The 144,179-nt window shown below is 41.3% G+C and overlaps 1 protein-coding gene, 1 long non-coding RNA gene and 2 pseudogenes across 39 annotated transcripts; 1 reads left to right on the top strand and 3 right to left on the bottom strand.

The window, feature by feature from the left end:
- Positions 1-9,582: 9,582 nt before the first annotated feature.
- On the bottom strand, positions 9,583-11,090 carry LOC107000259 (putative protein FAM10A4; annotated as a pseudogene).
- A 25,649-nt stretch (positions 11,091-36,739) lies between these two features.
- Positions 36,740-143,231, top strand: NT5C2 (5'-nucleotidase, cytosolic II). Of its 38 annotated transcripts, XM_077945399.1 has the most exons (21): positions 56,651-56,775; positions 93,284-93,357; positions 109,633-109,812; positions 115,178-115,230; positions 119,029-119,089; positions 124,118-124,235; positions 125,027-125,122; positions 125,447-125,470; positions 129,812-129,903; positions 130,036-130,093; positions 131,103-131,196; positions 132,450-132,503; positions 134,017-134,100; positions 135,421-135,462; positions 136,937-137,044; positions 137,350-137,416; positions 138,073-138,243; positions 139,776-139,827; positions 140,387-140,447; positions 140,595-140,771; positions 141,478-143,231. In XM_077945399.1, exons 4-21 carry the CDS (start codon positions 115,228-115,230, stop codon positions 141,712-141,714), a joined length of 1,599 nt encoding a protein of 532 aa, XP_077801525.1. In that variant the 5' UTR covers positions 56,651-56,775; positions 93,284-93,357; positions 109,633-109,812; positions 115,178-115,227; the 3' UTR covers positions 141,715-143,231.
- Positions 55,537-56,404, bottom strand: LOC144331450 (MARCKS-related protein pseudogene; annotated as a pseudogene).
- Positions 110,187-113,062, bottom strand: LOC144331310 (uncharacterized). The gene is made up of 2 exons (XR_013398360.1): positions 112,051-113,062; positions 110,187-111,239 (listed from the first exon to the last, which is right to left on the bottom strand). It is a non-coding gene; the product is annotated as an uncharacterized LOC144331310 (long non-coding RNA).
- Positions 143,232-144,179: the final 948 nt, after the last annotated feature.

The raw sequence follows: 144,179 nt of genomic DNA, 5'->3' as shown, positions 1-144,179 counted from the left end.
AGCCAAGATGGCTCCATTGCACTCCAACCTGGGTGACAGAGCGGGACTCCGTCTGGAAAAAAAAAAAAAAAAAGTGTATCACTTCCAGATGGGTACAGTGGCTCATGCCTGTAATCCCAGCACTTTGGGAGGCTGAAGCAGGTGGATCACAAGGTCAGCAGTTCAAGACCAGCCTGGCCAAGATGGTGAAACCCCATCTTACTAAAAATACAAAAATTAGCCAGGCGTGGTGACAGGCACTTGTAATCGCAGCTACTCGGGAGGGTGAGGCAGGAGAATCGCTTGAACCCAGGCAGCAGAGGTTGCGGTGAGCCAAGATTGTGCCATTGCACTCCAGCCCAGGTGACAGGGTGAGACTCCATCTCAAAAAAGAAAAAAAAAAAAACTGTGTACCACTTCCCCCGATCTCTTCCTCTTGCTCCAGCCACATAAGACATGCCTGCTTCCCCTTTGCCTTCCACCATGATTTGAAGTTTCCTGAGACCTCCCAGAAGGCTTCATGCTTCCAGTACAACCTGCAGAACTGTGAGCCAATTAAACTTCTTTTCTTTACAAATTACCCAATCTCATGTATTTCTTTATAGCAGGGTAAGAACAGACTAATACAGAAAATTGGTACTGGGAGTGTGGCATTGCTATAAAGATACCTGAAAATGTGGGAGCGGCTTGAGAACTGGATAAGGGGCAGAAGTTGGAACAGCTTGGAGGGCTCAGATGAAGACAGGAAGATGAGAAAAAAGTTGGAACTTCCTAGAAACTGGTTAAATGGTTGTGACCAAAATGCTGATAGTGACCTGGACAATGAAGTCCAGGCTGAGGAGGTCTCAGATGGAAATGAGGAACTTATTGGAAACTGGAGCAAAGGTCACTTTAGTTGTGTGTTGGCAAAGAAGTTGCAGGCATTGTGCCCCTGTGCTAGGAGTCTGTGGCACTTTTTTTTTTTTTTTTTTTTTGAGACGGAGTCTCGCTCTGTCGCCCAGGCTGGAGTGCAGTGGCCGGATCTCAGCTCACTGCAAGCTCCGCCTCCTGGGTTTACGCCATTCTCCTGCCTCAGCCTCCCGAGTAGCTGGGACTACAGGCACCCGCCACCTCGCCCGGCTAGTTTTTTGTATTTTTTTAGTAGAGACGGGGTTTCACCGGGTTAGCCAGGATGGTCTCGATCTGCTGACCTCGTGATCCGCCCGTCTCGGCCTCCCAAAGTGCTGGGATTACAGGCTTGAGACACCGCGCCCGGCCAGTCTGTGGCACTTTAAACTTGAGAGTGATGATTTAGGGTATCTGGTGGGGAAACTTCTTAGCAGCGAAGCAATCAAGATGTGGCCTGGCTGCTTCTGACCACTATGTTCATATGCATGAGCAAAGAAATGACATAAAACTGGAACTTGTATTTAAAAGGGAAGCAGGTTGTAAAAGTTTGGAAAATTTGCAGCCAGGCCCATGTAGAAAAGAAAAACCCATTTTCAGGGGGAGGAATTCAAGCTCGCTACACAAATTAGCTTAAGTAAAGAGGAGCCAAATGCTGATAGCCAAGACAATGGGAAAAAGGCCTCAAAGGCATTTCAGAAACCTTTGTGGCAGCCTCTCTCACCACAGGCCCTGAGGCCTAGGAGGGAAGAAAGGCTTTGTGGGCCAGGCCCAGGGCCCTGTGACCCTGTACAGCCTCAGGACACTGCTCCCTGTATCCCAGCCACTCCAGCTCCAGCTGCAGCTGCAGCTAAAAGGGCATCAGATATAGCTCCAGCCACTGCTCCAGAAGGTGCAAGCCATAAGCCTTGGCAGCTTCCATGTGATGCTAAGCCTGCTGGTGCACAGAGTACAAGAGTTGAGGTTTGGGAGCCTCTGCCTAGTTTCAGAGGATTCATGGAAAAGCCTTGATGTCCAGGCAGAAGCCTGCTGTAGAGGTGGAGCCTTATAGAAAACCTCTACTAGGGCAGTGGAGCCCCTACACAGAATCCCCACTGGGGTACTGCTTAATGGAACTGTGAGAAGAGGACCACCATCCTTCAGACCCCAGAATGGTAGATCCACTGGCAGTTTGCACCTTTTACCTGGAAGAGCTGTAGGCACTCAATTCCAGCCTGTGAAAGCCACCATGGGGGCTGTACCCTGGAAAGCCTCAGGGGTGGAGTTGCCCAAGGCCTTGGGAGCCCACCCATTGCACCAAAGTGCACTGGATGTGAGACATGGAGTCAAAGGAAATTATTTTGGAGCTTTAAGATTCAGCCGGGCACGGTAGTTCATTCCTGTAATCTCAGCACTTTGGGAGACCAAGGTGGGTGGATCATGAGGTCAGGAGTTTGAGACCAGCCTGGCCAATATGGTGAAACCCCATCTCTACTAAAAATACAAAAATTAGCCAGGCGTGGTGGCACTTGACTGTAGTCCCAGCTACTTGGGAGGCTGAGACAGAAGAATCACTTGAATCCAGGAGGCAGAGGCTGCAGTGAGCTGAGATCGTGCCACTGCACTCCAGCCTGGGTGACAGAGTGAGACTCTGTCTTAAAAACAACAACAACAATGACAAAAAACATTTAATGACTACCTTGCTGGGTTTCAAACGTGCATGGAGCCTGTAGCCTCTTTCTTTTGGCCAATTTCTCCCGTTTGAAATGGGAATATTTACCCAATGCCTGTACCCTCATTGTATCTTGGGAGTAACTAACCTGTTTTTTATTTTACAGGCTCAGAGGGAGAAGGGACTTGCCTTATCTCAGATGAGATTTGGGACTGTGGACTTTTGAGTTAATGCTGGAATGACTTAAGACTTTGGGGGCCTATTGAGAATGCATGATTGTATTTTGAAATGTAAGGATATGAGATTTGGGTGGGGCCGGGGACAGAATGATATGGTTTGGATCTGTGTCCCTACCCAAATCTCATGTCAAATTATAATCCGCAGTGCTGGAGGTAGGGCTTGGTGGGAGGTGATTGGATTAGGGGAATGGATTTTCCCCTTTGGTGCTATTCTCATGAGATCTGGTTGTTTAAAAGTGTGTAGCATGGCTGGGCACAGTGGCTCATGCCTGTAATCCCAGCACTTTGGGAGGCCAAGGCGGGTGGATCACAAGGTCAGGAGATCGAGACCATCCTGGCTAACACAGTGAAACCCTGTCTCTACTAAAAATACAAAAAAGTTAGCCAGGCGTGGTGGCCTGCACCTGTATTCCCAGCTACTCAGGAGGCTAAGTCAGGAGAATGGCATGAACCTGGGAGGCAGAGCTTGCAGTGAGCCAAGATCGTGCCACTGCACTCCAGCCTGGGTGACAGAGCGAGACTCCATCTCAAAAAACAAAACAAAACAAAACAAAAAACAAACAAAAAAGTGTGTAGTTGTATTAGACCTCTCTCACATTGCTATAAAGAACTATCTGAGACTGGGTAACTTCTGAAGAAAAGAGTTTTAATTGACTCACAGTTCTGCAGGCTGTACAGGAAGCATGGCTGAGGAGGCCTTAGGAAACTTACAATCATGGCAGAAGGGGAAGGGGAAGCAGGCACATCTTCACGTGGTAGAGTAGGAGAGAGAAAGTGAAGGGGAAAGTGCTACACACTTTTAAACAACCAGATCTCATGAGAGCTATCATGAGAATAGCAAGGGGGATGTCTTCTTCCATGATCCAAGTAGCTGGGATTACAGGCGTGCGCCACCATGCCCAGCTAATTATTACTATTATTTTTTGAGATGGAATTTTGCTCTTGTTGCCCAGCCTGGAGTGCAGTGGTGCAGTCTCAGCTCACTGCAACCTCTGCCTCCTGGGTTCAAATGATTCTCCTGCCTCAGCCTCCCGAATAGCTGGGATTACAGGCACCCACCACCACATCCGGCTAATTTTTTTTTTTTTTTTTTTTTTGATATTGAGTCTTGCTCTGTCGCCAGGGTGGAGTGCAGTGGCATGATCTCAGCTCACTGTAATCTCCGCCTCCTGGGTTCAAGTGATTCTCCTGCTTCAGCCTCCCAAGTGGCTGGGATTACAAGTGCGCACCACCATGCCCAGCTAATTTTTGTATTTTTAGTACAGACCAAGTTTCACCATGTTGGCCAGGATGATCTCAATCTCCTGACATCGGGATCCACCCATCTTGGCCTCCCAAAGTGCTGGGATTACAGGCATGATCCACTATGCCTAGCCCGTCTGGCTAATTGTTTGTATTTTTAGTAGAGATGGGGTTTCACCATGATGGCCAGGCTGGTCTTAAACTCCTGGCCTCAGGTGATCCACCCACCTCAGCTTCCCAAAGTGCTGGAATTACAGGCATGAGCCACCATGCCCAGCCATAGTTTTTAAAAAAATGAATGAATTATATTATATTCATACAATGGAATGTTACAGAGCAATGAAAATATACAATTGCTATGTATCTTACAAATATAATGTTAAGTGAAAGAAGTCACACAAACCCTGGGAGGCAGAGGTTACAGTGAGCTGAGATTGTGCCATTGCACTCCAGCCTGCGCAACAAGAGTGAAACTCCTTAAAAAAAAAGAAAGAAAGAAAGAAAGAAAGAAAGAAGCCAGACAAAGACAAGCATACTCTATGAGTCTATTGATACATATTTCAAAAACAGGCAAAAACCCCACATCTTTGGAACTGGAAATCAAACTGGAGATTATTCATTACTAGTCTGAATGATTAATAGTAGGAGGTGAAACATTGTCTGGGAAGGGTCATGTGGTGAGTTCTGAAGCTTCTGATTATATTTTATTTTGTTTGTTTATTTATTTTTTGAGACAGGGTCTTACTTTGTAGTCCAGGCTGGAGAACAGTGGCCAAATATTGGCTCACTGCAGCCTTGACCTCCCAGTCACAAGCCATCCTCCCACCTTAGCCTCTGGAGCAGCTGCGACTATAGGCATGAGGCACTGTAACTGGCTAATTTTTAAAAATTTTATTTTTTGTAGAGACAAGGTCTCACTATGTGGCCCAGGCTGGTCTAGAACTCCTGAGCTCAAATAACCCTGCCCACTTAGCCTCCCAAAGTACTGATATTATGGGAATAAGCCATGGCATCCAGCCAGGTTTTATTTTATATCTTGATTTGGGTGGTGGTTACATAGATGTGTTTATTTTGTGAAAATAATGTATACATTTTGCTTCTTTCTTTCTTTCTTTTTTTTTTTTTTTTTTGAGATGGAGTCTCGCTCTGTTGCCCAGGCTGGGGTGCAGTGGCTGGATCTCAGCTCACTGCAAGCTCCGCCTCCCGGGTTTACGCCATTCTCCTGCCTCAGCCTCCCGAGTAGCTGGGACTACAGGCGCCCGCCACCTCGCCCGGCTAGTTTTTTGTATTTTTTAGTAGAGACGGGGTTTCACCATGTTAGCCAGGATGGTCTTGATCTCCTGACCTCGTGATCCGCCCGTCTCGGCCTCCCAAAGTGCTGGGATTACAGGCTTGAGCCACCGCGCCCGGCCGCTTCTTTCTTTCTTTCCTCTGTTTTTCTTCTTTTTTTTTTTTCCTTCAGAGTCTTGCTCTGTTGCCCAGGTTAGAAATACAGTGGTGTGATGATGGCTCATTGCAGTCTTGACCTCCCAGGCCTCAAGGGATCCTCCCATCTCAGTTTCCCAAGTAGTTGAGACTACAGGCCTGTGCCACCAAACCAGTATAATTTTTTGTAACATTATATATATATACACACACACACACAAACACACACACATATATATACTATATATATATAGAATATATATATAATATATATATTCTAAACCAAAAATAAAATGCTAAGCCTCTCATCTGACTGAGTGGGCCCCTCCTCTTGGCCATGGTGATTCCAAAGTAAACCTGAAAAACTAGTTCAGGCCTTGATGGGAAGGGGAGGATCCAACATGCCTCATTATACTCTCCTTTCTCTGGAATTCAGGCACAACTAACCAACATTAACATTAAAATAGAGATCTTAAGAGTGACAAAACACTCTTTGTAGCAATAAGATACCATATTCTAACCAGATTCTAGTATAGCATCACATGACAGATAGCAGGCCCTGAAATAAATTAAAGTATTTTACCCCAAAATATATTTATTTGACATATTTTGAAATGGCCCTGCAGCATTTGTCTCCAGTAGAGAAAATCTACATTCTAGATCTCCTACAATCTAGAATCTCCTTTCCTTTCCAGTTTTTTTGCCTCTAAGGGCAGCCACCTATGAGACTTCATCTACATAATAAGAACCTTGGTCTGCACAACCCCAATTTTTTTTTTTTTTTTTTTTTTGAGATGGAGTCTTGCTCTGTCACCCAGTCTGGAGGGCAGTGGCACTATCTTGGCTCACTGCAAGCTCTGCCTCCTGGGTTCACACCATTCTCCTGCCTCAGCCTCCCGAGTAGCTGGGATTACAGGCACCCACCACCATGCCCAGCTAATTTTTTGTATTTTTAGTAGAGATGGGGTTTCACAGTGTTAGCCAGGATGGTCTCGATCTCCTGACCTCGTGATCCACCTGCCTTGGCCTCCCAAAGTGCTGGGATTACAGGCGTGAGCCACTGCGCCTGGCCACAACCTCGTATTTTAACTCAGATACTCCTTTCTATTGATTCCAGGTCTTTAGATAATAACTTTTTTTTTTTCTGAGACGGAGTCTTTCTCTGTTGCCCAGGCTGGAGCGCAATGGCATGATCTTGGCTCACTGCAACCTCTGCCTCCTGGGTTCAAGCAATTATCTTGCCTCAGCCTCCCAAGTAGCTGGGATTACAGGCCTGTGCCACCATACCCAGCTATTTTTTTTTTTTTTAATTTGAGATGGAGTCTCACTCTGTAGCCCAGGCTGGAGTGCAGTGGCGCAATCTTGGCTCACTGCAAGCTCCGCCTCCTGGGTTCATGCTATTCTCCCACCTCAGCCTCCCGAGTAGCTGGGACTACAGGTGCCTGCCACCACGCCTGGCTAATTTCTTGTATTTTTAGTAGAGATGGAGTTTCACCATTCACAGGATGGTCTCGATCTCCTGACCTTGTGATCCGCCCTCCTCGGCCTCCCAAAGTGCTGGGATTACAGGCATGAGCCACAGTGCCCGGCCATGCCCGGCTAATTTTTGTATTTTTAGTAGAGACGGGATTTCATCATGTTGGCCAGGCTGGTCTTGAACTCCTGACCTCAAGTGATCTGCCTGCCCAGCCAAGGTGCTGGGATTACAGGTGTGAGCCACCATGCCTGGCCATTAACTTTTAATTCTTTCAACCAGTTGCCAATTAGGAAATCTTTGGATCTGCCTATGACCTGGAAGCCCTTGATTCAAGTTGTCCTGCCTTTCCAGACCAAGCCATTGTACACCATACATACATTAATTGATGTCTGGCTGTTACTTCTGTCCCCCTAAAACGTGGAAACCAAAAATAACATTTTAAGCCCCCCAGCCAACTGAATGGATCCTTCCTCCTGGCCAAGGGGGTTCTAAAGTAGACCTAAAAAACTAGTTCAGGCCATGATGTGAGGTGGTGGTTTGGACATGCCTCATTATACTCCTTCCCTTTGGAATTCAGGCACAACTGACTAGCATTAACATTAAAACAGAGATCTTGAGTGACAAAAGACTCTATAGCACTAAGATACCAAATTCCAACCTGACTCTAGTATAGCACCACATGATAGATAGCAGGCCCTGAAAGAAATTATTTTACCCCAAAACATATTTCTTTGACATATTTTGAAATGGCCCTGCAAAGTAGTCTCTTTTGGGGGAAAATATATACATTCTATAGAGAATCCCTTTCCCTTTCCAGGTCTTTTCCTGATCTAGGAGGGATTAAGAGTCTGGTACCTTTTTGGGTCAGATAAGAGACATTTACCTTCTAGTTTCTCTGACGCCTGCTACCTGGAGGCTTCATCTACATAATAAGGACCTTGGTTTCCACAACCCCTTATTTTAACCCAGACACTCCTTTCTATTGATTCTGGACTTTTAAATAATAACAACTTAATTCTTTCAACCAATTACCAGTCAGAAAATCTTTTGAATCCACCTATGACCTGGAACCCCCCCCACCCCCGCCTCACTTTGAATTGTCCTGCCTTATCAGACCAAATCAATGTATATCTTTTTTTTCCCCATGTGGAAATAATATGAAACATTTATTAGATATGCTGGACAAGAACAGAGCTAAGTACTCCAACTCTACTGCAGCATTACCAAAAAAATCATCCCTTCACCACAGTGTAAGATTTAAGGGCAGCCTGCCCAAGGATACATGTTATATAAAACACAGCAAGATTGCTGCTGCCCTGCCAAGTACTTCAGTCCCTACCCAGGTCCTACTGAAATACTGGTGGTCCCAATTAGGTTTTTTTTTTTTTTTTGAGATGGAGTCTTGCTCTGTTGCCTAGGCTGGAGTATGGTAGTGCGACCTCAGCTCACTGCAAGCTCCACCTCCTGGGTTCACGTCATTCTCCTGCCTTAGCCTCTTGAGTAGCTGGGACTACAGGCACCCACCACTACGCCAGGCTAATTTTTTTGTAGTTTTAGTAGAGACAGGGTTTCACCATGTTAGCCAGGATGGTCTCGATCTCCTGACCTCATGATCTGCCCGCCTTGGCCTGCCAAAGTGCTGGGATTACAGGTGTGAGCCACTGCGCCCAGCCCCAGTTAGTTTTTTTTTTTTTTTTTTTTTTTTGAGACGGAGTCTCGCTCTGTCGCCCAGGCTGGAGTGCAGTGGCGCGATCTCGGCTCACTGCAAGCTCCGCCTGCCGGGTTCACGCCATTCTCCTGCCTCAGCCTCCCGAGTAGCTGGGACTACAGGCGCCCACAACTGCGCCCGGCTAATTTTTTGTATTTTTAGTAGAGACGGGGTTTCACCGTGGTCTCGATCTCCTGACCTTGTGATCCGCCCGCCTTGGCCTCCCAAAGTGCTGGGATTACAGGCGTGAGCCACTGTGCCCGGCCTAGCCCCAGTTAGTTTTATTGACATAAAAAAAATTTTTTTTTGAGATGGAGTCTCACTCTGTTGCCCAGGCTGGAGTGCAGTGGCATTATCTTGGCTCACTGCAAGCTCCGCCTCCCAGGTTCACACCATTCTCCTGCCTCAGCCTCCCGAGTAGCTGGGACCACAGGCACCCGTCACCATTCCTGGCTAATTTTTTGTATTTTTAATAGAGATGGGGTTTCACAGTGTTAGCCAGGATAGTCTCTATCTCCTGACCTCGTGATCTGCCCACCTCGGCGTCCCAAAGTGCTGGGATTTCAGGCGTAAGCCACCACGCCCAGCCTGAAATAAATTTTTAAAGTAAAAGGTGTAAAGCATTTAAAAAGACAAGTCAGAATACTTCAGGAACCACATATCCAACACAAACTTTATCCTCAAATGAGTTATGTTTGCCTCGCACTAATAAACTTTGATTCCACTCAAATTAGAGCAAGAATCTTCCATACATAAGTATCTTCCCTGCCCAATAATTCAAAGAAAAAACATCCAAAATGATTAGTAAAGAAAATTGTAAGAATTAACAGTCTCTTTAAATTTGTTTTAAATATTTTTGAGGTTTAAAAAGTACTTAAAGTTTGCCCTAGTAGGAAAACATTATCTGAATGAATACCCTAATGGCAAACCACTGTAAAATGCTTTAGCTACATTTGGGGGAGAGGCGTAGGGATTATCTTCAAAGCACCCCAGCTCTCTTGATGAGAAGGTCAGGTACACTGGTTTGTATCACTGCAACATCCATAAGGTGATGTAGATTGCATTTCCTTCAGAAAGGGCTTTATCAGAAGGGCATTACCCTTGATCTGCAAATTTGGCTGACAATTTACTGATAAGATTCATAACCTTTGGGTTGCTCTGGTATTTTGACATATTTGCTGGGTTCTGAGCCACATCCTGGAAGGCCACCATAACTTCTGGATCCTGCATGGCTGCAAGAACCTCTGGATCACTAAGCATTTCATTGAGTCCAGGCATTCCGGCCATTCCAGGCATTCCCTCTCCCATTCCAGGCATTCCTCGGGGAAAATTACCAGGCATTCCCCCAGGAAGGCCACCTGGAAAAGAGCCATACTGAGCTCCTGACTGGCTGCTTCTTCCCTCTGGGCTCTCTTGTGCTCTTCTCGAGCCTTCTTTTTTTTTTTTTTTTGAGACGGAGTCTTGCTCTGTCACCCAGTCTGGAGTGCAGTGGCCAGATCTCAGCTCACTGCAAGCTCCGCCTCCCGGGTTTATGCCATTCTCCTGTCTCAGCCTCCCAAGTAGCTGGGACTACAGGTGCCCGCCACCACGCCCGGCTAGTTTTTTTTGTATTTTTTAGTAGAGACGGGGTTTCACCGTGTTAGCCAGGATGGTCTCGATCTCCTGACCTCGTGATCCGCCCATCTCGGCCTCCCAAAGTGCTGGGATTACAGGCTTGAGCCACCGCGCCCAGCCAAGCCTTCTTAACTCTTTTTGTTCTTTCTTTGATCTCTTGCTCTTCAAGTTTTCGCTCATACTTTCTCCAATGTTCTGCAATTTTCTGTACCCTAGGTTGAACTTCTTTCAGCATTGCACTAGCATCTTCATCATAATCCAATTTACAGGCAAGGGCAAGATCATGGGCTGCTTCTTCCCAGTGGCCTAGAAGTCTATGTGCTTTCCCTCATCACTTGTAAGGCTGAGCTGAATCAGGATTTATTTCAATGGCTCTGTCACAGTCCCAGATGGCGGAATTTGGCTTCTGTAATTTGACGAAGACGCTGGCTTTCTTGGCATACAAAACGGCCAAGTGAGGATTCAGCTTGATGGCATCTGTGAATAAGTCAATGGCTTTCTGCAGTTCATCGTTATTTAGGGCTTCAATAGCAGCCACTTTCTTATCATTTGCCTGATCCATCATCACCTCTGTTATCCCATTTCTTGAGGGCCATCAGTGTCTGGTTCAATCACACCTTAATTATCAATTTCTAGCTCACTTTCCCTACTTGATGTTTCGTCTGCCTTTAAGTCTTCCTCTACCTTCTTACTATCAAGTTTTTCTTTGGTATTTTCTTCTGATTTACCTTTCTGAGTAGTAGGTGGTACTTTATCTCCGTGCTCTCCACCCACTCCCTCAGGAAGCTCATTTCCTCGGTGTGCAGAACGCTTGGATCCTGAAAATGTTTTTACAAAGGCCCGAAACTCATTCACTTTGCAGGGGTCCATGGTTGGGAGGCGGTGGGTGAAGCTGAGGGGCTGCAGCCCAGTTCCAGGCCCAGATGCTGGCTTGGCATGACGGTGCAGAAGGGCCGTATATCTAAATGTAGTGACTAATGTTTACCTGTAACTTCTGATCCCCTAACATAAATAAAATCAAGCTGTAACCCAACCACCTGGGGCACACGTTCTCAGGACCTCCTGAGGCTATGTCATGGGTCATGGTTCTCACATTTGGCTCAGAATAAATCACTTCAAATATCTTACAGAGTTTAGTTTTTTTGTTTTGTTTTGTTTTTCTTGAGACAGAGTCTTGCTCTGTCACCCAGGCTGAAGTACGATGGCACTCTCGAATAGCTGGGATTACGGGTGCGTACCACCATGCCTGACTAATTTTTGTATTTTTAGTAGAGACAGGGTTTCACCATATTGTCCAGGATGGTCTTGAACTCCTCACTTCATGTGATCCACCCACCTCAGCTTCCCAAAGTGCTGGGATTATAGGCATGAGGCACCATACCCGTCCTGAATTTGGCTTTTTTCATCAACAATATTATTCTTCATTTTAAGAGAAAGAGAAAATAGCAACATTGAAGAACCCAAAAATAGTAAGTGAATTTGGCTTATCAAGATATAATTTTTTTTTTTTTAATGCTGCAGATTTCCTCAACCGGGTTATATTATATGGTTCAAGGAAAACTAATAGAATGAAACAGAGGGCTTTTTCTGGCCCACCACTAAAGAAAGGGTAGTATGGCACTGAACAGGAAGGCCTACTTTTGTTTGACTCTCTAGTCTGTATCTCTTTCTAGCCTTTTGTCCTAATCCCCTGTGTATTAGTTTCCTACTGCTGCTGTAACAAATTATCATAGATTTAGGGGCTTAAAACAACACAAATTTATTATCTTACAGTTCTGGAAGTCAGAAGTCTGAAGTGGGCTACAATGAGCTGAAATCAGGGTGTCAGCAGGGCTGCATTCCTTCTGGAGACTCTGGGGAGCAATCAGTTTTCTTGTGTCTTCCAGCCTCTAGAGGCCTCCTGCATTCCTTGGCTTGCGGTCTTCTCTCATCTTCCTAGCTTGCAATGGCAGGTCAGATCTTTCTCACATGCATCACTTGGACCCTGACTCTCCCCTTCCCACTTTCCCATTTTAGGATCCTTGGATCCTCCTGGAAAATTCAGGCTCCTCTTCCTATTTAATACCATATAGTTAGCATAGTTAATTTCACCTGCAAACTTAATGCTCTTTTGCCACGTAATTGTAACATAATCACAGGTTCTGGGGATTAGGCCATTATTCTGCTTACCATGCTGCTAAGGTTAGATGCAGATCCTAGTACTTTACCCATCCTTTTTCTTATAAGCATGAATGGCTAGCATCTGACCAAAGAATTAGTTGAAATGAACTCTTTTGGGTTTGGTGAAAGTAAAAGTTATAAACTCAACTACTTGCCACTCAAATGAGAGATTTATTTACGCTGAACCCAAGATGATGCTTGTTACAACAGGAGTGCTGTAGGTGTCAGGTAAGGGAGGACCTTAGTATCATGCACTTCCGTGTGAAGGGACCACCAAACAGGCTTTGTGTGAGCAATAAAGCTGTTTATTTTTACTTGGGTGTAGGCAGGCTGAGTCCGAAAAAGGAATCAACAAGGAAGATAGGGGTGGGCAGTTTTATAGGATTTGGGTGGGTAGAGGAAAATTATAGTCAAAGGGGGTTTTTCTCTTGTGGGCAGGGGTGGTGGTCACAAGGTGCTCAATGGGGGAGCTTCTGAGCCAAGAGAAGGAATTTCACAAGGTTTTTTTTGTTTTGTTTTGTTTTTGAGACAGAGTCTCGCTCTGTTGCCCAGGCTGGAGTGCAGTGGCACGATCTCAGCTCACTGCCAGCTCTGCCTCCTGTATTCATATCATCCTCCTGCCTCGGCCTCCTGAGTAGCTGGGACTACAGGCACATGCCGCCATGCCCAGCTAATTTTTTTGTATTTTTAGTAGAGATGGGGTTTCACCATGTTAGCCAGGATGGTCTCCATCTCCTGACCTTGTGATCTGCCCGCCTCGGCCTCCCAAAGTGCTGGGATTACAGGCGTGAGCCACTGTGCCTGGCCAGGATTTCACAAGGTTAATCGCTCAGTTAAGGTGAGGCAGGAACAAATCACAATGGTGGAATGTCATCAGGTAAGGCAGGAACCAGCCATTTTCACTTGTTTTGTGATTCTTCACTTGCTTCAGGCCATCTGGATGTATACATGCAGGTCAGAGGGGATATGATGGCTTCGCTTGAGCTCAGAGGCCTGATATTCCTGTCTTCTTATATTAATAAGAAAAATGCCATAAAATAGTGTTGAAGTTTTGGGGCAGAGAAAATTTTGGAGAGGTGGTATGGAGAGATAATTGGCGATGTTTCTCAGGACTGCTTTGAGTGGGGTTAGGGGTGGCGTGGGAACCTAGAGTGGGAGAGATTAAGCTAGAGGAAGATTTTGTGGTAAGAGGTGATATTGTGGGGTTGTTTGAAGGAGCATTTGTCATATAGAATGATTGATGATGGCCTGGATGAGGTTTTGGATGAATTCGGAAACTAAACAGAAGGCACAAGGTCTGAATAAGAGAAGGAGAAAAATAGGTATTAAAGGACTAAGAATTGGGAGGACCCAAGACATCCACTTAGAGAGTGCCCAAGGGGGTTCAGCATAATTACTTGCTTGGTTGGCGAGTTTTTGGGCTCTATCCTTGAGGTTTTTTATGTTGTCATACACCAGGACAGATTGATTTAGGTAAAAACAACACTCATCATTTAAAAATATACAGTCCCCTTTTTTTAGCAGTAAGTTGAGGTCTCAGTGATTTCGGAGGAAAGAGAAATACAAAGCCAGCAATTGTTTGTTAAAGAAGGATTAGAAATGGCTAGCAGAGAGTGAGTGAGATTAATAGTGTGGTGGAGATAGCTGGGGAGAGGTAGAGGGTGGCGTAAGAACAAGAATGAGAAAAAGAGTGAGTATAAAAGCAAAGAACAGGACTTCATCAGGGTGAAAGTATTGGAGGGTGCCCTGTCAGCAAAGATCATCCATCCACTCCAAGAGGGAGTCAAGAGTGGTGGACTGGGGATAGTACCAGGAGATATCCAGTACGATGGTTTGGAGGAAAAGTGTAAACTGGCAGTGTAAACAAGGGCAGGGCATTTATGAGTAGCTGAGAATGGTGAATAGGAGTATGACTAGACAGAAGATAGTAGGGATGACACGTTTTTGGGTTGCAGTCCAAGTAGTGGGGGTAACTGCATAAAGCCCTGTTGTAAAGAGTAGGGTAAGGAAGACGAGACCTAATAAAAAGGAAAGGATGTATCAGACTTATAAGGGTTACTATTATCCTTTAGGAATGCAGGTGAGTTTAAGGGAAGTAGGAGAGAGTACATGCGACTCCCAGGAGGAAGAGGAGAAATCAGACTGGCTATCCAACAGACACAGCTTTATTCTGGAACAGTGAACCCAATGGAGAGGGTCCTGTAGGCAGATGGCAGTTAGGGTACTATAGATGACTAAGTAGGGTCTGGTCCATTGAGATTGTAGTTTGAGGGGTCAGATTCTTAGCAAGAACTGATCATCCAGCTAGGGTGTCTTCATATGGCTGGGAATCTGGAGTAGGCAAGAGAAGATTAGCAGCCTGGTGAATTTCCTGTCTAGCCTGCTGGAGGACTGGAAGATAATCACCTAGAGGGCTGGTATCTGAAATGAGACTGGGGCCTAATAAAAAGGAGCGTCCATACAGGAGCTCAAATGGGCTGTACCCTGTAGAATCCTGAGGACAGGCCCAAATTCTGAGAAGGGCAAGTGGTAAAAGTACTGTTCAGTCCTTTTTAAGTTGGAGGCTGAGCTTGGTGAGGTGTGTCTTTAAAAGACCATTAGTTCTTTCTGCCTTTCCTGAGGATTGAGGGCAATAAAGAGCATGAAGATTCCACTGAATGCCCAAGGCCTGGGAGACTGCCTGAGTGACTTGACTAATAAAGGCTGGTCCATTATAGAACTGTACAGAGGTGGGAAGGCCAACTCGAGGAATTACGTCTGACAGAAGGGAAGAAATGACCGCGGTGGCCTTCTTGGACCCTGTGGGAAAGGCCTCTACCCATCCAGTACAAATGTCTACCCAGACCAAGAGATATTTTAGTTTCCTGACTCAGGGCATGTGAATAAAGTCAATTTGCCAGTCCTGGGCAGGGGCAAATCCCCGAGTTTGATGTGTAGGGAAGGGAGGGGGCCTGAACAATCCCTGAGGAGTAGCAGAATAGCAGGTGGAACACTGAGAAGTGATTTCCTTGAGGATAGATTTCCATGATGGAAAGGAAATGAGAGGTTCTAAGGTACAGGCTAGCGGTTTGTAACCTACATGGAAGTTATGAAATGACAACAGATTAGAATGGGCCAGCCGGGCGCGGTGGCTCACGCCTGTAATCCCAGCACTTAGGGAGGCCGAGACAGGCAGATCACGAGGTCAGGAGATCGAGACCAGCCTGACTAACACGGTGAAACCCCGTCTCTACCAAAAAAAATACAAAAAACTAGCCGGGCGAGGTGGCGGGCGCCTGTAGTCCCAGTTACTCGGGAGGCTGAGGCAGGAGAATGGCGTGAACCCGGGAGGCGGAGCTTGCAGTGAGCTGAGATCCGGCCACTGCACTCCAGCCTGGGTGACAGAGCGAGACTCTGTCTCAAAAAAAAAAAAAAAAAAATAGAATGGGCCTGTGAGGCTGGAAGGAGATATTTTCCTTGGTCCAAGAACCATTTGCCTTGTGTGGGAAGAGACTGACGGGTGGAAGTTTCACTGGGAGAGTATGTGGGAGTGATCGATGAGAAGGAGAAAAACTGGCCGTGAGGGACAGAAGTTAGAATGCTAGCTACTTTTTTTTTTTTTTTTGAGACTGAGTCTTGCTCTGTCGCCCAGGCTGGAGTGCAGTGGCTGGATCTCAGCTCACTGCAAGCTCCGCCTCCTGGGTTCACACCATTCTCCTCCCTCAGCCTCCCGAGTAGCTGGGACTACAGGCGCCCGCCACCTTGCCCGGCTAGTTTTTTGTATTATTTAGTAGAGATGGGGTTTCACCGTGTTAGCCAGGATGGTCTTGATCTCCTGACCTCGTGATCCGCCCGTCTCGGCCTCCCAAAGTGCTGGGATTACAGGCTTGAGCCACCGCGCCTGGCTTACTACTTCTTTAGCTACCTTATCAGCATAAGTGTTGCCCGGAGCCATAGGATCTGATGCCTTTTGATGGCCCTTGCAGTGAATGACTCCAGCTTCCTTTGGAAGTAAAGCGGCCTTGAGAATAGTTTTTATTAAAGAGGCATTAATGATGGAGGACCCTTACATAGTGAGGAAACTTCTTTCAGCCCATATAACAGCATGGTGGTGCAGGATATGGAAGGCATATTTAGAGTCAGTATAAATATTGACGTGTAGTCCCTTTGCAAGAGTGAGGGCTCAAGTTAAGGCAATGAGTTTGGCTTCCTGAGAGGTAGTGGAGGGCGGCAGAGCAGTAGCCACAAGGATAGATGTGGAAGATACTACTATAGCATAGCCTGCCTTTGCTGGTGAGTGGAGATTAGGCCTGGTGGAACTGCCATCAATAAACCAAGTGTGATCAGGGTGAGGAACAGGAAAGAAGGAAATATGGGGAAATAGAGTGAATGTCAGGTGGATCAGAGAGATACAGTCATGGGGGTCAGGTGTGGTATCCAGAATAATGTGGAAGGCCAGTTTGAAGTCCAGGCCAGGAACAACGGTAATTGTGGGAGACTCAACAAAGAGTGAATATAGCTGAAGGAGCTGGGGGGCAGAAAGTATGTACATCAGATGTGAGCAAGAAAATCGATTTTGGAAGTTATGAAAACTGTAGAGTGTGAGTTGAGCATAGTCTGAGATTTTGAGGGCCTCTAAAAGTATTAATGCAGCAGCAGCTGCCTCACTCAGATATGAGTGTTAGGCTAAAACAAAACAGTAAGGTTAAGTTGTTTGGACAGAAAGGCTACAGGGTGTGGTCCCAGATCTTGTGTAAGAATCCTGACCACACAACGCTGTACTTCGGCTATGTGTAATGAAAAGGGTTGGGATGAATTAGGGAGAGCTAGTGTGGGAGCAGCTTTTAGGGCTGTTTTTTAAGGAATGGAAAGGGGAGTGGGGAAATGATTTAGGATTTATGGGGTCAGCTAGGTTTCCTTTTGTCAGTTTATATAAAGGTTTAGTTAGGATGGTAAAACTAGGTATCCAAAGGCAGAAGTACCTAACCATGCCTAGGAAGGGAAGGTGTTATTGTTTGGTAGAAGGGATTGGGGTTTTGAAGATTAGCCGGACATGATCAGCAGGGAGAGCATGTGTGTTTTTATGAAGAATTATGCTGCGTGGCCGGGCGCGGTGGCTCAAGCCTGTAATCCCAGCACTTTGGGAGGCCGAGACGGGCGGATCACGAGGTCAGGAGATCGAGACCATCCTGGCTAACACAATGAAACCCCATCTCCACTAAAAATACAAAAAAATTAGCCAGGCGTGGTGGCGGCACCTGTAGTCCCAGCTACTCGGGAGGCTGAGGCAGGAGAATGGCGGGAACCCGGGAGGCGGAGCTTGCAGTGAGCCGAGATCGCGCCACTGCACTCCAGCCTGGGCGACAGAGCGAGACTCCGCCTCAACAACAACAAAAAAAAGAATTATGCTGCGATATGTAATGGATGAGGAAGAAATTTGGGCTTTAGAGGGTGATACGTGATATCCTTTTGAGAATAGATGTTGGAGGAGCAGGAGGGTGTCCTGTTGGGAAGATTTGTAGGAGGGGCTATAAAGTAGAAGCTTGTCAAAATATTTAATAAGGTGAGAAGCAGATGGATGGAAAGAAAGTAAATCATGAGAAAGTGCTTTACTGAAGTAATGGGGGTTGTCAAAGAAGTCTTGTAGCAGTACAGCCCAGGTAAGTTGCTGAGACTGATGGGTGTCAGGGTCAGTCTAAGTGAAAGCGAAGAGAGGCTGAGATGAAGGGTGCAAAGAAACAGTAAAGAAAGCATGTTTGAGATCCAGAACCGAATAATGGGTTGTGGAGGGGTTGTGGAGGGAGGTATTGAGGATAGGAGAGTATATGGATTTGGCACCACAGGTGGATAGGCAAGACAATTTGGTTGATAAGGTGCAGATCCTGAATTAACTTGCAAGACTTGTCTGCTTTTTGGACAGGTAAAATGCAGGAATTGTAAGGAGAGTTTATAGGTTTTAGAAACCCATGCTGTAGCAGGCGAGTGATAACAGGCTTCAATCCGCTTAAAGTCTGTTGTGGGATGGGATACTGGCGTTGAGCAGGGTAAGGGTGATTAGATTTTAGTGGGATAGTAATGGCCATGTGATTGGTTGCCAGGGAGTGGGTAGAAGTATCCCATACTTGTGGGTTAAGGTGTGGGGATATGAGAGGAAGACATGAAAGAGGCTTTGGGTTGGGAAGACGGGCAGCAATGAGATTTGGCTGTAGTCCAAGAATAGTCAGGGAAGCATATAATTTGGTTAAAATGTCTTGGCCTAATAAGGGAACTGGGGCTGGGCGCATTGGCTCATGCCTGTAATCCCAGCACTTTGGGAGGCTGAGGCGGGTGGATCACGAGGTCAGGAGATACAGACCATCCTTGCTAACATGGTGAAACCCCGTCTCTACTAAAAATACAAAAAAAAAAAAAAAAAAAAAAAAATTAGCCGGGCATGGTGGCAGGTGCCTGTATTCCCAGCTACTTGGGAGGCTGAGGCAGGAGAATGGCATGAACCCAGGAGGTGGAGCTTGCAGTGAGTGGAGATCACGCCACTGCACTCCAGCCTGGGCAACAGAATGAGACTCTGTCTCTAAATAAATAAATAAATAAATAAATAAATAAGGGAACTGGGCAGGTGGGGATAACTAAAAAAGAGTGCATAAAATAATGTTGTCCATGTTGGCACCAGAGTGGGGGAGTTTTAAGGGGTTTTGAAGCTTGGTCGTCAATACCCACAACAGTTATGGGCGCAAGGGAAACAGGTCCTTGAAAAGAAGGTAATGTTGAGTGGGTAGCCCCTGTATCAATTAAACAGGAGATGAACTTACCCTCCACTGTGAGAGTTACCCGAAGGTTGGCATCCGTGATGGTCCAGGGGGCTTCCAAGGCAATCGGGCAGTGTCAGTCTTCAGCCACCAAGCTGAGGAGATCTGGGAAGCAGTCAGTCAGAGAGCCTTGGGCCAGAGCTTTAGGGGCTCTAACAGTGGCTGCCGGGCGAGCTGGGCAGTCTGATTTCCCATGGGTCCCTGCAAAGATAGGACACGGCTTGGGAGGAATCCCGGGCTGCAGGCATTCCTTGGCCCAGTGGCCAGATTTCTGGCATTTGAAGCAAGATCCTGATGGAGGAGGTCCTGTAGGACTGCTTGACCACTGCGGCTTAGGCATTTTGAAGTTCTTGTGTGCTGGAGGTGTGGCTGGGTTTTGTCTCACAGCAGAGGCAAATAATTGTAACTTAGAAATGTGTTGCTGTCTGGCTGCCACCTCTCTATTATTGTACACCTTGAAGGTGAGGTTGATTAATTCCTGTTGTGGGATTTGAGGGCCGGATTCTAATTTTTGAAGCTTTTTTCTAATGTCAGGAACTAAATGGGTGATAAAATGCCTATTTAGGCCAGATGCGGTGGCTCAAGCCTGTAATCCCAGCACTTTGGGAGGCCGAGACAGGCGGATCACGAGGTCAGGAGATCAAGACCATCCTAGCTAACCCCGTGAAACCCCGTCTCTACGAAAAAATACAAAAAAACTAGCCGGGCGAGGTGGCGGGCGCCTGTAGTCCCAGCTACTCAGGAGGCTGAGGCAGGAGAATGGCGTGAAGCCGGGAGTCGGAGCTTGCAGTGAGCTGAGATCTGGCTACTGCACTCCAGCCTGGGTGCCAGAGCGAGACTCCGTCTCAAAAAAAAAAAAAAAAAAAAGCCTATTTAGAATGAGACAGCCTTCTGACCCTTCAGGGTCTAGGGCTGTAAAGCGTCTCAGGGTTGCTGCCAAACGAGCCATGAACTGGGCTGGGTTTTCATCTTTATCTTGGGTAGTTTATTTAAGCTTGTCATAATTAACAGCTTTGTAAGCTGCCTTTTTAAGTCCTTCAACTAGGCAGGAAATCGTGTAATCTTGACTAACTATACATGGAGAATCTGCCTGGTAGTTCCGTTGGGGATCCTCTCGGGGAACTGCTCTAATGCCTTCTTGGAGGTCTGGCTCGTGAAGCCAGCGGTTGTCAGTGTGAGATTGGGCTAGAGAAAAAACTCTTTCCCGTTCATCTAGGGAGAGGGTGGAAGTTAGGATGACATTTAAGTCACTCCAAGTTAAATTGTAGGACAGAGTTAGATATTGGAACTGCTGTATATATTTAGTGGGGTCTGATGAGAAAGAGCCTAAATGCTGACTGTTCTGAAAGAGGTCTGATAGAGAAAAAGGCACATGTACCCTGACTATGCCTTCAGTTTCAGCCACCTCTCTAAGAGGAAATTGTTGGGCAGGTGGGTGAGACCTAGTCATAGAACGAAACTGTAAGCTGGACTGGGTGTGAGGAGGGGAGGTGATAGAAGGATTATAGGGTGGAGGAGTGGAGGCTGAGGAAGAATTGGAGCCTGACTCAGCCTGGCAGGAAGCCACCTAAGGAGCAGTCTGGGGAGGAGGGGAGAAGTCAGATGGCTCGGTAGAAAAGGAAGATTGGAAAGACTCAGTGACGCTTGGGGTTGGGACTGAGGGGACAGACGGGAGGGAAAGAAGGAGGATTTGGGACGAATCGCATTGGGAACAGACTAGGGAGGGAAAAGTGTGAAAAATGCCTGGATGTAAGGTACCTCAGACCATTTGCCCATTTTTTGACAAAAATTATCTAGGTCTTGTAGGATGGAGAAATCGAAAGTGCCATTTTCTGGCCATTTAGAGCCATTATCAAGTTTGTATTGGGGCCAAGCGGTGTTGCAGAAGAAAATAAGGTGTTTAGGTTTTAGGTCAGGTGTGAGTTGAAGAGGTTTTAAGTTCTTGAGAACACAGGCTAAGGGAGAAGAGGGAGGAATGGAGGGTGGAAGGTTGTCCATAGTGAAGGAGGCAAGCCCAGAGAAAAGAGAGGGTAGACACACAGAGAGAAGGGGTGTGGGGGTATGTGCCCCCCAGGGAGGTGGTGCTTGCCACCCAGGGAAAGTGGTACTTGCCACCAAGGTGAAGGATCAAGGCCAGGCATCCCCGCGGTAATCAGACACCTCTGAAACATGGGTAATTGTCCCCACAGTGATTAAACACTGAAGGAAGACTGTCTTCCCAAGTCCATGACCAGCACCAGAGTTTTGGGTTCATGGATAAAACACATCTCCTCTGTCTCTACTGGAAAAGGAAAGGAACTGAAATTAAGAGAAGGGAGAGATTGAAGGGTGGCACCAAAATTGAAAGGAGAAAGAGGCTGAGGGATAGTGAGAGAGGTTGGAGAAGAGAGTAAAAAGAGGCAGCTTACCTGATTTAAAATTGGTGAGATGTTCCTTGGGCTGGTTGGTCTGAGGATCCGAGGTCATAGATGGATCTTTCTCACAGAGCAAAGAGCAGGACAGGGGATTTATCTCCCAACAGAGGTCCCCTGATCCGAGTCACAGCACCAAATGTCACGCACATGCATTTGAAGAGACCACTAAACAGGCTTTGTATGAGCAATAAAGCTGTTTATTTCACCTAGGTACAGGCGGGCTGAGTCCGAAAAAGGAGTCAGCAAGGAAGATGGGGTGGGGCAATTTTATAAGATTTAGGTGGGTAGTGGAAAATTACAGTCAAAGGGGGTTTTTCTCTTGCAGTCAGGGACAGGGGTCACAAAGTACTCAGTGGCGGAGCTTCTGAGCCAGGAGAAGGAAATTCACAAGGTTAATCACTCAGTTAAGGTGGGGCAGGAACAAATCACAATGGTAGAATGTCATCAGTTAAGGCAGGAATTGTCCATTTTCACTTGTTTTGTGATTCTTCACTTGCTTCAGGCCATCTGGATGTATGCGTGCAGGTCACAGGGGATATGATGGCTTAGCTTGGGCTCAGAGGCCTGACACCTAGATCATGGTAGGCTTGGAAAACTGTCCGAGTTTCAGGGACTGCACCCTATTCATGCCAATGAAATACAGACATTGACGCCTAGCATCAGACATCTGAATTGGAGCCACAAAAGGTGCTGAAGAGACTAATACTCTGAAAATGAGGTGACATAGGGATTTATAATCCCTGATCCTGCAACAGTGAGTCAGTTTCTTTGGGTCAATTGTATAGTTTTTATAGTACTCAGAAGATTATTTTTCAAGGTGGCCCTTTGGGCTAGCAAACAAGAAAGAGACCCATGAACTCAATGTTGCCTGGGCAGCAGGCAGCAGGGGGTGTCTCAGATTGGCTGCTACCATGGCAACATTGATTGCTGTCACAAGCAGGGGTGAGGCAGATAGTTAACATTTTCAGAGAACAGAGGGACTACTTGCATCAGAATTACTTAGGAATTTGTTTAAATTTTGAATTCCTAGGACCCCAGGTCAGAGATTCATGATTGCTAAGATTGAGATAGGGTATGGAAAAAAAAAAAAAAAAAAAAAAAAAAAAAAAAAAAAAAAAAAAAAAGAGATAGGGTATGGAATCTGCCTTTTAGAAAATTCCCCAGGCAGCTATGCCTGATGAAATTTGAGAACCACTGATTAAAAAAATACAGTGCGTCCTGTTACAAATCCCTATATAAACCCATCTCACCAGAGCCATTTTCTTGTTTACAAAGGCCTTACAATCTTTAAAAGACACAGTGAATGTGCTGAACTAGGAATTTATACTGATAAATGCCCAAGTTTTTTCAGAGCTAAGTGTTTAAATAGGTCTTTCAAGATTTCAACAAGCATGGAACTTTTTTCTTTCTTTTTTTCTTTTCTTTTTTCAATTGAGACAGGTCTCACTCTGTCACCCAGGCTGGAGTGCAGTGGCTTAATCATGGCTCACTGCAGCCTTGACCTCCTGGACTCAAGCGAGCCTCCCACTTCAGCCTCCTGAGTAGCTGGGACTACAGCTACAAGCCATCACAGCTGGCTAACTTTTTTTTTTTTTTTGAGATGGAGTCTTGCTCTGTCACCAGGCTGGAGTGCAGTGGTGTGATTTTGGCTCGCTGCCACCTCTGCCTCCCAGGTTCAAGCAATTCTCCTGCCTTAGCCTCCTGAGTAGCTGGGACTACAGGTGTGCACCACCACACTCAGCTAGTTTTTGTGTTTTTAGTAGAGACAGGGTTTCACAGTGTTGGCCAGGATGGTCTCGATCTATTGACCTCCTGATCAGCCCTCCTCAGCCTCCCAAAGTGCTGGCATTAAAGGCATGAGCCACCATGCCCAGCTGTCAGCTAACTTAAAAAAATTTTTTTTGTGGATATGTGATCTACCTATGTTGCCCAGGCTGGTCTTCAACTTCTGGGCTCAAGCAATACTCCTGCCTCAGCCTTCCAAATGGCTGGGTTTACAGGTGAGAGCCACAGTGCCTGGCCTGGAACTTTTTTTCTAAGTAACATCTATTAATATCTCATAGAGATGTCATACCAAAATGTACTCTGAGACTCCCAAGGTAAATTTCCCAAATTGGGAAATTCAGCTCAAGATCACTGTGAAGGACCAGGGTGGGATCCAAGAAGGGGACAGCATGAACCAGGACTAGAGAGGATGGCTAAGGTGCAGGACTAGGTTCTTTACATCACTGAGACATACCATTCTCTCTCTTGCAAGGAGACACTCAGGACATAAAGAACACCACCAAGAATATAGGCTTCCTGATGTTTCTGAGAATCACTGCTGTCATGAGCCAGTCGCTAATGGTGAGTTAACCCTCGTGGGGTTAAGAACCAGTAGAGCGGCCGGGCACGGTGGCTCAAGCCTGTAATCCCAGCACTTTGGGAGGCCGAGACGGGCGGATCACGAGGTCAGGAGATCGAGACCATCCTGGCTAACAGAGTGAAACCCCGTCTACTAAAAAGAATACAAAAAACTAGCCGGGCGAGGTGGTGGGCGCCTGTAGTCCCCAGCTACTTGGGAGGCTGAGGCAGGAGAATGGCGTGAACTCGGGAGGCGGAGCTTGCAGTGAGCCCAGATCGCGCCACTGCTCTCCAGCCTGGGGGACAGAGCAAGACTCTGTCTCAAAAAAAAAAAAAAAAAACCAGTAGAGCAGGCCTAGTGCGGTGGCTGATGCCTGTAATCCCAGCACTTTGGGAGGCCAAGGCGGGGAGATCACTTGGCTCAGGAGTTAGAGACCATGCTGGCCAACATAGCAAAACCCTCTCTCTACAAAAAATACCAAAATTAGCTGGGTGTGGTGGCATGCACCTGTAGTCCCAGTTACTTGGGAGGCTGAGGTGGGAGGATGGCTTGAATCCAGGAGGCGGAAGTTGCAATGAGCTGAGATTGTGCCACTGCACTCCAGTCTGGGCAACAGAGCCAGACCCTGTCTCAAAAAAAAAAAAAAAAGTTTAAGAACCAGTAGATCAGTGGATGTGTGACATCCAATGTGTGGTTTTTCTATTTCTCTAGTACTACTCTTAACCCAAGGCTTGGGCATATTCAGTTTTGCTAGTTGTAGTGGATACTCTTGGCTGCCTACTTACATCTACTCTCCACCCCTTCTCCCTATGAAAAATTGCAGTCGGCCGGGCGCGGTGGCTCAAGCCTGTAATCCCAGCACTTTGGGAGGCCGAGACGGGCGGATCACGAGGTCAGGAGATCGAGACCATCCTGGCTAACACGGTGAAACCCCGTCTCTATTAAGAAATACAAAAAACTAGCCGGGCGAGGTGGCGGGCGCCTGTAGTCCCAGCTACTCGGGAGGCTGAGGCCGCAGAATGGCGTAAACCCGGGAGGCAGAGCTTGCAGTGAGCTGAGATCCGGCCACTGCACTCCAGCCTGGGTGACGGAGCGAGACTCCGTCTCAAAAAAAAAAAAAAAAAAAAGAAAAATTGCAGTTTTGCTTAAGTATCCTTTCCATCTCCAGCCCCAGGGACAATATCTAATTTGTCGGTGTATGATCCTTCCTTGGCAATGACTTTTAGTCTGAGAGGTCTGCATGTTTCTTAATTAATTCCAATTAGGTTGAAAGGAAGGACTGTTGTGGAGGAGAGGTGTCTGTGCTTTGTTGACATGAGGGAGGAAACTTGAAGCCATCCTACACATTGTAAGATGAAGCAAACTTTCAGGGCTACAGGGCACAGAGACAAAACTTGGTCCTTTTTTTTTTTTTTTTTTTGAGATAAGGGTGTCATTCTGCCACCCAGGCTGGAGTGTGGTGGGCATATTCTCCTCTCACTGCAGCCTCTACCTCCCAGGCTCAAGTGATCCTTCCATTTTAGCCTCCTGAGTAGCTGGGACTACAGGCACACATGACTATGTCCACTTAATTTTAAACATTTTTTGTAGAGACAGAGTTTTGCCATGTTGCCCAGGCTGGTCTCGAACTCCTGAGCTCAAGCCATCTGTCCACCTCGGCCTCTCAAAGTGTTCAGATTACAGGCATGAGCCACTGCTCCTGGCTGAAACTTGGTTCTTAACGGCAATATTGACTACTGAATATTTACCCCAGAGCGTACCATACCTCTGAACTTCCTTATTATTTAAGCCATTTTGACTGGGTTTCCTGTTACTTGTGATCAAAAGTTTCCCAATGTCTGTGGTCGCTGGTTTGCCTTGCACTCTCTGGTTCATGCAATTTTTTTTTTTTTTTTTAGACAGGGTTTTGTTTTGCTCTTGTTGCCCAGGCTGGAGTGCAATGGCACAATCTTGGCTCACTGCAACCTCCGCCTCCCAGGTTCAAGTGATTCTCCTGCCTCAGCCTCCTGAGTAGCTGAAATTACAGGCATCTGCCACCAAGCCCAGCTAATTCTTGTATTTTTAGTAGAGACGGGGTTTCACCATGTTGGCCAGGCTAGTCTTGAACTCCTGACCTCAGGTGATCCACCCGCCTTGGCCTCCCTAAGTGCTGGGATTACAGGCTTGAGCCACCGTGCCCAGCAGTTCATGAAACATATGTAAAATGTAAAAAAGTAAAAGCAGAGAGAAGACAATGGCTTGTGGGCTGAGAGAATCAGTGGTATGTGGGCTAAAATGTGTTTATGTAAAAGCTGTTGTGGGCAAACTGTCTTCTTTCTGAGTTGTCACGTTTTTCAGTTTCCACAAGTGTCCACATCCAGAAAACAAATTCATTAGATCAGCTTTTATTTGCATTTCTTATCTCAAAAATAATTATATGTTTGTTTAGCTTCTTGTTAGCATAGAAAATTGTTTACTGAGGTAGATGTGGAATGCCAAGATGAGAAAATTAAATCAATTAGGAAATGCTCTCACTGACAAATAGTAGAAACTTACCTGTACATACCAGAAGAATTGGCTTTTCGAATAGACAAGTAAATGTACTTTTTCACTCTTTTTTTTTTTTGAGACGGAGTCTCACTCTGTCGCCCAGGCTGGAGTGCAGTGGCTGGATCTCAGCTCACTGCAAGCTCCGCCTCCCTGGTTTACGCCATTCTCCTGCCTCAGCCTCCCGGGTAGCTGGGACTACAGGCGCCCGCCACCTCGCCCGGCTAATTTTTTGTATTTTTAGTAGAGACGGGGTTTCACCGTATTAGCCAGGATGGTCTCGATCTCCTGACCTCGTGATCCGCCCGTCTCGGCCTCCCAAAGTGCTGGGATTACAGGCTTGAGCCACCGCGCCCGGCCACTTTTTCACTCTTGACATGAGTTTACCTGAGGCTTTGGTGTTTTTTTGGTTTTGTTTTATTTTGTTTTGCTTGTTTGTTTTGAGACAGAGTCTCATTTGCTCTATTGCCCAGGCGAGAGTACAGTGGCACAATCTCATGATCTCAGTTTACTGCAGTGCCCGTCTCCTGGGTTCAAGCGATTCTCCTGCCTCAGCCTCCTGAGTAGCTGGGACTACAGGAGCATTCTACCATGCCCACTTAATTTTTGTGTTTTTAGTAGAGATGGGGTTTCACCATGTTAGCCAGGCTGATCTTGAACTCCTGACCTTAAGTGATCCACCCACCTTGGCCTCCCAAAGTGCTGGGATTACAGGTGTGAGCTACCGCACCCAGCCTGAGGCTTTAGTTCTAATATAAGCGCTGCTAACCCCAAATATGTGAAATGCTCAGGTGGGCTGAACTGCTCTGGAGGAGGAATATGGGTTCTGGTTGCACAGGGAAGAGGTGTTTCATTTTAAGTGCGGCAACTTATCACTTATTTAGATGGATATTTAGAGACTAAGGTTGGAATGGTTGTTGATATTTTAGATCTACCTGGAAACAAACTGTACTAGTGATTCGCTCAGGTTCCTGCTATAAGAGAGGGCTGCAGCTTTACAGGGTAGAGGCAGGAATGTAAGAATGAGAGCTGGCCGGGCTTGGTGGCTCACACCTGTAATCCCAGTACTTTGGGAGGCTGAGGTGGGTGAATCACTTGATGTCAGGAGTTCGAGACCAGCCTGGCCAACATAGTGAAACCCTGTCTCTTCTAAAAATACAAAAATTAGCCACACGTGGTAGTGTGTGCCTGTAGTCTCAGCTACTTGGGAGGCTGAGGTGGGAGAACTGCTCGAACCCAGGAGGTGGAGGTTGCAGTGAGCCAAGATTGTGCCACTGCACTCCAGCCTGGGCGACAGAGCGAGACTCCATCTCAATAACGACAAAAAAAAAATGAGTGAAGGGGTGGCCTGCCTCTCCACACCTGTGGGTGTTTCTCGTTAGGTGGAACGAGAGACTTGAGAAAAGAAATGAGACACAGAGACAAAGTATAGAGAAGGAAAAAGTGGGCCCAGCGGACCAGCGCTCAGCATACAGAGGACCCACGCCGGCACCGGTCTCTAAGTTCCCTCAGTATTTATTGACCATTATCTTTACCATCTTAGAAAAAGGGAAGTGGCAGGATAATAGGATCCTCGTAGGGAGAAGGTCAGCAGTAAGACATATGAATAAAGATCTCTGTGACATAAGTTTAAGGGAAAGTGCTGTGCCTTGATATGCATATGCAAACATCTCCATAAATCTTTTTTGTGCATCTAGAGCAGCATTGCGCTAGCAAGTCCCACCTTTCGCCCTAAGGCGGTTTTCTCCTTTCTCAGTAAACAGAACAGACAATCGAGTTTTACACCGAAATCTTCCATTGCCCAGGGATGGGCAGGAAACAGATGCTTTTCTCTATCTCAACTGCCAAGAGGCCTTCTTTCCTCTTATACTAGTCCTCCTCAGCACAGACCCTTCACAGGTGTCAGGCTAGGGGACGATCAGGTCTTTCCCTTCCCACGAGGCCATATTTCAGACTATCACATGGGGAGAAACCTTGGACAATATCTAGCTTTCCTAGGCAGAGGTTCCTGTGACCTTTGGCAGTGTACGTGTCCCTGGGTACTTGAGATTAAGAGAATGGTGATGGCTGGGCGCGGTGGCTCAAGCCTGTAATCCCAGCACTTTGGGAGGCCGAGATGGGCGGATCATGAGGTCAGGAGAACGAGACCATCCTGGCGAACACAATGAAACCCCATCTCTACTAAAAAAATACAAAAAACTAGCCGGGCGAGGTGGCGGGCGCCTGTAGTCCCAGCTACTCAGGAGGCTGAGGCAGGAGAATGGCATAAACCCGGGAGGCGGTGCTTGCAGTGAGCCGAGATCGCGCCACTGCACTCCAGCCTGGGCGACAGAGCGAGACTCCGTCTCAAAATTAACAAAGCACACCCTGCACAGCCCAAAATCCTTTAAACTTTGAGTCACCACAGCACAGGTCTCTTTCAAGGACAAGGTTGGGGGTAGGGTCACAGATTAACAGCATCTCAAATACAGAACAAAATGGAGTCTCTTATGTCTACTTCTTTCTGTATAGACACAGTAGCAGTCTGATCACTCTTTTCTCCACGAATGAGAGCCCTGGTTTGCTTCCTCTTTTTTTTTTTTGAGATGGGGTCTCTCACTGTCGCTCGGGCTGGAGTGCAATGTGGCCATCTCCGCTCACTGCAACCTCCGCCTCCTGGGTTCAAGCAATTCTCCTGCTTCAGGCTCCTTAGTATCTGGGATTACAGCATCTGCCACCACACTGGCTAATTTTTTGTATTTTTAGTAGAGATGGGGTTTCACTATGTTGGCCAGGCTGGTCTTGAACTCCTAACCTTGTGATCTGCCCACCTTGGCCTCCCAAAGTGCTGGGATTACAGGTGTAAGCCACTGTGCCCGGCCCCTTCTTTTGTTTAAATAATTTAATCCAATTTACAGCACCGTAAAAGGCATTAAAGTAAATTCTACTCACAATCCCATCACGCAGTCATTTAGTTACTAATTAATTTATTAAAAAATATATAGGGAATCCCCAGTGTGTCAGACCCTGGGCTAAGTTCTGTCTCCCTCTCAGTGAACAAGACAGACTGTCCCTGCCCTCTTGGAGCTTACAGGCAATATTGCGCAGGCAGATAACATATCACACAAATATTTCTTTCATTGCAACTGTGGTAAGTTAGAGAAGGGAACGGAAGGTACAGGGCAGCACGAAAGAAAATAACTGGAGGGGATTTCAGGTAGATTGGGTTGGGGATTAGGGAATGCCTCTGAGAAACATTCGAGTTAAGGCCTTCAGGATGAATACAAGTTAGAAAGGTGAAAAGAGGCTTTCAGGTAGAGAAACAGTTTAATGTAGGGACAAGGAGACCTGGGGTGTTCTATGAACTGGAAAATGGAAATTTGGAAGAAGTCAGGTGAACATGGAGTAAACAGTGCTATTTATATATTTGATTCCTTTTTGGAAAGTTATAATTTATTTATTTATTTATTTTTTACTGTGGTAAAATATATATAACATAAACTAGGCCGTTTTAACCATTTTTAAGAGTACTATTCAGTGGCGTTACATTCACAATGTGGTGCAACCCTCACCACTGTCTGTGTCCAAAATGTTTTCATCACCCCAAACAGAAACACTGTCACCATTAAGCAATAATTCTCCACTCCTTTCTTCCCCCAATCCCTGGTGACTGCTGATCTGCTTTCTGTCTCTGTGAATTTGAGGGATTCTAGCTGTTTCATATAAGTGGAATCATATAATATTTGTCCCATTGTATCTGGCTTATTTCTCTTAGCATTTTTTTTTCTTTTTCTTTTTTGAGACAGAGTTTCTCTCTGTCCTCCAGGCTGGAGTGCAGTGGCACAATCTCAGCTCACTGCAACCTCTGTCTCCTGGATTCAAGTGGTCACCCCGCCTCAGCCTTCCAAGTAGCTGGGATTACAAGCATGTCCCTCCAGGTCCAGCTAATTTTTGTATTTTTAGCAGAGATGAGGTTTCGCCATGTTGGTCAGGCTGGTCTCGAACTCCTGACCTCAAGTGATCCACCTGCCTCAGCCTCCCAAAGTGCTGGGATTACAGGTGTGAGCCATCACACCTGGCTGCATAATGTTTTCAAGGTTCATCCAAGTTGTAGCACGTATCAAAACTTCATTCATTCATTCATTTATTTCTGAGACAGAATCTTGCTCTGTCACCCAGGCAGGAGTGCAGTGGCATGATCTCAGCTCACTGCCACCTCCACCTCCCGAATTTAAGCCATTCTTGTGCCTCAGCCTCCCTAGTAGCTGGGATTACTGTATGAACCCAGCTAATTTTTGTATTTTTAGTAGAGATGGGGTTTTGCCATATTGGCCAGGCTTGTCTCAAACTCCTGGCCGCAAGTAATCCACCTGCCTCCACCTCCCAAAGTGCTGTGATTATAGGCATGAGCCACAGTGCCAAAGCCCAAAACTTCATTCCTCTTTATGGTCAAATAATATTCCATTGTATGTATATACAATGTCTTGTTTATCCATTCATGTGTTGATGGACACTTGGGTTATTTCTATCTTTTGGGTATTGTGAAAATGGTGATACGAATATTTGTGTACAAGTATCTGTTTGAGTCCCTATTTTTAATTATTTTGGGTATCTACTTAGTAGCAGAATTGCTGAGTCATTAGTTTAATTTTTTCGAGGAATGACCAACAATGCACGAGCGTTCAAATTTCTCCATATCCTTGCCAATGCGTGTTATTTTCCATTAAAATATTATATCTGTGGGTATGAAGTGTATGTATTTGATTCTGACTCTCCTATATCCTTGAGAATCCATCTCTCCTGAAACTCTGAAGATCTTTGTGGTCACTAATCTGGCATGAGGCTTACAATGACCTGCCTTCATTTTTTGCCCAAGTGTCCGATTTCCTTAAGAAATGTTCAGCAACTCTGGAACAAGGTGTGGGTGGGGGATCAATTTGAATCTCCAGTGTCTACCATCTGGTAGATATTCAACAAATAAAATAATTGTGATAAAGGTTGCAGATCTTGTCTCTCTCACTTTGTAAACACCCAGTGGAAGTTTCCAACAGGCACCTGAGAGATTTTTGCTAGATTCAAACGAATTAATTTTCACAACTATGTGAGGCAGTTAGTTGTTGATTACATTTAAACTGCGAATCTGATCCCTGCCACTCTGCTTGATGCCCTTCAGTTACTCTCCATTACACTTAAGGTTGGGGCTCCTGTTCATTAACATGGTCTGCAGTGCCCTGCCAGGTTTGACCTTGCCTCCCTCCAGGGCTATTTTTTGCCACTTTCTCCCTTTCTCTTTAGGCTTGGGTTGTTCCTCAGATGCACAAGACTCATCTCTGGCACCGGCTGTTTTCTCTTTCACTCTTGCAAACAAATTCGCCCTCATTTTTGCCTGGCTGCCTGCCTTTCTTCCTTCCTTCCTTCCTTCCTTCCTTTCCTCCCTCCCTCCCTCCTTCCTTACTTCCTTCCTTTTTCTTTCTCTCTCTCTCCCTCCCTCCCTCCCTGCCTTCCTTCCTTCCCTCCCTTCTCTCCTTCTCTTTATCCCTCTCTCTCTCTCTCTCTTTCTTTCTTTCTTTTTTTGAAAAAGGGTGTTATTCTGTCACTCAGGCAGGAGGGCAGTGGTCCAATCACAGCTCACTGAAACCTCAAACTCAAGTGATCCTCCTGCCTCAGCCTCCCAAGTAGCTAGGATTATAGGTGTGTGCCACCATGCCGGGTTAATTTAAAAAAAAATTTTTTTTAAGATGGGGTCTTGCTATGTTGTCCAGGCTGGTCTTAAACTCCTGAGCTCAAGTGATCCTCCTGTCTCAGCCTCCCAAAGTGCTGGGATTACAGATATGAGCCACTGCACCCGGCCCTCCTCTCACTTTTTCACCTGAATCCTACTCATCCTTCAGATCTCAGCTGAGATGTCATTTCCTCAGGGAACTATTTCCCAACCCTCACCCGATCCTAACTCTAGACTCTATTTTGTTTTCCCTCATAGCATCTTTTACTTTTCCTGCATAGCACTTATCAAAATTGTAGTAAAGCAACTTTTTGTTTATTTAGAGTTCATCTTCCAAGTAGTCAGCAGTCTCCATGAGGGCAGAAACTCATGTCTGTATCCATCAGTGTTAGGCACATAGTAGGCACTCAATGCATAGTTTTGAGGAGAGCTTCTACCAAGAAGCAGAAAAACTGTTGAGTGGCTTGTGAATGCTGCTCCTATTCTGGGTGACTCAGAGTTTCTGGTATTCTGGGGAAAACAGTGTCGATCAGAGTGGATAGGAGAGTCACATGAGTGCCTGGGCAGGAAGTTGATGAGAGACCATCCAAGGCCACAGTGGGGTGGCCTCTTTTGCCAAGCAGTGCCCAGGTTCTTCAGCTCATGTCAACTTAGAGACCTCAAGCAAGCTCTTTATGGTTCCTCAGCCTCCCAGCCCTCTGTTAGAAGGTTGTTTCATGAGTTGGCATGGCTTGTCTTACCCTTGAAAGTCATGAGGCCAAATTGTTCTATTCTTTTGCATTTAAAAGAATTAATTTTTTGTTACAAAAGCAATGCATAATTACATTTATCTTCCAAAACATTAAAACGAAAGCTAATACTCCCTTTGAACATTCTCTCAATAAAATAATGGTCCTTTATCCCTAGCTTAGAGATAACTTCTGATATATTTTGGGAATGTAGCTTTACAGACCTGTTTTAAAAATCTTTCATAAACCTAATGTATGCTAATAGGGAATAATGGTATTATTTATGTGTGTTCTGTTCTAGCTTTTTATTTTGAAATAATTTTAGATTTACAGAGGAGTTTCAGAGCTAGTATAGAAAGTTTCAACATACCCTTCACCCAGCTTCTCTTAATGTTAACAATTTGTGTAATCCTGGTTCAAAACTAAGAAATTAACACTGGCACAATACTAATAACAAAACTACAGACCTTATTCCAGTTTCACCAGTTTTTTCACTAATGTCCTTTTTGTGTTCCAGGATACCACATTGCGTTTAGTTATCAGATCTCTTTAGTCTCCTATCTGTGAATAGGATAATCTTTGACAGTTTCTCAGTCTTTCCTTGGCTTTCATGACCTTGACACTTTTGAAGATTACACGTCAGGTGTTTTGTAGAATATTCCCTCAATTTGGGTTTATTTGATGTTTTTTCATGATTAACTGAAGTTTTGCATTGGGGGAATAATTTTTTAAATATTGATACTATCCATCTATCTATATATAATGGATAGATATAGATATATAATTTTGCAACTTGCTATTTTTATTCCAAAATATGACTCTGAGATATATCCATGTTGATAAATGCAGATCAAAGTCAATTCTTTTATTTATTTATTATTATTATTTTTTGAGACAGGGTCTTTCTCTGTCACCCAGGCTTGAGTGCAGTGGCACAATCACAGCTTACTGCAGCCTTGACCTCCCAGGCTCAAGTGATCCTCCCACCTCAGCCTCCTGAGTAGCAGTTGCAACTACACGCTGGAGCCACCAGGCCCAGCTGATTTTTTTTTTTTTTTTTTTTTTTTTGAGACGGAGTCTCGCTCTGTCGCCCAGGCTGGAGTGCTGTGGCCGGATCTCAGCTCACTGCAAGCTCCGCCTCCCGGGTTCCCGCCATTCTCCTGCCTCAGCCTCCCGAGTAGCTGGGACTACAGGCGCCCGCCACCTCGCCCGGCTAGTTTTTTGTATTTTTTAGTAGAGACGGGGTTTCACCGTGTTATCCAGGATGGTCTCGATCTCCTGACCTCGTGATCCACCCGTCTCGGCCTCCCAAAGTGCTGGGATTACAGGCTTGAGCCACCGCGCCCGGCCTCCAGCTGATTTTTAAAAACTTTTTGTAGAGTTGAGGTCTCACTGTGTTGCCCATGCTTCATTTAAATTCTCTATAGAATTTTATTATATAAATATTCTACATTTTAGTTAGCCATTCCTCTGTTGGTAGGCAATTTAGCTGATTCTAAATTTTCTCTCTTTTTTTTTTTTGAGGCAGAGTTTCACTCCGTCACCCAGGCTGGAGTGCAGTGGTGCAATCTCGGCTCACTGCAACCTCTGCCTCCTAGGTTCAAGTGATTCTCCTGCCTCAGCCTCCTGAGTAGCTGAGATTACAGGCGTACGCCACCACACCTGGCTAATTTTTGTATTTTTAGTAGAGACGGGGTTTCGCCATGTTGGTCAGACTAGTCTCGAACTCCTGACCTCATGATATGCCAGCCTTGGCCTCCCAAAGTGCTGAGATTACATATTCATTCTTTTTCTTATTGATCTGTTAAGAATCCTTTAGAGACAAATCCTTTGTCTTTTGCATATTGCAAATAATTTCCCCCTTATTCTGTTATCTTTTAACTTTGTTTTCAGTTTTTTTTCAAGTTATTCCATGTCTCTGATTTTTAAATTCTTTTTTTCTGATTTATTTTTTAAAACAAAGTTCTTGATTATAAAAGTAATACAAACACCCTAAGAAATTAATACAAAAGTACAAAGAAGAAATCACTCCATCTTATCACTGAGAGAAAACAACATAATCAATTACATATTTCCCTGTAGTCTTTTGTGTGCGCAGTTTTTTTTTTCCCAGTTGTGATCACATTCATTTGTATGTGTCTATATATTTGTTTTTCTCTCAGTACCATGGTCTTTAGACACAAACCCTGGCCTTTTTTCTTTTCTTTTCTTCTTTTATTTTTGAGATGGAGTCTCCCTCTGTCGCCCAGGCTGGAGTTCAGTGGTGTGATCTTGGCTCACTGCAACCTCTGCCTCCCGGGTTCAAGCGATTCTCCTACCTCAGCCTCCCGAGTAGCTGGGACTACAGGTGCACGCCACCATGCCCAGCTAATTTTTGTTTTAGTAGAGATGGGGTTTTGCCATGTTGTTCAGGCTGGTCTTGAACTGCTGACCTCAAATGATCCACCTACCTCGACTTCCCAAAGTGATGGGATTACAGGCATGAGCCATCATGCCCCACTTCCCTGGACTTTTTTCAAATGCACTTGGTTTACAGATTGTGTTACACCAGCTTCCAACCCCTATTCCTCTTTTCCACACATCCTGAGAAATTTAGAAGGTGAGGGGCCTGAGGTCTATCCTCAGCTGACCCGAAGCGAAGTTGGCTAAGAAGCACAAGAAGGGGTAGCAATGCTCCAGTGGAGCATTTACTAAAAAGACGCGGAGGTTTTGGTTGACTGCAAGCCCAATATGAGTCAACAGTATGGGTGCCAAGAACTTTATCACAGGAGTGCAAAGCGATAGGTCCCAAAAGGAGGAAGCTATAGTCCTGCTTTGCTCTGATGATACCACAAACATTTGGTTCAGTCTTGGGTGACATATTCTCAAGAAATCACAGTCAAATCTACCATTTGCATGAGAGGGATAAAGACCCTCAAAACCAGGGCAGAGGAGGAACAATGGAAGGAACTGGAGACACTGATGTGGAGTGAGAAGACCTTGGGCAGAGGTGATAGAAGTAAAGTATCTGAAAAGTCAAAGGACCAAGAGAGATTAGATGTTTGTTCTCTGTGGCTTCAAGGCATCGAATTTGGACCCTGAGAGTGGAAGTTTAGACACATTTTCTCACTGGTGATAGCTGCCCGGACCAAGGAATTCAGTCCTCTGGAAACAGCGGGCTGCTTTTGAGGAGTCTTCCTGCTGAGTTGCTGGTGGTGGGGTGAACACTTATTGAGTGCTTACTGTGTGCCAGGACCCTGCTGAAGGCCTCACCTGTATTGTATGATTTCATCCCGTCAACACCCTTTGATGTGGAGACTGTTGTTTCCTATCCCGGTGTTACAAATGTGGGCACCGGGTAGAGGAGGTCAGGTACCTCGCCCGAGGTTACAGTTTGTTAAGTGGTGGTACTGGGACTCTAACTCGTACTGACAAACTTCAAAGCTGGTGTTTTTAGCCATCAGGGGGACTCGAGGGTGCCATGGGGTTGTGGACGCATGAAGGTCCTTGAGGTCCATTAGACCAAAACATTCAGTGACTGGGAAAAAGGATGCCCTCTTCTCCCAAAGAAAAGCTTCAGATGAATGAGACGCAGTGGAGAGGGTAGCCCAGGGCCCGGCTGAGGGGCGCAGGCAGAATGCCAAGGGATGGAGACCTAAAGGAGATGGAAAGGTTGTCAACGTGCGTCACCCTCAGAAGCGCAAAGCCGGTGTTCCGTCGTTTGAAGATCTCCAGACCCGCGGGAGAGACCGACGCAGCGCGGTCAGGGAGCGTCGACTTCGCCGAGTTCTGCGGCGGAGCTGGGGGACGGAACAACGCGCCGGTCCCTGGCCGGGCGTGAGCGGCGGGGCGGCGCGGGGCGGTGCCGGGCGGCGAAGGTGGGGAGGGCGCGCGCCGAGGCTGCTGCGGCAGTTGCGCGCTGGGATTGTTGCCGTGCGCTGGAGCCGGTGAGTGCGGCGGGACCCATGGGCGGGCGGGGAAGGAGCGGGCGAGCGGGGAGCTAGGTGGGGAGGTGCGCCGCCGAGCACGCGACCCCAGGGTTGCGGCCGCCGCCTGCCCCCGCCTCCGGCCCCCAGGGACCATGGACCCCAGGCCCCTCTCCTTAGGCCGAGCCCCCGCCCGCGCGTTCGCGGACGCCGCACGCCTGCCAACTCCCTCGGTGCGGCCCCCGCCCCACGGCAGCCCCTTCCTCCGCGCCGCCGCGATGCCTCCGGCCCACGTCACGCTCGCGCCATTGTTTCCCAGCCGCCGGCTTGCTGGGACCCCGCCTCAGCCTCCGAGTGCGGCCGTTCGCCGCGTTCCGCCCGTTCCCCCTTCCCTCACGCGGGTAGTAGCCCTTTCCTCAGTCCTGCTGACTTCCTCCAGCTGATTCCGGGCTGTCCCCGGCCACCCCTGAGGCCGTCCTTTCGCTCCTCGTAACAGCCTCCCCGCCCCTTGAGCTCCCTCGGTCGCCTCCCGAGAAGCCAGCGGGCCTCTGTGGTGGAGCGCCAGGTTGACAGCATTTTAGCAGGACCGCGAGAAACGGCCAGCTCGCTTGCCACACGCCCGTGTGCAGCACTTCCTGGAAAGGTCGCAGCGAATTGCAAGGCGCCACAAAAAACATCCGGACAGCTCCTGGTCAGGGGGCTGAGCCGTTCAGTGGCGGCCTATTCCTCTCCTTTTTTCGGGGTCCCTGAAACCGGAGAGGGCGAGATGCCGATTTGAGGCCTGAACCCTTAGTTGTAAGAAGAACGTTTTGGGGGTTTGACTTCGGCAGGCCACAGCTTCTAAAAGCAGCAGGTAGAGGCTGCTGTCCCAATCGACATTTTCCTGGGCCTTCACCTTTAGGGCCTTGATGTTTGAGGGGCGTCATGCTCTGAAGTACAGCGCCCCGAAATGACTCGTCACCATTACAGGGGGGCGTGTGCGCGCCGATCCAGGGGCCGATGAGTTCTTCAGGATTGAACTGTACTTAGTTCCCAGTGTCTGTGGACTGTTCATTTCGCCTCTTAGAGCAACGGATGCAAACTGCTGCCTAATGTGAAAGGGAGAATATTGAAACTGTGTCATTTACCATGAAAACTTAGTGTTATTGTGTAGAGAAGGCTTTAGGTTTCAAAAATATTTACCACGTGGCTTTTCAACAACGGTTAGAATTTATCCAAATGAAGACATCCAGGCCTGAAAGGGTTAAGTTCGAAAAGAGAAAAAAATAGATGTGAGCTGAGAGTGAAAAAAAAAGAGGATTAAGTTCAAGAAAACATAGCTGGTTAGTAATTAAAATAAAAACTCCACATGCAGGGTTGGTACTAGCATACACAGACTTTATTTCTGAAGTGCATTTCCATTGCAGTATAAACCACTACATTTCAGCAGTATAGGTAGCTGCATTACTCTCATTGACCCAGAATTAAGGTTTTAGGGTTTAGTAACCAACAAATCTGTGAAATAAGGTGGTGGAGGGGGCGGGGGTGGGGTGGGGCGCTGAAGGAGATGTTCTGCAGGATTCCTTTCAGTTCAAAGGTTTTATGCCATTGTATGAAAATTTACAATCAGCTACAAGTTTCCAGAAGTTTGTAAGAAGATTTATATAGATAGTATTCTCTTATAGTACCTGCCACCCTTAACCAGAAGACATCATGTCTTCCTAAAGAAAGCCAGATTACAATAGAATGTTATGCAGAGAGGTGCTCATTAATCTTTCTCTAGGCTATTTCTGCTGTTTTATGGGGAAAGAGGAATACATAAAACACAGGTTTTAAGTATTTTTATTGCTTAATTTTCTCTCTCTCTCTTTTTTTTTCCCCCCCGAGACGGGGTTTTGCTCTTGTTGGCCAGGCTGGAGTGCAATGGCGCAATCTTGGCTCATCGCAACCTCCGCCTCCCGGGTTCAAGCAATTCTCCTGCCTCAACCTCCCAAGTAGCTGGGATTACAGGCATGCGTCCCCACACTTGGCTAATTTTGAATTTTTAGTAGAGATGGGGTTTCTCCAAGTTGGTCAAGCTGGTCTCGAACTCCTGGCCTCCGGGGATCCCACCTGCCTTGGCCTCCCAAGCGCTGGGATTACAGGCGTGAGCCACTGTGTCCGGCCCTGTTGCTTAATTCTCTTACCAAAAGCTTTAATTCAATGAAATAGTAAACAACAACAAAACCCCCAAAACAAAAACCCACAACTTTATCATGTCACGACTATGCTCTTTTAAAGTACTTACATAGATAAGGGTTTTTATCTAGTTACAGTTGCTGCGTATGTAGTATTTGGGATTTTGCACTTACCAATATTTCTGGGATGTCCATGTATCTAGAGAATTCATCTACTCTTCATTTGTAGGTGCTCTCTAATGTGCCTCAGTAGTCAACAATGCCTGGCACAAAGGCTCTTAGTAAATTTTTGTTGAATAAATGTAATATTTTGAGGTTTTTAGACATCTAACACAAAATGCTAACTATCACAAGGCGTATGTTGAGTGACATGTGAGCAGTAAAGACAGTCATACTTTCAGCCAGGAGACATTGCATTTATTTAAGGGCCTGGATTTTGTAGTCTGGCTTGCTACTTAACATCATGCAACCTCGGGGAACTCAGTTAACCTTAGACAAGCTCACTCAGTTTCTCTCACCTTGAGAAGGGAAAAGTAGAACAAATTTTACAGGGTTATGTGGATTAAATAGAATAATTCAATTGAAGTGATACTGGCACACATTAAGTTCTTTATAAATGTTAGATTTTTTTTGCTCAGAGTGAAGGAATATTAATGTAGCTTGATGGGATCAGGAAAAACAGAAAGTAACACTTCAGAGTAGGGAGAAGATGCTGAAGTGGATGTATTGAGGGTATGATTAATAGATTGTTCTCACTAAAAGGGTTTGGTAGAGCAGTAGTCTGAGATAAAGCTGGAAAGAGAAATTCCGGGAAGCAGTTTACAAGTATGCTACATGGATTCTTTGCAATTAGAACAGAGTGAATGACCACTTGAGGTCAGGAGTTCGAGACCAGCCTGGCCAACATGGTGAAACCCTGTCTCTACTAAAAATACGAAAATTAATCAGGCATGGCAGCGCATGCCTGTACTCCCAGCTACTCGGGAGGCTGAGGCAGAAGAATTGCTTGAACCCAGGAGGTGGGGGTTGCAGTGAGCCGAGATTATGCCACTACACTCCAACCTGGGCGACAAGAGTGAAACTCCGTCTCAAAAAAAAAAAAAGGAAAGCCACAAAATTAATGCAGTAAACTGACCTGGTGTGATGGCTCACGCCTGTCAGCACTTTGGGAGGTCGAGGCAGGTGGATCACCTGAGGTCAGGAGTTTGAGACCAGCCTAGCCAACATGGTGAAACCCTGTCTCTACTAAAAATATAAAAAATTAGCTGGGCGTGGTGGCGCGTGCCTGTAGTCTCAGCTATTCGGGAGGCTGAGACATGAGAACCGCTTGAACCTGGGAGTTAGAGGTTGCAGTGAGCCTAGATCTGCCACTGCTCTTCAGCCTGGGCAAGCCTCCGAGTGTCTTTAAAAAAAAAAAAAAAAAAAAAAAAAAAAGCGGTAAACAGTAAAAGAAAAAAAGAAAAAAGTTAAAAAAATTATGGCAGTCTTAACCTTTGTTTTGTTTTGTTTTGTTTTGTTTTGTTTGAGATGGAGTCTTGCTCTGTTGCCAGGCTGGAGTGCAGTGGCACGATTTTGGCTCACTGCAACCTCCGCCTTCCAGGTTCAAGCGATTCTGCTGCCTCAACCTCCCGAGTAGCTGGGACTACAGGCGTATGCCACCACGCCCAGCTAACTTGTTTTTTAAGTAGAAATGGGGTTTCACCATGTTAGCCAGGATGGTCTCAATCTCTTGACCTCATGATCCGCCCGCCTTGGCCTCCCAAAGTGTTGGGATTATAGGCGTGAGCCACCGTGCCCGGCCCTTAATTTTAAATGTTAAAATTTGATAAAGAAGGTGCGTAGTAGACATATCAAATGATCATTATATTATTCTCTGTATGTTTGAAATATTTCACAGTATTTTAAGACGAACCTAAAATAAAGCATTAAAGAAACCCCATTAAACCAAGGAGCCTATAAAATACATATCCCACTGGGCATCTGTAACGAAAACGTGCTAATACTCAACAAGCTTGCTGATTTTTTTTTTAAGCCGTTAAATTTCAGGCATCAGATTTCAGTCTTTTCTTTCCAAGCAGATACTACAAGCAGGCTCTTTCATCTCACACTCTTTTTTTTTTCCTGAGACGGAGTCTCACTTTGTCGCCCAGGCTGGCTTGATCTCAGCTTACTGCAACCTCTACCTCCCAGGTTCAAGCAATTCTCCTGCCTCTGCTTCCTGAGTACTACAGGCATGCTGGGAATACAGGCATGCACCTCTACGGCTGGCTAAGTTCTGTATTTTCAGTAGAGATGGGGTTTTACCATGTTGGCCAGGCTGGTTTCGAACTCCTGACCTCAGGTGATCTGCCCAGCTTGGCCTCCCAAAGTGCTGGGATTATAGGCATAAGCCACTGCGCCCAGCCCAAATATGTTATACAGAATTTTCTGATTTATAAATGTGGGCAACTGATTGTAAAAAATTGTAAAAAACACTGTGACCTCTACAGAATCTGGACCCATAAATCTATTTCTACATCTGGAAGGAAACTTGAGAGTCTTCCAAGTTCAGTGCCTTCATTTGACAGATGGGGAAAGTGAATCCCAAAATGGTTTGCCTTTTTTGTCTTTTATGCAAGAAAGCCTTCCCTACCTTTGATCCATAAGGCTGTTCATCTCTGTATTATTCTATAAATTGTATGGTTTTGCTTTTTCACATTTAGGTTTATTGACAGTGTTTATTTTTCTGCTCAGTTTATCTTCATTTTTATTTATTTTGATTTGGAATCTCGCACTGTCGCCCGGGCTGGAGTGCAATGGCACGATCTCCGCTCACTCTGCCTCTTGGGTTCAAGCGATTCTCCTGCTTCAGCTCCTAAGTAGCTGGGATTACAGGCGCCCGCCACCACGCCTGGCTAATTTTTTTGTATTTTTAGTGGAGATGGGGTTTCGGTACGTTGGCCAGGCTGATCTTGAACTCCTGACCTCATGATCCACCTGCCTTGGCCTCCCAAAGTGTTGGGATTACAGGCGTGAGCCACTGCACCCGCCCTAGTTTATCTTTAATATGATCATTTAGTGTTCCATGTTCTTTTTCTACCATTGTGTCTGTCATAAAATTATCCTCTATAAATTCATAAGGACAGGACATGCTTTTGTTACGCTATGATTTTGGGTCAGAATATTGTAGAAAATGAAATTTTTGAATTCATTTTAGTGTAAATATTTTACAGATTTCTGTTTTTCTACACTATTTTGTCTCATTTGCCTTTAAAGATGAGTAGTACATGTATTTGACTATCCTTGAAAAATATTTTGTACACTTTTTAAAGCAGTCATGTTAGAATCTAGTTAGGCATTTGCGTATCTCTATCTAGTTTGTTTCAGAGCTGCTAAGTAAACCAGCTAGAATAATAGTGTGCAGATTGAAATAGCTCAAACATTCTGCATCAAAATTGTCAGAATTTTAAGTTATTTTAATAAGCATTTAACCAGTATCATGCTGTGTAAATAAGACCAAGCTGTGGCTTGGAGAGTAAACATTAGAACTTCTTTTTTTTTTTTAGATGGGTTCTCACTTTGTTACCCAGGCTGAAGTGCAGTAGCGCAGTCTCAGCTCACTGCAACCTCTGCCTCCCGGGTTCAAGCAATTCTCTGCCTCAGCCTCCTGAGTAGCTGGCGTTACAGGTGCCCACCACCACACCCGGCTAATTTTTTTTTTTTTGTATTTTTAGTAGAGATGGGGTTTCACCATCTTGGCCAGGCTGCTCTTGAACTCCTGACCTTGTGATCCACCTGCCTCGGCCTCCCAAAGTGCTGAGATTACAGATGTAAGCCACCACACCTGGCCTTTTTAATTTTTTTAAGATGGAGTCTCTGTGTTGCCCAAGCTGGAGTGCAGATTTGCAATCTCAGCGCACTGCAACTTCCGCCTGCTGGGTTCAAGCGATTCTCCTGCCTCAGCCTCCCTAGTAGCTGGGATTACAGGTATGCACCACCATGCCTAGCTAATTTTTGTATTTTTAGTAGAGATGGGTTTTGCCATGTTGGCCAGGCTGGTCTTGAACTCGTTACCTCAGGTGATCCGCCCACCTCAGCCTCCCAAAGTGTTGGGATTACAGGCATGAACCATCGCGCCTGGCCTAACATTAGAGTCTTTCACAAATCTGAAGTCAGTAAATGCCTTTTTTTTTTTTTTTTTTTTTTGAGATGGAGTCTTGCTCTGTCACCCAGGCTGGAGTGCAGTGGTGCCATCTCAGCTCACTGCAACCTCCATCTCCTGGGTTCAAGCTATTCCCCTGCCTCAGCCTCCCTAGTAGCTGGGATTACAGGTGTGTGCCACCACACCTGGCTATTTTTTTGTATTTTTAGTAGAGACGGGGTTTCACAGTGTTAGCCAGGATGGTCTTGATCTCCTGACCTCGTTGTCCGCCCGCCTCGGCCTCCCAGAGTGCTGGGATTACAGGTATGAGCCACTGCACCCGGCCAGTAAATGCCTTTTTTTTTTTTTTTTTGAGATGGAGTCTTGCTGTGTCACCCAGGTTGGAGTGCAGTGGCATGATCTCGGCTTGCTGCAAACACCGCTTCACGGGTTCACGCCATGCTTCTGCCTCAGCCTCCCAAGTAGCTGGTACTGCAGGCGCCTGCCACCACGCCCGGCTAATTTTTTGTATTTTTAGTGGAGATGGGGTTTCACTGTGTTAACCAGGGTGGTCTCGATCTCCTGACCTCATGATCCGCCCACCTCAGCCTCCCAAAGTGCTGGGATTACAGACGTGAGCTGCCACGCCTGGCCAATGCCATTTTTTTAAGCCTTGAATTACTCGTTTACTTTTGAAGTAGGTTTGGTGAAATAAATCTTGAAATAATACTCTGTAGGTCTGAAAGCTTCCAGGAAGAAAGGAAACAAACCTGTAGCTATAGCTGTCCTTAGATTTAGGATACTTTAATTGACGTGATAAATGTGTGAAATTGCTACAGCCTCTGATACGTAGTGGACACTCTGAGATTTTGACTCCAAAAGTAGAGGCCTATTACTCATTCCTCCAAACATAAAGTACTGTATTGTGCTGAGGCCTCCAGTATTCAAACATCTTGCACTCAAGCATTGTAAACAGTTTATTGACCAATTTCCATGTCTCAGCCTCTGTTCTTAGCATCTTGCATTCTTGTTCCAACTATTGTTTTGCAACGGAAGAACTGTAGTGCTTATAATTTGCTTAGTCATAGAACTAGTTGGTGTTAGAGCCAGGTTTTGAACCCAGGCAGTGTGGCTCCAGAATCTGTACTCTTTTTTTTTTTTGAGACGGAGTCTTTCTCTGTCTCCCGGGCTGGAGTGCAGTGGCCGGATCTCAGCTCACTGCAAGCTCCGCCTTCCGGGTTTACGCCATTCTCCTGCCTCAGCCTCCCGAGTAGCTGGGACTACAGGTGCCCGCCACCTCGCCTGGCTAGTTTTTGTTTTTGTATTTTTTAGTAGGGACGGGGTTTCACCGCGTTAGCCAGGATGGTCTCGATCTCCTGACCTCGTGATCCGCCTGTCTCGGCCTCCCAAAGTGCTGGGATTACAGGCTTGAGCCACCGTGCCCGGCCGAGAATCTGTACTCTTAACCACAGTATAATTCTGTGACTTCAAATTTTCTAACTTCTCTTTCCTGTTTACTTCTTCGTAAAATGAGAATAATAGTACCTAACATATAGGGTTGTTTTGAAAAGTCAATGAGTTAAAATATGTACTGTACTGCTTAGAATCATACATGAAAAATAGTAAGTACTCAATAAATGTTGGCTGTTATCATGTTAGCGTTATTAAGGCATTGAACTCATGCATATCTCTGAATTTTAACCAAATAGGTGGACTAAACCTTGAGTGCGAATTTATTTATTAAAAGGTAGAAATACTGTGGTCTGGTTATTTATGCCTTTCCGATTTTATCTTTTTAAATTATTTTGTAAGAGGAAAAAAAAAAAAGCTGAACCAAAGTTGAATGGTGAGCAGGAGTTCATTGGTAAGAGAATGAGTTTTTTGAAATAAAGCAGTTTTTTGCCTGCCCTTTTTTTTTTTTTTTGAGACAGAGTCTTTGTCTGTTGTCCAGGCTGGAGTGTGCAGTGATGCGATCTTGGCTCACACAACCTCTGCCTTCCCGGCTCAAGCAATCTTCCTACCTCAGCCTCCCGAGTAGCTGGGTCTACAGGCACCCATCACTATGCCTGTCTAATTTTTGCATGTTTTTATAGAGATGGGGGTTTTGCCATGTTGCCTAGGCTGGTCTCGAACTCATAAGCTCAAGAGATCCGCCTGGCTTGGCCTCCCAGAGTGGTGGGATGATAGGTGTGAACCACTGTACCTTGCCCTATTTTTTTTTTTTTTAAGGAGTATTCAGGAATCATTACTAAAGGTGCAAAATTATATATGGTCTGAATGTAAAAATTGTGCAACTTGTTTATACCTGTATGCTTTTGAAGACCTCAGTTAATTATGGCAATGTTTTGAAGAAATAGCTCAATATTTTAAAATGTTTTCCTTACATGCTCTCTTGTTCCTTTGTGTCAATAACCATGTTATTGTTGAAGGTCTGGTATTCAAAACATTCGGTTAGAAGCAACCTTAATGTGTTGATGTAGAACAAATATATAGCAGTCTATGTGATATGGCAGGATAGTAGCAATAGAATGTTGATGAGAACATAGCAAAATTCCAGTCTTTTTTGTATGTTTTTTAAAACTTTAGGAACAGATGAAATAAATTTGTAGTTTCTAGTTACAATTTCAGACTACAGATAGGAGCATGTAGCTGCTTGAAGAAGAAAAACAAATTGTCAAGGCAACAGGTACTGCATTTCTCACTGGACAAGATCTCTTCTCAACTTTGTTATTTTTTCCTTCAGAGAACAAGGAAGCTTTTGTTCCAAGGCCTGATGTTGAAATGTTAGCAAAATATTATGTTAATCAAGCCAAGAATCTTATGTATTTGTGAATCAAGAGTAAGATTTCATGAATATTCATTTAGAGCAAGGACTTGTGCAGTTATTCTTGCATTTTCAGGCTTACACAAAAATAGGCTTCTGAAAACCAAAGGACTCCATGTATAGGGGTTTAGTGGTTCATTTATTTGTCTGTTAAGTCTACCCTGCGAGATGCTGGGGATAGAGCAGCAAATAAAACATTCCTCTGCCTTATGGAGCTTATATTTTGGAGAGATTGACAGAATGCAAACTGTCAAATGTAAGTATTACGTGCAAAAAACAAGTAAAGTAGGGTAAGAGGAGAGTGAGTGATGTGTGTGGGTAAGTGCGATATTATTAGTTGGAGTTTGTTATCCGTCGGCATCACTTTGGTGTGTGAACTATGAGTGTTGGCCTTTGACAGGAATGTGTAGTGCAATTTGGGACAAATGACATAAAGAACTCTGAATGAAAATAATGAAATGAAAAGCAAACAAAAAAACTTGTTTATAGGCTAGGCTCAGTGACTCATGCCTGTAATTTCAGCACTTTGGGAGGCAGGTGGATCATTTGAGGTCAGGAGTTTGAGACCAGCCTGACCAACACGGTGAAATCCCATCTGTCCTAAAAATACAAAATTAGCTGGGCGTGGTGGTGCATGCCTGTAATCCCAGCGACTTGGGAGGCTGAGGCAGGAGAATCGCTTGAATCCGGGAGGCGGAGGTTGCAGTGAGCCAAGATTGCGTCATTGCACTCCACCTGGGCAACAAGAGTGAAACTCCTGTCTCAAAGAAACTTAAAAAAAAAAAAAAACAAAAAAAACTTATCATGAACTGTTTAAAAGATGATGAGAGGTAGTGAAACATTTAACATAATTTAAATGCAACAGTTTTAAGGAGTCTTCTGGAAAAATAGGCATTTTTTCATCTTAAACTATTTTATTTTGTAATTTTTATAGATTTAGGGGATACAGTTTTGGATATATAGCTTAGCGGTGGTATGGCTTTTTAGTGTAACCATCACCTGAGTAGTGTACATTGTACTCATTAGGTAATTTCTCATCCCTCACCCACCTCCCACCCCCACTTAAAGTATTTTATATACGTGTGTGTATATATACATATATGTATCTCCTTTCATGTGTTTTGTGATGATAAGGATTAAAGTTTACAAAATACTTTAAAAAGCTATAGCTTATTTCACAGTGCTGTTCTTTGAGTTATAGGTGACACTGTTAACTACAAATATGAGGATTTAGTTTTTCAGCAGTACTGGTAGATAAAGTAAACTTGCATCTGACTTTCTGTGTTTTTAAGGGGATGTATTTGTCAGTAAGTTGGTTTGTGGCTGTGTTACAGAGAGGACCCTTAATCACAATATAACAATAAAACCAAGTGGCTAACTACTATAATTTATTGATTTTACTCGCTCATCTGCCAAGGATTGGGGTTATCAAAGACTGAATAAAATGTGGCTGTTTAGTACAATATGAGGCATACAAGTGGAGGATATAGCTTTAACTTTTCTTTTTCCAGAAACTGCTTTAATGTAAGTAATATGCAATGAAAGTTTTTGTATTTAGAGACCAAAATAAGTTTCAGGCTGGTGAGAAAATTTGAAGAAATTATTTAAAATTATCCTTTCCATTTAAGTTTTAGGGCAGTGTTCTTAGAATGAGAGTGAATGGGTTGATTATAAAACTTACAAATGCCAAGTTTTGTATTTTTTTTTTTTTGAGATGGAGTTTTGCTCTGTCATCCAGGCTAGAGTACAGTGGCGTGATCTTGGCTCACTGCAAGCTCTGCCTCCCAGGTTCAAGTGATTCTCCTGCCTCAACCTCCCAAGTTGCTGGGATTAAGAGTGCCTGCCAGCATGTTTGGCTAATTTTTGTATTTTTAGTAGAGATAGGGTTTCATCTTGTTGGCCAGCTGGTCTCGAACTCCTGACCTCAGGTGATCCACCTGCCTCGGCCTCCCAAAGTGCTGGGATTACAGGTGTGAACCACCCAAGTTTTGTATTTTAAATACAAAATTAAAATTTCAGTGAAGTAGAAACTAGTGATTATTCATACTGCTGTTATTACCCTATTATCTACGTTGACATACTTTTTCCATTGAAAAATGAGTATTTGATTCAAACTGCCATGTGTTAAACACTTCGCCTGATAGACCTGCTCTACATATTGTTAAAGTGCTTCTTACTTTATTCCAAATGAATTACTCACCTAACTTGAAATAGACGTGTAAAATGACTTTTTTTTTTTTTTTTTTTTTTTTGAGACGGAGTCTCACTCTGTCAGCCCAGGCTCAATGCAGTGGCTGGATCTCAGCTCACTGCAAGCTCCGCCTCCCGGGTTTACGCCATTCTCCTGCCTTAGCCTCCCGGGTAGCTGGGACTACAGGCGCCGGCCACCTCGCCCAGCTAGTTTTTTGTATTTTTTAGTAGAGACGGGGTTTCACCATGTTAGCCAGGATGGTCTCGATCTCCTGACCTTGTGATCCGCCCGTCTCGGCCTCCCAAAGTGCTGGGATTACAGGCTTGAGCCACTGTGCCCGGCCATGTAAAATGACTTTTTAAAGAATGTTTGCCAATGTATAACTCTAGCAGTATGGCATTTTGTCTTAATGCAGAATTGTCATGAAAAGAAGTGCTGATTGCTTTTTTTTTTTTTTTTTTTTTTTTGAGATGGAGTGTTGCTCTGTTGCCCAGGCTGGAGTGCAGTGGCACAATCTCAGCTCACTGCAACCTCCGCCTCCCAGGTTCAAGCAATTCTCCTGCCTCAGCCTCCCGAGTAGCTGGGACTACAGAGATATGCCAGCATGCCTGGCTAATTTTTTTCCATTTTTACTAGAGTCAGAGTTTCATCATGTTGGCCAGGCTTGTCTCGAACTCCTGACCTCAAATGATCCACCCACCTTGGCCTCCCAAAGTGCTAGGATTTCCGGCTTGAGCCACCACGCCCGGCCTTGACTGCTATTTATATACTTTTATCAATTTGGGCATGGCATGAAGAATGTTACTGTACTACATCATAATTCTTGAACTTTTCTTAACATTATGTTAAGTAATGAGAAGGTAATTATGGGAGGGACAAAATTTCCTTTCATTGTAGTTTAAAGATAGTGGTCTTACTACATGCGGCTGTCAGCATTTTATTGGCATACCATTTTGAGGGAAAGAATATTCAGTGCACATTGCTAACCAGGCTTACCCTACAGTTTCAGTTGCTCTTTGCTTCCTGTTTTCAGCAGTTGCCTAAAGCTGTTGGAGCAGCTGTTTTCCTTTCTTTGGGGGAGGGTGATGGTAGTGGTGAAGGGGACTGTGCATGTTTTGCCTGTGAAAAAAATTTTTTTCTTTTTGAGACAGAGTCTTGCTCTGCTGTCCAGGCTGGAGTACAGTGATGTGATCTCCTGACATCAGGTGATCCACTCGCCTCGGTCTCCCAGAGTTCTGGGATTACAAGTGTGAGCCACTGCCACTGGCTGAAAAACAGTCTTATTGTGGCATAATTGGTATACAATAAGTTGCACATAGAGTATATAATAAGTTTTGACATATATATATGTACCCATGAAACCATCACCATAATGAAGATATTGAACGTATCACCGCTTCTCCCCAAAAGTTTTCCTGGGCTCCTTTGTAATACCTCCTCCTCTCCCTACTTGACCTCCCTACCCCAGGGAGCCACTGATCTGCGTTCTGTCAGATTAGTGTGCATTTTCTAGGATTTTATATATATGGAATCATACACTATGTACTCTTTGTCTTTCACTCAGTGTAATTATTATGAATTTTTTTAATGTTTTGCATGTAAATACTTTATTCCTTTGTACTGCGTAGTAGTATTACATTGTACAGATGTACCATAAGTATTTTTATCCATTCACTTGTTGATAATGTTTGGGTTGTTTGTAGTTTCTGGACATCACAAAGCTGTTGTGAACATTTGTGTATAAGTTTAAAAAAAAATTTTTTTTTTTAAAGATAGGATCTCTGTCGCCCAGGCTGGAGTGCAATGGCACGAGACGATCTTGGCTCACTGTAGCCTCAACCTCTTGGGCTCATGTGATCCTCCCAAGTAGCTGGGACCATAAGCATGTGCCACCATGCCCAGCTAATTTTTCAATTTTTGTGAAGACTGCATTTTGCCATGTTGCCCAGGCTGCTCTTGAACTCCTGGGTTCAAGCAATCCGCCCATCTTGGCCTTTCAAAGTATTGGGATTACAGGCATGAGCCACTGTGCCCAAGCCTGTGTTCAAGTCTTTATATGGATATATGCTTTAATTTCTCTTGGACAGTTACTTACAATTAAAAAGCCTGGGACATATGATAGGTATATGTGTAAGTTTTAAATAAATGGCAGACTTTTCCAGAGTGCTTGTGCCATTTTTATTTTCTTTCCAGCAGTGTAGTAGAATTCAAGTTGCTCTACATTCTCAACATTTGATGTTGTCTGTCTCTTTAATTTTAAATATTCAAATAGGCATATTTTGGTATCTTACTGTGTTTTTAATTTGTATCTCCCTAGTGACAAATGATGTTAAACATCACTTCATGTGCCTATTTGCCATTTATATATATTCTTTGATGAAATGTCTATGCATAATTTTTGCCTGTATTTTAATTGGATTATTTATCTTATTATTGCATTTTGAGAGCCCTTCATATATTCTGGATACAAGTTCTTTTGTCAGATGTGTGTTTGCAAATATTTTGTCCCAAACCATAGCTTGTCTTTTTCCTCCTAATACAAGAGAGAGAGAAAACATCTAATGGAAAGATAATATATAAATGCAATTTTGTTTTAGTTTTTTAAGTTCTCAGCCATGCAGAGGGACTTAGAACAAATTAAGTATACAAACAAGGTTGCAGAGACAATATTTTAACCTCCTAAGAGAATAAAATATTCTGAATCTCTTGCATATGCACATAAACCATAATATGCAGAACAGATTAATATGATGTATATATGCCAACCCTGTGGTAGGTTGGTGTATTGTTTGTTTTATTTTTTTGTTTAGAAATTGGGTCTCACTGTCACCCAGGCTGAAGTGCAGTGGTATGATTGTAGCTCGCTGCAACGTCGAACTCCTGGGCTCAAGCAATCCTCCTGCCTCAGCTTCCTAAGTAGCTGAGAGTATAGGTGCAAACCACTGTGTTACTAAATACAAAAAATTAGCCGGGCGTGGTGGCATGCACCTGTAATCCCAGCTATTTGGGTGCAGTTGTTGTTTGTGTATGTGCAGTTGTTGTACATACAACTTGCTTTATTTTGTATATCACTCCCTTACTTTACGCAGGTCTCTGAACAAATATTATCTCCTCAAAGAGGCCTTCCATGGTTTTCCTACGTACAGTATTGTTACAGGAAAGGGGTCCTGATCCAGACCCCAAGAGAGGGTTCTTGGATCTGATGTAATGAAGAATTTAGGGCGAGTCCGTAAAGTGAAAGCAAGTTTATTAAGGAAGTAGAGAAGGCTGAGCACAGTCGCTCACACCTGTAATCCCAGCACTTTGGGAGGCTAAGGGCAGATCATTAGGTCAGGAGTTCGACACCAGCCTGACCAACATGGTGAAACCCCGTCTCTACTAAAAATACAAAAATTAGCTGGGCAAGGTGGCGCGTGCCTGTAATCCCAGCTACTCAGAAGGCTGAGGCAGGAGAATCACTTGAAACTGGGAGGTGGAGGTTGCACTGAGCCAAGATTGCGTGACTGCACTCCAGCCTGGCCTACAGAGCGAGACTCCATCTCGAAAAAGAAAAAAGATAATGTAGAGGAATAAAAGAATGACCACTCTGTAGGCAGAGCAACCCCAAGGGCTGCTGCTTGTCCTTTTTTTTTTTTTTTTTTGAGACAGTCTTGCTCTCGTTGCCCAGGCTGCAGCGTAGTGGCGTGATCTCGGCTCATTGCAACCTCCACCTCCCGGTTTAAAGCGATTCTCCTGCCTTAGCCACCCAAGTAGCTGGGATTACAGGTGTGGGCCGCCGTGTCCAGCTAATTTTTTGTATTTAGTAGAGACGGGATTTCACCATGTTGGTCAGACTGGTCTCGAACTCCTGACCTCAGGTGATCACCCGCTTTGGCCTCCCAAAGTGCTGGGATTACAGGCGTGAGCCACTGCGCCAGTCGCTGCTTGTCCATTTTTATGCTTATTTCTTGATTATATACTAAACCAGGGTGGATTATTCATGCCTCCCCTTTTTAGAACATGTAGGGTAACTTCCTGACGTAACCATGGCCTTTGTAAACTGTCGTGGTGCTGGTGGGAGTATAGTAGTGAGGACAGCAGAGGTCACTCTCATTGCCATCTTGCTTTTGGTTGGTTTTGGCTGGCTTGTTTATTGTAAGATATTTTATCGACAAGGTCTTTATGATCTGTATCTTGTGCTGATCTCCTGTCTCATCTTGTGACTTAGAATGCTTAATCATCTGGGAATGTAGCCCATTAGGTCTCAGCTTCATTTTACCCAGCCCCTACTCAAGATAGTTGCCCTGGTTCAGATGCCCCTGAGAGTATGACCATTGTCATTCTTTATTTTCTTGCCTTATTTATCTTTTTTTTTTTTTTTGAGACAGAGTCTTGCTCTGTCCCCTAGGCTGAAGTGCAGTGGCACGATCTCAACTCACTGCAACCTCTATCTCCTGGGTTCAAGTGATTCTCTTGCCTCAGCCTTCTGAGTAGCTGGGGATTATGGGTGCGTGCCACCACACCCAGCTAATTTTTGTGTTTTTAGTGGAGACGGGGTTTCACCATGATGGCCAAGATGGTCTTGATCTCTTGACCTCGTGATCTGCCCGCCTCGGCCTCCCAAAGTGCTGGGATTATAGGCATGAGCCACTGTGCCTGGCTTTTTTTTTTTTTTTGAGACAGGTCTTCCTCTGTCACTGAGGCTGGAGTGCAGTGGCATAATCGGCTCACTGCAAGCTCTGCCTCAACCTCCGCCTCACTGCAACCTCTGCTGGGCTCAAGCGATACTCCTGCCTCAGCCTCCCAAGTAGCTGGGACTACAGGTACGGACCACCATGCCCAACTAATTTTTCGCCATGTTGCCCAGACTTCAAATTCTTGAGCTCAAGTGATCCGCCCACTTTGGCCTCCCAAAGTGATGGGATTATAGGCATGAACCACTGTGCCTGGTCTGTGTACAAGTTTTATAGTTTTAGATTTTACATTTAGGTCTATGATCCGTCTTAAATTTTGTGTGTGTTGAGAGGTGTGGATTAAGTTCATTTTTCCACAAAAGGAGAGCCAGTTGTTCCTGCACAATGGATTATTCAGTCATTAGAAGGAATGAAATGTGATATGTGATACTACATGGATGAGCTTTGAAAATATTATGCTAACTGAAAGAAGGCAGACACAAAAGGTCACATGTTGTATGATTCCATTTATATGAAATATCCAGAATAGTTAAATCCAGAGACAGAGTCTAGATTGGTTGTTGCCAGGGGCTAGGTGGAGGGCATAGTGGGGAGAAAGTGCGTAATGGATAAGGGGTTTTACTTTAGAGTCATGGAAGTATTTTGACACTAAAAGGAGTTGGTGGTTGCACTAAATGCCACCAACTTGTTCACTTTAAAGTGGTCAGTTTTTGGCCGGGCGCGGTGGCTCAAGCCTGTAATCCCAGCACTTTGGGAGGCCGAGACGGGCGGATCACGAGGTCAGGAGATCGAGACCATCCTGGCTAACACGGTGAAACCCCGTCTCTACTAAAAAATACAAAAAACTAGCCGGGCGAGGTGGCAGGCGCCTGTAGTCCCAACTACTCGGGAGGCTGAGGCAGGAGAATGGCGTGAACCCGGGAGGCGGAGCTTGCAGTGAGCTGAGATCCGGCCACTGCACTCCAGCCTGGGTGACAGAGCGAGACTCCGTCTCAAAAAAAAAAAATAAAATAAAGTGGTCAATTTTATGTGAATTTCCCCTGAATAAATTATTTTTTTTTAAAGCCACAGGGGTGATTTATATTAAAAAGACTTACCCTGGACAACATAATGAGACCCTGTCTGTACACAAATTTAAAAAAAACATTAGCTGGGTGTTGTGGTAAGTACCTGTAGTTCTAGCTGTTCTGGAGTCTGAGGTGGAAGGATCACTTGAGCCCAGGAGTTCAGGGTTACAGTGAGCTATGATCATGTCACTGCACTCCAGCCTGGGCAACAGTGAGACCCTGTCTCAGAAGAAGGGAGAGAGGAAGGGAGGTATATATTGACTTCATGTCATAAATGATGTTAGCATTTTCAAGATGGGAACTATCTTAGGCTCCAGATGTTTTCACAAATAATGCTATTTTTATAAAATGTTAATAGACTTCTTTAAGAGGATATTTTTCATCCTTATTTGAAACTACTTAACTGATGAAAACTTCAAAAACAGAAGTGAAACCTAAGAATAGCCTGGTGTTAAAGTAGTTAAAGACACTTAAGCTGCACACCTCATTTTAGATGTTTATCCTAGTTAGATGAAATGTTTTAGTTTATTCCTTCTTTTTGCTCATAGTCTTTATTGCCAGCTGAAAATAATTTATTACAGAAAAATGTAAAAGCATGCAATAAATAGAAATCAAATATTTATTGCTTGTATTTGTGCCACCATTGACTGAACTTAGTATGTTATCGAAATATCTTTTAAAGGGGTGACATTTTTTCCTTTTCCAAATGTTACAGTAAAACCAGGTGGAAGAGAATGGTTTTAGCAGCTTAGAAAAAAAAAAGTAAAAATCTGAGGTTTGGCATTATAAGTTATTTATAACAATGGGAGAAGAAAAGACAAATTGTTTCACATTACAGACCTACCCCCAACTCCAAAGCCTAATACTTTCTTACCAAGTCAAAAAAAGAGACACATTTGATATACAAGCTGGAGATTTCCACATGATTAAGACATTTATGAAAACCTAGATGGAGGCTGGGGAGTGTCTCTCACGCCTGTAATCACAGCACTTTGGGAGGTTGAGGTGAGTAGATTGCTTGAGCCCAGGAGTTCGAGACCGGCCTGGCAACATCTTTTGTAGAGACCCCCCCTCCTTTTCCCCATCTCTGCCTGTGGTCCCAGCTACTAGGGAAGCTGAGGTGGGAAGATGGCTTGAGCCTGGGATGCAGTGAGCAGAGATCACGCCACTGCGACCCTGTTTCAAAAACAAACCAAAAACCTAGATGGGGCAGTGTCCTTTTCAGCCCAAGTGCCACCAGACACAGCACAAGAGACTACTAAAACGCAATGGCAGGAGGCTGGGCATGCAATGTTTGGGAGTATAAGCACCACACTTCTGGCTCAGGATTTGGGAAGTAGGGTAAACAAAACCTACTTGGAAAATAATCAAGGAAGAAAACCAACAATTGTCTTCTGCAGAGGTGGGGACAGGGGAGGAGGTAGGGCCAGGGCCAGGGCATTTTACATCACTGACCTAACTCCATTTTACATCACTGACCTAACTCAGGAAGCTATCAGGGCCCGTCTTCAACTGACCTTAGGAGGAAAACCAGATGGCTGATGGGAGAATCCATGGGAGTGAGAGGGGGAAAGGGAATGTGGCTGGCAGGAGGCAAATAACCCCTTCCTTCCTGGGCACAGGAAGGCAGTCAGGGCACCAGGTCCAGGCAATGACCTCACAAGGACAGCACAGTTTTTGCAGCTTAGAGATCACCCACCTGCCCCTACCTAGCTACTCATTCTACTCAGCACTACCTGGTATAGGGCCACTCTCTGCCCCAAGGGAGTGGATGTCTCTGTAGCCTGGGGCTTCTTCTGAGGCAGCATTACCCTCTGCCCCCTTGGCTTGGGGCTCCTGGCTCTCAGGGGTAGCAACAGCCTTCCGTTGCTGGGCATTGCTCTTGTTGCTGCAGGCACCTTGCTCCTGCATTTCCTCTGGCTGAGAGGCAGAAGAACCGCCCCCATCTTCCTTCCAATTTTTGTGGAAGAGCAGGCTGCTGAATTTGAAAGATTTCTTAAGAGAGAACTTACTAGGGGAAACTTCCCCCTTGGCCTCAGCACCCTGGATAGGGGATGCTGGCTCAATGGCCTCGCCAATGGCCCCAGCTGTCTCATGTGTTCTGTTCACAGAGGGCAACACTCCTTCACCCTTGGGAGATAAGTCTTCATTGCTTTTCACGTGGCCATTGTCTTGTCTGTTGGTCTTTGCGGGGGAAGTGCCTGCTGCAACCCTGGTGGTCACATCTTCCGAGGAGCCTTGGAGCTCTGGCTGCCCGTGATGGTGGGGGTCTGCTGGGGGGTAGCCAGTATCCAACCCAGGCTCACACCTTGGGGTAGTACAGTGGGATTGGCTGGGCAGGCAGAGGGATGGGGCTGGCGTCTCACAGGGATGGGGAAACAAGCTGTACCCTCACTCCAACCCGCTTGCTGTGCCTGCTACTGTTCTACTCCACATCAGAATCTTGATCAGAATTTAAAATTTGCCTACTACACATATTTTAAAAACATACATCAACTTAAAATTATGTATCTTCACAAACTGTGCTGTGCTGTGGTTTTAGTGCCTTTTCTAGATTCTAGGATTAGAGTTAGTAATTACTGGCAGCCATGCTTAATTATTTGGAAGTATAAATTATCTTTCTGGATTGAAATTACCATATGAAATTATTTTTCCAACTTTAGATTGTTGAGAAGTGTCAGTATAATTTTCAGCATATTTACTGTATTCAGTGTGTTTTAATAGGTAATTATATTAGGCAGTTTGCAAGCTGGAGTTTTTCTGATTTTTAGAAAAATCAGATGTCAGTATACAAATGCCAATATTGAGTTACTAAATTAATGATTTTCTTTTCTAGAATACAAAATACAGTTAAAATAAAATGTCAACCTCTTGGAGTGATCGATTGCAGAATGCAGCAGATATGCCTGCTAACATGGATAAGCATGCCCTGAAAAAGTATCGTCGAGAAGCCTATCATCGGTAAGTATTTTGTCTATTTAATCCTCAAAACAGCTCTGTGAAGCGGGCACTTCATTTTACAGATGATGAAATTAATGTACAGAGAGGTTAAGTAACTCAGATCGTATGTTTAGTTCATGGTATACATCTAGTTCTAAGTCGAGACTTCTAACTACTAGTACACCATACTGCTTTGTTGTATATCTACTAATAAAAGTCTTTAAGAGAAAAATGTCTTTGGTTGCTAGAAAATCGCACCTAAGTTAATAAGAATTTTTTTTTCTTTCTTTGAGGGGGTGCTGGGTGGACAGAATCTTGCTCTGTTGCCCAGGCTGGAGTACAATGGCGCAGTCTTGGCTAACTGTAACCTTTGCCTCCCAGGCTCAAGCAATTCTCTTTCCTCAGCCTTCTGAGTAGCTGAGACTACAGGTGTGCACCCAGCTAATTTTTGTATTTTTTTGTTTTCTTTTTTGGCCAGAGTCTCACTGTTGCCTAGGCTGAAGTGCAGTGGTGCAGTCTCAGCTCACTGCATCCTCTGCCTCCTGGCTTCAAGTAATTCTCATGCCTCAACTTCCCCAATAGGTGGGATTACAGGCATGGCCACCATGCCAGACTAATTTTTGTAGTTTTGGTAGAGACAGGGTTTTGCCATGTTGGCCAGGGTGATCTTGAACTCCTGGCCTCAAGTGATCTCCCCACCTCGGCCTCCCAAAGTGCTGGGATTATAGGCTTGAGCCACCACACCCTGCCAAGAATGAATTTTTTTTTTTCTTTTTTGAGACAGTCTGGCTCTGTTGCCTAGGCTGGAATGCAGTGGCACGATCTCAGCTCACTGCATCCTCCACCTCCTGGGTTCAAGCGATTCTCCTGCCTCAGCCTCCCAAGTAGCTGGGATTACAGGCGTCCATCACCACGTCTGGCTAATTTTTGTATTTTTAGTAGAGACAGGGTTTTACCATGTTAACCAGGCTGGTCTTGAACTCCTGACCTCAGGTGATCCACCTGCCTCGGCCTCCTGGAGTGTTAGGATTATAGGTGTGAGCCACCACACCCAGCCCAGGAATGAAATTCTTGTATTTTTTAGTTATTTATTTTTTCAGTAGAGACAGAGTTTCAGCATCTTGGCCAGGCTGGTTTTGAACTCTGGACCTCATGATCCACCTGCCTCGGCCTCCCAAAGTGCTGGGATTACAGACGTGAGCCACTGCACCCGGCCTTAAACTGTATTGTTTTAAAAAATTTTATTTTATTAGAGACGGGGTCTCGCTATGTTGCTCAGGTTGGTCTCAAACGCCTGGGCTCAAGCATTCCTCCGGCCTTGGTCTCCCAAAGTGCTGGGATTACAGGCATGAGCCACTCAGCCCAGCCTAAATTGTATTTTCTTTTTACTTACCTCTTTTTATAAATTCAATTAAATGTTTGCTTCTACCTAAATTTTAAGTAGCTAGGGTACTTGGGAGTAGATAAGGTATTTAGTAATTATTTATTTTTAAGAAGAAATTAGAAATTTACACCTAAAGTGAATTTCTGGGGTAGAAAGATCTGGGCCCTACTAGACCCATCTTCGCCTCCCATACCAGGAAAGCCAGGAGTAAGTACAGGTACTAGTATATTGGCGGTGCTAAAAAGTTACATGGAAGCTACAGGAAGTCTAAAATGACTCTTAATCACTTAGCTGTTTCTGGGCTACAGGAAAAAGGAAATGAATATTACTTTGAAATCTTACTGGAAAAATGGCTAAACTGGTTTATACAGGTAAGTTTTTGTAAGCAGACAAAAAAATTTCTAAGTGCAGTCTTCTCTCTATAGGAAAGCTAAGTCAGAATTAGGTAACATTTTGTTGTTTCAATAAATACTAATATATTTTGTAAAACATTGCTACTTGTTATTGAGTATATCAGAAGTTAATTATTATATCAATAGTTGGTTTTTTAAGTAGGCTGGTGATATTTGCCTCATGGTAGGTCACTTTGTGGCATTTCTAGGTGTTAAGATGCTGTTGTTCCTTAAACCCTGAAAAAGTGAAAACTAAAGATTCCTGTCAAATGGGTACTAATGATTCTTTTCTGTATGTGAGATACGTTGCTAGATATGGCATGTTAAAGTGTAAAACAGAACGTTTATGTGTGTCTGTGTAATAAAGCATAAGATACATTTGGAAAGTATTATGTTATATGTAGTTGTATACTTTTTCTTCAGTTATTTGCTTGGTCTTTATGCTATAAGTATTTATTAACATTAGGTTAGGATGTAACATTTTTAGCAGTGGAAATAAGGACTAGTAAACATCATTTAATAAACATCCTAGTTGTATTTTATGTATATCATAGGCTGGGCATGGTGGCTCACACCTGTAATCCATGCACCTTGGGAGGCTGAGCCAGGCAGATTGCTTGAGCTCAGGAGTTCCAGACCAGCCTGGGCAAAATGGCGAAACCCTGTCTCTACAAAAAAACACAAAAATTAGCTGGGTGTGGTGGCTTACACCTGTGGACCCAGCTACCTGGGAGGCTGAGGTGGGAGGATCACCTGAGCTTGAGAGGTGGATGCTGTAGTGAGCTGAGATCATGCCATCAGCCTGGGTGACAGAACGAGACCATGTCTCAAAAAAAAAAAGAAAAGGGGTGTGTGTGTGTGTGTGCGCGCGTGCGTGCGCGTGCATGTGTGTGTATCGTAGCCTGAATGAATGTACTCCTGACTCATTTGGAATGGTATTTCCTGGAAGATTTTAGATGGATTCTGCACCCTACATTCTTTCATATAGTAAGGTGTATGTACTGGAAACAATAGAAAAAACATTTTCAAGGGCTTGATATTTTAGATCATTGAAAAAAACTTTATCTATGTTTATTTATTTAAAGAGGCAGGGTCTCATTCTGTTGCCTAAGCTGCAGTGCAGTAGTGTGATCATAGCTCATGGTAACCTCAAACTCCTGGGCTTAAGCAATCCACCTGCCACAGCCACCCCAGTAGCTAGGACTACAGGTGTGTACCACAGTGCTTAGTAATTTTTATTATTTTTTAATTAATTAATTAATTTTTTTGCGACAGAGTCTCGCACTGTAGCCCAGGCTGGAGTGCAGTGGTGCAATTTTGGCTCACTGCAACCTCTGCCTCCTGGGTCTGGTTCAAGCAACTCTCCTACTTCAGCCTCCGGAGTAGCTGTGATTACAGGCATGAGCCACCATGCCCAAGTAATTTTTGTATTTTTAGTAGAGACTGGGTTTCACCATGTTGGCCAGGCTGGTCTTGAACTCCTGACCTCGTGATCCGCCTGCCTTGGCTTCCCAAAGTGCTGGGATTACAGGAGTAAGCCACCGTGCCTGGCTGTGCTTGGTAATTTAAAAATTTTTTTCTAGAGATGTGGTCTCACTCTGTTTGTTGCCCAAGCTGGTTTTGAACTGCTGGCTGCAAGCAGTCCTCCTACCTCGGCCTCCAAAAGTGCTGGAATTACAGATGTGAGCCATCACTCCCAGCCTGAAAAAAATTTTTAATGTAGAAAATTTGGGTTCTTGGTCTCTTGCAAGAATTTACTTTAAAATTATTATTATTATTATTATTATTTTTTTTTTTTTTTGAGACAGGGTCTTGCTCTGTCACCCAGGCTGGAGAGCAGTGGCTTGATCATGGCTCACTATAGCCTTAACCTCCTGGGGTCAAGTGGTTCTCCTACCTCAGCCTCCTGAATAGCTAGGACTACAGGCACGTACCACCACACCTGGCTAATTTTTGTATATTTTTTGTAGAGACAAAGTCTTGCTTTGTTGCCCAGGTTGATCTCGAACTCTTGTTTTCAAGTGATCCTCCTGCCTTGTCCTTCCAAGGTGCTGGGATTACAAGTGTGAGCCACCATGCCCAGTGTTTAAAATAAAGTATATAAGTGTGTGCTTTTAGAACAATAAAAACATTATATATATGTATGTGTGTATAAATATATATATATATATAATGTGCGTGTTTTTAAACATTGACAAAAATTGTATGTATTTATGGTGTACAATTTGATGTGGAATGGCTAAATCAAGCCAATTAACATGCATTACCTCTTACATTTATCTTTTTTTTGTGATGAGAACATTTAAAATCTAATCCCTTTGCAATTTTGAGGTAGATTATTATCTGTACTTATGATGTAGTCAGGAAACTTGTATCTCCTAACAGTATTTGTTTTTGTTAATTAAAAATTTTAAATAGAAACCATTTAAAATAAATTTATTTTAGTTTTCTCGTTAAGTCAATTTGTAGAATATTCTGTTTCCAGGCCTTTTCATTAAAGACATTTATTTGATTTGGTAATTTATCATTGGTTAAGTTAGGCTATGCTCATCATTATCACAAAGTATACGTTGTATGTGATGCTTTACAATTTCCCTTTAGAAGAAGCTAAATATTCTTAGTAAATAAATATGTAACTTCCAGCTTTTTTCTTGCTTAATATCAGTTTTCTGAATTTCAATATAGAGATGTGGGTCATATGTCATTATTAAGATACTGGCCTTCAAAATGTATGACTGTTGCTCCTCCTTCATTTCCTTAAGGTTGTTTAGTTTTCTGGGCTGAGGATAGTCATCAGGCCAAACCTTTCAGTGGAATGTGTTTTGCTATATGGTTAGAAGACAAGCTGAGCTGCTCAGATGTCATAGTGACCTGAAAGAGGCAGCTTCGAAAATTACCTCTTAGTTTTTGTTTAATACTAAAATCTTTTAGTGATCACTATAGATCAGAATTTGTATTTACCAATCCAAGAATGGAACAATTAGGTTTTTCATCTGCTCTCTACATTGACTGTGCCCAGGATACCGAAGTCAGGCATTTAGTTTTACACTGGTAAAGTTCTGATGATTCCAATACAATAGAATTTCTGTAGGACAATGAATTGGCTTTTTTCTTTATGAACACAGCTTATTAATTTAGCAGTGGTTTTATCGTATTGAACTGAAATTTGGTAAGTTATTAGGCTTGTGAATTTTTTGTTAAGCAGTCTTTTGTCTTATTTTAGAAGATAATTGCAATGATTTTCTCTTTAAAATTCTTTGAAGACTTTTGTATATTTATCTTAAATTATATATCTGAATTTTTTTTTTTTTTTTTTTTTTTTAGTTGCAGTTTAGGCTTCCAGAGCCATATCAGTCTTTATATAAATCTGTTGAATAATAGTTTCTTCTAAAATCAAAGTAAATTTCCTGTACATGTTTAAGGAGTGAAAAGGAATTTTTATATATATATATATATATATATATATAATTTTGTAGTACTTATAGCTTGGATCTAGAAATGTTTATGATGGCCCAGGCACAGTGGCTTATGCCTGGGATCCTAGCACTTTGGGAGACCCAGGCGGGCAGATTGCTCATTGAGCACAGGAGTTCGACCAGTCTGGGCAACATGGCAAACCCTGTCTCTACCAAAAATACAAAAATTAGCTGGGCATGGTAGTGAGCACCTGTAGTCCTGGTTACTTTGGAGTCTAAGGTGGGAGGATTGCTTGCGCCTGGGAGGTCGAGGCTGCAGTGAGCCATGATTGCAACACTGCACTCCAGCCTGGGTGACAGAGTGAGACTCTGTCTCAAAAACAAAAACAATAAAAAGGGAAATCTTTATGATTTTCTTTTTTAAACTTCATACTAAAAGCAGGTGTCAGGTTATATGCAGATAGAGACTGCCAGGTTGATCACTTTCAATTTCTTTCTCTTTTAATCACTTATGGATATCATATGAATGTCATTCAGCTTTTTAATTTTGTCATTAATCAAGCTGAGTAGTAAACTGTCATTTTAGTATTGGTTCAAATATTCAGTGGATAATTGCTAAAATTTCAGTAGCCCCTTTGTAAATTGAAAATCATGTGGAAAATATAGGTCTTCTGGAAGGCTGAAGAGCCATGTTCCTTAAATAATATACATATGGGGCCAGGCATGGTGGCTCACGTCTGTAATCCCAGCATTTTGGGAGGCCGAGGTGGGCGGATCGCCTGAGGTCAGGAGTTTGAGACCAGCCTGGCCAACATGGTGAAACCGCATCTCTACTAAGAATACAAAAATTAGCCGGGCTTGGTGGCGGGTGCCTGTAATCCCAGCTACTCGGGAGGCTGAGACAGGAGAATCGCTTGAACCCAGGAGGCGGAGGATGCAGATGCAGTGAGCTGAGGTTGTGTCACTGCACTCCAGCCTGAGTGACAGAGCAAGACTCAGTCTCAAAAAAAAAAAAAAAAGGAAAAAAAGAAAAATAATATGTATATGGGATATATCTTGTCCGAATAAGAAGAGTGAGGTAGAACATCAAAATTGTGACTGCGTGTGGTGGCTTATACCTGTAATACTAGCACTTTGAGAGAACGAGATGGGAAAATGGCCAGGAATTTGAGACCAGCCTGGGGAACATAATGAGACCCTGTATCTACAAAAAGTAAAAAGATTATCTGAGTATGGTGCTGTGCACCTGTCGTCCTAGCTACTCGGGAGGCTAGGGCAGGAAGATCACTTGAGCTCAGAAGTTTGGGGTTGCAATGAGTTTTAATTGTGCCACTGCACTCCAGCCTGGTGACACAGGAAAACCCTGTCTTTAGAAAAAGAAAAGGGGGGGAAAAGAAAAAGAAAAAAATACAAAACTCTGGGTTTTTTCTGTTGTTGTTATTTTATCATTCTAATGCTTTTATTCATGTTTCACGTTCCTAAGGAATGACAGGTAAGAATTTAGGGACTGGTAAGAATTTTTTCAGCTTGGTATTTTCCTCCCAAAATTCTATGTATGAAATTCTATTCAGCAGTAAAAAGTGAACTGTTGATACATGCAACAGCGTTGATAAATCTCAAGATAATTATGCTGAGTTAGTAAAGCCAATCTGGGTTACACTCTGTATGGTTCCATTTCTGTAACATTCTTGAAATGACAAAATTATTGAGACTGATAAATTAATGGTTGCTAGGGATAGAGATTGGGGTGGGTGGAGGGAGAAGGTGGGTGTACCTATAAAAGGGTAGCACAAGGAATACCTTGTGAAAGAACTCTTGTATCTCAACTCTAGTGGTAAATGTATTAATCTACACATACACAGAATGCATGTAAAACTGATGAAGTCTGAATAAAGTTGTGAACTGTGTCAATGTCAATTTCTTTTTTTTTTTTTTTGGAGACGGAGTCTCGCTTTGTCGCCCAGGCTGGAGTGCAGTGGCGCGATCTTGGCTCACTGCAAGCTCCGCCTCCCGGGTTCACGCCATTCTCCTGCCTCAGCCTCCGAGTAGCTGGGACTACAGGCGCGCACCACCACGCCCGGCTAATTTTTTGTATTTTTAGTAGAGACGGGGTTTCATCTTGTTAGCCAGGATGGTCTCGATCTCCTGACCTCGTGATCTGCCCGCCCCGGCCTCCTAAAGTGCTGGGATTACAGGCGTGAGCCATCACGCCCGGCAATGTCAATTTCTTTGTTGTGATATTTTTCTATATGGCACAAGATTTCCCCATTGGGGGTCACTGGGTGAAGGGTTCATGAAATCTCTGTATCATTTCTTACTCAGCTGCATGTGAATCTACAATTACTCCAAATTAAAAAGTTTAACTTAAAAAATTCTCTTGGGTAGGCTGGGCATGGTGGCTCATGCCTGTAATCCCAGCACTTTGGGAGGCTGAGCCAGGCGAATCACCTGAGGTCGAGAGTTCAAGACCAGCCTGACCAACATGGAGAAACCCTGTTTCTGATAAAAATACAAATTAGCTGGGCATGGTGGCGCATGCCTGTAATCTCAGCTACTCGGGAGGCTGAGGTAGGAGAATCACTTGAACCCAGGAGGCGGAGGTTGTGGTGAGCCAAGATTGTGCCATTGCACTCCAGCCTGGGCAATAAGAGTGAAACTCCATCTCAAAAAAAAAATAATAATAATAATAAAAAAAAATTCTCTTGGGAGGCTGAGGTGGGAAGATCACTTGAAGCCAAGAGTTTGAGATTGACCTGACCAGCCTGGCAACATAGTAAGACCCTGTTTCTAGGGGGAAAAAAAAAAAAGCCACAGGTGATAGTGCATGCCTGTAATCCTAGACACTGAGGAGGCTGAAGCAGGAGGATTTCTGTTTTTCTTTTTTTTTTTGAGATGGAGTTTTGCTCTCGTTGCCCCAGCTGGAGTGCAATGGCACGATGTTGGCTCACAGCAACCTCTGCCTCCTGGGTTCAAGCAATTCTCCTGCCTCAGCCTCCTGAGTAGCTGGGATTACAGGGATGCGCCACCATGGCAGGCTAATTTTGTAATTTTTGGTAGAAATGGAGTTTCACCGTGTTGGTCGGGCTGGCTTTAAACTCCTGACCTTAGGTGATCCACCCGCCTTGGCCTCCCAAAATGCTGGGATTACAGGCGTGAGCTATGGCACCTGGTTGAGGCAGGTGGATTTCTTGAGCCCAGGAGTTTGAGGTTACAGTGAGCTATGATCATGCTGTCACACTCTAGCTTGGGAAACAGAGTGAGACTCTGTCTCTTAAGAAATAAAAACAAAATAAAAATTCTCACAGTGACACCTTTTCTTATGTCACATGAATTTCTTATCTGTTCTGGATACAAGATGCTCTTTAAAATGTGCAGTGATATCACTTTATGGAGTACAGATTCTCTAAATGTTACTGTTCAAAAGAATGTATTGAATCCTAAAACACTTTCCCTTTACTACCGTTCCCTGTATACTTCTTCCAAAAACAACATATCTAACAGTAAAATTAAGAAGAAAAGTGGTGGTATTGGTGGCATGGAAGAGAAAGAATAAAAACATCTGAGATTTATTGAAATAGTACAAGAAGAAACTTATGTTGAGGAAGTATTATTTATATTTACATTTAGATGGTGTATTTCACCTTAAAGGGTATGGCTTCTGTATTAATTGTAATGTCACACAGAGAGATTCATTCATGTTTTTGTATCAGTAATTTGTTCTTTTTAATTACTATGTGTCCTTCTATTGTATCAGTATACCACAATTTATTTCATCATTTATTTTCTGTTGGTGGACATTTAGGTTTTTTTAATACTAAAAACATTGTTTTTGGCCGGGTGCGGTGGCGCACGCCTGTAATCCCAGCACTTTGGGAGACCGAGGCAGGTGGATCACAAGATCAAGAGATCGAGACCATCCTGGCCAACATGGTGAAACCCTGTCTCTACTAAATATACAAAAATTAGCTGGGCGTGGTGGCACGCGCCTGTAATCCCAGCTACTTGGGAGGCTGAGGCAGGAGAATCGCTTGAACCTGGGAGGCAGAGGTTGTAGTGAGCCAAGATTGGGCCACTGCACTCCAGCCTGGCAACAGAGCGAGACTCCATCTCAAAAACAAAAAACAAAACAAAAAAACATTGTTTTTTAGAGACATAATCTCACTCTATTCTCCAGCCTGGCGAAAGAGCGAGACTCCATCTCAAAAACAAAAAACAAAAAAAATCCCTTTTTTTTTTGGAGACATGATTTCACTCTGTTGCCCAGGATGGAGTGCAGTGGTGCAATCATAGCTCACTGCAGCCTTGACCTCCTCCTGGGCTCTAGTGATCCTCCCAACTCAGCCTTCCAAGTAGCTACAACTACAGGAGCACACCACCACACCTAGCTATTTTTTTATTTTTTATTTTTCGTAGAGATGGGGTCTCACTTTGATGCCCAGGCTGGTCTCAAACCCCAGGCTTCAAACAATTCTGCCTTGGACTTCCAGAATGCTGGGATTTTAGGCGTGAGTCACCATGCCTGGCTGACATGTGGGTTTTACTTTTTCTTTTATTTAAAAAATTTTTGTAAGACAGAGTCTCACTCTGTCTCCCAGGCTGGAGTGCAGTGGTGCAATCTTGACTCAGTGCAGCCTCTGCCTCCCAGGTTCAAGCGATTTTTGTGCCTCAGGCTCCTGAGTAGTTGGGATTACAGGTGTGTGCCACCAGTTTTTTTTTTTTTTTTGTATTTTTAGTAGAGACAGGGTTTCACTATGTTGCTCTTGAACTCCTGACCTCAAGTGATCCACTCGCCTCGTCCTCCCAAAGTGCTGGGATTATAGGCATGAGCCACGGCGCCTGGCCCACATTTGAGTTTTTTTTTTTTTTTTTTTTTAAAGTTTTTAGTTATTGCGTATAAAGCTGCTATAGACTGAAAAAAAATTTGATAAAGGACTTATATCTGGAGTATATAAAGAACTTTTAAAATGTAACAATATGAAAATAACCAAATTATGAAATGGTTAAAAGACTGAACATCACTACAGAAGATATATACAGGTGACATAAAAACACATATTTAACTTATTTAGCCATTAGGAAGATAAAAATTAAAGTGACTGTATATATGCCTGTTACAATAACTAAAATAAAAATTACTGACAATATCAAACCTTGCCAAGGATGTGGAGCAACTGGAACTTCTCATACATTGTTGGTGAATGAGGAGAGTGCAGCTCCTCCAGAAAAACAGTTTGTGGCAGTTTCTTATCAAGTTAGAGGCCTCATCATTAATTACCCAGAAATCCCACTCCTAGATACTTACCCTAGAAAAATGAAAACTCAGGTTCACACAATGGATAATGTTTATAGTATCTCTGTTTATCATTGCTCAAAACTGAAGGCAGCCGAAATGTTCTTCAGCAGGTACATGCATAAACAATATGTGGTATATTTATAGAATGTGTTATAACTCAGGTAAAATAATGAACTAGCGATACATACAGCAACTTGGATCACTCTCAGAGTCATAATGCTGAGTCAAATAAGCCAGTCTTAAGTGACATCTGGCATGATTTTATTTATATGATAGTCTCAAAAAGACAAAACTGTAGTGATGGGGAACACATTAGTGGGTTCTAAGAGTTAGTAGAGAAGGAAAGGGTGACTACAGAAGGATAGTAAAGGAGAGTTTTTTGGGGTGATGGAACTTTTAAATTCCAGATTGTGGTAAGTGTTATGTGAGTTAGGATTCATAGAAATGTATACATAAACAGTGTATTTTAAATAAAAAAACTATTATTGTATTTTAGTAATAATAAAAAATTGTAATTTTTAGTTGAAAAAATAAGAATAATTCTGTTATAAACGTTCTTGAACAAATCTTTTTGTTGATATATACATTCAGTTCTCTTGGTTTCTTCCCAGGAATGCAATTGCTGGGCCATAGCTTAAGCATACGTTTAGTTTTCGTAGATACCGCAAAATAGTTTTCCCTAGCAGTTTATAGTTCCACTTACAATGTATGAGAGCAGTATCACCAACACTTTAATATTAATCTTTTGAATTGTACATTTAATTTAAAAGTTATCCTAGTGTATACATAGTGGCATCTCCCTTTGGTTTTAAGTTGTGTTTTTCTGATGAATAAATAGGTTGAACACCTTCATATTGTAAGTAGCCATTTGCAGAAGATCCTCTTCTGTGACTTGCCTTTTCAAGTTGTTTGCCAATTGTGTTGTCTTTTTTTCCATATTATTTTGTGGAAGGTGTGTGTGTGCATTCTCTTAAAAAATAACAGCTTCAGTGGGGTGCGGTGGCTCATGCCTATAATCCCAGGACTTTGGGAGGCCGAGGCAGGTGGATCATGAGGTCAAGAGATCAAGATCATCCTAGCCAACGTGGTGAAATCCCATCTCTACTAAAAATACAAAAATTAGCTGGGCGTGGTGGCATGCGCCTGTAATCCCAGCTACTTGGGAGGCTGAGGCAGGAGAATCACTTGAACCCGGGAGGCAGAGGTTGCAGTGAGCCAAGATCGTGCCACTGCACTCCAGCCTGGCGACAGAGTGAGACTCTGTCTCAAAAAAAAAAAAACCCCAAAAACCTTAATTGAAGTATAATTTACATAATCTAAAATAGAAGTATGTTATTCAGTGGCTTTTAGTATATTGACGAAGTGATACAGCCATTTTTCATTATCCCCAAAAAAACCTCATACTCATTAGTAGTCCACTCCACATTTCCCTCTCTCTCCAGCCCATGTCAACTGCTGATTTACTTTCTCTATGGAATTGCCTGTTTTGGATATTTCGTATAAATGAAATCATACAGTTTGTGGCCTTCCATGTATGACTTCTTTCACTTAGCATAGTATTTTCTATTTTTCTTTTTATTTTTTTAAGAGTTGGAGTCTTACTCTGTCATCCAGGCTGGAGTACAGTGGCGCAGTCATTGCTCACAGAAGCCTCACACTTCTGGGCTCAAATGATACTCCTGCCTCTGTTTCCTGAGTAGTTGGGACTATATATAGCACTACAGGCACAAGCCACTGTGCCCTGCATCACTTAGCACAGTGTTCTCAAGGTTCATCTGTATTGTAGCCTATCTCAGTACTTCATTATTTTTTATTGCTAAATAATAATTCTGTTGGTCAGGCACAGTGGCTGATGCCTGTAATCCCAGAACTTCCTAGTAGGCGAGGCGGGCAGACTTCATCATAATACCAGGAGTTTGAGACTAGCCTGGGCAACATAGCAAAACCCCATCTCTACAAAAAATACATAAATTAGCCAGGCATGGTGGTGCATGCCTGTAGTCCCAGCTATTCAAGAGGCTGAGGTGGGAGGATCACTTGAGCCTGGATAGTCAAAGTGGCGGTGAGCTATCATTGTGCCAGTACACTCCAGCCTGGATGACAGAGTAAGACCTTGTCTAAAGAAAAAAAAAATATTGTATGGATATACCATATTTTGTTTTTCCATTCATCTGTTGCTTAACATTTGGGTTGTTTCCACTTTGTCAAACCATTTTCCAAATGCAGATGCATCATTTTACATTCCCTCTAGCAGTGTATGAATGTTCCAATTTCTCCAAGTCCTCATTACACTTACTGCCTTTTTTTTTTTTTTGAGACAGAGTCTCGCTCTGTTGCCAGGCTGGAGTGCGGTGGCGCGTTCTCAGGTCACTGCAACCTCTGCCTCCCGGGTTCAAGTGATTCTCCTGCCTCAACCTTCTGAGTAGCTGGGACTACAGGCATGCACCACGCACAGCTAATTTTTGTATTTTTAGTAGAGATGGGGTTTCACCATGTTGGTCAGGATGGTCTCGATCTCTTGACTTGGTGATCTGCCCGCCTCGGCCTCCCAAAATGCTGGGATTACAGGCGTCAGCCACCGTGCCCAGCCTTGCCTTTTTAATTATAGCCATGTGAGTGTGTGTGAAATAGTATCTCATGGTGTTCTTTATTTGCCCTTATGACCAATGATGGTAAGCATGTTTTCATGTTCTTACTGGCCATTTGTGTATCTTTTGTGAAGTGTCTGTTTAGGTGTTTTGCCTATTATTATTATATGAGTTGTTTATATTGTGGAGTTGTAAAAGTTCTTTATATATTCTGAATTCTAGACCTTTATCAGACACATGATTTTCCAATATTGTCTCCCGTTCTGTGGGCTGACTTTCATTAATAACTTTTTTGGTAGTGTCCTTTGAAACACATGTAATTCCAGTTTTCTTTTTTTGAGTGTGCTTTTCATGACATGTTTAAGAAACCACTACTTATTCCAAAGTCACAGTGATTTACTCCTGTGTTCTCTTCTGATAGTTTTATAGCTTTAGGTCTTACATTTAGGTTTGTGATCCATTTTAATTTACTTTTTCTGTTATTATACAAGATAGGGGTCCAGATTCATTTTTTTGCGTGTAACTATCCAGTTGTCCTAGCACCATTGTTTTGAAAAGACTATACTTTTCACATTGAATGGTCTTGGCACCCATGTCAAGTATCATTTGAACATAGATATATTAATTTATTTCTGGACTCTGAGTTATATTTGTTTGATCTATTTATCCTTATGCCACTAGCACACAGTCGTGATTACTGCAGTTTTGTAGTAAGTTTTGAAAAAGAGCAACCTACTCTTCTTTTTCAAGATTGTTTTGGCTATTCTGGTGCCCTTCTATATCTATATGAATCTTAGGATCAGCTTGTCAATTTGTATAAAAAAGCCAGCTGGGATTTTGTTAGGGATTACATTGACTCTCTCTATATATAAATTTGAGAAGTATTGCTGTCCTAATAGTATTAAGTCTTTTGATCCATGAGTATGGGATGTCTTTCCATTTATTTAGATCTTCTTTAATTCTTTTTTTTTTTTTTTTTTTTTTTGAGACGGAGTCTGGCTCTGTTGTCCAGGCTGGAGTGCAGTGGCCAGATCTCAGCTCACTGCAAGCTCCGCCTCCTGGGTTTACGCCATTCTCCTGCCTCAGCCTCCCGAGTAGCTGGGACTACAGGCACCCGCCACCTCGCCTGGCTAGTTTTTTGTATTTTTTAGCAGAAACGGGGTTTCACCATGTTAGCCAGGATGGTCTCGATCTCCTGACCTCGTGATTCGCCCGTCTCGGCCTCCCAAAGTGCTGGGATTACAGGCTTGAGCCACCGCGCCCGGCCGTCTTTAATTCTTTCAACAGTATTTTGTAGTCTTCATTGTGCAGGTCTTGCACTTCTGTTGTTAAATTTATTCCTAAGTATTTTCTTTTCTTTCTTTCTTTCCTTCCTTTCTTCCTTTCTTTTCTCTTCTCTTCTCTTTTCTTTTCTTTCTCTTGCTCTGTCACCCAAGCTGGAGTACAGTGCCATGATCATAGCTCACTGTAACCCTGAACTCCTGGCTTCGTGTGATTCTCCCACCTCAGCTTTTCAAGTAGCTAGGACTATAGATGTACCACCATGCTTAGCTAATTAAAAAAAAAATTTTTTTTTTTTGGTGGAGAAGGGGGTCTTGCTATGTTGTCCATTCTGATGTCTTTCATTATTTCTGATGCTATAGTAAATGGAATTGTTTTCTTAATTTTGTTTCTGGATTGTTCATTGCTAGTTTATGGAAACACAGCTGGTTTTTTGTATATTAATCTTGTATCCTGCCACTTTGCTGAACTTGTTTATTAGCTCTAATAGTGTGTGTGTGTATGTGTGTGTGTGTGTTTTGGAGATGAGGTCTCACTCCGTTACCTAGGCTGAATGCAGTGGCTATTCACAGGCCTGATCACAGTGCACTATAGCCTCCTCAAGTTATCCCCCTGCCTCAGCCTCCTGAATAGCTAGAACTACAAGGGCCTGCTACTGCACCTGGCAGTGTTGGAAGTTTTTTGATTACTGACTTAATCTCCTTACTACTTATAGATCTCTTTAGATTTTCTATTTCTTTTTGAGTCAGTGTTGGTAATTTGTGTGTTTCCAGGTATTGTAGTCTTTAGTGTACAAGTCTTTTACTACTTTTGTCTGTTTTATGTTGGTTACCTAATATGTTGGCATACAGTTATTTACAGTATTATATCTGTTTTTATTTCTGTGAGGTCAGTAGTAATGTCTCTGCTTTTATTCTTTTTTTTTTTTTTTTTTTTTGAGACGAGAGTCTCGCTCTGTCACCCAGGCTGGAGTGCAGTGGCGCAATCTCGGCTCACTGCAACCTCCGCCTCCTGGGTTAAAGCGATTCTCCTGCGTCTGCTTCTCAAAGTAGCTGGGATGACAAGTGCCCGCCACCATGCTTGGCTAATTTTTGTATTTTTAGTAGAGACAGGGTTTCACCATGTTGGCCAGGCTGGTCTCGAACTCCTGACCTCAAGTGATTGCCTGCCTTGGCCTCCCAAAGTGCTGGGATTATAAGCGTGAGCCACCATGCCTGGCCTCTGCTTTTATTCTTGATTTTAGTAATTTGAGTCTTCTTTTTTTGGGTCAGTCTAGCTAAATGTCAATTTTGTTGATGTTTTTAAAGAACCAGCTTTTGGTTTCATTGATTTTTCTCCAGTGCTTTGGATTTTGCATATATATATTTAAGTCTCTGCTCTCGTCTGTAATATATTATTTCCAACCTTCTGTTTGATTTGGGTTGAATTTATTCTTCTTTTTCTATAATTTCTTAAGGTGGAAGGCTAGGCTATTAATTGAAATGTTTCTTCTTTTTAAATATATGCCTTTACAGCTATACATTTTCTTCTGAGCACTGCTTTTGCTCTATCCCAATGGTTTTGTTACGTCCTTTTGTTTTCATTAAATTGTGTTTTCTAGCTTTCTTTGTGATTTCTATTTAGGAGTATATTGTTTAATTTCTACATATTTGTGAATGTCCCAAATTTTCTTTTTTTCTTTTCTTTTTTTTTTTCTTTTTGAGATGGAGTCTCACTCTGTTGTCATGCTGGAGTGCAGTAGTGTGATCTCGGCTCACTGCATCCTCCACCTCCCAGGTTTGAGCGGTTCTCCTGCGTCAGCCTCCTAAGTAACTGGGACTACAGGTGCACGCCACCATGCCCAGCTGATTATTGTATTTTTAGTAGAGACAGGGTTTCCCAATGTTGGCCAGGATGGTCTCAATTTCTTGACCTCGTGGTCTGCCTGCCTCGGCCTCCCAGGGTGCTGGGATTACAGGCATGAGCCACCGCACCTGGCTCCAAATTTTCTTTTGTCGTTGACTTATACTTTCATTCCATTGTGGTTGTTGAACATATTTTGCATGATTTTAGTCCTTTTAAATTTACCGTGTCTTGGTTTATGGGCTACTCTGTGGTCTATCTTGAATAATCTATATGCTTTTGATAAGAATGTGTATTCTGCTGATGTTGAGTGGCATGTTCTAAAGATGTCTTTACCTTAATTTGTGCAGAATTTTTCACTGGGTATACATTTTTATATGTATTGTAGAAATCATGAGTTCACACCATTACATCTAATTCTAGTCAATCCTAGGAAAGTTCCTTCTAGTTCACTCCCATTCCCTGTTTGTATATCCCTTGTTCCACAGGTGAAAGCCCTGGCTTCTGACATGATCAACATATTTAGTTTGATTAATCTAAAATTGCTTCAGTTGATTAACTCCTACCATAACAAACAAACCTAAAAAGAGTTCAGGATTTGTTTGCCGTTCTTCCACTTTCTTACCTTACCCTGCCAAAGTCTAAAGGCTTATAGTCAAATACTGTGTTTTTTAGTTACTTGGGTTAGTTCTTCCTTGCTTTTTTTCTCTATGGTGTGGTTAGGGTATTTGTATACAGTATAATTAGGTCCATTTGTTTGCTTTCAGTTAAGTGTTTTCTTTTTCATTCTATTGATTTAATTTTTAAAATAATTTAACATAATCATATAACATTTCATAATACATCCTATGTTATAGCATTATTGTATACAATATATATGAGTAATATACATTTAAAAGTCAAAATTATGCAAAAGGCACATCAGAAGTGTCACTCCCACCCATATGTCTCCCGCAGTTGGTAGGTAATAAACTTTGGTTTTCTTTATTTTTCCTGCTTGGGATTCATTGGATCTCTTGATTTTGTGCTTGTATTTAATCAGTTTTGTAAAATTTTCAGTGGTTGTATTTTCATATATTGTTCCTGCCCTGTTTCTCCTTTCCTTCTGAACCCTAATAAGCATATGGTAGATTGGGACGGTGTCTTTTCTTCTCTTATCCTTTTGTATTTTCCATCCTTTTTTTTCCTCTGTGTCGCATTCTGCAAAGTTTTTCCTGACCTATCTTCCAGTTCACTAATTCTCTTTTCAGTTGGGTCTGATCTGTTGTGAAATCTATTAATCACATTTAAAAATTTTGATTTACATATTTTTTTTTTGTTTCAGCATTTCATTTTGGAATATTTTTTCCAATCTGCTGTGTCACTTTTTGTAGTTTCTAGTTATATATTAAACATTTAAATCTTAGTGAACTTTGTTCTAAGAGTTGTAAGACCTGACTTATATTCCTATTTCCAACCACCTCCCTTTGAAAGCTTTTTTTTTTCTTTCTGAGATGCAGTCTCGCCCTGTCACCCAGGCTGGAGTGCAGTGGCGTGATCTCAGCTCACTGCAACCTCTGCCTCCTAGGTTCAAGTGATTCTCCTGCCTCAGCCTCCCGAGTAGCTGGGATTACAGGTGCGTGCCATCACACCTGGTTAAGTTTTTCTATTTTTAGTAGAGATAGGGTTTCACTGTGCTAGCCAGGATGGTCTTGATCTACTGACCTCATGATTTTCCTGCCTCAGCCTCCCAAAGTGCTGGGATTACAGGCATGAGCCACCATGCCTGGCCCTTGAAAGCTTTTTTTTTTTTTTTTTTTGGAGACGGAGTTTTGCTCTTGTTGCCCAGGCTGGAGTGCAATGGCACAATTTCAGCTCACCGCAACCTCCGCCTGAGTTCAAGCGATTCTCCTGCCTCAGCCTCCTGAGTAGCTGGGATTATAGGCATGCGCCACCACGCCCGGCTAATTTTGTCTTTTTAGTAGAGATGGGGTTTCGCCACGTTGGCTGGGCTGGTCTTCGAACTCCTGACCTCAGGTGATCCACCTGCCTCAGCTTCCCAAAGTGCTGGGATTACAGGTATGAGCCACCTCGCGTGGCCCCTTGAAAGCTTTTTAAAAGAGAACTTTAATTGTTACTACATCCATTAGGAAGCATTTCTAAATATTACAACTATAGATCCAAGAAGTGAGGAATAATACAGTCATCATGCTCAAATTTTAATGTCTTATTTAAGCACACATGCATACTTTAAAATGAATCTAATTATTTCTAGACTCTGGCCTTTTCATTCCTGATAGTATTGCTGTAGTCCAGGCCCTTGTTATCACTGTCCTAGATTATGGCAGTATCCCCTGTAGGTCTCCACACCTTCAGCCTTGTCCTCCTCAAAAAAATTTTTTTTTCAAGAGATGGAGTGTCACTCTGTTGCTCAGGCTGGAGTGTAATGGCATGGTCATAAGTCACTGCGGTCACCTTGAGCGCAAGTAATCCTCACACCTCAGCCTCCCGAGTACCTGGGACTACAGGTGCATGCCACCATACCTGGCTAATTTGTAAAATTTTTTTGTAGAGACAGGATCTTGTATGTTGCCCATGCTGGTCTAAAACTCTTGGCCTCAAGCAGTCCTCCCAGTTCTGCCTCCTGAGTCGCTGGGGTTACAGGTGTGAGCCATGGCACTTGGCCAAATTCATTTTTTAAATTATGTTAGAATCCTGCTTAGAACCTTTAGTGATATCACATCGAGCATGCAACAGGATAAATTTTAACCCCACTAAGACTCTCTAAGACTGATCTTTTTCTGTCCACTTGTGTGTTGAGCAGTTCTCTTCCTCAGATTCTGTGTTCTGTCAACTCAACTGTATCTAGCTTTATTTTTTCCTCTGAGACTGGGTCTCACTCTGTCACCCAGGCTGGAGTGCAGTGGCGTGATCATGGCTCACTGCAGCCTTGACTTCCCAGGCTCATAGCTTTGTTTTTATTCACACATCATGATATTTATGTCATTTTGCTTTTTGTTCATGGTTCCTCTTCTGTTGGAGACCTCTTTTCCTCTTAGCTTGCTGCTAATACTTTTAGCATGGTGATTAAGATCATGGGCCTACGGTTGGCATTTTGGATTGTTCCATTTCTTTAGAATCACAGCATTTAACTTTTGTAAATTTTAATTTTGTCGTCTTTGAAACTGGAATAACTTCTACCTCATAGAGTTACTGTAAAGATTAGATGAGGTAATAAAGAGCTTAGCACAGTGTTAGTTTTAAAAAACAGTATCTCATCCTAACTTTCAAAAAGACTCAGCCAAGCGGATCTATATGTCCCTCTCTGTTGTACGTATCTCCAATACTAGTATTATACACTACTTCATAACTGCTTTTGAATGGACCTTCTCACTAGCTTCTTAAAATCAAGGACTGCCAAGTGTATCTTTGTATTACTGGTAACTGGCACACAGACATTCAGTAAGTATTTGTTTAATATATGCATGGAGTTTGAAAGAGCTAGTCATCTTTAGACAATGCCTTACCTTTTGCACAGGAAGCTCCTATAAGTGTGTACCCTCAGTTCAAGTGAGAATTTTTGTTTTCCTTTGTCTTTGCCAGTAGTAAAGTCTTAAAATAGTAATTACATTTATTTCCACTGCACTGAGCTGTGATACCACAAGCTGAAAATCTAGGGAATCCATGGGAAGTTGGCACCCTTAAGGATTAGATCATTTTTCCATATTCAATTTGTATTCTTGTAGTTATGGAATTTGCTTTGAGGATAGTCAATGGAAATCCTTCATATTTGTGTAAAACTTGAGATTTAAATTTTTTTAAAAAGTATTTCCCAAGAGATATATTAATGAGGCAATGCCTGATAATCCAGTTGCTTTTCCTGTTCCCCTACCCTCAATAGTAGTTCTTGGAATGCTTACATATGACGGACAACATCCCTACCAGATGTTATCTTCCCTTTTATAGATTAAAACGCTCAGGCTTAGGTTAAGTAACTTATTCAAAGTTCCAAAGCCAGAAAGTGGAGGAGCTGGAATTTAAGCCTTAGTTCTTCTAGTGCCCATGATCTTTCCGTTACACCATACTGCTTTTCTAAATAAACTGAAAATAATTTTCTTCTGTTTTTTTCTTTTTTATGTTTTCTACCTTAAAGTCTTTTATCCTTACATTTAAGTTTATAGTATTTAGTAGTGCTTTTAATTACTTAGTAACTATTTAAACATTTTAATAACAAATAGAAGCTTTATGGTAAGATAGTTAGGTAATATTTAAAGGGATAAAGCTTTTTAAAATTTTAAGCCTTAATTCAAGTAGTAGTTCTTTAAGATACATGTATTTTATTTTTAATTTGAACCACCACTAGGAGGATTTATTTGCCATCTCAACGTTCTTAGACTTTAGCAGACTTATTTATTTCTTCCCTATGCATTATATTGGTCAGGAGGCAGGAATGTTACAGATTTTTTTTCAAAGCTCAATTTGCTCTGAGATTTGGCATTAACCTTTAGAATGTTCTGGATTTATCCCCCATATGCCAAGGATCTGTAAATATCTTTTCACATGAGCTGAAATTTTCAGGCGATTAAGTGAAATATTTGTGAACACAGATGTTTTGTTTAAAAGCAGTTAATGAAATCAGAAAAAAAATAACCTCACTGTGGAAATACTTTAGGTTCCTCCTGTAATATGATCGGCACATACTTCCTTCTCTTGTAATTCACATTGTTCATTTTCTGAGGGAGGAAATAACTAAACTAATAATTAAAACATAAAATTATTTATCCTGTGTTTTTTGCTCCCAGAGTAAACTAAAAATGATTTTGACCGACCAGGGCTGCTTGATTCTGTGAAACTCACATTGTTTGCGTACTGTTGGAGGGCCTCATTAGGGGGTAAATTTGCTTTTTCTGTGTTTGCCAGTAACGATTCGTGTCTCTTACGGGAACTTGCCATTTGGATTGTCTCCTTCCTTAACTGGCCAGCCTTAAACAGTTCAGGCCATTAGTTATTTTTCCTAGTCTCGAAATTTTTAAAAAATTATTCTTAAGTTTTCAAGTATTTAAAGCTGAGGATATTGGTCACTGAGATATTGCCTAGTTAGGGTTCGGCATTGTGCCCAAATGTGTTGGGCCTCTCAGGGCCTGAGTTCTCTGTGCTTTAACAAATGAGCTACAGTTCTCAAGAGATCAGTGAAGCTTGTTTGTTGATCCTGTATTCTCATCCAGAGGAAGTAGATCTTTGAGAATGTCTAAGGAAGGGTAAGTGATTTTATTATTCTTTCTCTTTCATTTTTCTCAGTGAAGAGGTGTCATCTGAGTGAATTAAAAGATTAATAAGCAGCGCTACCAGTCCGAGGGTGGAGGTAGAGGCAGAGATTAAAAGAAATTCATCCCAAATCTTACAGGGTTTCATGTGTAATCTACTGTAAAGTTGCTGTTGTTGTTTTGAAAGACAGCATTGAGTAAGGGTAATCTTAATAGGAATTTTGTAAGATATAAGTACTTTGTTTACTCTGTGGTAAATTCATTTTGTTTTCCTGCAGAATGTATTTATCAAGATTGGAAGCGAATGGTGGTTTACTGAAGAATTGAGGGAAGCTTACAAATTCAAAGGCGTTTTAAATAAGTTGTACCTTTAGAAAATGGTGTGAAATATTTAGTGAAAAACAGCCTATGATTTTGTTTGTTTCTAGGAAGTGAGGCAAAAAATAATTTAGAGTAGAATTCCCTATTCTAATTTGCTTTGCAATATAAGATAGTTCTCTGTTGTTTTTATATTATTTTCTCTTATGCTTCAGAGTCTGAATTATTACTGATTCTCTATTTGTGACCACTATAATAAGTGATGTTAATAACTACATACTGTTAGTTATTTCATTTCTAGCCTTCAGGCATAACTAGATCTGGTTAATTTTAGAGAGATGTTTCTTTTGATAAAATAGGACATAAATCTTTCCAAAAATTCTTTAAAAATACAGTAAAAGTTTAGTTTTTATTTTTCTGGAATCTATTATTTTCTAGTTCTTTTGTTCTGTAAGAAAATTTGAAGTGGTTCCAGAGCCTCACATTTACAACTTATTTTAATCTAATCATGTATTGATTATGAACAAAATAAAGTTGGCCCACTTTACTACTATTTTTAAACTTCATTATTGAATAACGAGAACAACCAGGGGTATAAGTAAATCTGTATTATTTTTAGACCTTTTATGACATCACTAGAAATTTGAGGTTTCTTTTAAATGTGAAAGTTATGAAAGGGCTGCCGTTTTAGATTGGTATATTTTCTTAAAGGACTGCCTTTTTAGGTTGGTATATTTCCTTCTATCACTGGCTATAGATAGGTAGTTGTTAAACCATTTTTATGATAAGGACTATCACAGGTGCTAGTATATTTGTCAATCTTGTACACAGGGTTGTTTATAAAGCTATTATAGTTTGTAGATTTAAGATGAATTGTATTTCTAGATGCGGTTAAAGTTCTTGGAAGTAGTTAGTACTAGTTTTTACCCATGGTAAAGTGTATGATAGATTTGGTTAGTTAGAGAAAGTTGAAGGGACCTATATTACCCCACTAGTACACTATAAGGGCAGAGACTTTTTTTTAGGTTTATTTACAGGAACCTCTGGGGCAATGCCTGTTCTGTCTGAATGGATAATAAGTGCATTTGAAGTATGTGGAGTATATAAATGAAATCAATTAAGTTTTATTCTCTATGCTATCTTTAGAAATAAATGGATACATTTTGTGCTTTGGGATGAAAAAAATTCTTACATTTACCATTTTCATAAGTGCGATATTGACATTTGGTACCGTGTTATCATTTAATAGCTATGAAATATTTCCCTAATAGTAATAGGAAAAGACTGTTAATAGAGTTAAATCACCAAAAATTATACTTGAGCTTTATGTAGACCTATGGTAATTAAGACAGTGTGATATTAGTGTTAAGATAGGCATATAGATTATGGAACCAAATGGGGAGTTCATAGACCCACACATATATAATCAATTGATTTTCAGCAATGAAGTTAAGCTAATTCAATGGCGGGAGCCTAGTGTGTGTTTGTTTGTTTGTTTGTTTTGTTTTGTTGAGACGGAGTCTCGCTCTGTCGCCCAGGCTGGAGTACAGTGGCCGGATCTCAGCTCACTGCAAGCTCCGCCTCCCAGGTTCACGCCATTCTCCTGCCTCAGCCTCCCGAGTAGCTGGGACTACAGGCGCCCGCCACCTCGCCCGGCTAATTTTTTTGTATTTTTTAGTAGAGACGTGGTTTCACTGTGCTAGCCAGGATGGTCTCGATCTCCTGACCTCGTGATCCGCCCGTCTCGGCCTCCCAAAGTGTTGGGATTACAGGCGTGAGCCACCGTGCCCAGCCAAGTTTGTTTGTTTTTTTAAGAACAAGTTTCACTCTTGTTGCCCATACTGGAGTGCAATGGCGCAATCTTGGCTCACCGCAACCTCCACCTCCTAGGTTCAAGTGATTCTCCTGCCTCAGTCTTCCTGAGTAGCTGGGATTACAGGCACGCACCACCACGCCCGGCTAATTTTGTATTTTTAGTAGAGACAGGATTTCTCCATGATGGTCAGGCTGGTCTCGATCTCCTGACCTCAGAAGATCCACCCACCTTGGCCTCCCAAAGTGCTGGGGATTACAGACGTGAGCTACCGCGCTCAGCCAGGAGAGGCTAGTGTTTTTAATAAATTTACTGGAACAACTGAATATTCATATAGGAAAAAAAAAAAAGAACCTTGACCCTTGACCTTTACCTCAAACCGTACATTAAAATAACACAAAATGGATCATAGACCTAAATATAATCTTTGTGGCCCTGAATGAGGTACAGATTTCTTAGGTAAACTGAATTAAAATTATTAGACAAAATTGGTAAGTTGAGCTTCATCAAAATTCAAAAAATCAAATTTCTGTTTCTTTAAAGACATCATTAAGAATATTTAAAGGTGGCCAGGCACGGTGGCTCATGCCTGTAATCCCAGCACTTTGGGAGGCTGAGGTGGGCATATCACGAGGTCAGGAGATCGAGACCATCCTGGCTAACACGGTGAAACTCCATCTGTACTAGAAATACAAAAATTAGCCAGATGTGGTGGCAGGTGCCTGTAGTCCCAGCTACTCGGGAGGCTGAGGCAGGAGAATGTTGTGAACCTGGGAAGTGGAGCTTGCAGTGAGCCGAGATTGGGCCACTGCACTCCAGCCTGGGTGACAGAGCGAGACTCCACCTCAAAAAAAAAAAAAAAAGAATATTTAAAGGCAAGCCGCAGACTGGGAGAAAATATTCTGAATATATTTATATCTGATAAAAGACTTGGATCCAAAATATATGAAGAACTCTTGTAATTCAATAGTAAAACAACCCAGTTTAAAAACAGGCAAAAGATTTGAATTGATGCTTCACAAAATTGGATTTGAAAAGATGTTATTGGTCATTAGGGAAATACAAATTAAAACTATAGTGAGATACCACTGCGCACACACTAAAATGCCTACAATAAAAAACGCTGACAGTGTGGAGCAATGGTAACTCTCATGCATTCCTAATAAGAGGGCAAAAGAGAAAAGAGTTTTGGCAATGTCTTTTTAAGTTAAACATATGCTTAACATATGACCTAGTAATTCCACTTTTAGATATTTACCCAAGAGATGAAAGGATGCCCACATACATTTGTATGTGACTGTTTGTAGCAGCATCATTTATAGTAGTCAAAAGCTGGAAACAAACCGAATGTCCATTAACTGAATGGATAAACAAATTGTGGTATATCCACACAATGAAATAACTCAGGAATAAAAGAACTAATCATATATGCAGCAACATGGATGAATCTTGCAAGTATTGCTAAGTAAGCCAGACACATGACAAAATAATACTTGATTCCATTTATAGGAAAACTGCAGTGACAGAAAGTACTAGTGGTAGCTCAGGACCAAGGGCTGGGGAGGGTATTGCAAAAGAACATGAAGGAATTTTTTGGATTGAAGAAAATATTCTACATCTTGATTGTAGTAGTTGTTGCATGAGTGTATACCGTTATCAGACTCACCAAAATTTTCATTTAAAGTGGGTGAATGTTATTTTTTTATTTTTATTTTTATTTTTGAGACGGAGTCTCGCTCTGTTGCCCAGGCTGGAATGCAGTGGCCGGATCTCAGCTCACTGCAAACTCCGCCTTCTGGGTTCACGCCATTCTCCTGCCTCAGCCTCCCGAGTAGCTGGGACTACAGGCGCCCGCCACGTCACCCGGCTAGTTTTTTTTTTTTTTTTTTTTGTATTTTTTAGTAGAGACGGGGTTTCACTGTGTTAGCCAGGATGGTCTCGATCTCCTGACCTCGTGATCCGCCCGTCTCGGCCTCCCAAAGTGCTGGGATTACAGGCTTGAGCCACCGCGCCCGGCCGGGTGAATGTTATTTTAAGTAAATGATACCTTGGTAAAGTTGGTGGAGGAATGAGACTTGAGAAGCTCCTCATCCTGCTGATTTAAAATTTTGTAAATAAAGTGGTTGTTGATTATTCATATTCAAAGGGATATCTGGGAAAATATGGGTGCTCCTAGGATGTGTAATGCAGGAGAAAATATACTGTCTTTGCAGTGTCATGATTGAATTAGCCCTCTGGGGTTGTTAAAGTGCCTTTTTAATTTTTATTATTTTTTTTAAATTACGAGAGTTGCTGTCTTTTAGATAAAAGGCCAAAATGAATTTTATTATTTGTTTTTATTTTAAATTCTGAGTTTTGACCTTTCTTCCAGTATAGGCAAAGTACACTTGTTAATTTGGCCTTACGCTAACATGGATAACCATATTTTCTTCTCTAATTTCTGTCACACAGAGTTTAACCCTGCAATGTTGCTATGTTTTATGAATGATCCTCTATACACTGGTCTTTCAAAAATTGTAAAGAAAAAGTGAAAAACAATTTAGAGGAAAATAGGGAAAAAGGGATTGGAAAAACCTATGCTTAATTAGACCGAGGTTTTAGAGTAGTAAATGTATTCTTAGAAGTACTAGTATTGTCCTGGTTTCTCCCATAATTTCTGTATCTCTCTGATTTGGTAGTCAGCCCTCTCTTATATTTCCTACCATCATGCTCCCATTATCACAGTTTCTTCATTTGAGAATGAAGGTGAAGGGAATTTTAATGTCTTTCCTTAAATATTTTTGATGAATCTCCTTGAAGTGTGCTTTAAAATCTTTGGTGGAAAGAGAGTCTACATTATCATCAGTACTCCTATTATCTTGTCATTTTTAAGATAGACCTTCTTTTTTTTTTTTTTTTTTTTTTTTGAGACGGAGTCTCGCTCTGTCGCCCAGGCTGGAGTGCAGTGGCGCGATCTCGGCTCACTGCAAGCTCCGCCTCCCGGGTTCACGCCATTCTCCTGCCTCAGCCTCCCGAGTAGCTGGGACTACAGGCGCCCACAACCGCGCCCGGCTAATTTTTTGTATTTTTAGTAGAGACGGGGTTTCACCGTGGTCTCGATCTCCTGACCTTGTGATCCGCCCGCCTCGGCCTCCCAAAGTGCTGGGATTACAGGCGTGAGCCACCGCGCCCGGCCAAGATAGACCTTCTTTTACATTTAAACATCTCAGAAACTGGGCTGTATCTGGCAGTATACCACCTAGAATTCAAATTGAGTTCTTCCAGAGAGGATTTGCTTTCGCTTCTTTCGGTCACCTGGGGAAAATATCAACCATCCTGGTAGTATAAATTCAGAGCACAACCTACAAGACTGACTTGTTCAAATTCTCAGGCAGAGATTTTTCCCCCTCCCTGGACTCAGTACAAAATAGAAAAGAGATGTACAATCAAGGCTGAGATGTACAGGTTTCTTTGTGGGCCCTTGTGTGTTGTAGATGTATTTCTCCCTTATCCTCATAATATGGGTATATCCCTTTTGATATCTTAGCTTTTTGTGGAATCTCCTACTGGGCTCTGACTTGGCATTTTCCCCCTTTTCTTACTGGTATATAATATGGGTACATTTTATAATTGATGGCATTTTAAATCTTAATCATCTTAAATTTTGTTCTATGTATGTCTCCATACTGACTTTCCAAAAATCTGGAACTTTTAAATATTGAGTGTATGGGTGAGTAAAATGAGTATTATAATTAATTTATGTTTTATAAGTGATAACACATTGGTTCAGATTTCTAGTGTATGTGCTGCCGAGGTGAGCACTGTTCAGATTTTTAATGCACAGGCTGCTGTCCTCTCTCTCTCTCTTTTTTTTTTTTTTTTTTTTTTTGAGATAGAGTCTTGCTCTGTTGCCCAGGCTGGAGTGCAGTGGCACGATCTTGGCTCACTGCAAGATCTGCCTCCCGAGTTCATGCCATTCTCCTGCTTCAGCCTCCCGAGTAGCTGGGACTACAGGTGCCTGCCACCACGCCCGGCTAATTTTTTGTATTTTTTAGTAGAGACGGGGTTTCACCATGTTAGCCAGGATGGTCTTGATCTCCTGACCTCTTGATCCGCCTGCCTCTGCCTCCCAAAGTGCTGGGATTACAGGCATGAGCCACCATGCCTAGCCACTGCTCTTCTCTTGACACAATCTGATAAACAAAATGTATCCCTCTTGATGTTCCTCAGAGAAAATGTTAAAACAAATTAGTAAGAAGTTATTGGTTAGAATTTATGAAAGCAGAACAAATGCTACTAGATGTCTGTTGCTTTTAGAATCTAACCCAAAATTTCTTGTTGTGTCTGTATGTCCATGGTATTTGAGCTTTGAATTTTTAAGAATCCATTTCATAAAGTTCTTACCTATAATATTTTTTATATCATTAAGCATACTTCTTACGAAGGATGGAGACATAATGGCAGACTGAGGTCTTCCTGTTACTTTTTTTTAAATAACAACTTTATTGAGATACAATTCACATACCATTCAATTCATCCTTTTAAAGCATACAATTCGATGGTTTTAGTATATTTACAGAGTTGTGCAACCAATACCGCTATCTAATTTTAGAACATTTCATTACCCCCACAAGAAACCCTGTACCCAATAGCAGAAACTCCCCGTTCCCTCCTCCCCACAGCCTCTGGCAATGACCAACCCCTATTAAGTTTCTAGTTTAAGCTTAATTTTTAGTTCAGTTAAATATTGTGTCTGCTATTGCAAGGCCCTATGTTAGGTGTTGGGAAGATTATAAATCCTGGTCTCAAAGTTTATAATCCTGTAAAGAATAAGAGAACTGCCATATTTTATGTATATGACAACATATAGTGTCAAAATAGGGAATTTTGAATATTTAAAACTCTCATTTGGGTCACAACTTTATAGAATTTTAGTTGTTGATGCAGTTTCTTTCATTAAGTAGAAAAGTAATGAGATCCAGAGACATTACTGTTACATAGTTCTGTGGTACAACCAGAATATTGATAGTTCCTTGACAAAATCACTTGAGATGCAGGGTCTTGAATAATTAGAGATAACTGAGGTGGCCCTTTTAAGTATAGGGAAAAGAATATAAACAAAGCCTTAGGGCGTATATACAAGTAGCTCACTTTGTTTACTACAGCCAAAGGTGCATGATGTGGCACAACGTAAGATCAAACTGATTTTGACAAAATGGTGAAAGATTTTGAACTTGAAGATCCAAGAATTTGCAATTTATTAATTGGGGAGATAGTGAGCGATGACTAAAAGTTCTTAAGAGAGTGATATGATTAGATCGGGGCTTTAGGACAGTGCTTCTCAAACTATCTGTGAGGGAGGACCAGTTTATAAACAACTTTCTTCCAATCTGTTTCAAATGGACACATTTATAAAATAAAAATGACTCAAGAAAAATGAAGACACAATGTAAGCCTACCTTTTTTATTACTACATTCAACAAACAAAATTTCTCTGTCAAATTACTATAAAAGTTTCTAAATGCTTAAAATTTCTGTACGTGTCATGTCATGGGTTGGTAACAAATGTTCATAAGCTAGCATTGGTCTGTGGACCATGCTTTGAGTAGCACTACTTCAAAGCAATTAATTTGGCATTAGTGTGAGGGCAGAGCAATTGGGAGATGATTGTTGGAGTAATGAGGACCTGGACATGTTGTTAGCACTGTGAATTGAATGGAAGACTGGATTCCAGAGACGTTTGGTAATTTAAATGAAGGCACATGAGATGATTGGATGTGGATTTGAAGAAGAGGAAAGAATCAAAAGGTAATAACTAGATTTTAAGCTTGAGTGGGAAAATGGGATTGCCCGTAGCAGAAATAGGAACTAGTTTGGAGGTTGGATTTTCAACAAAAAACCACATTATAGCATTTTCTATTAAGTAAAAATATGCATATATACAGACATGTACTTTTTAGTTCATAATTTCAATTTGCCCTCTCAAAAAGCACTTGTAACTTTTTCTTTTCTTGATTGTAGCAAATTTTCAATGTATAATTATGCAAGCCCATAAGGAAAACAGATGCCTAAGAAGATCTTATACTTGAATCCTTAGTCTCATTTGTTGTTGCACTAACTGTCATTGGGCACTTGGCCAGGAAATTGTGACTCCTAGGCAAGGGGAGGAGTTACAGATAAAGTTCATCATTGCCAAAGAAATTCTATTCCAAATGGATTTGTGTGGAGCAACAGTGATATCCAGTGACAAGTTAAATTAGACACAGAGGTGTTTTCTCCAGCACTGTCTCGGAAGACACGTGGTTTTGAGAGGCCTGATTCAGGCTAAACTTCTTGAAGTTAAGTCACAAAAAAACTATACTATGGACTTTATGAAGAATTTTGTTATGTGACTTCAAGAACTAATTGACTCAGATAGTTTTACACTTTTCAAAACGGCAACCAGTGACAGATGAGGTAATACTGCTTTGAATTGCAAGTTAAATCTCAAAGCCATTAAGATTGCTATTTACAAAATTTCAAATTTAATAAATTGCATGTTCATGTTACTTAAGTGTGAGAATATTCCTGTTTATAAAGCACATTATATTAATGGCTCTATTTCTTACAGTTTATATTAACTTGGATAGAGTTTATTCAAGTTTAATGTCTTAACTGCTATGGGATATGATAATAAAAGCTGTTACGTTTGTCTTTATATTGAAGTCTGTGCTTGGTTTTATAGTGTTCCTGTCACCTAGAGATTGTTTTTCTTGTTAATGCTCAAATCTGCAACTTACAAAAGACTTAGTATGTTGGAATTGCTGGTTAATTGTGCTTTGAGATTGGATGCTTAGTTTAGTCATGCTTTCTAGGGTGGCAAGTTTGTGCTTTTTTAAAAGCAAGCTTCAGGAAGTTAATTTCTCAGATATGTTCAAACTCTTGAACACAGGGGTGGAGTATGTTCCACTCGTTAATAATTTAGAAATGTGACACAGTAAACTGGCATTGGCAAAGGTACAGTCAAGGTCCTGAGACCAGTAGAAATTTTTGGATTCCTCAAACAGATAAATCTTTTTGTTTTGAAATGTATGATGGGGCAGTGGGCCAGCCTTGTAATTGATATAGTACCTTTTAGTTGATATAGTACCTAACACTTTGTTTTGCTAAAACCTCAGTTAAGAGTAGTCATTACTTTGAGACCAGGAGATTCATTTCTCTTGAAGACTGTATCCTGGAAACATGGTATTTCATGCTTTAAGGCTGCCTCTGTGCTGAAGTCAGTGCATACTTTAAGCATTTGGATGTTTATTATCTTTGTAAACTGTGGCATGTATGGCCAAATAACTATATTTGGCTTATTGCAGTTCTCTATAATACAGCTGTTCTATTTTGCCATTATAGCTTTGCTTATGCACTTTAGATATGCATACAACAAATTAGATTTAATTCCACATTGTCCCTCCCCTCATGTTTTGTAGCCTAAATTAGGGAAAGAAAAGGAAAGATGAGAATATATGTGAGGCTTTTCATTTTTATAAACATAATAGAAATGAATTGAGAGGGAGACAGGAGTGATTGTTTCTAAGTTCAGGAATTGCTTTTGTGGTTAGAGCACCTATTTTGAATGAAAATGGAAAGATAAAGGATATTTGGTAGAACTTCATAGGAAAACATCTTATTTCCTAATTTTAGACTCTTACAAAATCTGTCCTAGCTCTGCTCCCTAAAGAACAGCTTCTATGACACATGTCACAAAATGGTATCTGCTTTATAGTAGACAATAAGTGTGTTGATTGAATAGTTAATGTGACTAGGTTAAAGAGATGAGAAGTGCAATTTGATGGATATTTACCAATGATTATTTTGGCAAAACCAGATTTTCATATTCCTGAAATATATTATTCCTTGAGTTTACATAGATAATAAAGGTACATTATAATCTTTGAATCCTTAAAAATATACATATGTGATTTGATAGATTTTCATGACAGTATAAGCTTGATCTCTTTTCTAACAAAGAAAGAAACTGGTACTTGGCTGGGACTGTTGACAGTTTCTTAAGCACTGATTGAGTGACATTAGCAGCAAAATCTCTTTTTTCCTGTAATGTTAGCTGTGCCTGAAGCCAGCTAGCATCTTTCTTCTATGAGAGTCAAAGCTGTTTCTTTTATTATGTGGTTCCACATACTTCTGTCCTGGATTGTATCACAAGGGAAAAAATCGTCCCCAATCCATTCCTGCTTGTATTCCCATGGAATATTTTAGGCATGTCAGCTGTTAGGGCCTGATCAAGGATTTGATCCAGTTGGCTCTCTAGCCTCAATTAAGAATCTGTTTGAAAAGCCTTCAGTAGTAACATTTAGTTTCTAGAGTTACAACCATTATTTTGTCTTTTATCCCTGTTATACTTTCAAAAGGGTTTATGTAACTGGGAAAATATAATAAAGTAGATGCTTTTATCAATAATAGCGGGGTGATATTTGATGAAATATTAGAAGGTGATATGTTTGGGGGTTGGAGGTTGGAGGGTGTTTTTTGTTTCTTTGTTTGAGACAGGGTCTTGCTCTGTTGCCCAAGCTAGAGTGCACTGGCGCGGTCTCAGTTCATTGCAGCTTTGACCTCCTGGGCTCATGTGATCTTCCTGCCTCAGCCTCTTGAGTAGCTGAGACTACAGGCGTGTGTCACTCTGCCTGGGTAATTTTTTATTTTTTTGTAGAGATAGGGTCTCACTATATTGCCCAGCTGGTCTCAGACTCCTGGGCTCAAACAATCCTCCCACCTTGGCCTCCCAAAGTGCTGGGATTATAGGCGTGAGCCACCACTCTTGGTCGTCTCAAACTCCTTTTAAAAAAAGTCTCCAAGGCTGTCTCTACCAAAAAAAAGGAAAAGAAAAATAGCTGGACATGGTGGTGTGTACCTGTGGTCCCAGCTACTTGGGAGGTTGAGGCTGAGATAGGAGGATAACATGAGCCTGGGAGGTTGGGGCTGCAGTGAGCCATTATCACACCACTGCACTCCAGCCTGGGCAACATAGTAAGACTATGTCTTGAAAATAAATAAGAAACATATATATATATATGGCATTTTTAAATGGTGAGGTAAATATCAATAGAAGATCTGATATTTTCTTTTTGTATCCCAGTGGAGGCTTTTTGCATCCCTTAGTGCAGTTACTCATCTTTGGAGATCATTGACCTAGATCACTGATGGGGGATCCCAGCCCAAGCTTTTTGTTTTTAATAAGTTACTTAGGTGATTGTGATTCTGATGTACACTGCAGTTTTGAGATCCATTGATCTGTGTCATTCGAATTTCTTATAGTTACTTATGAAATGAAGGCAAAGAAAAGGTTTGGTCAGAAGAGGAGAAGCCATGCAGTTTTAACTTTGGCTACCAAGCTGAGGATCAGGTGGAAAGGATAACCTTATTTTCTTTCTTTTCCCTTTCCTTTCCCTTTCCTCCTTTCTTTTCTTTTCTTTTCTTTTTTTTTTTTTTTTATGACGGAGTCTTGCTCTGTAGCCCAGGCTGGAGTGCAGTGGCGCAATCTCGGCTCACTGCAACCTCCCCCTCCCGGGTCCAGGCTCAAGCAATTCTCCTGTCTCAGCCTCCTGAATAGCTGGGATTACAGGAATGCGCCACCATGCCCGGCTAATTTTTGTATTTTTAGTAGAGACAGGGTTTCACCATGTTGGCCAGCCGGGTCTTGAACTCCTGACCTCGTGATTCGCCCGCCTCAGCCTCCCAAAGTGCTGGAATTACAGGCATGAGCCACTGCGCCTGGCTCTTCCTTGCTTTTCTTCTTTTTTTTTCTGTTTGTGGCAAGGTCTCACTCTGTCACCCAGGCTGGAGTGCAGTGGTACAATCTCAGCTCGTTGCAGCTTCTGCCTCTGAGGCTCAGGAGATCCCACTTCAGCTTCCCGAGTAACTGGGACTACAGGCGTGCGCCACCACACCCAGCTTTTTTTTGGTATTTTTTGTGGAGATGGGGTTTTGACATGTTGCCTAGGCTGGTCTCGAACTCCTGTGCTCAAGCGATCTGCCTGCCTTGTAAAGTACTGGGATTACAGGCGTGAGCCACTACATCTGGCCCTTATTTTTAAAGATGATTAAAACTTACCCTGAAAGACCATCATGCCGATGATCTACCATACTATTACATGTTCAGTTTTTCCTATGTCTTCATAGTGATCTTTCTGATTATTTCATTTCCTTAAAATCTGATATTTTGGTCTTAAATGCGGGATAAAGTCCAAATTCCCTAATGTGGCTTACAAAATTTTCATGATTTTGACCCCTGCTAACCTTCCATAGCTTTTATTGCTCCTTCCCCCATGCTTGCCCCCTGGAAAACCTGTTTCTGTGAAAACAAACAGAAGCAAAATCAAAGAAAGCTTCTCAACTCTAGCCACAATAAATGATCTGTAGTTTACTGTAAACCTTTTCTGTGCTTGGTTATTTTGCCTGCATTGCCTTTCTTGCATTTTCCTAATGGAAAACTACTGATTGATTAAGATTCAGTTCAAACATTTTTTCCTGACCTCTCTAAACAACTGGTACTCTCTCCTCCATGTGATTTTATAGTACTTACTGAATTGCTGAAATTACTTAAAAGTCTCCTTTCTAGTAGGCTGAGTTCCTCAAGGATAAAGAGAGTAAATTACAATATAAGTTTCATGAGGGCTGGTACAGTCTTTTGTTTAATCACAGTATCTGGGTATAATAGTAGCTATTTATTTAATGAATCTGTATATCTTCAGTGGGCTTTAAATTACTTGTTTATTAAATAAATTATAAATTAATAAGTGAATGAGTTATAAAATCCCAAAAGTAATCTTATTTTATGGGGTCAGACTTAGAAAGGAGAGCGTCTTCTTTGAAATCTTGAATACATGGCATTTTTAATGCCAGGACACAGTACACAAATCTGTGTATTTTTGTATAATATCTGATTTCATTTTCTGTATAAGAAAGACTTGGATAATATTTTTAAATTTTTAATTTATTTGTTATGATTTTTGGAAACAGGGTCTCACTCTCCCACCCAGGCTGGAGTTCAGTGGTGTGATCTTGACTCACTACAGCCTTGATCTCCTAGACTCAAGCAATCCTCCTACCTCAGCCTCCCAAGTAGCTGGGACCACAGGTGCACACCACCATCCCCAGCTGATTTCTGTATTTTTTGTGGAGTTGGGGTCTCACCATGTTACCTAGGCTGGTCATGAACTCTTGAGCTAAAGCCATCTGCCTGCCTTGGCCTCCCAAAATGCTGAGATTACAGGTGTGAGCCACTGCTCCCGGCCTTGAATAATTTTTATGGATTTTAATATTGGTATTTAAATGAGAAGATCTAAAAGAAAACAAAGGAAAAGCTGCTTGACATTGGTCTTGGCAGTGATTTTTTTTGTTTAGGACACCAAAAGCACAGGCAACAAAAGCAAAAACAAGCGGGACTACCTCAAACTAAAAAGCTTCTGCACAGCAAAGGAGAAACAACAAAATAAAAAGGCAACCTATGGATTGGGAGAAACTGTTTGCGAATCATATATCTGATAAGGGATTAATATCTAAAATATATGAGCACCTCAAACAGTAACGATAAAAGGAATAACCCAAAAACGGGCAAAGGACCTGCGTAGACATTTCTCCAAAGCAAACGTGCAAATGGCTAACAGGTGTTTGAAAAGGTGCTTAACATCATTAATCATCAGGGGGAGTGCAAATCAAAACCACCATGAGTTATCATCTCATACCTATTAGAATGCCTTTTATCAAAAAGATAAGAAATAAATGTTGGCAAGGATGCAGTGAAAGGGGAATCTTTGTACACTGTTGGTGGCAATGTAAACTGATGCAGCCACCGTGGAAAATGCTGTAGAGCTTCCTAAACAAATTGAAAATAGAGCTGCCATATTACCCAGCAGTTCTTCTAGTTATAGTCCCAAAGGAAGTAAAATCACCACTTTGTAAAGATATCTGCACTCCCATGTTCATTGCAACATTATTTAGAGTAGCCAGGAGATGGAAAAAAACAAAATATCTGTTGATGGGCTGAATGAATAGATAAGGAAATTATGGTATATATACACACAATGGAATATTCAGCCGTAAAAAAGGAGATTCTTCTGTTTGCAACACCATTGACGAACCTAGAAGACATTATGCTAAGTGAAATAAGCCAGATACACCAAAGAATACTGCATGATTTCACATGTGGAATCTAAAAAAACAATCAAAAAAGGAAACCATAGAAACAAAGAGCAAAACAGTGATTGGAGGCCAGGCGTGGTGGCTCATGCCTGTAATCCCAGGACTTTGAGAGGCCAAGGTGGGAGGGTTGCTTGAGCCCAGGAGTTCAAGACCAGCCTGAGCAACATAGGTGAGCCTCTGTCTCTACAAAAAATAAAAAAATTATCCAGGCTAGGTGATGTGTGCCTGTAGTTCCTGCTGCTCGGGAGGCTGAGGTGAGAGGATCTCCTGAGCCTAGGAGGCTGAGGCTGCAGTGAGTCATGATTGTACCACTGCACTCCAGCCTGGGTGACAGAGTGACTCTGCCTCAAAAAACAAAAAACAATGTGGGGGAAGGATGGAAAGATGTAGATCAGAGGGTACAAAGTTGCAGATATGTTGGATGAATGTCTAATGTACAGCACGAGGGCTATATTTAATAATATTGTATTATGTACTGGTAATTTGTCAAGACAATAGATTTTAAGTACTTGTACCACAAAAAAAATAAAAAAAGACGTAAAGGTAACTATATGGGATAATGAGTATGTTAATTTGTTTGTATTAATCATTTCACTGTGTATATGTGTATCAAGATAAGTATATCAAACAGCATGTTGTGTTATACATCTTAATATATAATTTTAAAAGTTTAAAAAATCAGTTGGAAAAATAAATAAATGAGAAAACCTAGAAAAATAGCCAAATAACTTTATTAAACTTGAGAATTTATTTTCCAGTGTTGAGATAATATTTTTTATTATTTTCTATAGGGTGTTTGTGAACCGAAGTTTAGCCATGGAAAAGATAAAGTGTTTTGGTTTTGATATGGATTATACCCTTGCTGGTGAGTAGCAATTTCTGATTGCTTAAGAACTGCTGCTTTGGGTATAACACAGTGGGTTCACAGTAGGCAATTCAAATAACATTTGCTGACTTAATCATGTATTTGGCTACCAGAAGCTTTTATTATCAAATTGCTTCCACTAAGATTTATGAGTATTGAAATTATCAGATATCCTTGAGATTTGGCTCATGAGTTTGCACACATAGATAGAAAAAGTATTAAATTTTACTATTTTAGAGATCCTGGTAAGAAATAATATGGGAAAATCATACATTGATACGTATATTTGGGCATTTTTGACTTTTACTCTTAGCCATTCTTTAGGTATGAGATTTTGTATCTCTTACTCTGCCACAGATAAACTTGTATCAGTTAAAAATTTTAATGTTAGTTTTTTTTTTGGAACGGAGTTTCACTCTTGTCTTCTAGGCTGGAGTGCAATGGCGCAATTTTGGCTCACTGCAACCTCCACCTCCTGGGTTCAAGCGATTCTCCTTCCTCAGCCTCCCAGGTGGCTGGGATTACAGGTGTGCGCCACCATACCCGGCTAAATTTTGTATTTTTAGTAGAGATGGGATTTCACCATGTTGGCCAGGCTGATCTCGAACTCCTGACCTCAGGTGATCTACCCAGCTTGGCCTCCCAAAGTGCTGGGATTACAGGCGTGAGCCACCGCGCCCAGACAATACGTTGTTATTAACACAAATGGGAAATGTGTTCATTTTCCATTTAAATGATTGCACACATAATATGTATAAGGCTTTTAAAAAACTAGAGCCGCAGCCATAAGAAAGAATGAGTTTGTGTCCTTTGCAGGGACATGGATGAAGCTGGAAGCCGTCATTCTCAGCGAACTGCACAGGAACCAAAAACCAAACACTGCATATTCTTACTTATAAGTAGGAGTTGAACATTGAGAACACATGAACACAGGGAGGGGAACATCACACACTGGGGCTTGTCCGGGGGTGGGAGGCAAAGGGAGGGAGAGCATTAGGACAAACACCTAATGCATGCAGGGCTTAAAACCTAGATGACGGGTTTATATGTGCAACAGACCACCATGGTACATGTATACCTATGTAACCTGCATGTTCTGCGCACGTATCCCAGAACTTAAAAAAAACAACAAAACCCAAAAAACTCAGAGATGTACTAGACTTGCTTTTCTGTACCTAGGGTATATGCAGGAATTTAGCCAGTCTTCCCAATGGTCAGCTGCAATTAGATGGAGGACTGGGCAAGAAGTCACTGAAACTCCATGACAAACATGGAAAAGATGAACTTCTTTTTTAACTTGTAGAATCCTTAGTCTGTGTAGATGTTTTCATCAGCATGTTTTGTCCTTAGGATGTGGGGCATTGGGTACCATCTCATGGTCTTCTATTTGTGTAAACTTTGTGTTTAAGTTTCCACATCCTTTTTTATTAAATAAATTATATAGCTTCTGAAACCAACCAACCAACCAACCAAACAAACAAAAAACTAGAACCATTAGCTTTATTCATTATCCTATAGCCCTTACAGCAGCACTGTGCTGTTTTTCCCTTCCTTCTCTAAGATATATTTGAGTCAATGTATTAATCAATAGTTATAACATCTTTCCAGAACTTAGTAAAATATTTTCAATCTCGTGAAAATGCATTTAATTTAAGAAGTAATGGGAAGGTGGGATCAAGTTGAGCATATGTGCTTGCACGTGTGTGTGAAACTGTGACAGAATCTTTCAGAAATTGTCTCTTAAAAATTTTGTCTTTACACAAAAACCTTAAAATGTATAAAGACACTTCTTAGGAACTATTAATATAACAGTGCTAATTTGTCCATCTCAAATTAGAGAAATCGCAGTTTGATGTTCAGTTTAGGCTACAAATGTAAATGAATAATACATGTTCAAAAATGAAATTATGGAGGTACTTGCCACATAGATATGGCCATGATTTTTTTTTACCAAACAAGTAATACATTAAAAATATACACAGTTCCTGATTTGAATTTTTCTCTTCCCTCCATACTCTTTGTCGTTTATTTGTTTTTCTATTGCCTTAAGCTTATTTTTGCAGCATTTAATGTTTTTCTGATTGGTCACAGACACTTTTAGGAGTACTTGTCAGAAAGCAGGGGAAAGCAGTCTACTTTCTCAATGTAGATCTTGCCGTTCAAATGGGGAGAAAATCCTATAGTCTCTTCTTTCAAGAATTCTAGCTCTCTAGGGAAAGGAATGGTGAGATAATTTGGCAGCTGAAAGAGATTATCTAAAGCAGAAATAGAAGTTAATGGTGTCAAAAAGTGACAAACATTTTTCCCTTGGTTATTAAGACAATCTCATTACATTGAAATAGTTCAATTCAGTAAGTATTTATTGAGAATCTATAATGTGCCTGGCACATTTTGTTACTGAAAACTGAGATGATTATATATTCCCACAGAATAATGAAAAAATAAACTATCTTGTATATTGAAAAGGTCACTGAATCGGCCTTGCGCGGTGGCTCATGCCTATAATCCCAGCACTTTGGGAGACTGAGGCGGGCGGATTACTTGACAGGAGTTTGAGACCAGCCTGCCCAACATGGTGAAACCCCATCTCTACCAAAAAATACAAAAATTAGCTGGGTATGGTGGTTCTCGCCTATAGTCTCAGCTGTTCAGGAGGCTGAGGTGGGAGAATCTCATGAACCAGGGAGGCAGAGGTTGCAGTGAGCCGAGATGGTGCCACTGCACTCCAGCCTGGGCAACAGAGTGAGACCGTGTTTCAAAGAAAAAAATTAACTGAATCTGTCTCTAAACTTTAATGCACCTTATGATTTATTCTTTTTGTTTTTTGCAATGCCACTTCATATTTTAATGCTTTCTCCTAGTCTACACACAAATATATTTTGTGTATATTTAACAGTAAGTGTTAACATTTATTAAGTACTTATTATATGCCAGGACCTGTTCCAAGTGCTTTATATAGATTATCTCATTTAACACATGGATTCTGTTATTCACATCTGTTATTGAATATTTATAGAAACTCTTTGAAGCAGTTACTACTATCATCTTCATTTTACATATGACTGAGATTAAGCACTTTGTCCAAGGACATTTAGTTACGATGTACCTGAACCAAGATTCAGACCTAAGCATGCATATATGTATAGGCATATAATGTTAAAATTATCATTTTGGATAATGACAGTTTATCGAGATTTTCATATAAATAGAAACATATAGTGTGTTAGTCTGTTTTCACACTGCTGATAAAGACATACCTGAGACTGGGCAATTTACAAAAGAGATTTTTGTCTTGTTTTGTTTGAGATGGAGTCTCACTCTGTCACCCAGGCTGGAGTGCAGTGGTGCAGTCTCAGCTCACTGCAGCCTCTGCATCCTGGGTTCAAGCGATTATCCTGCCTCAGCCTCCCGAGTAGCAGAGATTACAGGTGCCAGCCACCATGCACGGCTAATTTTTGTATTTTTAGTAGAGACGCAGGGGGCAGTGGGGGTTTCATTATGTTGGCCAGGCTGGTCTGGAACTCCCGACCTCAGGTGATCTGCCTGTCTTGGCCTCCCAAAGTGCTGGGATTACAAGTGTGAGCCACTGAGCCTGACCAGAAAGAGGTTTCATGGACTTACAGTTCCACGTGGCTAGGGAAGCCCCACCATCATGGCAGAAGGTGAAAGGCATGTCTCACATGGCAGCAGACAGGAGAAGAGAGATTGTTCAGGGAAGTTCCCCTTTTTAAAACCATCAGATCTCATGAGACTTATTCACTATCACAGGAACAGCAAGGTTTGAAAGACCCATCCCCATGATTCAGTTACCTCCCACTGGGTCCCTCCCACAACATGTGGGAATTCAAGATGAGATTTGGGTGGGGGTACAGCCAAACCATATCATTCTGCCCCTGGTCCCTCCTAAATCTCTTGTCCTCACATTTCAAAACCAATCATGCCTTCCCAACAGTCCCCCAAAGTCTTAACTCATTTCAGCATTAACTAAAAAGTTCACAGTCCAATATCTCATCTGAAATAAGGCAAGTCCCTTCTGCCTATCAACCTGTAAAATCACAAGCAAGTTAGTTACTTCCTAGATACAATGGGAACACAGGCATTGAGTAAATACAGCCATTTCAAATGGGAGAAATTGGCCAAAACAAAGGGGCTGCAGGCCCCATGCAAGTTTGAAATCCAGTGGGGCAGTCAAATCTTGAAGCTCCAAAATGATCTCTCTTGACCCTGTGTCTCACATCCAGGTCTCACTGATGCAAGAGGTGGATTCCCATGGTTTTGAGCCGCTCCACTTCTGTGGCTTTGCAGGGTACAGCTTCCCTCCCAGCTGCTTTCACGGGCTGGTGTTGAGTGTTTGTGGCTTTTCCAGGTGCACGGTGCAAGCTATCACTGGATCTATTATTCTGGGGTCTGGAGGATGGTGACCCTCTTCTCATAGCTCCACTAGGCAGTGCCCCAATAGGGACCCTGTGTGGGGGCTCAGACCCCACATTTCCCTTCTGAACTGCCCTAGCAGAGGTTTTCCATGAGAGCCCCACCCTGGCCGTAAACTTCTCCCTGGACATCCAGGCATTTCCATACATCCTCTGAAATATAGGTGGAGGTTCCTAAACCACACTTGTTGACTTCTGTGCACTTGCAGGCTCAACACCCCATGGAAGGTGCCAAGGCTTGAGGCCTGTAACCTCTGAAGCCATGGCCCCCGCTCTACATTGGCCCCTTTCAGCCATGGCAAGAGCGGCTGGTACTCAGGGCACCAAGTCGCTAGGCTGCACACAGCCTGGGCCTGGCCCATCAAACCACTTTTTCCTCTGAGGCCTCCTGGCCTGTGATGGAAGGGGCTGCCAAGAAGAACTCTGACATGCCCTGGAGACATTTTCCCCATTGTCTTGGTGATTAACATTGGGCTCTTCGTTACTTATGCAGATTTCCATACAGGGCTTGAATTTCTTCTCAGAAAATGAGTTTTCTTTTCTGTTGCATTATCAGGCTACAAATTTTTACGCTCTGCTTCCCTTATAAAACTGAATGACTTTAATAGCACCCAAGTCACCTCTTGAATGCTTTGCTGCTTAGAAATTTCTTCCACCAGATACCCTAAAGCATCTCTCTCAAGTTCAAAGTTCCACAAATCTCCAGAGCAGGGGCAAAACGCCACCAGTCTCTGTGCTAAAATATAGAAAGAGTTACCTTTGCTCCAGCTCCCAACAAGTTCCTCATTTCCATCTGAGACTTCCTCAGCCTAGAATTTATTGCCCATGTCACTATCAACATTTTTGTCAAAGCCATTCAACAAGTCTCTAGGAAGTTCTAAACTTTGCTACATTGTTCTGTCTTCTTCTGAACCCTCCAAACTGTTCTAACATCTATGTGTTACCCAGTTCCAAAGTTGCTTCCACATTTTCGAGTATCTTTTCAGCAATGCCCCACTCTACTGGTACCAATTTACTGTAGTAGTTTGTTTTCACGCTGCTGATAAAGACATACCTGAGATGGGGCAGTTTACAAAAGAAAGAGGTTTAGGCCAGGTGCAGTGGCTTATCCCAGCACTTTGAGAGGCTCAAGTGGGTGGATCACCTGAGGTCAAGAGTTCGAGACCTGCCTGGCCAACATGGTGAAACCCCATCTCTACTAAAAATACAAAATTAGCTGGGTGTGGTGGTGTGCGCCTGTAATCCCAGCTACTTGGGAGGCAGGAGAGTCACTTGAACCCAGGAGGTGGAGGTTGCAGTGAGCCGAGATCGTGCCACTGCACTCCGGCCTGGGTAAAAAGATCAAAACTCCATCTCCAAAAAAAAAAAAAAAAAAAAAGAAGTTAATGAACTTAGTTTCACATGGCTGGGGTGGCCCCACAATCAAGGTGGAAGGTGAAAGGCGAAAGGTATGTCTCACATGGCAGCAGACAAGAGAAGAGAGCTTGTGCAGGGAAATTCCCCTTTTTAAAATCATCTAGATCTTGTGAGAGTTATTCATTATCACAAGAACAGCACAGGAAAGACACGCCCCTGTGATTCAGTTACTTCCCACTGGGTCCCTCCCACAACACGTGGAAATTCAAGATGAGATTTGGGTGGGGACGTAGCCAAGCCATATCATATATTACGTACTCCTTTTTGTCTGCCTTATTTTGCTCAGCATGTTTTTGTGATTCATTCACATTGTTGTCTACCAGTAAGTAGTTCATTCTTTTTTTAACTCTTGACGTAATTTTTAAAAATTATTTTAAAATTACTTTAGACTGCGGCTGGGCGTGGTGGCTCATGCCTGTAATCCCAGCACTTTGGGAGGCTGAGGTGGGCAGATCACGAAGTCAGGAGATTGAGACCATCTTGGCTAACATGGTGAAACCCCGTCTCCGCTAAAAAAAGTACAAAAAATTAGCCGGGCATGGTGGTGGGCACCTGTAGTTCCAGCTCCTTGGGAGGCTGAGGCAGGAGAATGGCGTGAACCCGGGAGGCAGAGCTTGCAGTGAGCCGAGATCGCGCCACTGCACTCCAGCCTGGGTGACAGAGCGAGACTCTGTCTCAAAAAAAAAAAACAAAAAACAAACAAACAAAAAAAAACAAAAAACTTTAGACCTACAGAAGAGCTACAAAAATAATTTAGAGAGTTCTCCTTTCCTCTCTCCTATGGTAACATCTTGCTTGACCATAGTACAATTATAAAAACTGAGAAATTAACATTAGTACAGTATTATTAGTTGAACTACGGACTTTATTTTTCATCAGTTTTTCCACTAATGTCGTCTTTTTATTCTAGGATCCAGTGCCGAATCGCATATTGCATTTAGTTGTCTTATCTCCTTAGTCTCTTCTAATCTGTGATTGTTCCTAAGTCTTCTCTTTCATTGCTTTGACACTTTTTTTTTTTTTTTTTTTGAGACAAAGTTTGGCTCCTGTTTCCCAGGATGGAGTGCAGTAGCACAATCTCGGCTCACTGCAACCTCCACCTCCCAGGTTCAAGCAATTCTCCTGCCTCAGCCTCCCAAATAGCTGGGATTACAGGCATGCATCACCACACCCAGCTTATTTCTTGTATTTAGTAGAGACAGGGTTTCATCATGTTGATCAGGCTGGTCTCGAACTCCTGACCTCAGGTGATCCACCTGCCTCAGCCTCCCAAAGTGCTGGGATTATAGGCATGAGCCACCATGCCCGGCCAACACTTTTTTAAAAAATAAGAATTTTTTTTCTCTTTTGAGACAGTGTCTCACTCTGTTGCCCAGGCTGGAGTGCAGTGGTGCAATCATGGTTCGCTGCAGCCTTAACCTCCCAGGCTTAGGTGATCCTCCCTTTTCAGCCTCCCAAGTAGCTGGAGATACAGGTGCAAGCCACCATGCCCAGATAACTTTTTTATTTTTCAGTAGTGACAGAATTTCACCATGTCACTCAGACTGGCCTGGAACTCCTGGGCTCAAGCGATCCACCTGCCTTGGCCTCCCAAAGTGCTGTGAGCCACTGCACCTGGTCTTGCTTTGAGACTTTTAAAGAGTACTGGCTAGGTATTTTGTAGAGTGTTCCACAATGTGGGTTTGTCTGCTTTGTGGTTCATAGAAAGCACCTTCTAGCTGTGTCCTCACATGGTGGAAGTGCTAAGGGGTCTCTCTTAGGCCTCTTTTTTAAGGGCAGTAATCCCATTCACAAGTGCTCTGCCTTTGTAAAAGAGGGCACCAATCACTTCCCAGAGGCCTCACTTCCTGACACCATCATATTGATGATTAGATTTCAACATATGAACTTTGAAGGACACGAATATTGAGACCATAGAATGAACTGTAAAACTATCTGTCTAGCATAATCTGTGAATTGGCTATTCTGGCAAACAGCGTTTTGAGTGATATATAATTACCTTACAGCATAGATAGATTACTAGTTTTCAGAGTTAGAATGTAGTGAAATTCTTAGAATACAGTGATCCTAGGATTGATGCTTCTGAAGTGTCTGCATAGGACATCACATGTCAAACATAACATCTCAAAGTCATGTTTTGGAATGGTGTGTTCATTGAGAGGTGGTTATTGGCTCATGATCCTTATCACACTGTAAATTTGCCTAAATTTGTTCTGAGGAAACAGCTACATAGGGTTACCTCAAAGTTCTTTTTTCTTGTTTTCAGATGTGGGAAATACATATGACTTCTTTTTGGAAAGGATGAGGGGTGGGATTTAATCTTGGCAAATTGAGATATTTTCATAAGGAAACTGTGTTTTTGGTCTTCCTGAAGATGGTCACAGAAGACCTTCTTTGGGCAGAGGGGTTTTATTTTGATTTTTCAGCTTTTTCATGGTTCTATGAGTAGATAAGAAAATTTACTTTGAATAATGATGTTTTGAGAATCCTGTTGTTTATGTTAAATGCTGGAGTTGATAAAATTAGTGGTAAATAATTATTTAAAACTTTGATGTCACTAATGAATGAGGAAGAGGGTAACTGAAGCAAAAATACTATGTGGACTGTAGGAATGTTAAACCGTATATATAATAATTCTAAACTTGTAATTTTTCAAAAGTTAATGATACAGACCTTTGGTAAAGGTGTTACTGGGGGCTGTGGGAGAGTTGGTTGTTGGGAGTTTGTTGAGAGTTGAGAGTAGTTTGTTAAAAGAGAAATTGATGGCCTTTCTTGTATTAAAATGTTTCTTATTTTGCTTACAGTTTGGTAGTCATTTATTTCCCCAATGAAGTATGTCACATAGTGTTCAGTAACATAATCCATTCTGATGGGAGCTTCATTATCTTCATCTCATCTAAATGCTGACCTAATACCAAAAATATTTTTCAGAGAAGATTCCTTTGTCACCAATTATCCCCATAATTGAAGCCAGCTATGTATTATTTGCAAGATTTCTATGTAAGACTAACATTTTTATATAGAACAGCAACAAAATATGTAAAAATCTTGTTTATTGACACAAGTAATTTTGCCTGGTTGTCTTGAACCTAAATCAGTATTAATCCTGAATCTGCTACCCATAGAATGCCAGTATTTGTATTTAGCTCCTTATGTTTGTATTATTGTAGATTAACACTTTATTTCTCTAATGAGATTATGTACATTAATTATGCTTTAACTACAGTTGACCCTTGAATAATACAGGAGTTAAAGGCACTGACTCCCATGCAATCGAAAACCCTTAACTCTTCCCACATTTAACTACTAATAGCCTATTTTTGACCAAATACTTATTGATAACATAAACAGTCAGTTGACACATATTTTGTATATTGTATATATTATATACTATATTTTTACAAAAAATTAGCCACAAAAATTGTTAAGAAAAACATAAGGAAGAGAAAATACATTTACTATTCATCAAGTGGAAGTGGGTCATCATAAAGGTCTTCATTCTCATTATCTTCATGTTGAGTAGGTTGAGGAGGAAGAGGAAGAGACGGTGTTGGTCTTGCTGTCTCAGGGGCAGCAGAGGCAAAGGAGGTGGAGGATACAGGAGAGGAGGCAGGAGAGGTAGGCACACTTTTATTGTAAAAAGTCTGAAGGCCGGGGCACAGTGGCTCATGTCTGTAATCCCAACATTTTGGGAGGCCGAGGCAGGTGGATTGCTTGAAGCCAGGAGTTTGAGACTAGCCTAGGGAACCTAATGAGACCCAGTCTCTACAAAAACTTTTCAGAAATTAGCCAGACATCATGGTGTGTGCCAGTAGTTCCAGCTATTCCGGAGACTGAGATGGGAGGATCACTTGAGCCCAGGAGTTTGAGATTTCAGTGAGCTGTGGTCATGGCGCTGCACTTCCCCCTGGGTGATACATCAAGACCTTGTCTCCAAAAAAATAAAAATAAAAAATTCACATATAAGTGGACCTGCGCAGTTCAAACCCACATTATTCAAGTCAACTGTAGTTTGTCTACCGAGTACAGATGAGTTTATAAATGAAAGTCATGTTTAGAATCTAGATAGTACTGAACCATATGTATTAGCTTTACCACTGGCCAAGAGTGGACTGTTTTTTTTTGTTTTGTTTTGTTTGTTTGTTTGTTAGTTTTTTAGACGGAGTCTCACTCTGTCCCCCAAGCTGCAGTGCAGTGGCATGATCTCCGCTCACTGCAACCTCCGCCTTCCGGGTTCAAGCGATTCTTCTGCCTCAGTCTCCTGAGTAGCTGGGACTACAGGCATACACCACCATGTCCTGTTAATTTTTGTATCTTTTGTAGAGATGGGGTTTCACCATATTGGCCAGGCCGGTCTCTAACTCCTGACTTTGTGATTCGTCTGCCTTGGCCTCCCAAAGTGCTGAGATTACAGATGTGAGCCACCACACCTGGCTAACAATGTTTTATATAAAAAGTACCCATCAAGCGTATTTACAATTCCTCTTTCACACCAAGTTACTTTAGTGGCATTCTTTGCACATGATATGTATCAGGATTTGGCCCTTTGCATTTTGACTTCCTCTGCAGATATGTGTTTTTCTTTTCCCTTTTTTTGAGGCTTCTTTCTCCCTTAATTAGACCTGTTGGGTGCTCTAGTTTCCCATTGTATTAAGTTGCTCTCATGTATATACTTTCTATACCCCAGAGTTTTCATTTGTGGTCCTTACTTGAGCACACAGTCTTTTTAGCCTTTTTATGGTTATGTGACCCACACAAATGGGTCAGGCTAACCCCAGGACCAAACAAGCTAAAAAAGATCTTGAAAGCCAATCTAAGATTAGGTCTTTGGACTTGGGAGAGAGCAAGAAAGTTGTTGTTGTTGTTTTTTTTTTTTTGAGACGGAGTCTGGCTCTGTCACTGAAGCTGGAGTGCAGTGGCCGGATCTCAGCTCACTGCAAGCTCCGCCTCCCGGGTTTACGCCATTCTCCTGCCTCAGCCTCCCAAGTAGCTGGGACTACAGGTGCCCGCCACTTTGCCCGGCTAGTTTTTTTGTATTTTTTAGTAGAGACAGGGTTTCACCATGTTAGCCAGGATGGTCTCGATCTCCTGACCTCGTGATCCGCCCGTCTTGGCCTCCCAAAGTGCTGGGATTACAGGCTTGAGCCACCGCGCCCGGCCAAGAAAGTTGTTTTTAATCAAACTATGCCCTCTCCACAAAATGAAGGGATTAATCTATACTATTTCTGAATTTTGTTTCTTTGGTTTTATTTGAATAGACAGCTGCTAAAAGTGTGTTGCTGAATTTGTTGTTACCAACAGTGGACAATAGAGTGAAAACAGAAAACAGAATTGGTATTTTTCAGGCTGTTCAGTGCTTGTTTTTTTCAAATGGCTAATAGGCACGAACAGACTAGTGATTTCTATTAGTATTGTTACTTAGTTTTATAATATTAAATCCAGAAATCTAGTTCTGAGACTTCAAATGAGAAATTCTTTTCCAAGTAAATGAGTGACATAAAGTCCTTAACATTACCTCCTCATGGTTACAGATCAGCATCTGACAGACTGCTAATCTGCAAAATGTGGTTTCTTCAAGAAACAAAATGCTAGCCAGCAGCTGTTAAGTGAGAGTAATCTGAGTGTAAGAAGTCATTTTTTTTTCTTTCCATCATCTTTCCACGCCGCCACAATGGTGCACATGAATGACTTGGCTGATGCCCTCAAGAGCATCAACAATGCCGAAAAGAGAGGCAAATGCCAGGTTCTTATGAGGCTGTGCTCCAAAGTTACTGTCCGGTTTTTTTACTGTGATGATGAAGCATGGTTACATTGGCAAATTGAAATCATTGATGATCACAGAGCTGGGAAAATTGTTGTGAACCTCACAGGCAGGCTAAACAAGTGTGGAGGGATAGATGAGCCCCAGATTTGATGTGCAACTCAAAGATCTAGAAAAATGGTAGAATAATCTGCTTCCATCCCACCAGTTTGGTTTCATTGTACTAACGATCTCAGCTGATATCATATGAAGAAGCAAGACGAAAACGCACAGGAGGGAAAATCCTAGGATTCTTTTTCTAGAGATATAATACATATTTATAAATAAAATGCCTCATGGAAAAAAAACTGATTTTTTTTAAAAGGCAGAATAATTCTCTTTTCTGTTAAATTATATTAAATATAATTTCATTAAATTTAATTATTGTATTATTAAATTACATATTATATATTAAATATAAGTCCCATACATTCCAACTAGTCTTATTGTTATCCTTACTCTAGAGGTTATGTGGTTGGAGGGAAAAACCTCAGAGTGTGGTAGACCTGGGTTGGATCCCAGTTCTGCCTTGTACTAGCTCTTGACCACCAGCATGTTAAGCTATGTCTCAGTTTCTTCTTTTAATTTTTTAAAAGGCGGGGGGATGTGGTAGGGTTACACTTTTGGCTAAGGTTTAAATGCAATAGTGTACATAAAATGACTAGTGCAGTGACTAGTGTACTCTTTGACTGGTGATACCAAGGTATTAATACACCGAAACTTGAGCTGAAAGGGAAAAAAATCTAAGGAATAAGGAGAAAGATACCAATATTAACCTTATTTACACTTGTATATATTACGGAAAAACCTGGCATGCTTGGTAGATGGCAGTGGAATGTTTAATGCTCTGTTGTGTGTGTGTAAGTATTGCAAATGATCATGAACTTAATAGAAAGTTAAAGCTCTTTTCTGAGCAGCTCTTAACGACAGGGTATTTTGGCAACAGAGCATGTTTCCATGAGCATGTTTACCAGTGTGCTGAAGGAAATAGATTTTGGACAACAGGTCCTTCTTTAAATTAAAAACATATTTCTTTATGACAGAGGTGTCATTAATATGCTTCTAATAGATGCAAGGAGAGTTACTTGCCTTTTTGAAACAATAAGAAAGGTAGAAAGAAATAGTTAACTTTTGTAGTTGCACGAAAGACTAAATGTGGTAAATTTCATGAAGTTAAGACAAAGAATTATACATGTAGAATTATTAAATTTCCAGAAGTCTTAACCCCAAGGAAGACTACAGCAACATACTAGTAGGGAGTTGGGGGATGAGTTGTTAATATGTATTTAAGCCCTTCAGAAATATAGAGTGACTCTTGGTTTAGGATTATGAAAATGTAGTATTTCTAACTTGACTCATTTGGGAAATCATAATGACTTCCCACCCCCCCCCCCAATTACGAAGGCTTGAGTTTTTTGGCTCTTTTGTGAATCTTGTGCTTGGAAATCCAGAAGGAGGTACATTCCAGTTTTTTTTCCAGCTCCAGCACTATAGATTCTGTGCCATTTCAGTAAATCCAGCAATAAGCTCCTTATTTCTGTTATCATTTCAGAATCAGTGGATACCATGGCTAGTGTCCACTCCTTCTCTTTTCTCTGAGAAATTTTCAGGAGGATAAGAATGAACATTTGTTGAACATGTACTAGAAAATGTACTTTATGTACAATGTACCTTTTAATCCTCACCACAGCCTGCTGAGGTAGGGATTACTAGCAACATTGTACAAAAATGAGGCTAGGCATGATTGCTCACAGGGGTAATCCCAGTGCTTTGGGAGGTTGGAGAGCCCTTGGGCCCAGGAGTTGAAGATCCATCTGTGCAGCATAGTGAGACCTCATCTCTACAAAATAAATAAAGAGTAGCAGGGTGTGGTACAGCAAACCACCATGGCACATGTTTACCTGTGTAACAAACCTGCACATACTGCATGTGTACCCTGGAACTTAGAGGAAAAAAAAAAAAAAAAAAAAAAAAGATTAGCTGTGTGTAGTAGTGCACGCCTGTAGTCCCAGCTACTTGGGAAGCAGAGGGAGGAGGATGGTATTAGCCAAGGAGTTTGAGGTTTTGGTGAGTTGTGATTGCGCCTGTACCCTGGGCTGTAGAGTGAGACCCTGTCTCAAACAAACAAAAAGTCAAAAAATCAAAAAGGCTACAGATAAAATGACCTACATATAGTGTAGGGGAAAGAAATGTCTTTCCTTCCCATCTTAAGTTCATGGCTGTAGCCGCTATAACAAAAGACAGATTAGTGAGAGAAAAGCATACAGATTAATTTAATGTAAGTTTTTTGGGACACGGGAGCCTTCATAAGGAAATTAAGACCTGAAGAAATGAGTAAACCTGTGTATTTTCTGTGACAGGATTGATAAAGAAGTGGATAGTTGTAGAGAAGTATGATTGGACAAAAGGGGGTATGATCTAATGGTAATAAACTGGGAGGAATTTAGTAAGCTCTGTTCATTCAGAATCTTTGCTGCGTCCCTAGGTCTTCAGAGGTAAGGAGGTTCCTTTCCTCTTGGTGTAAGGAGGACACCTCTCAAATGAGAGTAGTATGACCTGCTTTAGGGGAAGGTGAGAAAAATTCTTCCTAGGTTTTTTTTTTTGAGACGGAATCTTGCTCTCGCCCAGGCTGGAGTGCAGTGGCGCCATCTCGGCTCACTGCAAGCTCTGCCTTCCGGGTTCACGCCATTCTCCTGCCTCAGCCTCCTGAGTAGCTGGGACTACAGGCGCCCGCCACCATGGCCGGCTAATTGTATTTTTAGTTGAGACGTGGTTTCACCGTGTTAGCCAGTATGGTCTCGATCTCCTGACCTCGTGATCTGGCTGCCTCAGCCTCCCAAAGTGCTAGGATTACAGGCGTGAGCCACCGCCGCCAGGCCAATTCTTCCTAGATTTTATGACTTGCTTTAGGGAAGAAGTGGGGTGGTGAGAGTGACCTTCCTGCTTCTGCTGTTTTCTTAAATGCCAAGGTACCATATTTTGGGTTCAAATGTCCTAAACCCTGTCAATAACTAGCAACTGATTTGTTAAAACTCATAATTGGAATTTAAACTCAGGTCAGTTTCTATTTCTCATGCTGCTCCCAGCTTTCAGAACAGAAATTATCCAGTAACTCTAGATGAGATATCAATAAGAGAGAAAAACCTGTAAACAAAAGAGATCATCCTTAATTTTTCCCCCCAAATGAAAACCCTGCCTAGGGCAAAACTGCATCTTTCTTTTGCAGTTGAATTGTAATCTTTATCTTTAGAACACATAGTTAAAACATAGTTTCTCTTTTGCTTAATTTTTAGAAATAATCTTAAAGCTTCATTAAGTCTCAGGATTACTATGTAAGTACTGTATTAGAAATGTTGTTAGAATTATTATTATTATTATTATTTTGAGACAGAGTCTTGCCCTGTCACCTAGGCAGGAGTGCAGTGCGGTGATCTCAGTTCACTACAACCTCCTCCTTCCGGATTCAAGCGATTCTCACACCTCAGTCTCCCAAGTAGCTGGGATTACAGGCGTCCGCCACCATGCCTGACTAATTTTTGTATTTTTAGTAGAGACGGGGTCGGCCAGGCTGGTCCAGGCTGGTCTTGAACTCCTGACCTCAGGTAATCTGCCCTCCTCAGCCTCCCAAAGTGCTGGGATTACAGGCTTGAGCCATCATGCCCCACCAAGAATTCTAAAATTAAACAGTGCATTTTTTTCTCTATTAAAAAATCTTAGGGGGATTGGAAATATATTTTAGGTTCCTCTCTTTTGAATTTTTCTGCCCTCCCCTCCTTTCTAGGCCATATTATTAGCCTCTGGGGAGTTATCCCAAACCCAAGCACTTGGCATTAACAAACCTAAAGTGTGGGAATGGTGACTGAATAAAGCTGTTAAGAGTACCAGGGAAGAAATTAAGACAAAGTGGCTCATGGTGTCAGTAAATCAGAGCATTATCTTGCTACTAGCAGAGGCATCTCAGGACCTTTGATCCCTGCCCTCTTGAACATAGTAGATGCACTCTGATCTTGTTTTATTGTTATTGGAATGGACTCAAGTCACTTGACATTTAAGTGAACATGTTTTGGATGGTGTGTTTACTTGGACTAGAGTCCAGGGCACTCATCGTGTTTCTGTCAGCAATTGTATATCCTCACCAAACTTACTGGCATTGGAGGTGCTTAAATGGGTGAGAAAAACAATTTAAAGTAAGAAATATTATGCAGTATTGGTGTATTGTCACTACAGACATCTCAAGTCCAGCATTTTAAAAATTTATGGTAAAATGTATAGAATATAAAATTACCATTTTAAACCATTTTCAAATATACAGTTCAGTGGCACTAAGCACATTCAGTGGCACTAAGCACAATGCTCACCACTATCCATTTCCATAACTTTTTCATCATCCCAAACAGAAACTCCATACCCATTAAGCAATAACTCCCCATTCCCTCCACCCCTCAGTCGCTAGTAACCTCTAATTTATTTTCTGTCTCTATGAATTTGTGTATTCTAGATATTTCATAAAAGTTAAATTGTACAATATTTGTTTTATGTCTGGCTTATTTCTTTTAGCATAATATTTTTCAAATTTGTCCATGTTATAGCATGTATTACCTTTTGAGACTGAATAATATTCTATTGTAGGTATATACCACATTTTGTTTATCTGTTCATCTGCTGATGGACGTTGGGATTGTCTCCACCTTTTGGCTGTTATGAATAGGCTGCTGTGAACATTGGTGTTTAAGCATCTGTTTGAGTTCCTGCTTCCTGCTTTCAGTTCTTTTGGGTGTATACCCAGGAATGGAATTGCTGGATCGTAATGTAAGTCTATGTTTAGCTTTTTGAAGAACTGCCAAACTGTTTTCCACAGTGGCTGTAACATCTTACATCCCCACCAGCAATACATGAATGAGAGTTCCAATTTCTTCACATCTTGGCAATACTTATTTTCAGGTTTCTTGTTGTTGTTTGATAATACTTATCCTACTGGGTGTGAAGTTAAGGTATCTTATTATGGTTTTGATTTAATGTTTCTCTAATGGCTGGTGATATTAAGCATCATTTCATGTGTTTATTTAGTCATTTATATAACTTCTTTGGAGAAATGTCAGTTTTTTTAAATTAGGTTTTTTAAATAACTGGAGTTACATATTCTGCATATTAATATTTGTGTATTCTGGATATTAATCCCTCATCAGATACATGATTTGCAAATATTCTCTCTCATTCTATGGGTTTTCTTTTCCCTCCCTTGATCATGCCTTTTGAGGCACAAAAGTTTTTAATTTTGAAGTCCAGTTTATCTGTTTTTTTCTACTGTTGCCGGTGCTTTTGCTGTCATAGCTGTTAAATCATTCCCAAATCCAATATAAGGAAGATTTTCTGCCATGTTTTCTTCTAAGAGTTTTATAGTTTTAACTCCTATATTTAGGTCTGTGATCCATTTTGAGTTTACTTCTTTTCTTTTCTTTCTTTCTTTTTTTTTTTTTTGAGAAAGGGTCTCTGTCATCCAGGCTGGAGTGCAGTGATGCGATCTCAGCTCACTGCAACCTCCACCTCCCAGGCTCAAGTGATTCTCCCATTTCAGCCTCCCAAGTAGCTGGGACTACAGGCTTGTGCCATCATGCCTGGCTAATTTTTAAATTTTTTTGTAGAAACGGGGTTTCACCATGTTGCCCAGGCTGGTCGCTAATTCCTGGACTCAAGCAGTCCACCAGTCTTAGCCTCCCAAAGTGCTAGGATTACAGGCGTAAGACTGCAACTGGCCATGCCTTTTTTTGTTTAATGAAACCAATGACAAGGTAAAGGTCAGTGTTTGTGCTTTAGCATTTCTTCTTAAAGAAAGATGAAACTCTTCATAATAGTGATGAATTAAGATGGAAGATTAGCTGAGTTGAACTTACTATGGATAGTGTGTAAACCAGTTGCATCTATTTGAAGTTCTTACTGTGACGAGTGGTCTCTAAGGAATGTATTTGTTGAAAAGTCTTTGGTACAAACCAAGAAAGGTAACCTTTATCAAAAAGACCAAATAAATTCTCATTGTCCTAGTTCATGAAATAATACTCAGGGCATGCACCTCACAACTTAGAAAATGCGCGTTACCTCACCCTACTGGCTTCCATATTACACGTGCAAGAGATGTTTGTATGAGAGAATGAGTGCTTCTAAGTCAGTGAAACCTACCAACCTTTATATACCCTCTGACTTTTTTTTTTGGAGACAAAAATTTGCTCTTGTTGCCCAGGCTGAAGTGCAGTGGCGCAATCTCAGCTCACCTCAACCTCTGCCTCCTGGATTCAAACGATTCTCCTGCCTCAGCCTTCTGAATAGCTGAGATTACAGGCATGTGTCACCATGCCCGGCTAATTTTATATTTTTAGTAGAGATGGGGGTTTCTCCATGTTGGTCAGGCTGGTCTCGAACTCCCGACCTCAGGTGATCCACCCATCTCGGCTTCCCAAAGTGCTGGGATTACAGGCATGAGCCACCACGCCCGGCCCTCTGACTTATTCTTAAGAGATTTATCGGTTTGTGAATGGATCAAAAGCATACAACTGAAGATTAAAGAACAGAAAAATAGGTGTAGTTTGACTTAAGAATGCATTAATGATCTCCCTTAGTGATCTTTTTTCTTAAGAGTTTTTGGACTTTTGCCCTCCCCCACAAACAGGGTAGAGTAAGAGAATAAGCTGAGTATTTAAACGGAGAAACCAGGGTAACAGATAAAAAGAAAAAAAAAAAATCCCTGTCCAAAAAGAGATGATCCCTTAAAAAAAAAAGATAACTGTGGTTAATAAAATTATTAATAAAAAGAAATTAGAAAACATTCATAAAACTAAACAAAGTAAAAATCTAATCAGAATATATTATGAGGACCCAGCCTCTAAAGGAGATTTGTGATGATGAAATGTGATAATTTTGTCCATCTCTACAAAAAAAATGCAAAAATTAGTTGAGCGTGGTGCACGTCTATAATCCAAGCTACTCTGGAGGCTGAGGCGGGAGAATTGCTTGATCCTGGGAGGCGGAGGTTGCACTGAGCCGAGATTGTGCCACTGCACTCCAGCCCGGGCTACAGAATGAGACCTATCCAAAAAAAAAAAAAAAAAAAGGAAAAGAAATGTGATAATTTCATGCCACATTCATTGAATTGTATCAGCGTTCTGATTAGCATAAACTGAAGTTGACAAAGCCTATGGTGAATAGATTTGCATAGCTGGTAGGTTCATTCTTTATAGTTTTAACTATGAAGCAATAAACGATTAATAGACTATAAAGACTACTGTGATATAGGATTTATACTTTACTTTTTTTCCAAAAGGCATTTGAGGTGACTTGCAAAATTAAGCACATATGAAATGGGACAAAGGACTAATTTTTTTAAATAAAGCACATAAGAAAATATGCTTCCAAATAGATGTTATCCTTCATATAGTTACCTTATTGAGGAAAACTTACTCCAATATTGCTTGCTTAGACATTTTAGGAATTCTTTTGGAATTGTTTTCAGAGCCAGCTTATAAACTCAAAACCTGCTTTATTGTTTTACATAGTCATACTTTTTTTTAAACCCAGCTCGTTTTCCCCATTTATTCGTTAGTTGCTCCAAATAACCCTCACCTCCAATTAAATTCATCACCTGTTGAGGAACAAACATGTGCCACCAGGGAGGATGTCTAGAATAATGTGCCGTAGACTCTAAAAGTAATTTGAAAATAAGAATTCTCAATGTTTTGAGTAGTGGTTGCAATACTAGAATAAATACATATTGCTTCTGGATAAATACAGTTGCTTCTGCATATTGTTTGTTGTTGTTGTTGTTGTTTTGAGACAGGTTCTTGCTCTGTCACCCAGGCTGCAGCACAGTAGTGCAATTGTAGTTTACTATAACCTTGAACTACTTGGCTCAAGTGATCCTCTTACCTCAAACTCCTGAATAGCAAGGACTATAGGTGTATGCCACCATGGCTGGCTAATTTTTAAATTTTTTGTAGAGACAGGGCCTTGCTATGTTGCCGAGTTGGATCTTGAACTGCTGGGCTCAAGCAGTCCTCCTACCCCAGCCCCCAAAAGTGCTAAGACTGTTGATGTGAGCCATCACACCCAGCCTGGGAGTGATTGTTTTGAATGGGTGAAGGCTCATTTCGATGTGTAAGTTCTATTATGTTTGTTTTTAAACAGACATTATTAGTCATATATCATAATACAGTTTGATTATTTTCATTTCAGAATTCCATTTTTGTTTCTGTTATTTTGAGATAATTGTCTTTTAGAGAGAGACAGCTTAATTTGGAGCAAATCCATTGATTGTTAGGTAAAAATACTTGTCATTTGTAGTTTGTTTCTTTAACTGAACTAAGCTTTATTTAAACTAAGCTACTTTTGGTGTCATCCCTTATTTAAAAATTTTCTCAGTGGTTACACTGTTTTATTTTCTTTAGCCCAATATACCACCTATCTCTTGCTCTGATTTCCTAAGAATATTAATACCTGATAATAATAACCAGTACTATCTTACCAAAAGAACAATGCTGTTGGTAGAACAGGTTTTCTCATTAAGACTGTGAAGGGGTGGCCTGCCCCTCCACACCTGTGGGTGTTTCTCGTTAGGTGGAACGAGAGACTTGAGAAAAGAAATGAGACACAGAGACAAAGTATAGAGAAAGAAAAAGTGGGCCCAGGGGACCGGCGCTCAGCTTTCAGAGGACCCACGCCGGCACCGGTCTCTGAGTTCCCTTAGTATTTATTGATAATTATCTTTACCATCTTAAAGATAAAGGAGTGGCTGGACAATAGGATCATTGTAGGGAGGAAATCAGCAGTAAGACATATGAACAAAAATCTCTGTGACATGAATAAGTTTAAAGGAAAATGCTGTGCCTTGAGATGCATATGCAAACATCTCCATAAACCTTTTAACAGCATTGTTTCAGCCTATCACATGGGGAGAAACCTTGGACAATACCCAGCTTTCCTAGGCAGAGGTCCCTGGGACCTTTGGCCGTGTATGTGTCCCTGGGTAGTTGAAATTAAGGGAATGGTGATGACTTTTAACCAGCCAGCTGCCTTCAGGCACTTGTTTAACAAAGACATATCCTGCACAGCCCAAAATCCATTAAACCTTGAGTCACCACAGCACATGTCTCTTGCAAGGACAAGGTTGGGGGTAGGGTCACAGATTAACAGCATCTCAAATACAGAACAAAATGGAGTCTCTTATGTCTGCTTCTTTCTATATAGACACAGTAACAGGCTGATCTCTCTTTCTTTTCCCCACAGACTGTAATATTGACAACGTAGTATAGTTCTGTATATATATAGTATAACATATATACTATATATACTATAGTATATATAATATATAGTATATATAGTATAATTCTGTATGTGCGATACATAATACTTGTGTACACTTCTGCTATTTAAAATGTTTTATGAAAGAACAATTTTAAAACTTTCTGATTTGATAAAATGTATTAAGTTTGGTGAGAATAAATTAGGGAAGATGGATGAAACAAGAATCCAAAATAGCAAAAGTTGTTAAAGCTGTGTGATGTGTTTAAAGCAGCTCATTACATATTTCCTCTACTTTTGTGTGTATGAGTAAAAATATCCTTAATATTAAATTTAAAAATAATGTGGCAGAAACTAAAAAAATACCAATAAAGTTTTTTTTTTGTTTTTTAAAGAGGCATTTAAATGTTAAGGTCCTTTAGTCTTTTCATTTCCATTTGAGATATTATAGCCCTTGTTATTTTAGCTGCTTTACTACTTTTTCTTAAACTTCAGAATTTCTTACAGTACCTTCCTCAGGAAATAAAGTACTATTTCTACAGTCAGGCAGTGCTTTTGAGGTGGTCCCTCCATGTTAGGAAATAATTTAAAAATAATACTCCAGTGCATTATCTTACTTGTAGATGAAAGCCTTTGTATTCGTTGAGATAAACATCCTCAAACTATTATTTTTAGACATATATTACATATGAAATATATGGCATATTTTAGGTGTATATTACTTTTTAGATAGCTTTTTAATATATGAGTCTATACTTAGTTTCCAAGCTTTGATTCCCTTAGTTTCCAAGCTTTGATTCCTTTTATGTCAAGTCTGTATCCCAGTTAAAGTTTTCACTAATACGAAATTAATCTCTCTGAATTGTAATAACACTTGCTTTGTTTCTAGATTAGGAAATGTAAAAGATTGCTTAATAAAACCCATTTCATCTCCATTACATGGTAAGTGATAGAATCAATTACTAGTGTTTATGATCTTTACTTTTTATTGCCAATTATATAAGCATTCAAATGTAGGCCATATTTTTTGTGTGTGAATGTCATGTAATAATATTAGTGGCATCAGTGAAGTTATTAAGATGATTTTTTCACTCCCAGCATCCAGGCTATTTTCTTTTTTTTTTTTGGAGACAGAGTCTTACTCTGTCACTCAGGCTGGAGTGCAGTGGCACAATCGCAACTCATTGCAACTGCCGCCTCCCGGGTTCAAGCAGTTCTCCTCCTCAGCCTTCTAAGTAGCTGGGACTACAGATGCACACTGCCATGCCCGGCTGATTTTTTTGTATTTTAGTAGAGATGGGGTTTCACTGTGTTGCCCAGGCTGGTCTTGAACTCCTGAGCTCATGCAGTCCACCTGCCTCGGCCTCCCAAAGTGCTGGGGTTATAGGCGTGAGCCACCGCGCCTGGCCAAAGGCTATTTTCAACATGACTAAACTTGTTTTCAACATAGTAATAACATAATAGCTACCTTTGATTCATTATCTCCTTTCTGCTTACACATTCTCTGGATGTTTGTTTTATCATGCAGATAATGGCCAATGAGGAAAGGACAAATGATAATGGAATCAAGTTGTGTAGCAAAGATTTAGGTTAAACCTTATGAATAAGACACTAATACTGTAGTGGGTTCAGTATTACCTGAACTAGATCACTAATACCTAAGCAGATCATGAGGACGTTGTGATTCTGTCACTGGGAACATTTGTTCTGTTTTGATAATCAAGTGAAGAAATCAGATTCAGACGATTATAGGGGTCCACATCAAGTGACCACATAGAGGTTCTTTTATTTTCTGTTTTTAATCCACTTCCTCAGTTTTTTCCTCGGGATGAATAGACTGACATTACCCAGAATACTTTGTTATTAAAGAATGAATTTATTTCCATCTAGATTTCCAATTCATTAAGTACCTAAAGGGGTCTGTTTATTTCCTTAAGACTCTTTGAAGAAGATAGTCAAACATTTCAATTAAATAGGATAGATAATGTATGTGGAAGTATATGACCTAAAGTATAGGCTGGGGGTGCACACTGTTGGCCCATGGACCCAACTTAGACCACAGACCGTAGTTTGGCTGAAAGAGTTTTTGTTTGTTTAATTGGGTCGGTATTTTTATTTATTTATTTATTTATTTATTTATTTATTTATTTATTTATTTTTGAGACAGAGTCTTACTCTGTCACCCCGGCTGGAGTGCAGTGGTGCGATCTCAGCTCACTGCAACCTCTGCCTTCTGGGTTCCAGTGATTCAGGCACATGCCACCAGGACAGGTGTGCGCCACCACACCCAGCTAATTTGTATTTTTTAGTAGAGACAGGGTTTCACCACATTGGCCAGGCTGGTCTCGAACTCCGTACCTCGTGATCCACTTGCCTCGGCCTCCCAAAGTGCTGGGATTACAGGCGTGAGCCACCATGCCGGCCTAATTGGGTCAGTATTACACAATTGAGAGATTACAGGTAAAAGTCTAGGTTGGCTGTTACCACACAATTGGGAACATTTGGCTCCCATTCCCACAGGGAAGTCAACTACACTTGAGTAGCCACTTTCTTCTCTAGACAAGATGTACACCCTCATGTATCCCACTTCACACATTAATTCACTTGCCTAGTCTTGACATAGATGTTTGTAATGTATTAGCTGAATCTGAATTTCAGAGAGTTGTCAGGTAAACTTTATAGTACCTTGAGAAATTGGTTATAAAAATGAGTTATCTGTATAAGCCTGAATAAATCATACATAAATCATGCATAGTTTTTAAGAAGACTTCCTGGGCTGGATTGATTGGCCTCCTTTTTGTCCCCCTATACTTTCTTAGTCATTTGATTAGTCTTATTGATCTCCTAAAACTTATTATAAATATCTAAGTGTATATCCCCTGTAATATACCATGAGCTATGAGCTCCTTCAAGGCCCAGGATCATACATTATTTTGTTTTTTGTTCTCAGCTTCTAGTACCTGGTACACAGTAGGTATCCAAATGTTTGTTAAATTCCTCTAACTTTAGTACAGGCATTTGAGTGCTATGGTCTGTTTATTTTTGGAAAAAAATATATATTAGCTATTTCTGTTTTTGTATTTGTATTACAAGCAGCTCCTTTGGTTAAAGATGATTTTTAAAAGTTATCTCAATAATTTTCAATTTTTCTGTCTTAAATTGAAAACAGTACTGAAAATACAAGATCTTTGTAAGTATACAGATTCTCAGGATATTTTTGAATTATGTATTTTTTTCATTTTATTTAAAAATATTCTTCTAATCTTAATATTTTTAAAACAAATAACTCTTAATTACCATTTAATTTTGCATTTGCTTGCAATAAACTGAAATTGGCAGTCGCTCAAAGTCCACTTATTTTACTTATTTACACATCTAGTCATTTGGGAGTATGTTTTACTTTGTATTACTAGAAGTATTGCCATGATATCTAGCTGTTTTAAGTAAATTAAAAATAAGGCCATTTTAGGAAATTTGCTTTGAAAATTTAGAAAGATATGAAAATATCTTTTTTAGGTCATTTGTGATCTCTTAGGTTAGAGATAGAATTTTTGCCTGTGTCTATTTAATGTGTAGGATTTTCATATAGTTTTGGAAAATGAAAAAAGTCCTTGGGCATTTGTTTATATGATAATTGGAAAGATCTCACTTAAAATTTTCTCAGAGAAAAATGTGCGTTATCACCTTTTCTAGTTAGAGGCCTAGAGAACCAACATTATGTAACCTGCAGCTAAATAGATGAGCATGTTGATGTTGATCATACTTATAACATAAAAGCAAATGACTATTCTTGGGTGGTTGAGTTGCATTTTTGGTTTTCATTGTGACTGCTGGTAGTGTTGTAATGCTTTTAGGACTTTTAGACATTACATCTGGTCATTTGTGCTCTTTGGTTGAGTACCCCAAAAATCTAAGAATTGGAGGAGCCCAGTGACATGTTTTCAAAAACCTAAATGTCTCTAGGGAAAATGACTCCCTATAAAGTTAAACATAATGCATATCTTTAAAGTGTCAGTATACTTAATGGATTATGTATCTTCAACTCAGTTATTTTACTGGACTAGGTAGTTTCTTTTAACTTTATAGAGTATATATTGGCTTACTAAGGGCAGATTTCCACTGACAATCAAAATTTAAAAATTTCCTTCCATTCCGAATTTAGGTATCTGGTTAGATTTTTAGCAGTGTGCAGTTGATTGTAGTCATCTTGATAATGATGACTAGAATCTTGATAATGACTAACCTAGTAGTTAGGTATAGGTAGACTCAGCTAAAATGGGTACTTGGAAGCAAGGTGAGGCCACTCTGGTTTGTTTTTATATCCTTTATTCAGTCTGTTTCACTACCCATAGTTTAATTTTAAACACCATTTCCCAGCTGCATTCAGTTTCTATTGTGTTAGCCTGAAATGTGCTAGAGAAAATAAACTAAGACCAGTAGACTTATTTTTCTGTTTGTCTTTCGACTTAACATTTTAGGATCAGACTTGGCTTGCATTCCAGACTCAGGGTGCCAGAAAAGTAAATAATACACAATAATATTCAATACCCTTGTTTTGTTATGGCCAATTAGGCTAATTTTAGTGATGGTCAGAGGCTTCTAAATTGGAGGGCAGTAGTAACTCCTGTAATACCAGTTTCCAAATGGTATCTCTCTGTTCCAGCCCATCACAACAGTTTTAAAACCAGCTTTTGTTTTTGTTTTTGTTTTGTTTTGTTGCTTTGTTTTGTTTTTTAACAGGAGAGCCAGTGTAACTCCTTCAAGACTGGAGTGACACACACTGCATCTGCATCTGCCTCATGTGAGTTCTCATTTTGGCAGCAGCACTCTGCTAGGCTGGAACCTCTGTAGAGGTTTGCCCTTTATTTTTCTAAATCTATAAATTACTACATAGTGTGTCTTGGTGGCAATGGTAAAAAGTGCATGAGAATTCCAGACTTCCCTGCGGAAAGTCTTCTGCACATTCCAAAGGGACTTCGTCTTTTAACATATATTCTATCTTGTATGAACAGCATCTACTCAAAACAGAGCCCACAACTTTCATCCCGAAAACAGAGTTATTTTTTGAAGAACTGTTTTTTCCTTGCAGATTATGGAATAAAGAATATCTTTAAATGCTCTCAGTAACTTCAACTTTTAAAGCATTGGTTGTTTTCTTTATAGTCTAATTATGTAACCTGAGAACACTGTGTGCTGTCCTAGTGGCTGAAGCAGTCCTCCTTTTTGGACTCCAGCCCTTAAAATAGCTTCTTCCTTTGTCTTCCTATATCGAGTAACTAGTGGTAGGCCAGAGTACCTTCTGGGAGAAGAAATAAGCAGATAATGTGTGAAGTTATGTTTACTCTGAAGCTATTACCTGGGTTTTGGAACCACAGAAAGTCAATTGTGAGAGTTGAGCTTGAAGCTGTGCATCATTTACATGCCACAGTTCTGGGAGAGAAATTGAAATTAGAGCCTTTGCAGCTGTGGAGAGGCATAAAGCTCTAAGTCTGAGGAGATATATATGGTTTCCCATAAATACCTGAGGCTGGCTTTGTAGAGCCTGGTTGATTAAAAAAGGAATTTTATTTTTTTGTATTTTATTTTTATTTTCAAAGGAATGGCAGTACTTAGCTTCAGGAATTTTTGCCACCAGGTCACAACAAATATGTTTATCACTAGGGACACTTAGAATAAAACATCTAAATTCATGCTCTGTGCGGCTGCAATTCTGCTTCTCCAACATTGGTTGTACTATATAGCAGATAATTTAATGACCAGGGAGTTTGTGTTGCTGAAATGATTATCTGGGACGCTTATGAGAAAATGTCAATAGCTTGTAGGTATTACTGATTAATATAGAGCTTGATGAAATAGTGTTGTCTGGGCAGAACTTGGACTCTCTTTACTAAATCCATTCCCACTTGTGAGTAGAGCAGTTTATTTTGGACTAGTTGAAAAAAATTGGAGGGAGAAGTGTATGTTTCAACACCCAAGCTTAAGTTTTGATGGTTTATGTAATCTAGAAATTCATGTTTTGCAGTGGTAGTTTAGTATATATACCCTATCACAAAGAGCTTTTGTTTGTTTGTTTGTTTTTTGAGATGAAGTCTCGCTCTGTCACCCAGACCGGAGTGCAGTGGTGCAATCTTGGATCACTGCAGCCTCCGCCTCCTGGGTTCAAGGATTTCTCCTGTCTCAGCCTCCCAAGTAGCTGGGAATGCAGGTGCGAGCCACCATGCCCGGCTAATTTTTGTGTTTTTAGTAGAAATGGGGTTTCACCATATTGGCCAGGGTGGTCTCAATCTCCTGACCTCAAGTGATCCGCCCGCCTCAGCCTCCCAAAGTGCTGGGATTACAGGCGTGAGTCACCACTCCTGGCCTTACAAAGAGCTTTTGGATGAGACTCAAAGAGACCTAAATTTTGGCTTCAGCTGATGTTTGTACTTGCTGTATAACTTCATGTCAGCAAATGGTGAAGATATATTTTTAGGAAGTACTCTGAGCTCATTGAGAAAAGGGAAATTTAAAGTATTTCCGTACGTGGAATTTCTAGAAAGTCACTTCGGTTGAACACTTGGCAAATTCTGCCCTGCAAATAAATATAATGTGGCATGTATAGTGTTTTTATTTTCTGCTATTCTAGGATTTGTGCTGTCAAAATGGGGATTTGAGACTTTTTTCTCCCCTGTATTGTTTTTCACTGAAAATTCTGAATACATTAATTTGAGTTTCAAATCCAAATTGTCTTATACACATAGGTTTTACTCACTGGTTACTGCATTGCTCTATAATTACCTGATTATCTAGCTGGAGAAAATTGCTGATTTAAGGGTGAGTGTGGGTGGGAGTAATTAAGGTTTGTTTTTTGTCTCCCACTCTTAAGGCATATCCAGAAGATTGTCCTTCTGAAAAATTAACAATTGAAAACATTTTATATGGACCACATCCTATAAGAATAAATGTCAGTAGATTACCCAAATTACTTAGCTATACTGGAATTTTATTTCATTAAATACAGTTTGAGATAAATGGGGCCTAGGTTAGGATTGAGAAATAATTTTCATTTTATGGAGATTGTACTAAAATGAGATTTACTTGCAACTGGGGTAGGAGCATGGGGCATTGAGGAGGGTAAGGTGAGAGTGGTTATACTTTTAACATAACTCAAATTTACAACAGTAGATGCCATGGCTTTGGTTTTATGATACACCAGCTCTTACTCTGCTAGTGTATGTATATAGCACTTTATTTTTTTAACCACATATGATTTTTTACATCATATAGATTTAGGAATTCCACACTTAAGTCTTCAACAAGTTTTTTTTAGGGGGATGGGAGAGGATGAGGCAGGATTTAAGGGGAAGAAGGTAATATAGCCAGTTTTGAAAATATTAGCCATGGCTGGGCGTGGTGGCTCAGCCTGTAATTGCAGCACTTTGGGAGGCTGAGGCGGGTGGATCACTTGTCAGGAGTTGGAGACCAGCCTGGCCAACAAGGTGAAACCCCCGTCTCAACTAAAAATACAAAAATTAGCCAGGTATTATGGCGGGCACCTGTAATCCCAGCTACTTGGGAAGCTGAGTCACGAGAATCGCTTGAATCTGGGAGGCAGAGGTTGCAGTTAGCCGAGATCACGGCCACTGCACTCCAGCCTGGACAATGGAGTGAGACTCTGACTCAGAAAAAAAAAAAAAGAAAAAGAAAAAGAAAAACAATGTTAGCTAGGGTTAGCGTTGGCATTAAATTATTATTACCCTTGTAACAACAAAAGAAAGAAAAAAATTTTTTTTTCTTTTGGCATTGTTCTGATGAGATGAGACTCAAAAGACCTTAAAAATTTTAGGCTTCTGGGTTTCAAATCTGACAAATATTTATTAAAGGATTTTGAAAGCCCAGCTTGCTTTTTAAAAACTTCAGTTTAATTTTAAAAATAGATGTACATTAATATGTTATAAGTTTTAAAGGTACAGGAGGTACATGACAGTCTCCTTCTCTGTCTGTTAAAGGCCACTCAGTTCCCTTCCTAGGAGGCAACTAGTATTACTGTTATATATTTCCAGAAATATTCTAAAGGATTGTTTTTGGGAAGGGAAAGTTGAATCACACTCATTAAAGTATTAGCACCAACTTGGACAGGTAGACTAATTGCAATGAAAAATCAGTTTGTACCATAAGCTAAAGATGTTAATAGTAGATGGAAGAACTGTAATAATATAATAATAATTGCATTATTATGAGATTACAAGAATAGGATGAATATTTTTGCCTCATTTGGCATTTAGGAAACTGGCAGGTCTTTTTAGTTGTTATTTTTAATATGGCTTACTCACTCCTGGAGACTGATGGAAGGATGCTTACCTAAATATTTCATTTGGAAGAAACCTATTTAAAGGAGCAACATTTTCTTTTTTGTTGTTTTTGAGACAGAGTCTCACTCTTTCACCCAGTCTGGAATGCAGTGGCACAATCTCGGCTCCCTGCAACCTGTGCCTCCTGGGTTCAAGCGATTCTCCTGCCTCAGCCTCCTGAGTAGCTGGGAATTACAGGTGCCTGCCACCACGCTCAGCTAATTTTTGTGTTTTTAGTAGAGATGGGGTTTCACCATGTTGGCCAGGCTGGTCTGGAACTCCTGACCTCAAGTGATCCGCCCGCCTCGGGCTCCCAAAGTGGTAGGATTACAGGCGTGAGCCACCGTACCTGGCTGCAACATTTTTTTATGCTTGAATTTCAGTAGTAACTCTAAAAAGTTTTTTCATTATGGAAAATTTCAGACTTATACAGTAGAAGAGAACCCCCCAATTGCCTGAAATCCCTGTTATTTGACCTGTAAGAAACTCAGTGCTCCTTTCGCAGATAGGGAGAGATTTAGTTTTATGTACACACTGGCTTTTTTTTTTTTTTTGGAGACAGAGTCTCGCTCTGTCACCCAGGCTGGAGTGCAGTGGCATGATCTCAGCTCACTGCAACCTCTGCCTCTCAGGTTCAAGCGATTCTCCCACCTCAGCCCCCTAGCTGGAACAACAGGCAGGCACCACCACACCCGGCTAATTTTTTGTATTTTTAGTAGAGACGGAGTTTCACCATGTTGGCCAGGCTGGTCTCAAACTCTTCACCTCAAGTGATCTGCCCACCTCGGCTTCCCAAAGTGCTGGAACTACAGGCATGAGCCACCATGCCTGACCAATTCTTCAGTATCTAACTCCAGTTCATATTTAGATTTCCCTAATTGTCACAAACATCTTTTTATGGTTGGTTTACAATAATAACGTGCAAAATACAATTTTGATGGCATACATTGTTAGAGCTGATAAGAAAACAATCTAACAAGTGGAACAAATATGTTGATTGGAGAAGGCGTATAAAGCAACTACCCAAGCCAAACAGGAATTCCAAAAATAAATTATTTTAAAAGTTCATTTTGAAGGATTTCTGCAACAATTATGCACAACACCGAAGCTTTCAACATATATAGACCTCCCTTAGTTTTCTGTGTACTTTTATTCTCACGATTAATATCACAGCTATGCATACTCATTTTTTTTAAACCGTGGAAAGGGAAAAAATGTTTGGAATAGGTTTCCTGAGAATGAAGGAACTTTACTGAATAATTTGATAATTCAGCTTGTTGCTGTGCTCCTGCTATATAATATGACCTATTTCCACAGACTAACAATTGAGTTCTCTAATTACTTGGGGCAGTGCAGAACATGGAGTTTGAGGGGGAAAAAGAAAAATGGCAGAATTAGGAGGGGGGAAGAATTGGGAAAGAGCAGAAATTCATTCATTTTCATTCTGTTTTAATTGGCTGTTCTTTCTGGTAACTAATGAAAACCTCCTCTTTGTGCAGTGTACAAGTCCCCGGAGTATGAGTCCCTTGGTTTTGAGCTTACTGTGGAGAGATTAGTTTCTATTGGCTATCCCCAGGAGTTGCTCAGCTTTGCTTATGATTCTACATTCCCTACCAGGTAATTTTTAAAGATATTTTTGGATTAAGACTACTTTCCTTACCCCTCAAATTAGACATTCCAAATTCATCCTTAACAGCAACAACAAAAAACCCCCAAAAAACATTGAATAATTCTTTGTTGTTTTTTTGGTTGGTTGATGTTGATTCTAAAATTACCATGAACTTTTCATATACACCATATCTTGGTGTTCCTGAATTAAGCTCATTTTATTGCAACTGAGGAAGACCCACTTATGGGTGAAAAAGGAGATTACTAAAACTGACGGGTAGTAATGACAGGTGGTGCTATTCGGGGCTGCTGGCAAATAGGTATGTGTTTCTCTAATACACTTAACATGATAGAAACTTGGCAGTTTCCATTTCTGGATTTGATAGGGAATCTTTAAGATTAAGAAAATGATGTTTACTTGAGATGCTATCATATATATCCCACATACAGCATCTAATGGAGGAAGATATAAGCCTTCTCAGTTGTCCAAGAAAAAAGACTATGTTTTAGAATGGTACCAGTTGTAGAGTAAGAGGAATTTTGTTTATATCTTGTTTGATTAAGCACTTATTCCTTACAGAAAACAATTATGATTATCTCTCTGGACAGAGTCAATATTTTTTAGTTGCTTTAGAATTAGTTTTTAAGATTTTACTCATTTTAGCTATATTATAATGACATACTTGAGTTGGTACAAAGCTTGAATTAGATGAGGTTGGTTCATGATGATTAAATAATACTAAATAAAATTATTGCCTGTATTACTTTGCATTATCAATAATGTCTTCATTTTCACATAGGGGACTTGTCTTTGACACACTATATGGAAATCTTTTGAAAGTCGATGCCTATGGAAACCTCTTGGTCTGTGCACATGGATTTAACTTTATAAGGGGGTGAGTACAAAGAACCTTTAGCCTCTTTCTAATGTTAAAGTCAAACAATGTGAAGATGACATCATCTCCCCAGATGTAATATATTTCCCTATTACTTTTCATCATTAAAGAGCAAATTCCCTTACATAAGGTTAGTTAACAGTCATTTATTAGGCAGTTGGAACCCAAACTGACATATAGTTAGCAATTACATTTTGTTTAAATTAAGTGCCTTCCAATTGTACAGCATATAACAAAACTAATCTTGAAACTTGCCCAGAAGAACTTTAGTAGTTTTGACTTATTTGAAATTCTAAGATTTTTATTTTCTTCTTTCTAATACAGTTCTCAGGTAGCTGTTCAAAAGAGGTATGTATATAAAAATACTTTGAAAATTTTTAAACTACAGCAATTTAAATAAGAGATTTTTAATAGCCAGTATGTTTTTTAGATTCTAATGAATCTAAATTTTGAATCCTGACATTTGATTGGGTCATTGAAAAAAATTTAAACATAAGGTTAAAATGAATATGTGGTAATAATATTTAAAACAAATAAGGATAAGCTTTATCTTTTTTTTTTTTTTTTTTTTGAGATGGAGTTTCACTCTTGTTGCCCAGGCTGGAGTGCAATGGCACGATCTCGGCTCACCACAACCTCTGCCTCCCAGGTTCAAGCAATTCTTCTGCCTCAGCCTCCCTAGTAGCTGGGATTATAGGCATGTGCTACCACGCCTGGCTAATTTTGTATTTTTAGTAGAGATGGGGTTTCTCCATGTTGGTCAGGCTGGTCTCGAACTCCCAACCTCAGGCGATCCACCTGCCTCGGCCTCCCAAAGTGCTGGGATTACAGGCGTGAGCCACCGCGCCTGGCAGGATAAGCTTTATTTTCAAAATAAAAATATTTCCACTATTGTCACTAATTTGAACTTTTTACCCTAGTAAACAGCAGATGAAATTTAATATCTACTATTTTTTGGTGTGAAATGTGCCGATATTTTCTTTAAAAAATCATAATGCCACAATTTGACAACTTCTGTAGCTATAACTTTACAGTTATACATTTCCTCTACTGTTATGCTACCTTATTTACTATTGACATTGTATTAAGGTCAGAACAATAGCTCGTAAAACCAGAATAGGATGTGTGTCAGTCTCTCATGTAATGTTTCCATTTACTATTCATTCTTGATGGCAGAATAGGAAAAACACCAGGCTACATTGAAATGTTTAAAAAGACAGTATCTTTTTTTGTGATAAGAGGCACAAACCAACTGAAATAGTACCAGAGCTTCCTATAGATTTGAGGTCACAGGATGCCCCTTAGAATTGAAGCATCTGATATAAGACTCTTTAGTTGGCATTACTGACATTACACAGGCTCAGAGATTTCCATGTATACATGAGAACAGTGTGAAGTAAACACCCATCTTGACACATCTGAGCAGGCCAGTGATTAAATGCACATTTCCTTCACTGTTTTTATGACGGAGTTTGTTCAGGATCCATGAAACTATCAGGAAACAGGATTTAGAATATGAAGTAATTACAGGTTGTACTAGTAACTTAAGCTATTTCATACACAGATACTGTCATCATAACTCAGAATCTCAAGATGAACCAGGGTTCTATTATATCTAAAAAGGAATTTTTGTATTATGAGGGAGGGGTAGGCAGAGAAGAAAAGAGAAGCAGTTGGATAAATTAGTACTACGATCACATTTACTAACTCAAGATCAACAGACTTCCTCTATTCCCCTAAATAAGCCAATAAGGTTTCCACATAGCTCTTTTGCTAATGCATTTAATAATTAGTTTTAAAAATAAGTCATTTATGAGTGAGTGCAGAATCATTCAAATAGCACTTAGCACTGTGCAGTCTTTAGAGTTAAACAGAAAAACTGGCCAGGCACAGTGGCTTATGCCTGTAATCTCAGCACTTTGGGAGGACAAGGAAAGAAGACTGCTTGAACCTAGGAGTTCCAGACCAGCCTGGACAATAAAGTAAAACCCTGTCTCTACAAATATCAAAAAGTAGCTGGGCATGGTGGCGCATGCCTGTGGTCCCAGCTATATGGGAGACTGAGGCAGGAGGATTGCTTGAGCCCAGGAGGTTGAGGCTGCAGTGAGCTGTGTTCATGCCACTGTACTCCAGCCTGTGCAACAGAGCAAGACCCTATCCCCCCCCCCCAAAAAAAAAATTTATAAAATTAAAATTCCCATAAAAAAAGAGACTGAAGATAGAGGAAAAGAAAGAAATAGTTATTGAAGTTCTTACAATGGTAGACAGGGCTGGAAAAGAAGGGCTCCTTCGGGCTTTACTCATAAGTTAGGACCTTATATTTTGATAAATCTTTATTCTGTGGGTCACAGAAAGTTAGTAGTAATCTGTGCTATAACTATTTTCTTCCCATTCCAAGTGTAGCATTTCTTCTTGTATGATACATTTCCTCCCCCAAATTGATTTTTATTTTAAATATATACTAGTGTGATGTTTACAATGTAATTGCTAACTATATTTATAAATCAATTTGGGTTCTAACTGCCTAATAAATAACTGTTAACCATCTTTATGTAAAGGAATTTTTCTTTAATGATGGAGGGAATAGGGAAGTATATTGTATCTAAGGAGACAGTGTCAGCTTATTAAACCTGACTGAAGAAGATATATTTTTACTGTTACTTTCCACCTTACTTTTATTAAAGAAAATCTTGGAAAGCTAGAAAATGAGATACTCTACAAAGTTATTCATTATTGGGAGCTCTCATCTCAGAAGAGTGACTTAAGACAGGGAGCTAATGTGATTTTTGTATGTCTAACTGGAGTTTATGCCATTTGTAGTTAAGAAACCCAAGCAGGAATTTATCCAGGTCACTCTGCGTGTGAACTTTAAATTTGATTTCCTTTATTTAGATTGTTAATCTCCATGTATTCACTGTCAGAATTGTGCCTTTTTATATTTTAGTATTTTTCCCTTTGAGTTTCTCTGAAATGTTTTCTTCTAGAAGTGTTTCTGCATCTTTAACAAATTCTGCTTCACTGGCTTTTTTTCTTTTAAACCCTGAATTTTCTTCATGGTTCTGTTCTGTCTCCTCTTCCTTCCCTGCACACTAAGTGGCTTCATCTCCTCTAATACTCTTCATGATTCCATCTAGTATCTGTACGTAGATGATCTCAGTTATCTCTCAAGTCTGAATCTCTGTTTTAAGTTCTTGACCTTTGTTTCTAGTTGCCTGATAAAAATCTGTTTACTTCAAGCTTAGTATCACCAAAATAGAACTACTCTTACATCCCTTGTTATTATTCGGTTTTCATATTTCTGTTCATCGTACCAACCACCTCTTAGAGACACCTTAGCATGGACATCATCATCTTTGACTCTTAATGTCCCCCCAGCCAAATCTACTCAGTTTGCTGGGTCTTACTTTACCTTGGTAATCTCTCTTGAATATATGAGTGAGCTGAGATCATGCCACTGCACTCCAGCCTGACCGACAGGGTAAGACTGTCTCAAAAAAAAAAAAAAAAATTCTAGGACTCAACTGGGCGATTCTGCGTTGCACAGCTGATCTCTCCACGCTCTTTCACATGTCTGTGGTTAGCTGCTGGGTAACCTAGCATCTAATCTAGAATGGCTTCGTGCACATGTCTGGCATTCGCAGCCTATTGGCCAAGTGCTTCATTTCTACATGTAGCCTTCTATCCTCCAGTAGACTATCTCACTCTCATTCACGTAGTAGACCGTGGTTCCAAGTGCTGCAAGAGAGATTAACTTCAATACACAAATGTTTTTCTGTGCTTGGATCTCATTTCCTGCTATACAAGCCTGTATTCAAGGATAGAGAAATAGACTGAGTTCTAATGGGAGGAGCCACAAAATTGCATCACAAAGAGACAGGAAGAATTTGTGGCCGTTGTTGGAGTGCATCACATTGTCTTTCCCCCGGTTTATCCTAAAACAGCCACTAATTTAATTTTGTTTTACAACTCAGCCCCGATGGGATTATCCCTCTGCTTTAAAACTGTCAGTAGTACCCTCTTGCCCCTAAATGGTGTAGGAACAGTAGTTTAATCTGCCTCAACCCATCTTTCTAGCTTAATTTTTCTCTGCTCCCCTTTCTCTACCCAAACTGGACTAGTTTCACAACTGGTCCACCTGGCCTTTAAGGCCCAGGTCATATGCCAGCACGTGCATGAATCCTTCCTAGATTTTCCTCTCCTTAGTCCTCACATTTGCCTCTCTCTACCCCTTAAGTTGAAATGGTGTTCCCTTCTTTGGTTTTCTCATAAATTTTTGCACTTCTCTTGTGGTAGTTGTGATTTTTTACCGTATAATTATATGTGTATGTGACCTATCTCGCCTACCACACTGACAACTCTCTTAAGAGCTGGAACCTAAGCTGGACATCACACCTGTAATCCCAGCTACTTGGGAGGCTGAGGTGGGAAGACTGCTTGAGCAATCTTCAGGAGTTTAAGTCCAGCCTGGACTTAAAATAGCAAGACTCTGTCTTAAAAATAAAATAAAATAAAATTGAAAAAGAGCTGGAACCTGAACTCATTCATCTTCATAGCTACCCATGCTTAATATTCGGAATCCTGTCTTGCACATAGCCATCAAAATATTTGAGTTAATTTTTGAATAATGCTGTTTCCCAATTATTATAATGTTATTTTAAAAATCATTTAATTTTTAAATTTTTCTTTCAGACCAGAAACTAGAGAACAGTATCCAAATAAATTTATCCAGCGAGATGATACTGAAAGATTTTACATTCTGAACACACTATTCAACCTACCAGGTAGATTCATTCTATGCTTGTTTATACTGATGCTTTCCCTTCTGTGACCATTAGTCTCTGTTCAAGGGAGATAATGAAATAAGTTTGAATTATTTCATTATAGCTTATGAGTATCTGTTCTTCATTTTTCAGAGACCTACCTGTTGGCCTGCCTAGTAGATTTTTTTACTAATTGTCCCAGATATACCAGGTATGTACATACTATAATTTTTTTTTTTTCAATTGATTTTTTAAATTAATGCACAGGGTTTTAGAGAACTGGCCATTGTAGGTCTTTTCTGCTTTTCTAAAGTGAATTTAGTGCTAGTGAGAGATGCCACATTGCCAGCCTGAGAGATGGGACAGCACCAGCAGCTCCATGCAGGCTCTCACCTCCCACACGGCCCCTCTCCTTGCCAGTGTGCTGCAGCCACCACTTCTGATTGGCTTCTCCTGGGAATGAAGACGGCCAGCAGAGGTGCTAATTGTGACAACTGAGTGGGAGGTTTGTGTGATGATTATCTGTCCAAGCAGAATTACACTAAAACCCCCCAACTCATTTCACAGCAGCTACCCAGGAGCCATTCAGGGATGGTAATTTAATTTCATTTCCAGGCCCGGCAAGATTTGATTAAGGAATAAATACTGTGTATCTTACCAGAAGTAAAATTTTGCATAAGTCTTAAACAAGTTATCCTCTTCCTTTAGGGAGAATTATATAGCCAATACTGAAAGTTTAGCCAGAGTTGGCTAACTTCATATCCTCTTTGGGCTTTATCTACTTGAAGACACTAAATTTGGTGGAAAGCTGAGTCACTGAGCTAAATAAAAAATGGACAGTACCTTTGTACTTAGGGACAGTGTCAGAAAAGTCAGGGTGGAAAGAACCTAAATGACCAATTTTAAGTTTTAAATGTTTCTTCAACCTGTTTCTAAAACGTGATAAATAAACCTGATATTTTTTGAACTTTGGCCTTTTAGCTTACATTCAATATATTCTTCCATCACTTTGTATTTGTTCACAATTATTGTATTCCGTTGAACACTATAGCCATTTCTGGTGGTCAAAGTGGACTTTCATTAGGGAGTAATTATTTTCCTCATTAGCCACAGCCTTTACCCATGTGATACGGAACCTTTGGGTCCCCTGGGAAATTTTTGACATATATTTTATTGCCCTGTTTTGGATCCCCTGTCATGTTCTTTTTATCTTTCTGTAGTTGTGAAACAGGATTTAAAGATGGGGACCTCTTCATGTCCTACCGGAGTATGTTCCAGGATGTAAGAGATGCTGTTGACTGGGTTCATTACAAGGTACCTAGAAGCTGCTTCTTCACCTGCTCGCTTTCTGGCATGTGTTTTATGGCCTGGCATTAACTTTCCAAATGGAGCAGAATATTTCCTTTTTTTAAAAAAAGACAAAATGGCCGGGCGCGGTGGCTCAAGCCTGTAATCCCAGCACTTTGGGAGGCCGAGACGGGCGGATCACAAGGTCAGGAGATCGAGACCATCCTGGCTAACACAGTGAAACCCCGTCTCTATTAAAAAATGCAAAGAAACTAGCCGGCGAGTTGGCAGGCGCCTGTGGTCCCAGCTACTCAGGAGGCTGAGGTAGGAGAATGGCGTGAACCCGGGAGGCGGAGCTTGCAGTGAGCTGAGATCCAGCCACTGCACTCCAGCCTGGGCGACAGAGCGAGACTCCGTCTCAAAAAAAAAAAAAAAAAAAAAAAAAAAGACAAAATGGATTTGCCCCCTAGTGATAGCTCTCTAGAATACATATGTTCTTGTCTTTGGTCTTGGAGGTAATGTTGATCTTTCCTCAGCGATGGTGTTTGACTTCTGGATTTTATTTTAGTTTGCATTTCTCAAACGTAGAAGAGGTTTTAGTGTATTACATTATATTTAACATATCCTTTGTGGATGACAGTGGTCCATTTTTTTTTTGTCCAGATACCTCCCACCTGACTACAAACATTAATTAATATTAAATTTACATTTATTATAAACTATTGAATAAAATATGAAATGCCTTTTAATTTCAAACTTGAAACTGTTTTATATTTTGAAGACAAATTTTAGAGGCAGGGTTGCAGCAAATCATACCTGCTACTTTTTTCTGGCCTTCTCTAGTTTGTCACTTTTCTATTTTGATAAATCCTTAAGAAATGCATTTGGGGCTGGACATGATGGCTCATGCCTGTAATCTCAGCACTTTGTGATGCCGAGGCAGGTGGATTGCTTGAGTTCAGGAGTTCAAGACTAGCCTGGGCAACATGACAAAACCCTGTCTCTACAAAAAATACAGAAAATTAGCCAGGTGTGTTGGTGTGGACCTGTGGTCCCAGCTACTTGGGAGGCTGAAGTGGGAGGATCACCTAAGCCTGGGGAGGTTGAGGCTGCAGTGAGCCGAGATTACACCACTGCACTCTAGCATGGGCAATAGGGTGACCTTGTCTCAAAAAAAGAAAGAATTTGGGTTGATTAGTAAACACCATTTTTCTTATAAACTACACGTTAAAAACTGATTTTGTTCTTTTCTTAATGCCTTTTTTTTTTCCTTCCCCTAGGGCTCCCTTAAGGAAAAGACAGTTGAAAATCTTGAGAAGTATGTAGTCAAAGATGTAAGTAATATAGGGGAAAATAGATCTGCATAATAGCTCATTTTACCTATTAGGGAAATGAATAACAAGCTGATTTATAATGAAATGGACAAAGGAAGAGATTTCTTTGTCTTGGTATAGTATGTGCCAGATATAATCACCAAGAATATTCAGCTAGAGCATAGGTCTTAGTATAGTTTTTCCATTTCTTGATAGGCAAGAAGACTCAGTATTTCATTTGTCCATTTAGCTTCAATTATAATAGCAGTTAGAGGTTTACTGTATACACATCACCATGCTAAGTGATTACATGCATTATGCCACTTAATCTTCTGTATGACCCTGAGTTAGGTATTATTGTTACCTCTGTTTTATAGATAACTGAGAAATAGAGGGATTAAATAACTTGCCAAAGGTCACACGTTAGTAAGTAGTAAAGCTGAGTCATACCCAGATTATAACTACTACACTAGATCATCTCAAAAATGTGCATATATGTTACCGTTATTTAAAATGCCTTATTACAGAGAGTAATAAGGAAAGCTTTAAAATACCTTAAAAGGCAATATTGGGAAACCTGATAAAATTTTTTAAAAATTTGTGGTTAATAGTATTGTACCAATGTTAATTTCATACTTTTGATAATTGTACTGTGGTTATGTAAGATGTTAATATTAAGGGAAACTGGAGGAAGAATATATGGGAACTCTACTTTTCACAGCTTTTCTATAAGTCTAGAACTGTTTTAGAATAAAAATTAAACACACATAGTGCCCCAAGATGACATACTTCTTTCTTTTCCTACAGAGTAAAAGTAGCAGAATACAGTATTTTCTCAAAGTACTGTGGTAAAGATTTCTTGTTTTCAGTTTTTGTGCCTCCTATTTTCACCCACCTCCCTTATTTCAAGAAAGAACACTGAATGGGGAGGGTCCGGGAGAATTTGAGTGAAGGAATGAATCTATTTGCTATGAGAGAAGGAAAAGGTATTTTTCTTTCCAGGCACGTGAGGAGTTAGAATTTCCTCATTTAAGCGCACATGGGTGTGGGTATTTCTAGGTAGCATCTGCACATGTCATTTCATTCTGCAAGGTGTTTTATAAAACCATAGTATACACACTGAAAGCCATATCTGATACTCTCTATGTAGAGCATGTTAAGTCAGCTTCTCCTGATCTCTAACATACCTCACATACTTCAAGAAATCTCAGGTTAATTTAAGTTAATTTAAACTCTTTCCTGAGGCAGACATCATGAGGAAGGTAGATATATGTTGTTAACAGCCATATAACCCTGATAAATATGTGTATAATTTTACATGTAAATCTGTTATATACACTGTGTATACTACATATGTTAACACTTTATTCATTTGTAGTGATAATGTGGGATTTTAAGTGCAAAATTCCGAAATCAGCTAACCCTTAAAAGGTTCCCCCATTCCTATTGTGGACAGAAATCCAGTATATGACAACTCCAAAGTATAAAGATAAAAATGTGTTTATGTTTCACTCATTATCCAATTACATTTCAGGGAAAACTGCCTTTGCTTCTGAGCCGGATGAAGGAAGTAGGGAAAGTATTTCTTGCTACCAACAGTGACTATAAATATACAGATGTAAGTGCTTAATGTTTATATTTGTTTATTTATTCAGTGGAATTATTTTGGCCTAAAGAACTGTGAAGACAATGAGGAGGATAGAAGTTTATTAAGTGAAAGTAGTTTCTTGCCTTCTCATTTTCAAAGAGTAAAAAGGCAAAAATATACAGGATAATAACAGTGGTTCTTAAATTTTTCTAGAAATTTATTTTAACCATTTTCACGGATTATGATTGGCTACTTGAAAATTTTAATCTTGGGGTTATTTAAAACATTTGTAAAGATTAAAATGGCTTTTGTGTCTCCTTGGAGCATCATTTCTATAAACTTGAGCAGTCGCATCCCTTATTGATGTGTATATATGACTTCCCTGCTGTTGGAAGACCTGCAGCAATAGATGGTGCACAGATGTTTGGGCTCTTAGCCATCAAAATTTACTACATCTTTTTTTTTTTTTTTTTTTTTGTGAGACAGAGTCTCACTCTGTCACGCAGGCTGGGGCGCAGTGGTGTGATCTCGGCTCACTGCAACCTCTGCCTTCTGGGTTCAAGTGATTCTCCTGCCTCAGCCTCCCAAGTAGCTGGGATTACAATAGGTGCCTGCCACTGCGCCCGGCTGATTTTTTTTTGTATTTTTAGTAGAGATGGGGTTTTACCATCTTGGACAGGCTGGTCTTGAACTTCTGACTTCGTCATCCACCCACCTTGGCCTCCCATAGTGGCGGGATTACAGGCGTGAGCCACCGCGCCCAGCCCAAAATTTACTACCTCTTAAAAACAATTTTTTCCCATGATTAAAGCATGTGGAAAAACTGATCTAATTCCTTAACTTCATCTTACTTTGCTGAGACACAAGTTTATAGTACTAGCAAGAAGTTCCACTTCCCCCAATTTGCTGTACATATAAACTTGATTTAGACACCTGGTGATTTGTAGTAAATAGTCTTATATAAACCATTGGTTTGTTGACTTAGTTGGTCTAGGGATGGTAGTAGCAAAGCCAAAGTGATAGGTTATTTCTGTGTGAGTCATTAGTTTTCTCTGTACCCCTACCTCATATGCTCCTTACCTCCAAATGTGTGTTCAAAAACATCTTCCAGAGGAAGTATGTATCCTCCCTGAGAATGTCAGAAGCCTTTTTTTCTTTTTGGTATATGGTAAAGCATTAATTTCTGGCTTCCACTGCCATGATTTCATAAAATTTAGAGGAAACAAGAATGTGGTGAGTCCTATGTTGAAGAAGACATGTTTTTTGAAGAGCTTGTAATTTCTTTAGGTTATATGCCTTTTGCAAAAGTAGTATATGGACCTTATGGTAAATTTTTTTTTTTTTTTCCAGAAAATTATGACTTACCTGTTTGACTTCCCACATGGCCCCAAGGTATGTGACTCAGTAGACCATTGCTTTAGTAATAATGAATGCATTTAATCATTCTGGAATATTAAGGGGGAAAGAATTGGTCAGAACCCACCCAGAAAAGTCCTGCTTTTTAAGCCTATTGTCTAATCTTCATTAACATTAGAGTCCAGGAGCTAGTAGAATTTAAAATCAAATTGCTAATTTAGAGTCCACAACTTGAATACTTAGTAGACAGAAATAAAAGGGATATTCATGTGATATTTAGTAGGATGGGATCAGAATAATTTTATGCCCAAGAAGTTCTATGCAGAATTAAGTTTGTGTGGCAGTGAAAGGAATTTTCAGGTTGTGGAAGATATTTGATTAAAACAGAAAATGTGTGTATATTCTTGACAACTTCTAGATTTTGTATTAGTTGTTGCTAAGTTTTTGCCAAGACAGCACTTAACCTTGATATTTAGCAAAGAAGTCTTCATTTCTGCAGAAGGGCTGCACTTAGGTTTAAGGAATACTCCTTGCAACTTAGTCACATACTTACAGAATTTTAGTCCTAGACTTTAGTGCATAAACATCAGCAAATTCGTTTTGAGAACACCTGAAATCACAGGGTGCAGTGTCCTTCAGGTTGGTCTTAAAAGGTTAATGCCAGGGTTCCATTTCAGGATAGTCATGATTTTAATGGGCATAACTCATTATTAGTATTGTGATTAGCTTACACTATGAGCCAAAACCCAGTGTATACCTAGAGCCATCATTCTGAGAATGTAACCAGTAAAATCTCCTAATAGTTCCATGTTAGTTTGTATACTTGAGCTCTGATGCTGATCTACCTCTCTCTTAATCTGTCCCTTGGGTATTGATTTGCATCTCTTCCTAGCTCTTTTGAGCTCCTTTTAGCAAATTTCAGCTGAGCACACTTTCATATATTAAAGTGCTGTAAAATAAGTTATTGTAGTTTAGTAGTAGATGAAACAATTTAATGTGTAGAATACAGTTATTTATTCTTTATACCTTGTCTGCTTACCAAAGGATATGGCTTATAATACATAGACACAGTACTTTTTTTTTTTGAGGTGGAGTCTCGCTCTGTTGCCAGGCTGGAGTGCAGTGGCACAATCTCGGCTCACTGCATCCTCCCTCTCCTGGGTTCAGGCGATTCTCGTGCCTCAGCCTCCCAAGTATCTGGGACTACAGGCGCCTGCTTCCACGCCCGGCTAATTTTTGTAGTTTTAGTAGAGACAGGTTTTTACCATGTTGGCCAGGATGGTCTTGATCTCCTGACATTGTGATCCCGCCCGCTTTGGCCTCCCAAAGTGTTGGGATTACAGGCATGAGCCACCACGCCTGGCTGACACAACACCTTTTTGAAAAATAAAATAGTGGGATCTTCTGGCTATACTTAGTATTTTTATATTCCTTGCATCTGAGTGAGTTAAATAGTAATGCCTTAAAGTAAGGAGTGATGTTTCAACTTTTGCTGTTTGTCCTTCACCAGCCTGGGAGCTCCCATCGACCATGGCAGTCCTACTTTGACCTGATCTTGGTGGATGCACGGAAACCACTCTTTTTTGGAGAAGGCACAGTACTGCGTCAAGTGGATACTGTAAGTCATGAGGATGATCTGTCTGCTAGCACACTGTCCTTAATGTTTCTCCTTTCCGCACTCTTACTCTCCGTAAGGAAACAGGAATTTTTTTTTTATTAGCCATATCTCTCTTTTGAAATTAAGAGTTTTGGTCTTAACTGAAGCAGCCAAACAAACCCACTAATTGAAAAGAGTAAGTGCCATTCATTTGGCTGTCTGGCCAAATAGCACTGGTAGTCGGGGGTGGGGTGGGAGGGTTGTGGGGTGAGGGGAGGATTGTGATAGGATGATAAAGTATTACAAAATCCATATTCTTCACTTAGAAAACTGGCAAGCTGAAAATTGGTACCTACACAGGCCCCCTACAGCATGGTATCGTCTACTCAGGAGGTAAGTCACAGACTTCCCTTTATTTAATGTCTTTGCTCAGACCTCACTGTGAAAGCTTTGGTGATCTCTCAGCAAAGTGCCATATGTACTCTTTAGTGGTCTAAGATGTCATCTACTGAAGGTAAATAGTCACCTCTTAATGCAATGGGAGTCTGGGTTTGAGCAGTTGTTAGTATATCCTAATGAATCTGATTTTCACTAAAACGATCAGTTTTCTTTTTTAAAAAATCCTATTGGAGGCTTTTCTCAGTGCCTGGAATCACTTGGGGGTACTTCTCAATATGTTCTCAAGGGTTTCTCAAGGAGTTTCATGGTTATAGGTACATAGTATGTTGAAGTTATAAACAGTTGAATAAAGCCAGCTTAATGGCAGATTTGTGATGAAATTGGCAGTGGCTCTTTTCAAGGTTAAGCTGAGGATGTAGTTTTGTTGCTCTTGGATTTGGTGATCAAGAGCCTGGTCAGCACAGTGGAGTGAAGGCCTTGTCTTAGAAGGCAGTAAGAAGAGAATGGTGAGTCTTTTGTCTTTTTTTTTCCTAGACTGTTCCTCATACAACTATAAGAATAAAATGAATCATAGTATTTAATGGTTGAATACTATTGGAAGACTGATTTTAATGTAGAGACAGTTTTCTCATTGTTCACTCTTGTTTCAGGTTCTTCTGATACGATCTGTGATCTGCTGGGAGCCAAGGGAAAAGACATTTTGTATATTGGAGATCACATTTTTGGGGACATTTTAAAATCAAAGAAACGGCAAGGGTGGCGAACTTTTTTGGTGATTCCCGAACTTGCACAGGAGCTGCATGTCTGGACCGACAAGAGTTGTAAGCCATTTCATAAATCTTTGATGCAATTTATATCTAAATGACCAGCTTTAAATCAAGTCCTCTTTGATAAACCATTACTTTGTATTCAGGAAGTCAGAGGTGGTCAAAAGGTAGGCCTTGATATTTGGATACTTCCTTCCCATAGAATATTCAGATATTTCACAGAACTCCAGAATTTGAATAAGTATGAGAGGTTATCTTGTTTAACCTTCTTGACTCTCTTCGAGGTTAAGTATAGAATGTTGGTGTCTTGAGTTGTGTTACAGTAACACTAAGTTGTGAACTGGAGCTCAAATTTCCTCTGTGGTCCCATATTTCCCCAACCATGCCTAGCAGTCTCAGTCTCTCTGCCAACAGCCCATATCTGATTCTGGGGCAGTGATGGCTCTGAATGTTAATCACCTCTGGTATTTTTAATTGACTTTTCTGAGATCTAGAGAATGAAGCCATATTGTATTCTTGAACTAAGCTACACTGTGTATATGCAGTATATACACTATGCTGAATTAAGTTACGGATATAATTCTGTAAAAGTGTTTGATACACAAGTTCTCCAGCCAGCCTTGATTCTCGTTACTTGCAGCGTGGTGAAGGTGACTCCGGAAACTTAGCCTGCCTGGGGTAGGAGCCCTGGCTGTATAACTTGAAATCTGCATGTCCTTAGGCAAGTTAATGAGACACCCTGTGCGTTAGTTTCCTCAAATGTAAAAATGGGGATAATACCTACCTCCTAAAGTTGATGAAAAACGGAGGCAATATGTGTATAAAGATAGACAGACATGACAGCCTTTCTCAACCAAGGCTCCTCATCTGAAACACAGAAAATTATTACCATTATCGTTATTTTACCTTTCCAACAGCTGAATACAGAAAATTATTTAACACTTTTCTCAATTCTCCTAAAGATGGTAAATAGAAGAAAATGTGTTATATATACAGTAGATGAAGGAGGGCTTGTCTCGAGGAACCCAGGCTGACAAAGGCTGCAACACAGGAAGCACGCTATAGATCTGGCTGTTGCTGTTATTGTCTGTACTATGAGTGGGATTTTCTGGCTAGCCCTTCATTCACATTTACAACTTTCTGCCTATGAAGTTTTGGAAATCTAGTTGATTTGGCCCTGGACCTGTGACTCAGGACAAGTCACCTAATTCTCAGTCTTTCATCTGAAAAGGGGACTGTTAACATTTGCTTAGCTGACTACACCTGAGATGGTGTAAATTCTGGTACTTTCACAAGCTCAGAATGAGCATGCAGCTGGAAGGGAAAGTTGTCGTCATGGTTTTTAAGCAGGAAGAAAGGCGGTTAAAGAGAAGGTGATGGTGCTCATCTGTTGTCAGACTTCAAGTGGGTATCAGTGGGTTATCCTGAAGAGGGGAAGAGGAGGTCACTATACACTCCACCTAGAGCATGTTAGTCCCAGGTTATACTTTTCAGTCACATCTGCAACCTTTTAGTTTTAGCAGCAGTTAAGAACTGTGTGCTTATTTATTTCAAATATCTTCCTTTTCCTTCCAAACCTTAACTAGCACTTTTCGAAGAACTTCAGAGCTTGGATATTTTCTTGGCTGAACTCTACAAGTAAGTTTTCTAAAAATTTCTTTCCTAAAAACTTCTTCAGGAATCACTTAGGTATAAAAAATGTTCTTTCCCGGCCGGTAATCCAAGCTATGTGGGAGGCTGAGGCAGGAGAATCGCTTGAACTGGGGAGGTGGAGGTTGTAGTGAGCCGAGATTGCACCATTGCACTCCAGCCTGGGCGACAAGAGTGAAACTCCATCTCAAAAAAAATGTTCTTTCCAGGCCAGGCGCGGTGGCTCACGCCTGTAATCCCAGCATTTTGGGAGGCCAAGGCAGGCAGGTCAGTTGAGGCCAGAAGTTTGAGACCAGTCTGGCCAACATGGCAAAACCCTGTCTCTACCAGATATACAAAAATTAGCTGAGTGTGGTGGCACATGCCTGTAATTCCAGCTAACTATTAGGGTGACTGAGGCAGGAGAATCGCTTGAAGCTGGGAGGCAGAGGTTGCAGTGAGCCAAAATCACACCCCTGCACTCCAGCCTGAGTGACAGAGTGAGATTGTCTTAAAGAAAAAAAAGCTCTTCCCAGAGATTTTCACCAAGTTTTTCTTTCATCTTTAGGCACCTTGACAGCAGTAGCAATGAGCGTCCAGATATTAGTTCCATCCAGAGACGTATTAAGGTATCCAAATGGGATTTGGGAGAAAACTTGGGAAATAAGTTTAAATGATTTTTTCACGTTTCTGATTTTTACAGAGACTGGCATTCAACTACTGCTCAATAAATATTTGTTGAATGAGCCAAGAATCAATCTTGTTCTTTGTTTTAGAAAGTAACTCATGACATGGACATGTGCTATGGGATGATGGGAAGCCTGTTTCGCAGTGGCTCCCGGCAGACCCTTTTTGCCAGTCAAGTGATGCGTTACGCTGACCTCTATGCAGCATCTTTCATCAACCTGCTGTATTACCCATTCAGCTACCTCTTCAGGGCTGCCCATGTCTTGGTGAGTTAAGGCTATAATTGACAACCAAGATGTACTCTTAAGTCCAGGGTCAGCAGCCAGCTTTGTGAGATGGCACAGGAGATAGTTTGAACATTTCTTTCTGATGTACAGAGCCCAGGGGCAGGTTATATGGTTGCATAAGAAGGGGTCTTTGAGAAAGTAGAACCAATATTGGAAGTTACGGAGTATAACTTTACTCTCTCAAGTCTACTCTATTAAAAGCTATATGTGGGCCAGGCATGGCGGCTCATGCCTGTAACCCCAGCGCTTTGGAGGCTGATGTGGGAGTACTGATAGAGCCCAGGAAGTCGAGGCTGCAGTGGGCTTTGATTGCTCCACTGTACTCCAACCTTGGTGACAGCAGGAGACCCTGTCTCAAGAAAAAGAAAACGTGGTTTTTACGTTCCTATATTCTGATCTGTTTCAGGACTATTTTGTTTTTGCTGTAAAGTAGAAGATAAACTGTCCTCTCCATCTTTTCTAGTTTCTGGCTGCAGTAGACAATATGGGCATCATTTTGAGGGGCAGGGAGAGAGGAAGACAGGCAACTATAAGTAGTTCTATGAAGATAAGTCTATATTGACTTGTCCTGTGGTCCATTATAGATGTAACTGCATGGCCACATAACAGAGGAGAGGGGTTAGGATTTGGGCAGTAGCTACTTTGTTCTGCCTGCTCTCTGAGCCTCTAGCTTTTTTCTGTCTAGATGCCTCATGAATCAACGGTGGAGCACACACACGTAGATATCAATGAGATGGAGTCTCCTCTTGCCACCCGGAACCGCACATCAGTGGATTTCAAAGACACTGACTACAAGCGGCACCAGCTGACACGGTCAATTAGTGAGATTAAACCTCCCAACCTCTTCCCACTGGCCCCCCAGGAAATTACACACTGCCATGATGAAGATGATGATGAAGAGGAGGAGGAGGAGGAAGAATAAGGAGGAAAACCAAAACCCTGAGCACCCATTAAACAAGTCCTGGCAGGACTCGCAGGAACAAACGATGTCCCTGTTAGGGTTCTACTGGGTGGGGAGGGAGGGGGCTCCATGAAAGTACATCTGAAAAGTTTCTGAAGATTTTATTCTTATCATAGATACTTGTTTTGGTTTTGTGTATCTGTACTCTTTGCAGATGGTCCAAAATTGTAATGGAGTCTGTATTAGAAGAAAATAAGGGTAAAATCAGGCTGAACTGCATGTATATGGCTCCATTGTGGCTTGTGACACTTTTTAAAAAATCATCCATATGTCAGTGTATCTGGATACACGAGGAAAAGGAGAAGAGTCTCAGAGTGGAACAGAGTGGGAAGAGGTGATCTGTAATGTTACAAATTGTGCTATTACTCCAAGATCCAACTTTTTCAGTGCATTACATGGTATTGTATAACAGTGGAGAAATGTATTATTTCCATGATCAAATGTAGTCTCTGTTAAGGTTTCAAGTTTCCTTTTATAAGCCTTTAAGTCATCCTCAGTGACTCTGGCAAGGCTGCTTCTCTGTCACTGGCTTTGCACAGAAGTATTCTCTACTTGCTTTATTCTCTCTATTTTGAGGGAAAAGACAGTATCCTTATTACCTTTTTTGTTTTTTGTTTAATAGCACAAATGCTTATTATTTGTTATCCAAAAACAATCTTTTTCTTATCTGTGCTAAATCTATAGAAAGAATTTAGCTGCAAGCGGACAAAGGAACAAGCCCCCAGAAAAGAGAAGAACTCCCTTTTTATACTATAGAACATTCATTAGTGTGGGCTATATAGCTGTGGCTCATGCTACCCAAATCCAGATTTCTTTATCCTCTAGAGTTGATTGCTGTATATTGAAGTTGAACATCAGAGGATGGGAAGAGGGCTCTGTAAGCCAGAACCTTACTAAAGTAGAGGGCACAATCAGCGTGAATAAATTCACTTCAGAATCCCAAGTTGAGGCCGGGCGCGGTGGCTCACGCCTGTAATCCCAGCACTTCGGGAGGCCGAGGCGGGTGGATCACCTGAGGTTGGGAGTTTGAGACCAGCCTGACCAACATGGAGAAACCCCATGTCTACTAAAAATACAAAATTAGCCGGGCATGGTGGCGCATGCCTGTAATCCCAGCTACTCAGGTGGCTGAGGCAGGAGAATCACTCGAACCCAGGAGGTGGAGGTTGTGGTGAGCCAAGATCACACCATTGTACTCCAGCCTGGGCAACAAGAGCGAAACTCCATCTCAAAAAAATAAATAAAAATCCCAATCCCAAGTCGAAATCACTTCTTGTTTTAAACAAGAATGAATTATTACTGTGTATGTTAGGGTATTAAAACTGTGTCACCAGTACGGTGAAAGTTGTTTCAACATTTTAAACAGTGGTTATAGACTCTTACTTTAACCATCATATATTTGCTTCCATTCTTGTCATTGGTCAATAGGGGAGGGTGGATTAGCTGCTCCAGAATTCAATAAAGTGTAATATTTCTAATGGTGACTTTGACCTATTCTGTAGCACAACTGTAATAGCTGTTGGTCTTCAAGTGGGTTTAGATTTGGTGTAGTGACGTCAGTTTGATATTCTCTTCTTTTAAAGGAAATATATTTAAGAATTGCTATATTCTAACATGATTATATTCATGGTGCTTCATAGGCCTCACAATTTTTTCACAGAAAGATTTTTGGAATAGGACTGTAAAGTAAGGCTTTTAAAAAAATCATTTTATAAGGGAACACAGCCTGGTAACTTAGTCAAGGATATACTGTCTCACTACTTTGGATATATATGGCTTCAGATTAAGTCATCCAAGAAACATACATTCTAAATGGTATCCATTGGGAATATATGCCCCTTTAAAAGAATCAGGTCAGAAATGCAATAACAATTAGACTGTTGCCCATGTTAGGAGAATGTGTGGTCATCCTAGTTACTAATTATTCTCATTCAAGATGGAGATGTTGCCCAGTTTAACATAGTCTTAAGTTTTCTTAAACCCAAATAATTTATGAGTAGCTTATTACATCTACAGAGCTACCTTATTATAGTAGTACATTTACATATTGTCCCTTTTAGAGCAAGCGCCACATGATTGCTTTCCTTTAATTTACCACTTTTTGTATTGCATCCATATAAGAATGTCTTACTAGCCAGATGATTCCATGGCAAATGATTCTCTGGGTCCAAAGATCAGAAAGTGAAAAGCACACAGCTGGAATAAGCAAGAACTCCACTGCTAGTCACAGCTCTCCGTAGGACCACCAAAACGTATGATTAAAGAGCTCTAGGATTCCATAAGACCCGGAGCAAAATGGTGCCTCTCTGTATATTATTCTTAAGAGTGTGCTGGGAAGTCAATGGTCCATGGGTAGGCAGGGCAGCTGTAATTGGGCTTTTTAAAACAAATTATGAGTTTCTCTCTGTTGCCAGTAGTTAAGGAAG

The sequence above is a fragment of the Macaca mulatta genome, chromosome 9 (assembly GCF_049350105.2).
Source record: "Macaca mulatta isolate MMU2019108-1 chromosome 9, T2T-MMU8v2.0, whole genome shotgun sequence".
NCBI lineage: Eukaryota > Metazoa > Chordata > Mammalia > Primates > Cercopithecidae > Macaca > Macaca mulatta.
The sequence above is the reverse complement of the archived record's forward strand: the minus strand, read 5'-3'. Positions and strand labels throughout refer to the sequence as shown.

Excerpts from the sequence above, each read along its gene's own strand:
- NT5C2 (XM_015148011.3), top strand. The coding sequence starts at position 56,675 with ATGTCAACCTCTTGGAGTGATCGATTGCAGAATGCAGCAGATATGCCT. Across the intron at positions 125,123-125,446 it reads GGATTTAACTTTATAAGGGG|TTCTCAGGTAGCTGTTCAAA; the intron begins GTGAGTACAAAG and ends TTTCTAATACAG. Across the intron at positions 132,504-134,016 it reads AGAAGTATGTAGTCAAAGAT|GGAAAACTGCCTTTGCTTCT; the intron begins GTAAGTAATATA and ends ATTACATTTCAG.